General features: G+C 43.5%; 1 protein-coding gene across 1 annotated transcript; it reads right to left on the bottom strand.

Moving 5' to 3' along the window:
• Nucleotides 1–42,381: 42,381 nt before the first annotated feature.
• Nucleotides 42,382–128,980, bottom strand: LOC311246405 (dynein regulatory complex subunit 7-like; the record flags this gene model as incomplete). Its single annotated transcript, XM_084336562.1, has 16 exons — nucleotides 42,382–42,492; nucleotides 43,791–43,927; nucleotides 53,624–53,815; nucleotides 54,766–54,876; nucleotides 56,415–56,525; nucleotides 59,898–60,083; nucleotides 60,739–60,965; nucleotides 61,661–61,783; nucleotides 74,222–74,350; nucleotides 78,147–78,210; nucleotides 92,981–93,199; nucleotides 122,336–122,494; nucleotides 123,138–123,332; nucleotides 127,100–127,225; nucleotides 127,656–127,830; nucleotides 128,868–128,980. The coding sequence occupies 16 exons, from the start codon at nucleotides 128,978–128,980 to the stop codon at nucleotides 42,405–42,407; spliced, it is 2,355 nt and encodes a 784-aa protein (XP_084192688.1). The 3' UTR covers nucleotides 42,382–42,404.
• Between the last annotated feature and the right edge of the window lie 15,199 nt (nucleotides 128,981–144,179).

Raw genomic sequence — 144,179 nt, 5'->3', positions numbered from 1 at the left:
GGTTTCTGTTGGGATGCGCCGAAATATATATACACTCATATTTAGCTAATAACACCTAACAGAAAATTAGCCAAGGAAAGAAAAATAAAAAGGAATGTATCGGATCATTTCTCCTTTGCTAAACATTGAAAACGGGTCCCACAGACCTGAACACCACACAAGGGTCAAAGGACCTAATGGCTGGTAAATGAAACACCTTTCATTTGTGCTGTAGATGAGGAAGAAAAGTGTATTTGTGTGTCAAATGACGACAACACGTAAGAGGTCTGTAACCTGCCACTGGTTACATATCAAACAACATGGACACAGTCAAATCCTAGTGATTGATGACATCATCATCGCAGACATCTTGGTGAGCAAATGGCAAAATATGACCAATGAGCTGCGTTGTGCCGGCAGGAAATGACACGTCATGAGAAGACTATGAATAAGTTAAAGGGGCACTTCACAAAAAAAAACAATGCTGGTTTATTTTGCACATAATCTCACAAAGAACCAACAACTCTAAACAGTTTTGCACACATTAATTTACTTTGACAGTTATCTGACAGGGTAAATGAGTTTGAATATGGCCACCAGTGATATCACCGGGGACATTGAATCCTTGTGTTGTGTTAATTACAGCTTAAACAGGCACCCAGAAAAGTTGCCATTTTTTTTACTTGAACTTGAGGACCGCATACTTTTTTTGCAAAGCTTAGCTTTATACTTATAGCACATGCATGAGCCTGGTCTCTTTTGAAAGATAACATTCTGAAGTTATTAATGCAAAAAAGGAAGTGCTAATGAAATAGAGTAACAGAGGTCTGAACTTGAGTTGAACTTGAACTTGTGTACTCACATTTTTCTGTAGTGGTTGCAAGATGCCATATTCCAATATTCCAGCATAGAGCTATAAACTGGAAAACACTGCGGTTACATAGCCTGAAGTCGTATGTAGTACAGGTCAACATTTTTTTTTAAATCCGTGCAGAAATGGGTCTTTGAGAGAGGTCTGAGTATAACCAGCGACAAAAAGAAAGCTCTCCAAAATCCATTTCCTCATCCACGGCCGTTCATTCTGAAGTGTGATTCACTTCTGGTTTTCGCTTGTCAACTTTCATCTAGATCCCTTATTCGCACCCCCCCCCCCCCCCCCCCCCCCCCCACATGGGGTATCGTTGGAAAGGTACACTCATTGGCTACTACAAGGCCGATCAATAATTTTTGCCATCAGTGGATGATAGCAGTTCTGGAGCGTCGGGGGTCTGGGGTGGTTATCTGATGCGCTGACGAGTGTAAAAAGAAGCTCGCCTGACATATCGTCATGTAACCCGAGAACCGAGGCACGGATTTGGTCGAGTGAGGTGGCGTTCGAACGGCAACAAATAGATCTTTCAAACAGTAATTTATATGTCCGGCGAAATGCAGCCAGAGCCGCTAGATGCTCGCAAAGTGCCATGACTTGTGTGCATGGGCATGAGGGCCAGAGAATGGGCCCTTGCAAGTTAAGAGGATAATGAAATGATAAGGTAACAGTTCCCTATAAGACAAGGTATTGCTATGTTTTCTACATCATTTCATGGAGCTGTAATGAACACAAGACAAGGATTCAATGTCCCCGATGACATCACTGGTGGCCATATTCAAACAAATTTACTCCACTGTCAAACTAAATGAATGTGTACAAAACTGTTTAGAGTTTTTGGATGTGTGAGAGATTATGTGCAAAATAAATCTGCATTCTTTTTTTGGTGAAGTGTCCCTTTAAAGAGTGAGTCACTGGTTTGATTCCCGGATAGGCGGGTCTCAACAATGCACCCCACTATTGGCCCTTGAGCAAGGTACCTGACCCCCAAAGATTTATTGAAAAGACAAAGAAATGGCCCAGGTATTGTTGTGTAATTTTTACATAGTTACAATGTAAGCACTGTACAATAATATGACATGTTATCAAAATATGTATAAATCTAGTAAGCAAAAATAAATACGGTACAACAACAGGAAATCTTTGAGCATAAGTTAACAGTCAGCTTAAAAAAGGCTCACATGACATTTTGAGATAACAATATTTTAACATCTCAACAAATTACCTCCATGACATTATACAAAATAGGACAAAAAAACAACATAGCAATGTACCAGCATCTGGTTTTTAATTAATTAGTCGTAAGTGAATGTCTTCTGTCGCTTTCGTTTGTGTGTTGTCCTTCACTTCACTGAGGCCTCTGCAAGACAGGTGGATGAAAGCATGATGTCATAACTCAATATCACACATGATGAAAGCGTGATGTCAGAACTCAATATCACACATGATGAAAGCATGATGTGACGTCAGAACTCAATATCACACATGATGAAAACATGATGTCAGAACTCAATATCACACATGATGAAAGCATGATGTCAGAACTCAATATCACACATGATGAAAGCATGATGTCAGAACTCAATATCACACATGATGAAAGCATGATGTCAGAACTCAATATCACACATGATGAAAGCATGATGTCAGAACTCAATATCACACTATTGTGTAGAAACAGTAGATAGAGAAGTGGGAAGTGTGTAAAAACAGTAGGGAAATATGTAGAAACAGTAGAAAGAGAAGTGGGAAGTGTGTAGAAACAGTAGTGAAGTGTGTAGAAACAGTAGAAAGAGAAGTGGGAAGTGTGTAGAAACAGTAGTGAAGTGTGTAGAAACAGTAGATAGAGAAGTGGGAAGTGTGTAGAAACAGTAGTGAAGTGTGTAGAAACAGTAGAAAGAGAAGTGGGAAGTGTGTAGAAAACAGTAGTGAAGTGTGTAGAAACAGTAGTGAAGTGTGTAGAAACAGTAGATAGAGAAGTGGGAAGTGTGTAGAAAACAGTAGTGAAGTGTGTAGAAACAGTAGTGAAGTGTGTAGAAAGTAAACAGTAGGGAAGTGTGTAGAAAGTTTAGAAACAGTAGGGAAGTGTGTAGAAACAGTAGAAAGAGAAGTGGGAAGTGTGTAGAAACAGTAGAAAGAGAAGTGGGAAGTGTGTAGAAACAGTAGAAAGAGAAGTGGGAAGTGTGTAGAAAACAGTAGTGAAGTGTGTAGAAACAGTAGTGAAGTGTGTAGAAACAGTAGTGAAGTGTGTAGAAACAGTAGTGAAGTGTGTAGAAAGTAAACAGGGAAGTGTGTAGAAAGTTTAGTGTAGAAACAGTAGAAAGAGAAGTGGGAAGTGTGTAGAAACAGTAGTGAAGTGTGTAGAAACTAGTGGTGTTAGGCGATTAAAAAAATTAATCTAATAATTACAGGATTTGTAATTAATTAATCTAATTAATCGCATTTTAATCGCATAACCATTTTATGCCTGATATTCTATATTCTATAATCATATTTCAAATTGCATGTGTCCGGATGGCAGAATTCATTACTGTATCTACAAAACCTTCTGTTTAATCATCTTCCATTTATTAATTTGCTTAGATTTTTCAGGTCTGGTCAATTTTAGCATGGTGTTATTCACAGTCAAAGATAAAAAAAAATATGTAATTGATATTCTCATTTGGTTCATTACAATTTACTCAAGCCTAGTAACAGACACAGCATTTCTGACACTAGACTGACACTCCATAGATGTCCCTAGAATCAGATACCAAGAACATGCAAATGGACCATATTAAAAAGAAGTCTGTAAATGTGTATTCTACGTTCTTATGGAATGAATGAGATAAAAAAAAAGTATTAAAAAAAATTAAAATAATTTCGTTTAAATACATTTTTAGTTAATTTTCATAACACGATAATTTGTTGTGTAATTAATTAATCTAATTAACGCGATAAACTGACAGCCCTATTAGAAACAGTAGGGAAGTGTGTAGAAACAGTAGGGAAGTGTGTAGAAACAGTAGAAAGAGAAGTGGGAAGTGTGTAGAAACAGTAGGGAAGTGTGTAGAAACAGTAGTGAAGTGTGTAGAAACAGTAGTGAAGTGTGTAGAAACAGTAGTGAAGTGTGTAGAAACAGTAGATAGAGAAGTGGGAAGTGTGTAGAAACAGTAGTGAAGTGTGTAGAAACAGTAGTGAAGTGTGTAGAAACAGTAGTGAAGTGTGTAGAAACAGTAGTGAAGTGTGTAGAAACAGTAGATAGAGAAGTGGGAAGTGTGTAGAAACAGTAGATAGAGAAGTGGGAAGTGTGTAGAAACAGTATGGAAGTGTGCACAGTAGTGAAGTGTGTGTAGAAACAGTAGAAAGGGTTTTTTATTAAGCGTGACATATTTACAGTTTTCTGTGATACAGGATAGGATCATGTATTGTAAACAACGAAAATTACTCCCATTCAACAGAACATGCCAGGTCTCACGTGGCAGACTCAGGTCAGTAGAGAAAGAGCTCTTTCAAGGCAGAACATTTCCTTGAATGAAATACGTTGGCCTAAATGTCCTCACCTTTGTTGATCTTGTAGGCGTCAAGTCATCCTGAATGTTCTTGTGAGTCAAATCTAGCATAATTCCAATACAATACACTTTCCATTTGAATGAAGCTGATTGGCCAGTTCTTTATCAGAAATGTTTCCATATCTCCAAATGTGCCCGTTTTTCACCATGGCAAGGCTATTGTTGCATCTTTTCATTAACAATAAGCCTACTATACCCCACATGCACAAGATACAATAGCACATAATTGATCACCATCAGTGGATTGAAAAACATAGTATTTTATAACAAGCCAAAGAGGAGATCATTTTTGTTCAAATAGTCTTGGTTGGAATTCAAAATAATGTCCTGTAAAAGGATGACCTGCATGATTGTAAGGCGTTCGTATGGTCCTTCTCAAAACAAAAATCTGCAACAATAAGTAACAATTTCGTCATTTCAAACAAATGCAGGCGTGAAAACGCCCTCTGGTCTGGACAAAGTTTGATTATTTTGGGTGGAGTCTAACATGAATCACACTGAGAAATAACAGATGAATGGACTGTAATCTACAGATCCCTTTGATTAGTAGGAAGAGAGTTGTCGAAGCAGTTTTCTTATCAGTCCTGGACTATGGTGATGTATTTATAGCCATGCTGCGGCCTCAACCCTTAAATCCTTGGACTCTGTCTATCACTCTGCCCTCAGATTCATCAATAATGATAGATACTCATCACTGTGTCCTTCATGAGAAGGTTGATTGGTCCTCGCTGATGGAGAGGCGCAACAAACACTGGTATTTGTTCATTTTTAACACCCTTATTGGCAGTGTTGGGACTAACGCGTTACAAAGTAACGCGTTACAGTAACGCTGTTACTTTTGGCAGTAACTAGTACTCTAACGCATTACTTTTGAAATTCAGTAACGCAGTTACCGTTACTGAATGGTTCGGTACTGCGTTCTTTTTATGTAGATTGTTAGCGAGCGTTAGCGATCCAGCGCAGTCCTCCTCTCCCTTCTGTGTGTCACTTCACCGGGACACGCTGTGCTGTGGGCGTGTTTTGTTTACTAGTCCTGAGTGTCATGGCGGTGCCCACTACTCATATGGATATTACTATTTCTCTTTTGTCAAGCACAAAGAAAAGAAAGTTTTAGTTAAATGTAATTTGTGTCTACTTCCCATGCTTCAACGAAGCTAGTAGCGGAGTCTAACATTAACGACCAGGACTCATCCGAAGCCACTCGCCACCCGCTTTCAGGTATCTAGTAGTTAGCATGATACCAGGCGGCACACGGCAAATGGCTGGGACGGAACTCTTTTCCCAACTACTTGGAGAGAGAATATACAAAATGGAAATGAGATAAAGAACATGTTTGAGGGGCTGGACTAACGTTACATCTCAACCACCGCATACTTTGGTGAGTGCAGTGATGTGAATGCAAATTAATGGAAACTCAAGTTGATCAACAGATTTTGACTGTAAGAATCTGCCAGGGAATCTCATCAATACTAATCAAACAATATAAATATAGTCCTTTCATGCACAATTGATATCCTAACTATTCTAACGTTGCAATGCATGATTGATATCTTAAACAACGTTGCAAGACGGTTATAATGAAACGCTCCGGCGACAGACATCAAGGCTGTTCCTTCAACCTAAGCGTGCACTTATTTTCAACCTAGAACCTAAACGTGCATGCGCTCAAACCTAAATGTGCATGCACTCAAACCTAAACGTGCATGCTCCCCGAGCAATTAGGCATGGTGCATTTCTTATTACGTCGGGACTTCGACATTTGTGTTTGTGTCAGATTTGTGTTTGTATAGACCATTGCTTAGCAGAGTTCAGTGATGTGAATGGAAACTGTCAAGTTGATCAACAGATTTTGAGTATCTGTAAGGGCATAGGAGCAATCTTTTTTTTTTTAAGTAACTAAATAGTTACTTTTCACAGTAACACATTACTTTTGGGTGTAAGTAACTAGTAAAGTAACAGAGTTACTTTTGAAATGAAGTAACTAGTAAAGTAACTGAGTTACTATTTTTCAGTAACTAGCACAACACTGCTTATTGGTAAACTACCTCTTTATACTTTATACATTATTGGAAGGGAATTTTGGAACCTATGGAACCAGTTCTAGTGACTGGTAGGTCCCCAGAGTTTGGAACAGGGAACAGGGTAAATCTGCATTTTGCTATGATGCCCCTCCAGATCATGGAATGAACTCCAACAGTCCTTAAAGCTTGAGATTCTCCCCTCTGTTGCAAAGTTTAAAACCTTGATCTCCAACCGTTGTCAATCAAGTTGTACATGTTTGATTGTTATCGAGTTTCAAGTCTTGTTTTATTTGTCACATATCGCTGCTGTCGGGACAAAACCTCATAACTCAATTTTTTTTTTTTTTTTTTATTATATAAATCAACTCCGTAGATCATCCTCCATATGTGTGTGTGGGTTTTACAACGTTTAAACAATGGGAAAGCATTAAACCGATCATCTGTCTAAACCTCCTAACTCTATTCACCCTCAAATCTGTGTTAGTTTTTTTCATCTGCTGAAAAGTTGGGTTTTTGGAGTTATGAGGTTTTGTCCCGACAGCAGCGATATATCCTTACTTGTCTTATTGTTATGATTTTATATGCTGTGTGTTATGGAAAATATTATATGTTTCATCCTATTACATAATTTGTACAGCTTACTGGGCCTATTAGTGTGTAAAGTGTAAGACAACATGTTCATAGCTCTGTTATGACATGCCAAAATAACATCTTGTTCTTTTCTTATTGTCTTCATATCAGTCTTGTGTCAGACACGACAAAACCCCTAAACCCATCTTTGTTTTAATTTTTTCATCTCTGTTTTAATTTGTCATTCCCAGCTGGTGTATTTAATTGTAAGTCTGACCAGAGCTCTGTCTCACTTTCTGGTCAGACGCTCGTGTTTAACTTGTTTCACAAACTTCTGTGGCCACAGACACTGAATTTATACAGTTCACTGTCTTGGCTCCTTTAAAATATTCCACAACATGTGTGATTTTATTTATTTTAAATAAATGTTTGACATTAAATTAAATTCATTCAGCTCACCTCCCATCAGCCGTTCACTGTGTAGGTTCGGTTTTTCGGTGTGGTTTCTGAGTCGTCCTGTGAGACACAAAATAAACAAGACAAATAGATTTAAACTGAGGAGTTCGACTGTGAGAAGAGAAGAGAGTGACTACTGGAGGCTCATTGTCATACTCTACCCCTGCCTGTCTACTCTCTCTAGCTCTACACTCTACCCCTGCCTGTCTACTCTCGCTAGCTCTCTCCCAATTACAGGCATGGAGTCAGGTGTGTGGGAACCAGAGGAGCAGCTGATTGACAGTATATACATGTACCCATATTACTGTATACATGTAACCATATATTACTGTATATATGTACCCATATTACAGTATATACATGTACCCATATTACTGTATACATGTACCCATATATTACTGTATATATGTGCCCATATTACAGTATATACATGTAACCATATCACTGTATACATGTACCCATATTACTGTATATACATGTACCCATATTACTGTATATACATGTACCCATATTACTGTATACATGTACCCATATTACTGTATACATGTACCCATATTACTGTATATACATTTACCCATATTACAGTATATACATGTACCCATATTACTGTATACATGTACCCATATTACTGTATACATGTACCCATATTACAGTATACATGTACCCATATTACTGTATACATGTACCCATATTACTGTATATACATGTACCCATATTACTGTATACATGTACCCATATTACTGTATACATGTACCCATATTACAGTATACATGTACCCATATTACTGTATACATGTACCCATATTACTGTATATACATGCACCCATATTACTGTGTATACCTGTACCCATATTACAGTATATACATGATGTACCCATATTACTGTATACCTGTACCCATATTACTGTGTATACATGTACCCATATTACTGTATACATGTACCCATATTACTGTATACATGTACCCATATTACTGTATACCTGTACCCATATTACTGTATATACATGCACCCATATTACTGTGTATACCTGTACCCATATTACTGTATATTATACATTTACCCATATTACTGTATATACATGATGTACCCATATTACTGTATATACCAACCTGTACCCATATTACTGTGTATACCTGTACCCATATTACCTTATATATTATACATTTACCCATATTACTGTATATATTATACATTTACCCATATTACTGTGTATACATGTACCCATATTACTTCCCAGAAGCAGTCGCATTTTTATCTCCTCTCCCTCCTCCAGAGAAACACCTCAAGGCCTCTCTCTTATCGGTTTGGAGACGTCCGTACCAGCCCTTACAGCTCGTTTCACCGGAGCCTAGATCTGCACTCGCTGGAGACGCTCAGACGTTTTTGACCTTTTTCTTCTTTCTTTTTTACAACAGAATCCTCAACTCGACTCGACTTTTGACCGTAATATGGATCTAATAAGCTGGGCTTTTACAGCGATTGATCGCATATTCTCTACAAGGAAGCAGAATGCGGATGACCCATTATGCCCTCTTGGGAGCTATCAGGCGGGATACACCATAAATTCATACGGGACCTGGCTCGCGATATGCTTTTTCCCGCTGGAGATAAACGACGTTGAGGACGTATATCTTCTAATTGTCATGCTGCTCGGCCTGGGCTCCGTCAGCTGCTGGATCTGGTACTGCCTGAAGCTAATTCGGAAGAAGTTGATTTCCCTGGCCAGGGATCTGGCCGGGATCAAGGAAAACCTAATGGAACTGTTTAAGAAGATCGCTGACCTAAGTACCCTGCGCGGTGATGAACAATTGAGCTCCAAGACCATGTTGGAAAGAGGCGAACTCTACCATGTAGACGAACAGTCATGCTTGAAGACAATTCTTGAGAGACTTGCTTCTAACCATGCAGAGGAATATTCGCGGTCACAGGCCATACTGGATATCACGTCGGAAATTAGGGACGTGAAAATTAAGATGCCACCGTACCATAATAGGGGATACGACGATGGTGACGATGATTAGACAAAATTGACCTGATCTGACCATATGCGGCATATCTGCCTCGAGCTGCATGTTATCACCCCCCCCCCCTCCCCCTTCCCACACCCCCCTTATCCTTTTCTGCTGTGGAACAGACCGAGGCCAAGGTCAACGCGGAGGAGTTGACTCTCCGGCGATGTGATTTCTGGGAAAGAGGAGACGAACTGTACTGTCTGGAAGCGATAAGATTGATGAGGCCCCCCCTACCCCCACCCCCCCCCCCCCATCCGCCCCTGTCGTTGTAAGTCAACTGGCGCCATATGCCGTGGCAGGCTGCCTCTGATGCGCGTCGGTGGGGGCCCCCTTGACTGCTTCACAACCAAATTCCTTACCCGAGTCTCCAATGCCCCCCCCCCCCCCTCCACTCCGCCCCCCCTCCAGTTCACCAGGCGCGATCCACTTTGTTTCTACATGGTGGAATGCAGCCGACTAGCGCATACAGTGTCTCAGGCCTCCTGTAATGATGACATGTGTCAACAAATGTACATGTCTGTTGAATTTATGCTGTGCCATTGTTACTGTAAAAATGTAATGATTGTGTTGTTGTTAATATCATTAATGAGACGTTGAGCTGTATGTGTGTGTCACGAATTTCCCCAAGGGGATTAATAAAGGAATATCTTATCTTATCTTATCTTATATACCTGTACCCATATTACAGTATATACCTGTACCCATATTACTGTGTATACCTGTACCCATATTACTGTATATACATGTACCCATATTACTGTATATATTATACATTTACCCATATTACTGTATATATTATACATTTACCCATATTGCTGTATACTGGATACTAGATTTATACTGCTTGCTGATTGCTCCACCTATAAAGACCTGTCATCATGCTGCCAGATCGTAACTTCTAGTATACCATCCTCTACCGGGCTCCCCTCCCTGTCTCTGTGTCCTGGATCCTCCACGACCCCCGCCTGCCTGACTACCCTCCACCTCACCTGTCCCCTGGATTTCCTGAGAACCTCGATCCATGTATGACCCCCGCCTGCCTGACTACCCTATCATCCTTTAGTAATAAACACACCCGCCAATTGGGTTTTACCAAGACCTGTCTGCCTGTCTCTGTGTTCTGCATTTGGGTTCATTACGTCCAGCCGTGACACTTACAGTATATTAGTGTATGAACCCTTAGAACCATACAAATCACTTATAACATGTATCTTTATGAAGCAAACTAGGAGCTACATGCCACATCATACCTTGTGATTATTGTAATTTGACTTGGTTCGATAATCAAATATCATTAAAAGGAAATTACTATCTGATTACTATCTATAAATGTTTTTACTAGGGTGGCAATCATCATTAGATCAATAACACATGTATTGTGAATACGTTACTGCAACCATACCAGCTTCCATGTAGCACATCATATAACTTTATTATGCATGTTGTAATGTTATAACCAAATAAACTCCATTCCCCTGCTCCATCAGATAGGCATGTTTAGAATTACACTGCATTGCCATTTCCAGCACATTGTACTCAGCGCCACTCAAATCAATGGCCTCATTGTCAGGAAGGACCAGTGTTTTTTTAACATAAATCTTTAGAGTAAATCTGGGATCATTCAAACCCCTACTACCTGTGTATATATATATATATATATATATATATATATATATATATATATATATATATATATATATATATATATATATATATATATATATATATATATATATATATATATATATAATATAACTGGGAATTAATTTAATTATTTAATTTCATTTTGGAAATTCACAATCTGATCTTTAGTCAGTGGTTTTCAAGTTATGGGTCGGGGCCCACTGGTGGGTCACAGCGTTTGGCCAGAAGGGGTCACAGGATGAAACCAAAACCGGAATAAATTGTGGAGTGCTGAATGGTTTGTGGGTCGGACCGCTGAGTCTGGAACAAGAGGACACCTCTTCTGGTGGGTCCTTCCATGGAAAAGCTTTAGGGAACTCCTAAATTTACCTCAGAGTTGTGTGTTCTCAATCGTGGCCATGAAAACAAACACCTGCTTCAGAATAGGGCTGTTTCAACTGTGTACCATCTGGCTTTCAGGTTTTCAATTTGGTAACAGATTAACCGAATATGATCTGAGTCTCCCAGAAAGGTGGGTGATCAGGCAAAATGCTGCATGTTGAATTGGTTGGTACGGCACGGTGGTGTAGTGGTTAACACTGTCACCTCACAGCAAGAAGGTCCTGGGTTCGATTCCTGCTTGGGGACCAGGTTGCCGGGTTGCCAGGTACCCAGGTGGGGTATCTCCCGGGCCTTTCTGTGTGGAGTTTGCATGTTCTCACCTTCAGAGAAAGAGATAGACCAAATGGAAAAACATGCAGAACAGATCGCTAACGGACAGGAGAACTTGGATTGGTCCCCGGGGCGCGGCCCCACGCCGCAGCCCCTATCTGCTCCCGGCCACACTTGGGGGGAAGGACGATGGGATGGGTCAAGCGCAGAGACAAAATGTAATGGGTGTGTGTTCCTATGTGTCGCCCATCGCATGTGGGACTTCTTCAAAGGCCAATTGAATCTCTTCTATTGTTGCTGGTGAACCTTGTGAATCTTCTCTGTGCAGAGTGAAATCTGAATAGGATCCTTGAAAACATTTCTCAATTCTCGAGAAGCTAACTTTTTTCCGAATATAAAAGGTTTTAGTCCGACGGTATTATTAATATACCATACATTTATTGTGAGCAGTTATTTTATAGCTTGAAGTGACTTCTCATGTTCCTTGCTTCGGGTAAATCTTGTGATTACTGGGATCCTTGACACCCATTCAAAATAAAAAGTGGAATCTCAAAAATACAAAATTAGAAAATGAAACATCCAGGACGTCCCAGACTATCACGTTTCATTGCCCCCGATCCTGATCTGAGTATCTGAGACTGAGCCCTGAACCTTCTGTATTTTCCTAGATAACACACCTGCACACTTCAGGTACTACATATTAAAGGTGCTATATGCCGCTTTTCCACTGCATGGTAAGGACTCGTCTACTCGACTCTACGCCGATGAGATTGAGTCTCTGCGCTTGACCCATCCCATCGTCCTTCCCCCCAAGGGCAGCCGGGAGCAGATAGGGGCTGCGGCGTGGGACAGCGCCCCGGGGACCAATCCGAGTGCTCCTGTCCGTCTTCGTCAGGGATGCGACAGCGTTAGCGATCTGTTGTGCATGTTTTTCCACTGGGTTTATCTTATCGGGAGGGGAAACCCTTACCCGCTGTGACGTCACCTTCAACGCGACACACACACACACACACACACATATCGAAGCTAGTTATGAAACCAGTGCCTTATTAGCTAATGTAAGCTAGCCACAATGCTAACGGTTATAATGGGAAATCCCAGTCACATTAGCACATAAGCTAACAAAATGTGTGATATTTTTGTGAGACTAAACTCTTTGTTTTTGGTGGTAAATTGTGTTGCTGTTGGTTTTGTTTCATCAATAAATGAGGCAGAATACACTGTGAATGTGTCTTCTTTTGTTTATTGCACTTTGTTCTTGCTGCAAACTAATCATGAATGCTAATGTTTAGTATTCGTGAGGCTATTTAAAGATGGCGGGTTTGTGCTTTTTGTACCGTTTGTCGGTGTAGTGGAATGATGACGTAGCGATGATTCTCTCTTCTGACCAATCAGTGTTTCAGGTAACTTTTTGGTACCCGTTCTACCCGCTTGGAACCTCGACAGAGCAGGTACTAAAAAAAGTACCCGGTACCAAGTACCATCCGCAAATTTTGGCAGTGGAAATGCGGCAATAGATAACATTTAGTCATTTAGCTGACGCTTTTATCCAAAGCGACTTACAAGTTCTGTACAACAAGTCATCAGGAAGGGCACTACTCTATCAGCCGAGTAACAACAATGTTCATCAAAGTGTTGAGTGCTACAGTGTAGGTTAGTATATTAGGACAGGTGCATGACAGTAAGGTTAGTTATGGTTAGATTATTATTATTATTATAATTTCTTTTTCAGATAATGGCTGAAGAAGTGCGTCTTTAGTCGACGGCGAAAGATTGGACGGGTTTCGGCTGTCCTAACTGTGGTGGGCAGTTCGTTCCACCATTGTGGGGCAAGGACTGAGAAAAGGCGGCTTCTCTTTGATGACTCTCCCGGAGCTCGGATAGGAGTGGGTCTGAGACGGCCAGAAGATGCAGAGCGTAGGGGTCTTGAGGGTGAGCCACTACAAGGACCCACTAGAGCTCCAGCATGTCATGTATCCACCCAGATTCCGATCTGTCCGATTCGATTGGGAGATCCCTAAAAATCTGTGTGTGTGTGTGTGTGTGTGTGTGTGTGTGTGTGTGTGTGTGTGTGTGTGTGTGTGTGTGTGTGTGTGTGTGTGTGTGTGTGTGTGTGTGTGTGTGTGTGTGTGTGTGTGTGTGTGTGTGTGTGTGTGTGTGTGTGAGTGTGTGTGTGTGTGTATACTAGGTTTTAGTATCAGTAGCATATCTAGAGGCTGTACAGAGGAGAGAGTAGGAGGAGTCAGACTGACTGTAGCCATCACTGTGTATCTAGAGGCTGTACAGAGGAGAGAGTAGGAGGAGTCAGACTGACTGTAGCCATCACTGTGTATCTAGAGGCTGTACAGAGGAGAGAGTAGGAGGAGTCAGACTGACTGTAGCCATCACTGTGTATCTAGAGGCTGTACAGAGGAGAAAGTAGGAGGAGTCAGACTGACTGTAGCCATCACTGTGTATCTAGAGGCTGTACATAGGAGAGAGTAGGAGGAGTCAGACTGACTGTAGCCATCACTGTGTATCTAGAGGCTGTACAGAGGAGAAAGTAGGAGGAGTCAGACTGACTGTAGCCATCACTGTGTATCTAGAGGCTGTACAGAGGAGAGAGTAGGAGGAGTCAGACTGACTGTAGCCATCACTGTGTATCTAGAGGCTGTACAGAGGAGAGAGTAGGAGGAGTCAGACTGACTGTAGCCATCACTGTGTATCTAGAGGCTGTACAGAGGAGAGAGTAGGAGGAGTCAGACTGACTGTAGCCATCACTGTGTATCTAGAGGCTGTACAGAGGAGAGAGTAGGAGGAGTCAGACTGACTGTAGCCATCACTGTGTATCTAGAGGCTGTACATAGGAGAGAGTAGGAGGAGTCAGACTGACTGTAGCCATCACTGTGTATCTAGAGGCTGTACAGAGAGAGTAGGAGGAGTCAGACTGACTGTAGCCATCACTGTGTATCTAGAGGCTGTACAGAGAGAGTAGGGGGAGTCAGACTGACTGTTACGAGGAAGGCTAAGGTTTCCCACGCATCAGGTTTCTGACTGGGCACAAAGACATGTCTATGATCACACACCAGGGGTGGAGGGTGTGTGTGGGGGAGGTTATAGTAACCATAGCCAGCCTGCACCCACTCTGCTTTACTGAATCTCAGTCTGGATGTGTGGGAGCGACAGGAGGGCAGTCGCATTCTGTTGAGTTACTTTTTTTGTATTATTAAATAATTCATCATTTATCATTAAATAGATTGAATAATTTGGAATGCTGTATGTTTGCTTTGGCGAATGTGTGTGTGTATGTGTGTGTGTGTGTTTTGTGTGTGAATGTGTGTGTCTATGGCAGCGGTTATCAAACTACGGGTCGCGACCCAAAGTGGGGTCGCGGGTAGGTGACACTGGGGCATTGACCAAAAAAAAAGAGAGAAAAAAAATCAAGCGAAAATCCCACAAGCCCAACTCAGATTGAGTTTTCCACCTGGCAGCTGTGTGTTTGCCATGTCTCGCCCCTTCATCAACGGAGGCCACCCAGTATTCCAATAAACATCTCACTACATCCTGCACATATATAATCGTGGAGCGCAAAGTGCAGCGAGTGTGCATGAGGGCTGCAGAACATTTAGGATACACATCTCACTACATCCTGTGCAGGTATATAGTCGGGGAGGCCACGTCTGGCCTCTATACGTTGAATCTGGGACTACAAGGTCAGGACACAAACCTGTTTGGACTCAGCTAAAATGGAGAGCTGGATTAAAAAACGCAGTTTGTGGCACTCCGGGATCATCAGCAGAGATTTTGGGGTGTTTACTCTGCTTGATGGCTTGATGGAGGAACAGAATGTAGCACAAAATGATTTGAAGCCCATTATCTGTAGCCACATAGAAGGGCTCATTGAACAATTTCTTTTTTTGTATTTTATTTTTTTATTATTTTTTAAACAAACATATAAACAAACATGACAACACACGATAAGATATACAAGCATTATTAACAGTGCACATCCAATGAAATCACCATATAGTTAAATGTCTCATTGAACAATTTCTGAACTATTTTCCCGAAAGAAAGAGCACTGACAATTACAAATGGATCCAAGATCCGTTCATTACGCATGACGCAACAGGCCTCCCACTGTCTGAGCAGGAGGCGCAAATGTATCTTTCAGAGTAGAAACGGACCTCCGCCTCTTTCTCAGCACAACGCAGCCATGTATCATGGAACTGTTCAAATGTACAAGCACACCCTTCCCATTAAGTCTTGTTTTTGTTTATTATTGAAAAGCGCATGTGAACGTTTTTTTTTCTAATGTTCTGGAAACGCATTTTGGCTAAATATGCCTCGTTTTATAAATGTGTATACAGAAACAATTCCGTTGCTTTTGTTGATAATATTCATTCATTTAATTGATAACATTGTGCTGTAATTAAATTATTTTCGAATACATATGCCTGATAAAGTTCAACAATGTGTGCTTTTATTTTGATATTCCTTATTTCCACATTGAAATTACGCAATACATTAAGTGTGGGGTCACCAAAGAAAATCCAAAATAAAATGGGGTCGTGGTATAAAAAAGTTTGAGAACCCCTGGTCTATGGCCATGAAAAACATACAACACCAACAGCAACGCAAAAACGATCTACCGTCAGAAGCACTCTACCGAAACAGCCATCCTCAGAGTCTCAAATGACATCTGATGAGGGAAAATGTTCTGTGCTGGTGCTATTAGACTTAACTGCAGCCTTTGATACAGTCGATCACTGAATTTTGATCGAAAGGCTTAGGCAGTGGGCTGGCAAGGAGTGCTCTGGACTGGTTCTCCTCTTATCTTCAAGATAGGAGTTTTTCTGTGTCTGCCGGCATTTTCACATCCGAAACTGCTCCATTGTCCTGTGGTGTGCCCCAGGGTTCTGTGCTGGCACCTATTTTGTTTGCACTTTACATGCTCCCCCTGGGAATAATCATTAGTCAATTTAAAGAGGTCTCTTACCACTGTTATGCTGACGATATCCAATTATACGTCTCTCTCAAGCCTGAACAATCTGACAAGTTGTCTGCCCTATTTGACTTCTGACTGCTGTCAAGGATTGGATGGCAAACAACTTACTTCAGTTAAACGCAGATAAAACTGAGGTTCTTATTATAGGTTCAGACAAAGTCACCTAAAAATTTGCCACATGCATGGGGACCCTCTCAACAACTTTAAGGTCCAAACTCAGAAACCTTGGTGTGATCTTTTACCAGCAAAAGCACTTTGATCACCACACTAGGTCTCTGACACGAACTTGCTTTTTCCATCTGCGAAATATTGCAAAATGTATCTGTTGTGTCCCAGGCGGAGTTGGAAATTATTGTTCATGCTTTTGTTTCATCCCGCCTGGACTATTGTAACTCCCTTTTTACGCCTCGATGCGTCCACTTTGGGCCGGCTACAAATGGTCCAGAATTCAGCCGCAAGGCTGCTGACTAGGGCCAGAAAGTTTTGCCACATCACCCCCATCTTAGTTTCCCTTCATTGGCTCCCCATCAAATTTAGAATTCACTTTAAGATTCTGGTCATCTTCTGCCTACATCTACGACCTACTGCGTCCATACACCACGAACAGATCACTCAGGTCGTCTGACCACGGCTTGCTGGCTGTCCCCCGGTCTAGATTAAAGACAAAAGGTGACCAAGCCTTCGAAACCGTGGCCCCCAGGCTATGGAATGCTCTGCCCTTGGATCTAAGATCTGTGGTCTCGGTAAACACCTTTAAAAAGCAGCTAAAGACTGTGCTATTCAAACAGGCAGTTTTGTTTTCCTGTTCTTTCACATTTTGTATTACTTTTCTTTTATCATGCTGCTACTGTATCTTTGCACTTTACTGATGTTTGTATTATGTGAAGCACTTTACATTTACATTTACATTTAGTCATTTAGCTGACACTTTTATCCAAAGCGACTTACAAGTTCTGTACGACAAGTCATCAGGAAGGGCACAACTCTATCAGCTGAGTAACAATGTTCATCAAAGTGTTGAGTGCTACAGTGTAGGTTAGTATATTAGGACAAGCACATGACAGTAAGTTTAGTTAGGGTTAGAATTTTTTGTTGTTGTGACCCTGGTCTGTGAAAGGTGCTATATAAAAAAACGTTGGCGTCAGTCAGGCCTCCCTCTCTCGTTTGCAGCTGGTGCAGAGCGCCGCTGCCCGTCTGCTGACGGGAACACAAAAGCGGGAGCACATTTCCCCTGTGCTGGCTGCCCTCCACTGGCTTCCTGTGCATTTTAGAATTGATTTTAAGGTTTTACTGTTTGCTTTTAACCCTTGTGCCTTGTTAAGTAACTGACAGAGTTGTCACGTTAGTGCATGAAAAGATTGCATCACGTTCAAGGTCATAAAAAACTTAATTTGTAATATTTCGTTCCAATTCTTTTTTTATGAATACCACTATGAACCTAACTCAACATATCTATCAAAGATTCCAAATATTTCCGTTTGTAGGGTTATGGTTAGGGTTAGGGTTAGGGTTAGGGTTAGGGTTGGGGTTGGGGTTAGGGTTAGGTTAGGGCACTGTTGAGCAAGTGTTGGGGTGGGCACGGGCACAGGCATGAGATTTCACCTTCTCCTAATCTTTTTGTCTGGGTAACCCTAACCCTAACCCTAACCCTACCCCTACCCCTACCCCTACCCCTAACCCTAACCCCCTAATGGCAAGAAATAAACCACTATGGACGGTTTGAAAGCTAATATTGTTAACTTTTGTGTTAGAGGGTTTCAAAATCTAATCTTTTCAAATTCTGTGAATATATGGAAAATAAGCAAACGGACACAATTTCATGACATAATAATCAACACAACATCGTTGTACACAGAAACACAAAATAATATAGGCAAAAAACACAAAATAGTTGCTAAGGGGGCAGAAGAGTTAAATGTTTGAACGGCTTGGCACCGGGTTACCTCTCGGACCTGCTGGAACCCTATGTTCCCCCAAGGTCCCTCAGGTCCTCTGACCAGCTCCTCTTGGCCGTTCTAAACTCCAGGCTGAAGCTTAGGGGGGACCGTGCTTTTGCAGTGGCAGCCCCAAAGCTCTGGAATGAGCTGCCACTGCATGTTAGGCAGGCCCCCACTCTGCAGGTGTTTAAATCACGCCTCAAAACACATTTATTTGCTCTGGCTTTTGGTTTTTAAACCGTTTTTGAGAGACTTGCCGTTTTATGTGACACATTGTACTGTTTTTATTGTGTGCTTTTATAAAAAAAATTATGTTTTATGTTTTATCTTATGTTGTGGACTTGTACAGCACTTTGGTCAACTTTGTTGTTTTAAATGTGCTTTATAAATAAAGTGGATTGGATTGGATTGGATAAATAAACATTACTTACTTAGTTCTAGTGACTGGTAGGTCCCCAGAGTTTGGAACAGGGAACAGGGTAAATCTGCATTTTGCTATGATGCCCCTCTAGATCATGGAATGAACTCCAACAGTCCTTAAAGCTTGAGATTCTCCCCTCTGTTGCAGAATTTAAAACCTTGATCTCCAACCTTTGTAAATCAAGTTGTAATTTTTTTTATTGATTGTTATCAAGTTTTGTTTTATTTGTCACATATATCCTTAAATATTATGACCTTGTTGTTATGATTTGATATGCTGTGTGATATGATATGCCTTTTTTTGCTTATTTCTGTATGTACTGTACACTCAATGTGACTATAAATGAGGGAAACCTCAGTTGCCTTTCCAGTTTCAATAAAGGTTTGAAATGAAATGCACATGACTCCCATTATACATCGTAGTGGTTGTGCATCGTGCAAACAGCCAAACACCGCTCCTCTCATTCACTTCGCGTTTGGTGTTGTTTCACAGCTATATACCACAATACTGCAATCTACTGCGGGTGGATTTGACTTCTAGACTTACGTAGGGTATTCCGTTGGATCCTTCAAACCGACTGTGCGTGGTGTAGAGCGGGATGTCTGCCGCGGGGTTGAGATGGTCGTATGGGCTGAAGGCACTGTACCGTTTCCTGAGGCAGCACCATATCAGCTGTGGGGAGACAAGAAGAGACATATCAGCTGTGGGGAGACAAGAAGAGACATATCAGCTGTGGGGAGACAAGAAGAGACATATCAGCTGTGGGGAGACAAGAAGAGATGCAGAACCATGGGGACGTTTCTCCCATTTTTTAAAGTACACACCAACATTATGGGAGATGCGGTTACCGTCTTCTTGTAGGTATTTTAGGAGTCTCTCAGTCTCTTATTTCTGAGTCAGACCACATGCCAGCTGTTAGAAAACCTCTTTGACTTCAAAAACAATTGCTAAGATTAAACTCATGGGCTAAACCTATTTACAAACATATTTAGGCTGGCTGCATAGATTGTTCCATTAGGTATATAATATTTAAATAATATCTTACACATAACCACAGAAGCTGAATATCTGAGTCACACTACTTGTATCAACGGTTCCACTGTTTCCCTAGTCATGCACTCAGGAGTCGACTAGAATACATTTGACCCCATGACCTGTAATCACATGTCAGGCCAACTACTGAAAGACAGAAGCAAAGCTAAGCAGATAATTAGATTCAACAAATAGATAGCCAATATTATAAGCCACACTTAAAACTGATAGATAGAATCTCCTCAAATCTATATTACAATACCTTCTATTTTACAAGTACCTTCTATTATAGAAATCATCCCTTTTCTGTCATTATAGTTAAACAAATTTCCAGCAGAGACAAGAGTCTCCTCTCTGACTCAGCAGAAAGTGACCACTGCTAGACAACCTGGCATTCCTTCAAATAACACATAGGAGGCCTTAACCATGTCCTTTTATGATCTGACCTGTCAACCCATCTATCACCAAGCCACCATCTGAAATAGAGTGAACTGCCAATATAAAAAGCAAGAGAGCCCCAGGTTCAGACCACTCATTCTGGTAACCTGCCTCTCCTTGCGAAAGAGCCTGCAACTACCATTATCGAGTCCAGATCGATCTGCTTGTACTTTTTCATGCAACTTCAGAACCAGTAAAGCCACCATCTTTTTCTTGCTGACAAAGCAACTTCTGCCTCCGTTTCCAATTCTTTTTATCCGCCAAGTCTCTGCCATTAAAGAACCCAGATCTTGATTTTTTTTTACTTCTTCAATTGGAGGCTCTGCTGAGATTGATTTTGGGCCAGCTAACAGACACCAAGAAGGACCGCTGGTGCTTTTTCTTCAGTGACAGAACGAGAACTCTTGAAATCAAAGAAGAGACATGGAGAATGGCGAAAAAAAGGACGTTGTAGAAGATCCAGACATTCACTAACAGCTGCCTGCGGCGCGTCTTCAGAATCAGGTGGCCGGATAGAGAGGGAGCCAGGACCCAGTAGAGAGCCAGATCTGGAGACGGAAGTGGGGATGGATTGGTCACACCTTGCATAGACCAGTAGCTACCATCACACGCCAGGCCCTGATGTGGAATCCCCAGAGGAAGACCCAAAAACAGCAGGAAGACCCAAAAACAGCAGGAGGAGAGACACTGAGGCAGAGCTGAAGAGACAGGGTACCAGCTGGGGAGAGGCGGAGAAGACAGCCCCAAGACACTGAGGCAGAGCTGAAGAGACACCTTGCCTAGAACTGCGCCCTGGAAGCGGGGACCTTTCTCTAAGAGAGGAGACCTTGCCCTAGAAGACGGGACCAGCCAAAAGAAGGGAGGTGCACCGTAAGAGAGGGAAGGATGTATCCTAATAGAGGAGAGGTGTACTTGAGTAAGGGGGGTTCGAAGGGTTTAGGTGTAGTTATTTTGAAAGTTGACTGAAGCGATTCAAATCTGTGTCTCTCTTTTTCTCTCTCTCTCTCCCCCCCTTCTCGCTCTCTCTCCTCTCTAACTATTGTTTATTTTTCTTCTGGTTAGGTATGATGTGTTTAATGGTTGATGATCGGCAGGTGCAGGTCCATTAATGAACTATTGTGTTGGCATTTCATGCCAAAAGGGGGATTGTAAAGATTTCATTAATATTTCACTGAAGGATTACAAATCCTTACATCTAAGCTCCTCTGGTCAACCATGATAGCATCGTCTCACTCCTCTGGAATGTGGCTGTGGCTCCAGTAACCGAGCTACAAATAGATCTTGACCACTAGGTACAAGCTCTCCCATTTCTCTAAGATAATGAAACTAATGAATAGACTAATCTTAGCCACAATCCCATTTTCCAAACCCCCCTGGTAATCTATACTTATTTAGATTTATTTAGATATCTCTTTCTCTCTCTCTCTCTCTCTCTCTCCAAAACATACACTCTGTCTCCCTAGCCAAGCCAGGCACCCAGGTTTAGAATACATTGACCTGATTGACCTGATAACCTGTGTGACCTAATGACCGGTGCATGCTTGGCTGCATCGGGCCTCCGGCCACCGGCCAGTGAGGAGGAGCAAACCAGACCATGTATGCCAATACCTGTCGGATCATCCATTATTAACCAGTCGGTCAACCTCCCTAAATATGGAACTCCCACAAGAGTATTTAAGCCATGGTTGTTTGTCATTCTGGAGGCTTTAGCCCCGTGGAGGGCTCTGGTCTCCAGGACTGTTTCTCTTCCCCGTGTGTTCCAGCCAATAAAAACCACCGATTGGATTCACCTTTGTCTCCTGAATCTCTGTTCAGCCGGATCATAAAATATCAATCAAAAGAACTCAGCTTTTTAATATCTTCATTCTCCAGAGTCAGACAAGAAGATTGATACCAATCTCTGTGTGTTCAGTAGAAAGCATATAGTTTATCAGTGAGCTGGATACAATCCTACCTGGAGGGGAGGGAACAGATGGTGGAAGTAAACGGTACCCTATCCCCCCCCCTCACAGTGAGCTGTGGTGTTCCACAAGGAAGCATACTAGGACCGCTACTATTCCTAATTTATGCAAATGACATGTCGTCAGCTTGTGACTGCAACTTGTTCCTGTTTGCGGACGACTCAGCCCTGCTGGTCTCTGACAAGAACAAGTTACAGGTTGAAAAAGCCCTCAGCTCGGAACTAGGCAAAATCTGCATATGGCTCGCCGACAACAAACTATCATTACACATGGGCAAAACAGAGTCCATTCTCTTCGGTTCAAATAACAAACTCAGCAAGACTGACGACTTCTCGGTTACAGTGGGTGACAATATTGTCACAAGGAAAGATGAAATTACCTACCTGGGTTCCATCCTAGAGGCTAATCTTTCCTGTGACAAAATGGCATCCAATGTAATAAAAAAAGTCAACCAACAAACGCGATTCTTGTACCGGATCTCCTCTCTGGTAAACAAGAATACCCTGAAGACTCTAGCAGGAGCACTCATTCAAGGGTACTACGACTATGCTTGCACCCCATGGTACCAAAGCACCTCAAAGGCACTAAAAAACAAATTACAAACATCTCAAAACAAGCTAGTCAGACTACTACTTGACCTGACTCCTAGAACCCACCTCACCCCTGCCCACTTTGACAACCTAGGATGGCTTAGAGTAGACGACAGAGTACAGCAACTTGCAATGGGCCTGGTCTACAAGATACACTACGCGACCAAGGTACCCATGTACATGTCAAAATACTTCCCAAAGGTCAGTGAATACCACGATCACAACACCAGAGGGAGCTCCACAAATCATGTAAAACCCAGATTCGGCTCAAACAAGGGACTAAACACGTTTCGCAATTATGCCACATCAATGTGGAACGCCCTGCCTAAAGCTGTAAAGGAATGTGAATCACTACCCACCTTCAAAAACACTCTCAAAAAACACCTACGTGAGACTGCAATTCGAAACTGGCCCCTACAAATGTCCTAACCTAGTTGTACAGTAAATGACCAAGTAAGGCTTTGTCAACATTCCAATGTACAGTGTAAAATGTGTGTGTGTCCCCTACCCAACCCCCCCCCCCCCCCCCCCACCTCCAATGTACAGCCCTCACCCAACCCCACCCCACCAACCTCCTCCAATGTACAGTTTCTACGCCAAATGTATATACACTCCTTTTCTGGACACTTTTGTATCACAAACAGTACTGTATTTGCAAATCTGATATGTCATAAATGTATAGATGTAGCAGTACTGTCTATCTGTATGTCATGTATGTCATATATGTTATGATGAATTGAAAATGGGGGACCCTGGTGGAAACAAGACGAAAGTCTTTCTCTGGTCTGCATCCCCTTAACAATTGTATGTATTGAGATGTACTGTACTGTACCCATTCTGCAATCTGTTAATAAACTTTTCAATCAATCAATTCAATCAATCAAGCTATCCGGCTGCAAGCTATCCTAGCTTAGCACAAATTAAAGGCAGTGGATATGGACCACTAGCCAAGCTTAAAACTCTGGGAGAGGTGTTTTTGGCCAACAGCTAGGCTAGCTGGTCCATATCCGCTTCCATTCATTTGTGCTACACTAGGCTAGCTTGCAACCGAATAGCTTTCTACTGAACGCACAGAGAGGAAATTGATATCTATCTTCTCGTCTGACTTTGGAGAAGAAGGTAAGCGTATTTCCCATAATGTCGGCATGTTCACTTAAACTGCGATTAATCACAGCCTATAATGTTTTTAAATTTAAATATATATATATATATTATATGGTGTGACAGCTCTAGTACAGGCATGTGTGCTTACCAGTCCGATCAGGAGAAGGAAGAGCAGTAGCAGGATTGCCGCCGCTAGCACCAACAGTGCGATCCCCCACCCCGGCACTCCACCCTGTGCCTCCACATCTGCCCTGCCGGTCGTGATGCTGGCCGCCTCCCTGTCAGTCGTGACACCGGCCACCGCACTCCCCTCGGTCACAGGTCCGCCCGATGTGGTGACCTGCCGCGTAGGGCCGGCTGAAACCCCCGGTTTCAGCGTGATACCGCCATTCGCGGAAGTGGCTGTGTGTGAATTGCCGGTGGGGGTAATTGCGCCGCTTGGACGTACAGCGGTTGTGGCGGCGCTAACTTTCGTTACCGCACGGTTTGTTGTCGTCGCCGCCGCGCTGCCCGGTCGTTTAGTTGTTCTTGTGATGCCAGTGGGACCCGTTAAACTGGAGCCGGTGGAGGCTGATGTTGAAATGGACCCAAGAGGGCCTGCTGTGGCGTCTGAACGGGTCGTACCGACATCGGCGGGATTTCTTGTTGTCGTGGATCCATCGGAACTTGTGCTACCTGGGGTCAATGTGGATGAGGGTCTGTGATGTTCGGCTGACGCTGTGCTCTCAGGGGAAACGCCTGTCGTAATTTCTGCTGACGCAGTGCTCTCAGGGGAAACGCCTGTCGTAATTTCTGTTGACACTGTACTCCCAGGGGAAGCGCCTGCCGTAATTTCTGTTGACACTGTACTCCCAGGGGAAGCGCCTGCCGTAATTTCTGCTGACGCAGTGTTCTCAGGGGAAACGCCTGTCGTAATTTCTGCTGACACTGTGTTCCCAGGGGAAACGCCTGCCGTAATTTCTGCTGACATGGTGCTCCCAGGGGAAACGGCTGCCGTAATTTCTGCTGACATGGTGCTCCCAGGGGAAACGCCTGCCGTAATTTCTGCTGACATGGTGCTCTCAGGGGAAATGCCTGCCGTAATTTCTGCTGACATGGTCCTCTCAGGGGAAACTCCTGTCGTCATTTCTGCTGGTGCGGTGCTCTCAGGGGAGCCCGTCATCACCGTGGTAACCGCAGTACTCGTGGCACTCAGGGAAATGGTTTCAGTGTGTGTTGCCACTGTCATTGTCGCTGCTGCAGAACAAGGAGGATACATGAATAAATACACATTGTCCATCATCAAATTACATATTCAGATGTATTCAGAAGGTATACACTAAAGTTGTGTAAAGTTCACATTTACATTTTGTCATTTAGCTGATGCTTTTATTCAAGTGTGTATATATAACAAGTCAGCAGGAGGGGTAAACCTCTGGCAGGTAAGGATAATTGGTATTGTTTGTCTAGCAGTGTCGTGCATAGTAGTATAGACATATTAGCATAGTAGGTAGTAGTATAGGTATAGTAGCATAGTCCATAGTAGTATAAACTAAGGCTGTCAAAGTTAACGCGGTATTAACGCGTTATCGCCCAATTCTATTAATGCCACAATTTTTTTTTATTCACGATTAACTTAAAACTTTTTTACTAGACTTCACTCAGGTGTATTATTGATGCTCTCATTGATACTATGTTTGTTTCTGAAGTGTGTGTGTGTGTGTGTGTGTGTGTGTGTGTGTGTGTGTGTGTGTGTGTGTGTGTGTGTGTGTGTGTGTGTGTGTGTGTGTGTGTGTGTGTGTGTGTGTGTGTGTGTGTGTGTGCGTGCGTGCGTGCGTGCGTGCGTGCGTGCGTGCGTGCGTGCGTGCGTGCGTGTGTGTGTGTGTGTGTGTGTGTGTGTGAGATATAGAGAGAGAGAGGGGGGTGAGAAAGATGAGGAAGGGGCAAGAGAGAAAGAGAGCTGGGAAAGTGTGTGTGTGAGAAAGAGAGGGGGGTGTGTGATTACTCAGCCCTTGTGTGGGTGAATGTAACAAGTTCCTAACGTTTTCTTTCCCCTATTATTTCATGCACAATTTATTCATTGTTTAAAATTATTATTTTCTTTTAAGTTATTTTGTGCATCACTCTGTTTTGAATTTGATGCAAAATGGCTTTTGTGTTAAATGGCTGCATAAGGGCTTGTGTCCATAGCGGACGTTTTATGAGTTGTCAGCTCCTTCCTGTCATTCATTTCTATGCTACAGGCGCGACAGGCGCGCTCCTCTTCCCAGCGCCGCGCCTCACGTTTATGAGCTCTCGGCGGCAGCGTTTTTGGGCGGAGCGCTCCCAGCGCATAAAGTTGAAACTAGTTCAACTTTTGGAAAGGAGCGCGCTCATCAAGGAAATCAACATCGAGGAAGGGGCGGAGCCGCGGCAGTCGCGAGACCCAGGAAAACGCTCTGAGCTTTTTTCCCCTTTTTTCAAAGCGGTCCGCCTTGAAAAAAACTTCCGCTATGGACACAAGCCCTAAAGCAAGCATTTGTTGACTCGCATGTTGATAAGAGTATTACAACTTGGAACTTGAAAAAGATCCATTTAAGGTAGAAAAAAATAAATAAAAAAAATTCGATAAATTTGCGATTAATCACGAGTTAACTATGGACAATCATGCGATTAATCGAGTTAAATATTTGTATCGATTGACAGCACTAGTATAAACATATTAGCATAGTAGGTAGTAGTATAGTATACATACATTAAATGTAAATGTAATGTATAGGCATAGCAGCATAATACATAGTAAATCGTAGTGTGGACATAGTAGCAAAGTACATAGTAGAATAGTAAAAGACAGTAGGAAGGTTATTTCTATACTGTATAAAAAAAAAGATTCAGATGTTGATTGAAGAAGTGTGTTTTTAGTCTATGGTGGAAAATTGGGTGGGAATTAATGCTATGTCTCCATTAGGCATGCTCAGCATGGCTGGGGCTAGCCATGGTCTAGCATGGTATGGTGTGGTTAGGTTTGTGTCTATATTAGCTATGTTCAGCCTGGCTGGGGCTACCCATGGTCTAGCATGGTATGCCTGGTATAATAGGGTGTGGCACCTAGGGTGCGCTCTCTTGGGACCATGGGAAGTTGTAGCAATGAGTCACTTATACTGCAACCTATAAGTGAAGTGTTGAATAAACCAAAGAGTGAGGAACAACACCTGACTCAAGAGTCGTCAATAACGTTGAAACGTTACAGTATGGTGTGGTTAGGTTTTGTCTCCATTAGCTGGCTAGCCATGGTCTAGCATGGTATGGAATGGTTTCTTGTAAAATCTTACAGAATTCACACGGCCAACTGTGGTACACAAGCTAAACCATGATGACACAACAGTCCCAGCTTTGGCCAGGTCTGACCAGGTTGTGAAAGGTGGATGTCTCAGCCAGGGTCCAGCCAGGTCTGACCAGGTTGTGAAAGGTGGATGTCTCAGCCAGGGTCCAGCCAGGTCTGACCAGGTTGTGAAAGCTGGATGTCTCAGCCAGGGTCCAGCCAGGTCTGGCCAGGTTGTGAAAGGTGTCTGTCTCAGCCAGGGTCCAGCCAGGTCTGGCCAGGTTGTGAAAGCTGGATGTCTCAGCCAGGGTCCAGCCAGGCCTGACCAGGTTGTGAAAGGTGGATGTCTCAGTCAGGGTCCAGCCAGGTCTGGCCAGGTTGTGAAAGGTGGCTGTCTCAGCCAGGGTCCAGGCAGGTTTGGCCAAGTTCTAAAGACAATGGAGACACTCACTGTGTGCCAGACAGGCCACGGCACGGCTAAACTCTGGGTAGTGGTGGAGATAAGGCACCACCCACAATTGCTTCATCCAGGCACCAGCAATTCAATTCTCAAATGCGGTGACAGGCTTTATTGAATTGCAATTTTATTCAACTTATTTCGATATTCCATATTTTGCAATATACAGAGAGAAATATGTAAGAATTCATACTGTATGTAAAATCTTAAGAATGGTCCATTAGGAGTCCAGTGAGAGCCGGGATGATGTGTTACTTCTACAGTAGTGTCTCTTGAGAACACAGAGAGAAAGAAAGATTACAGACATTTACAGTACATGTTAATTTGAAGTGAGACCATAATATTGACATTGATTGGTTAGTTTTGCTGCATGTTCTCCTGGTTCTCTCTGCATGCATTACGTAAAGGAATAACACACGATGAGTCGCAACACACGGCTAATTGCCTCTGTTAGGCCTTTCACACCGGCCGGGCTCCGTGCTGGAGCCGGTTCCCGAACGTAATCTCAAACCGGCCGGCGCGTTCACACCGGGAATAATTGGTTCAGAACGTGAAAAATCTGTGCTCAGCTGGAACCGAATTTTTTTTGGTTTTTCCTTGCAAACCGTGACATCATCAGTGGGCGTGTCATATTCTAGGCTGTCAGGACAAGCGGAAATGGCGAACAGCAGAGGTTCTGCATTGCACTCAATCGATCCATTGATTGCGACTGATCTCAAAATTTGATTAGATTCCAATGTATTGTTATTATACAGCACAGTGGATAAAGAAATGCTCCAGAAATGAATATGCGTGGTGGAGAAAGGCTTAGCGAGTCTCGGCGCACAAGCACACACAAACACACACACACACATACTATATACGTTCAAAATGAATAATTCCAGCAAAGTAGGCTTCTATTATTCTAATGACTTGTTTTATTGGGTATCATGATACTAGTAAGTCCAACTGTAGAACATGACATATTAGCATGATGACATCTGATTTATTAATGCCAATAGTGAAGACTGCGCAATTGGCTCTTGACAAGTGTAAATTATGGATTAGTCAGTTACAGTCAACGTTGGACCCTTTAGCTCAACTAGTTAGTGCAGCTGCCTGTGGATCCTATGGTCCCAGGTTAAAATCTCTCAATTGGACCAGTTTTTTTTTTTATTACATTAATTTATGCATTCTTTATCCACTCTGGTTGGATGATGTATTGTACTGTATAATGACAATACATTTTAATCGGATCTCATCTTCGCTACCTGTTGAGTGGATCAGCATGGTGCAATGCCGAATCTCTGAAGCTGTTTTATATAGGGCACATTTTGCCACTGTCGTGTTCATATGGTTGTGTTTACCTCCGCCTGAGTAATGCCCCCCGTTGATGACGGAGGACGGTGGAACATTGGTTCTGCTTAAATAGGTGTAAATGCGGGCTGGTTCAGAGGCTCCAGATTGAACCGGAGCCCTGCCGGTGTGAAAGGAACTGTGAAGTGTTTTTTATTGACTGCACAGCTCACTTTGGAGTGTATTATTCTGCTCATACCATGGCCACTTGCCAGAGACAAAAAATGTGTGCCATTTATTAAGGATGTTCGATGTTGGCTTTTTTACCAATATCTGATATACCGATATTGTCCAACTCTTAATTTCCGATACCGATATCAACCGATACGATATATGTGGGGATTCCCCCCCCCCCCCCCAAAAACAGAATAATTTCAGGTAATTAACATTACATATCTCTTGTCGTGGCGCAACACAACATTATGCATACTTTTGACAATAAATAAAATAAGAATTTGTTCTTACTTGCTTGCCTGGGTAAATAAAGGTTAAATAAATGTAAATTTTTTTTTTATTTTTTTTTTACCGATACCGATCATTTCCGATATTACATTTTAATGCCAATATCGGTATGCCGATAATATCGGACATCCCTACTGTACCATTTATTCATCTCTTTCAACATTAAGCTACGAGTCGAGTGATACAGCTACCACGCATACTTGATGTGATTTGGGGACCATGATATGTCCGCCTAGCAAGCCGGCTATGGGTTACAGGTCGAGATGTCCGCCTAGCAAGCAGGCTATGGGTTACAGGTTGGGTAACGGTTGAATTTAGAACAGTGATTAAACTTGAGCCGAACTACGTGTGCATTATGGTTTTAACGCACACCTGCCGGCTAATCAGAAGAAAACACCCAGGCCTCCGCATCATGACACCATTATTCTGCTCAGAATTTGCTCGCCATCTGGTAAACATTTCCATATATAACATTACAGCCTTTATAACTCATGTACATTGATGAACAACCAAGACTATAGTCTGAAACATTTGGCAATAGCAATTACTTGCCATAAGGGTATAAGATAATTTATGATCTCTGCTTTTGATGATTCTGCCAATGGCTGATCTGTACAAGTGATGGATTGTCTGCCAGCACTGTTTTATCTGTTGGCAGTATGAGACATACTTAAAGGGGCACTTCACCAAAAAACAATGCTCATTTATTTAGCACATAATCTCACATACAACCAAACATTCTAAAAATGTATTTAGTTTGACAGTTATTGAGAGTACATGAGTAATGAATATGGCCACCAGTGAGTGATGTCATTGGAGACATTGAATCTTTAATTTGAGCTTTACTCACAGCCCGATGAAATGATAGCAGTCCCTATAAGACAAGCAGGGTGCGATCCAGGAGGGGAGCCCGGTCCGCTATAGCTCCCCTAGATCAGACATCAGCTCCCCTGGGGGTCTCTAAAGCTCCCCTGGGAGCTGTATCATCATCGTGTATAATAATAAACGTATGCTATTTTGGATGTATGATTAATGATTTGCGTGTAGTGGCTACTTACTGGGACATAATTCACGGCATTCTAGCCTTTTGTGGTGTTTACTACATCTCCCATGACCCTTAGCGGGGGATGACGTAGTTAAAGAGAGACAGTGAAAGTTGAATGGATGTGTTGTTTGTGCGACAGTAGAGTGCGTAATAAACTAGCGTTTTTGCATCGGAACACGACTCCGTCTACGCTATCATTACTGCATTCCTACATTTGTGACCCTTGGACGTATTTCGGAGATTATATCGAACATGTCAACTGAACAACAGAACGCAGATCGCAGAACTTTGAACGCAGTTTCACTCAAGCTGCGCAGAGTGCCAACGCTTGGTTCGCGCAAGCCGAAGCCCAATTCGCTCTCAGGAATATTACCGCGGATGCCACCAAGTACTACTATGTGGTAGCAGCCCTTACGAATTCAACGGCAGCGAGAGTGGTGAGTTTGCTGGAAAACCCACCTACACATGACAAATATGTGACTATAAAAACACGCTCTGATTTTTTTTTTTCTGAGGTTTTCAGGCTGTGTAGCAGCTGATAATGTAATAATTTCTTGTAATAATACTTACTCAACTAAATGTAATAAAACACAATAATGTCATAAAATGTCCTGACTGATATTGTAATAAAATGTCACTGATAATGTAATACCTTATTAAATTATTTGACTATCATTTTGACTGATAATGTAATACTATGTTTATTTTCAATCCAAAGTTCTACATTCATTTTGTATTATCGCCTGTTAACATCAAGATTAAAACGCTTGATGATTTACAGCCATTTAGTCAACACAGGTGTTCCATACTGTACCAGTGTTATATACAGCTGGATCTAGTCCCCCAACACACACACACACACACACACGTGTAACCGGTCTTATTTGACATGCCCCGAGTGGGAGTTGAACCCCGGTCTCCGGCGCCGCGGGCGACATCACAGACCACTATACCAAGAGGTGAATTCACTTCTTGGTAATGGGTCTGGATGCTTCTGGGGAGTGAGTTTACTTGCAGTACCGCTTAACGTCCACAGCCACTTCCATGAACTTCCTTTCCACCGTCCATGATAGGGGACATCTAGAAAGAACTGTATGCACAGCGTCAAAAATCATTGGCTGTGGTCTCCCTTCTGTGGCCTCCATTTATGCCACACAAATCAGGCGGAAAGGGGAGAAGGTGATCAGTGACCCCTCTCACCTTGCTTTCTACCTTTTTAACCCCCTTCCCTCTGGCAGAAGACTCCAAAGTCTCAGGTGCAGGACATCCCGTTTTAAAAACAGTACATATCCCAAGGTTGTCCGTCACCTGAACTCAAGTCCAAATGCACAGGCACTTTGTACCACAAGGCCTAGCACCAGCCGACAGGCACTTTAAAGCAATATGCACTTTAAACTGGAACACTGAGCTATTTATTTTAGGTACTGCAGCATTTATTTTATTGTTTGTGTAAAACTTTTATTGTGGGGATTGTATTGCATGTATTCTTGTGTTTTTATATTGTATGTTTTTATACTGTATGTGCTGGCACCACGACAAATCCCAATCAACCATGTGTTAAAATGGCAATAAAGTTTTCTATTTTCTATATTCACTACACTATCCATCGTGACTGTGGATAGACATGCGGCACCTCCGTTACACTCACCCCCCTAAACTCACTCCACCCAGGGCATCCGGGTCACTGGGCACCACTGTAACCGGTCTTATTTGACATGCCCCGAGTGGGAGTTGAACCCCGGTCTCCCGCGGGGGACATCGCAGACCGCTATACCAAGAGGTGAATTCACTTCTTGATAATGGGTCTGGATGCCTCTGGGGAGTGAGTTTACTTGCAGTACCGCTTAACATCCACAGCCACTTCACTACACTGTCCATTGTGACTGTGGATAGACACGCGGTACCTCCGTTACACACGCACACACACACACACACAGACATGCACACACGCACACACACAGCCATGCACACACACAGCCATGCACACACACACACACACACACACACACACACACACACACAGACACACACACACACATACAGACACGCACACAGACACAGACACACACACACACATACAGACACGCACACAGACACAGACACACACATACATACAGACACACACAGACATGCGCACATACACACACATACACACAGACACATGCACACACATAGACAAACACACACACAGACACAGACACACACACACACACACACACACACACACACACATACAGACACACACACAGACATGCAGACACACACACAGACACACACACTCACACACATACATACAGGCACACACACACACACACACACACACACATACATACATACATACATACATACATACATACATACATACATACATACATACATACATACATACATACATACATACATACATACATACATACATACATACATACATACATACATACATACATACATACATACATACATACATACATAGACATGCAGACACACACACAGACACACACTCACACATACATACATACAGACACACACACAGACATGCAGACACACACAGACACACACACACACACACACACACACACACTCACACACATACATACAGACACACACACAGACATGCAGACACACACACACACACACACACACACACACACACACACACACACACACACACACACACACACACACACACACACACACACACACACACACTCACACACACACCTGATACCTGAGGAAGAGGAAGTGGAGGATGAAAATGAAGAAGAGAAACATGAAGAGGAAGGGGAGGAGGTTTTTCACCAGCTATCAATAGTATAACTGGTGTATAGTTGTTAACCCTTTCACTACCACACTACAGAAGGTTAACCCTTACACTACCACGCTACAGAAGGTTAACCCTTTCACTACCATGCTACAGAAGGTTAACCCTTTCACTACCACACTACAGAAGGTTAACCCTTTCACTACCACACTACAGAAGGTTAACCCTTTCACTACCACGCTATAGAAGGTTAACCCTTTCACTACCATGCTATAGAAGGTTAACCCTTTCACTACCACACTACAGAAGGTTAACCCTTTCACTACCACACAACAGAAGGTTAACCCTTCCACTACCACACTACAGACAGTTAACAGGTCTGACAGAGAGAAAGAGTGGCTGGTATCCGGTTAGCCTTAACAGCAGGTGGAAGGAAACAGCAAGAAGCAGCCGGTGGAAGGAAACAGCAAGAAACAGCAGGTGGAAGGAAACAGCAGGTGGAAGGAAACAGCAAGAAGCAGCAAGTGGAAGGAAACAGCAAGAAACAGCACGTGGAAGGAAACAGCAAGAAGCAGCAGGTGGAAGGAAACAGCAGGTGGAAGGAAACAGCAGGTGGAAGGAAACAGCAGGTGGAAGGAAACAGCAGGTGGAAGGAAACAGCAGGTGGAAGGAAACAGCAGGTGGAAGGAAACAGCCGGTGGAAGGAAAGTTAGCAAACAGCAGGTGGAAAGAAATTTAGGAAACAGCAGGTGGAAGGAAAGTTAGGAAACAGCAGGTGGAAAGCATGCAGGGGAAATAACAGGTCTCTTTTATGGAAGGTTCTTAATAGTCTTTTAAAGTGTGTGATTAATTAAAATGTTGGTGCTAATATTAATCTGTGTGTGAATGAGGTAATATGAATGTTGTTGCCTAAACTTTTCTGAAGATTACCTCCGGTCAATGGTCTCTAACTACAGTACACACACTCATGACCCCTACGCTCTGCATCTTCGGGCCGCCTCAGACCCACTCCTATCCGAGCTCCGGGGGGCGGGGGGGGGGGGTCATCAAAACGAAGCAGGCTATTCTCAGTCCTCGCCCCACAATGATGGAACGAACTCCCCTACACAGTCAGGACAGCTGAAACTAATGACTAAAAACACACCTCTTCAAGCCATATCTGAAATAATATCTGAAGAAGAAAAAACTCTTTCTTACTGTCTTTTTCCTATTTAGTAGTATTTACCCTACTACTATGCTACTATTCTTATACTACTACCTATCTTGCTAATATGTCTATACTACTATGCACTCAGAGTGTAACACTCACGCTCGATATTATTTTATGAACAAGGCCACTGACCCTTAGCTGCCAGAGATGTACCCCTCCTGGTGACATGTTGTTCACAATCAGTAAGTCGCTTTGGATAAAAGCGTCAGCTAAATGGCGGAATTGTAAATTGTAATATTGTGTGTAATCCTTTAACAGACTTATGAGGAGCACGGTCAGCCATAGACTTATCCCCCCACGACACACCACAAACCGCCTCGGCCAGTCCTTCATGCTAGTAGCCATCAGGCTACACCACCGTGGGCATGGACTGCTGCCAACAGCTGGAGAACGAATGGCTGGTGAACTTGAGAACTGTCTGACACGTACTAATAAACACAGCTAGGACCGTCTGACTCTTAATGATAAACACTGCACTGACTCTGGTGTTACTATACGGTTTGGACCATGTATACCATCATCACTATTACTATTGTGTGATTGAATCCTGACACACCTACTGTTGATGTTCACTACTACTAATGTTATCACTATTGTCATTATTACTTGCACTTCTACTGTATGTGTTCTATTATTTAATTATCTATGTACCTACAGTACCCTACATGTACCCCTGCTCCCCCATGCTGCTATGACACTTGCATTTCCCCAAGGGGATTAATAAAGGAACACTTGACTTGACTAAGAGCTTGAGTGAGAAAATGACGAGGGCTATAGACAGAAATGGGGATCATGACAATAGGACCCGTGTTATGGTCAAATATTTGGATTAGTCAAGGTTTGGGGTTAGTTAGTTAGTTAGTTAGTAATCATTAGTCGTTAGTTTAATCATATCAACAAAGCTGTTGTCGGTTATGAGAAGTTTATTACTCAGGACGGTTGCTTGGGAGACAGTGGAGTCTGCATGTCCTCCACGTGTGTGCGTGGGTTTCCTCTCGGTACTTTCCTCCCACACCGAAAGACACGGTTAGGATCAAATGGGGGGATAATAAAGCATAACTTATAAACTTAACTTAAGACCAAAAGAAATAGTAATTACTTTCCACCTCTGAATATACTAAAAATGTTTTTTTATATATTTTTATTTACGTGGGCTATAAGAGATTAAAGATAGTACAAAACAACAATGTAATACAGTAGTGTAAGATAGTTATATATAGAATACAATTACAAACTCAATAACAATTATTTAGCAAAAGAAAATATGCAGTAGAATGAATATAACTACAACATATAATTATAATTAAAAAAAAATTATATTAAAATATATGCTTCAGCCTATTCCTTTTTTTGGACATTGAGTTTGGATTTTGTGTGTGATAAACAAACGTGCAAAATTAAGTGTTCCAGAAAAGTAGGCTTCTATTATTCGAATGACTTGTTTTATTAGGTATTATAGTAGTAAATCCTACTGTAGAACATGACATATTAGCATGACATGTAATGTCAATACTGAACGACTGCGCGATTGTCAAGAGCCAATCATTTAGTAATGTCAATACTGAACGTTGTTGCTACAAGGCTGTTTGGAAAAATCTTTGTTGTCATTGTTCTTTGATTCTAATAACTACGCCTGGTTTCTCAATAACTTTGAGACGTCTGAACCACACAAATGAACCAAGGGAAAGCACAACATAACCCTAAAACATTTACATTCACATTTACATTTAGTCATTTAGCTGATGCTTTTATCCAAAGCGACTTAGAAATTGTGTACAACAAGTCAGCAGGAGTGGCACCTCTGGTGGCTAAGGGTCAGTGGCCTTGTTCATCAAACAGTGTTGAACTTAAGTGCTACACTCTGAGCGTATAGTAGTATAGACATAGTAGAATAGTAGGTAGTAGTATTGGCATAGTAGCATAATAATAGTAAAATACTTTAGTAATAGTAAAAAAAGAAATAAAAGATGAACACAATAAACTGATTAAATAATATGCCATTGTTATTGTATCAGGGGTTCAGAGAGTGAGAGAAAGATATAGAGATGCAGATATTAGGCAGATATGTGTTCAATAATATTACCTGAAGCAGTGAAAGCGAGGATAATCCCACATTCCAGAAGTCTCCACATGATAAGTGTCTCGGTCTCAGCAGATGGACCAGATAAATCCAGTGAACAGCGACAATGATCCCTGTGTGTTCCTCCGATGAGAGAGGTGGCTTCCTGAGAGTGTGTTTTTCATCTGAGAGAATGGCTTCTTTTATCACCACGATAACTGCAGGTGGACCCGCGGACAGGTGTGTGGAGTACGGTGCGGGTCTGGGACCAGCATCACACTGGTGAAGGGCACCACTCTGTGGTTGGGTAAAGGACCATACCATGCCATCAAAGTCATTCCTGCCTCTGCCTGGTTGAGTTCATATTTGATTGATTTTGGTGGCAAAGTCATGCATAAGTAACTGGAGTGTTTGTACCTGTAATTACAACAGTAATTGACTTGTTGTATAAAGGACCACAGCTGAGTCAGGATAGACAACAAAAATAGCCATTAGTATCTGTTCATCTTTAAGGCCATTGATGGAAAATTGCCAGCTTCCTGGAATGATCTTCAACTCACACGAAAAATCAATACTCCACCATCCTATGGATAATATTAATTAACATGATCACAAACCTCCCTGTGTAACAACTTACTTTGTTCGATTTATCGATGATATTTTCATGGTCTGTTCAGGGAACGAGGTAGAACTGTCATCTTTCTTGTCTTATTTAAACTCTTGTGTAGAATCCATCACTTTCAGTATGGAAAAGAGCCGAGAATCCATTCACTTCCTATGTAAAACTAACTAAAGTTAATAACCTAATCGCCACAACCATCTACAGAAAACCAACGGATAAAAACAACCTCCTACAGTTTTCTAGTCACCACCCGGTGCCTTTAAAGAAAAGCCTGCCTGTAAGTCAATTATACAGACTCAAACGTATCTGTAGCTCTCAGGAGGAGTTCCACTCCGAAAGTGAAAGTATGTTGGGAAGATTTGATGAAAAGGGCCCAAAGCAGTGTCTTAACTCTGCCATGGCCACTGTAAATCAAATTGAAAGAAAATAACTATTCCGGAAGAAAGAAAGAAACAGAACATCAGGCACCATTAATTATGTCCTTACTTATGATCCATTTAGTTGTTTTTAAGTCCACAGTCATGAAACACTGGCACATTCTATCATCAGATAGAACCTTAAATGACCGCTTCCAACACCCTCCACGCTTTACGCATAAAAGGGCTACCAACCTGAAGGACCGCCTTGTTAGAGCGGACTCGTATTCAAGGCCAGAGCCTTTTATTTATGGAAGCTTCCCATGTAGAGCATGTACATCTTGTAGCCACATGATCAAAACAAACACATTTCACGACTCCCACACCGGAAGAATTACAAGATCAGATCGCTAATAACATGTAATTCCACACACATAATATATTTATTATTCTGTCCATGTAAAAAATACTATATCGGACAGACATCCCACAAATTAAAAATCAGATTGAACGAACACAGAAGCAATATAAAGCGGACCGACATTAATTCCCCTGTGGCACGACATTTTAACGAAATGGATCATAAAATCAATGACCTCAAGTGCATAGGTCTAGAGATGGTTTTTCTTAGAAGGGGTGGTAACCATGAACAACTTCTTTCACAACGGGAATGTGTATGGATTCATCGGCTCAAATCTATGTATCCATCTGGGATGAATGAAGAGTTTAATTTGGCTCCATTCCTTTAGGTGAAAGCTATCCTAAGTTGTCTACTGTATAAACAAAAAACTAGTACACTGATTAATGAACGGTCTAACAACCTGATACCCCCAATGTACTGTTTTTTTGTTCCATACAGATTTGTAAATATTGTATTGTAATATGTATTAATTTGTTGTTTCATACATAGCCATCATACACATTCATGTGATACTGTGATGATATCTGTCAATCTAGCCCTGCTACTGATCATGACGTCAACCTAGCCTGTTTGGCTGATTGCCGATTGTTCCCACCTGTTTGTTGTCAAGTACAGCCTAGTTAAGGTTTGTTTGTCACAATTGTCATTGCACACTGATGAAGGCCGGATGGCTGAAAGCGCTTTGTGCGTTATACAACAGTTCAGTTTAAACAATAAACAATAAACAGGCAAAAAAAGGCATTCATTGCACATGTCTTGAAGCTATCGTTCAATGGTAAGCAATTCATCTGACAACGCTAAGTAAAAGGCAGCTTAAAGATTATCGCAACCGGGCTAAAAAGAAGCAAAGTAAATGAAGCCGCCATTTGAGTTGGTTTTAAAATGTCAAAACGGAACACATGAAGAAACGCTTGTTGGATAGAGAGACAGCTGATGACATTAAGAGGAGAAGCTCTGATTCTCGAAGACACTCTGACGTCACGAGACCGCCGCCATCTTGGTATTGGGGAAAAAAAGAATTTCTACTGATCAAATGTATGCGTTGAGCTCCGTTTTTATTACATATTTTATCACATTCTTGTTCATTTCACAACATTTTCATATCATTTGTTTTGAAAATATTGAGGCCAACATGGCATTTCACTATTTCGAAAGCCTTTCTGGTGATTCTAAGTGCATGTTTCCCCCCAAGCCATAGACATGCACTTAGACAGAAAGTTAAAAAGACAGGAAGTTGACTTCGAGAATATAGTAACGTCAGGCTAACAGGATAGCTAACATACAGTAACGCTAGGCTAACAGGATAGCTAACATACAGTAACATCAGGCTAACAGCAGCAGGCTAACAGGATAGCTAACATACAGTAACATCAGGCTAACAGCAGCAGGCTAACAGGATAGCTAACATACTGTACAGTAACATCAGGCTAACAGCACCAGGCTAACAGGATAGCTGATTGATTGATTGATTGAAAAGTTTATTAACAGATTGCAGAATGGGTACAGTACAGACACACACATTTTACACTGTACATTGGAATACTGGCAAAGCCTTACTTGGTAATTTACTGTACAACTAGGTTAGGACATTTGTAGGGGCCAGTTTCGAATTGCTGTCTCACGTAGGTGTTTTTTGAGAGAGTTTTTGAAAGTGGGTAGTGATTCACATTCCTTTACAGCTTTGGGTAGGGCGTTCCACATTGATGTGGCATAATTGCGAAACGTGTTTAGTCCCTTGTTTGAGCCGAATCTGGGTTTAACATGATTTGTGGAGCTCCCTCTGGTGTTGTGATCATGGTATTCACTGACCTTTGGGAAGTATTTTGACATGTACATGGGTACCTTGGTCGCGTAGTGTATCTTGTAGACCAGGCCCATTGCAAGTTGCTGTACTCTGTCGTCTACTCTAAGCCATCCTAGGTTGTCAAAGTGGGCAGGGGTGAGGTGGGTTCTAGGAGTCAGGTCAAGCAGTAGTCTGACTAGCTTGTTTTGAGATGTTTGTAATTTGTTTTTTAGTGCCTTTGAGGTGCTTTGGTACCATGAGGTGCAAGCATAGTCGTAGTACCCTTGAATGAGTGCTCCTGCTAGAGTCTTCAGGGTATTCTTGTTTACCAGAGAGGAGATCCGGTACAAGAATCGAGTTCGTTGGTTGACTTTTTTTATTACATTGGATGCCATTTTGTCACAGGAAAGATTAGCCTCTAGGATGGAACCCAGGTAGGTAATTTCATCTTTCCTTGTGACAATATTGTCACCCACTGTAACCGAGAAGCCGTCGGTCTTGCTGAGTCTGTTATTTGAACCGAAGAGAATGGACTCTGTTTTGCCCATGTGTAATGATAGTTTGTTGTCGGCGAGCCATATGCAGATTTTGCCTAGTTCCGAGCTGAGGGCTTTTTCAACCTGTAACTTGTTCTTATCAGAGACCAGCAGGGCTGAGTCGTCCACAAACAGGAACAAGTTGCAGTCACAAGCTGCATACATAAGCAGCTAACATACAGTAACGTCGGGCTAACAGCACCAGGCTAACAGGATAGCTAACGTCAAACTAACAGCATCAGACTAACCTTTTCATATAATTTGTTTTGAAAATATTGAGGCCAACATGGCATTTCACTATTTCGAAAGCCTTTCTGGTGATTCTAAGGCGAAAAAAGGCATGTAGGCTACTTGAAGAGAATTGACTAACGTTATATGGTGAAGTAGCTAGCAGCTAACATTTCTCTGCTGTTTACAGCCTCACAGCCAATAAAACTTAATTTACGATATACATATTTGTTCCTGTTATGAAATGGGTAGAGCAGACATACGTATGATTTGACTTGGGGGCCAGGGTCTGCTTTGATCGACTCTCCCGTCTGAGTCTACATGTGCCCTCTTGATAGCCGCCAGCTATCCGTGATGCCTCAACTGGTATTATATAAAACGTACGATTTGGATTTTTGATTATGTTATTAGTTTACTAGTACAAAGCGTAACACAGCAGCTCTTTGGCATTGTGATGCACTGAAGAAAATTACCCTTAATTGTGTTTAATTTGCCGCTTTTCCGATCCGTTTCTGCACTAAATGCAGGGTGCAAATCATGGGGGAGCTCGGTGAGCCATGGCTCCCCTAGATCAGACATCAGCTCCCCTGAAAACATGATTTGTGAATTTTTGGGGGGTCTCTAAATTACTGAAAATAAATGCTATTTTTGCCATGCATTTCTAATTTTTCTGTAATTTTCGGTATCATCATCGTGTATAATAATAAAATTAGGCTATATATATATACAATAGCATAAATCTGCACTGCAGATATACCCTATATCGGCACTGCAGATATACCCTACTCGTAATAGATGGCAACATGCTATTCTTGCGTTTACCATTCGGAGCGTGGCGGCGCTACAGCCTGCAGGCACAAATCAAACTTCATCAAACAAGCGTAATGTCGAAAGTTAAACGAAATATCAAAGAAGTAAGCCTTCTAACCAATTTTGGTTTTACAAAGAATGCGAAGCAGCCTGCTGCGGGGACTACTTCTGTCACATGCAGATTTTTGAGAATTGGGCAAATCTTCACCATCAGGTCGGTGGCATTTGCCTACTACTATAATAATGTTAGACTCGATGTGTTTGGTCGTGGACTTGTTGTTCGGTATTGGTTCATCCGTGTGTTTATGTGTAAATAGGACTGTTGTGTGTGAATTTTAGTGTTGGATCAGAGGGGTTAATCTGAGCATGTGTATTTTAATATGTGCGTCTTCATCATGCCTGCAGACCTGTGTGGTGTGGACTATGTGTGGTTCTGTAACGTTACTCATACCCAGAGTCATATTCTATGACTCTGCTCATACCTATAGCCTAATAGGGCCCGTGTCGACCGGGGACGTTTTATGAGTTGTCAGCTCCTGTCTGTCATTCATTTCTATGCTACAGTCGCGACCGGCGCGTTCCTTTTCCCAGCGCCGTGCCTCGCATTTTTGGGCAGAGTGCTCCCTACTAAACTAGTTCAACTTTTGGAGAGGAGCGCGCTCATCAAGGTAACTTTTTTCGACCGACCAATCAACACAGAGGAAGTGGCGGAGCCGCGGCAGTCGCGGGACCCAGGAAAACGCTCTGAGCTTATATTTTCTTTGCCCCCCCCCCCCCCCTAGCAACAACAGACAGGAAGTTGACTTCGAGAATTGGTTCAAGAGGATAGATGGGGGGCCAATCGGGGGTCTCGTTTCAGCTTCTCATCAAGAGCCAGGTACTTCTGATGAGCAGTGTCCTTGTGCCTGAAACACACACACACACACACACACACACACACACACACACACACACACACACACACACACACACACACACACACACACACACACACACACACACACACACACACACACACACACACACACATACACACACACACACACACACACACACACACACACACACACAAATAAACAAACACATGCAACAACACACACAAACACAAATAAACAAACACATGCAACAACACACACACAAATTATATCTGACCCCAGTATCTCAGTCAGAGCATCTATGTCTGTGTGTGGAATGGATCACCAACTTCCACTGACTAATGCCCGAGGTCGCCTCCTGTGGGCACAACAACAAAGACAGCGGGAACAATGGACTGAGTTGAGACTGCAGGGGAAGATTGCGTGTCTCCCTGCTGCGGACCATTCTGTCTCTCACTCTGTGTTCAAAAATGTTGCCATAGATGAGTGCATTGTTATCTTTACTCTGAAAGCGAGATTACAGGTCTTACCATCTAAACTGAATCTCTCCATCTGGTTTCCAGGCAGTCATACTCCTCACTGTATTCATCATGACAATAACCAAATAGCTGAAACCATGTCCCACATCTTAAATGGTTGCCATGTATACAGGGGCCTCTACATATGTAGGCATGACAGAATAGTAGATCTGATAGCGAAAGATATCTCTCTTATTTTTAGGTCCTCCATCACACTGTATAAGCATTCTACTGTGAAGCCAAGCATGTTCAACCTGTGCAATAATGATTCCATGTTCTCTAGTATTACAGCTAACACCCCTGATGTATTTGTGGTAAATGAACACCTTAGGGAGGTGTCCATTCTTGAGGTTGGCTGTACTTTTGATTACAGCTTAGAAGAAGCCTTCCTAACCAAAATGCTGAAATACCAACAGCTGCAGCAGACCATCTCACAGCTAGGCTACAGATGTAAACTCCTAGTTTTTATCTTTGGCAGCCTATAGGGCATGTGCACAAGTTGGTTGTGAGGGGCCTACAAATAGCCGGTCTCCCCAAAAGGAAGGCCAAGCAGTTAGCCAGATACTGCTCAGTATCAGCAATTATAGGAAGCCGCTCAATTTGGAGGAGGCGCTGTTACCTTTACCCATGATTCTACCGCCCATGCACCTTGTACCTGACTGTTCTTCATGATTTTCTGATTGCACTCGCATTGTTTATGTCCTTTGTATGAGGCTTCCTTGTACTTCTGTTTATGTGGACATAAATAAACATTTCAAATGTGTGTGTGTGCGTGTGTGTGTGTGTGTGTCTGTGTGTGTGTGTGTGTACCAGCTGAGGCGTTTCTTAACGATGCCTATCCTGAATATGGCCTGCGAGCAGTAGGCCTGGTACTCGTCCTTCTCCTCTCTGGACATGTCCTGGTGCTGCTGGTACCATTGCTGCTTCTCCTGCAACTCCAGGCTCTCCTGCGGAGGCAGAGAGAGAGTTAACCCTTTCACTGCCGCACTACCAAACAGTTAACCCTTTCACTGCGACAATACACAGAAGGTTAACCCTTTCACTGCCACACGACAGCAGGTTAACCCTTTCACTACCACACTACAGAAGGTTAACCCTTTACTATCACACTACAGACGGTTAACCGTAAATAGGACTCCGTTCTCCCCCATCACTGCCTCCTCCAACTGAGAGATAACTGTCCAGTCAATAACCATCAACTGTTTCTAGGACAGCAACAGTATGGAGTATTTTAAATCGAAACTCAAAACCCATCTATACTCCCTGGCCTTCCCTGACTCACTCTGACTCTTGCCTTGCTTGTTGACGTGTTGTTTTGTTTCCTTGTCTATCCGTTGGTTGTTTATATTTTCTGTTTATTCTATACTTTAGCACTTTTCTTTGTTTTTAGCTATGTGACTTACTGTGAAGCACTTTGGTTGACAAGTGTCATGTCTAAATGTAAGTAAACTGTGGTGTTCCACAAGGAAGCATACTAGGTCCGCTACTGTTCCTAATTTATGCAAATGACATGTCGTCAGCTTGTGACTGCAACTTGTTCCTGTTTGCGGACGACTCAGCCCTGCTGGTCTCTGACAAGAACAAATTACAGGTTGAAAAAACCCTCAGCTCAGAACTAAGCAAAATCTGCATATGGCTCGCTGATAACAAACTATCATTACACATGGGCAAAACAGAGTCCATTCTCTTCGGTTCAAATAACAAACTCAGCAAGACCGACGGCTTCTCAGTTACAGTGGGTGACAATATTGTCACAAGGAAAGAAGATATTACCTACCTGGGTTCCATCCTAGAGGCAAATCTTTCCTGTGACAAAATGGCATCCAATGTAATAAAAAAAGTCAACCAACGAACTCGTTTCTTGTACCGGATCTCCTCACTGGTAAACAAGAATACCCTGAAGACTCTAGCAGGAGCACTCATTCAAGGGTACTACGACTATGCTTGCACCTCATGGTACCAAAGCACCTCAAAGGCGCTAAAAACAAAATTACAAACATCTCAAAACAAACTGGTCAGACTACTGCTTGACCTTACTCCTAGAACCCACCTCACCCCTGCCCACTTTGACAACCTAGGATGGCTTAGAGTAGACGACAGAGTACAGCAACTTGCAATGGGCCTGGTCTACAAGATACACTACACGACCAAGGTACCCATGTACATGACTAAATACTTCCCAAAGGTCAGTGAATACCACGATCACAACACCAGAGGGAGCTCCACAAATCATGTTAAACCCAGATTCGGCTCAAACAAGGGACTAAACACGTTTCGCAATTATGCCACATCAATGTGGAACGCCCTACCCAAAGCTGTAAAGGAATGTGAATCACTACCCACTTTCAAAAACACTCTCAAAAAACACCTAAGGGAGACTGCAACTCGAAACTGGCCCCTGTAAATGTCCGAACACAACCCCCGCCAACACCCCCCCCCCCCCCCACTCCTACCCCCCCCCCCCCCCCCCCCCCCCCCCCCCCAACCACCTCCAATGTACAGTCCCACCCCCACCTACCCAATCCAATGTACAGTTTCTACGCCTAATGTATATACTCTTTTCTTTCTGGACTCTTTTTGTATCACAAATACAGTACTGTAATTGCAAATCTGGTATGTCATAAATGTATAGATGTAGCAGTACTGTCTATCTGTATGTCATGTATGTCATATATGTTACGATGAATTGGAAATGGGGGACCCTGGTGGAAACAAGACGAAAGTCTTTCTCTGGTCTGCATCCCCTTAACAATTGTATGTATTGAGCTGTACTGCACTGTACCCATTCTGCAATCTGTTAATAAAGTTTTCATTCATTCATTCATTCACATATAAATAAATTTGATTGATTGATTGATTGATTGATGGACTTTTCTAAACCACTTTATTCAAACAATGTTAAAATTGTTACAAGTTGTCAATTAGTAATTCAGACATTAGCAATACAAAAAGCTCTTGCTTTCAATGATGCAGGTGGGACTTCTGTTCTCCGATTGATCAAATAAGATATTCCTTTATTGATCCCCTTGGGGAAATTCAGGCATCATAGCAGCATGGGTTGAGGGGGCAGGGGAGGTACAGGTAGTAAAAAAGCAGTGTAAACAATATAACAAATCAATATAATTAACTCTGGACATGTGCATATGGGCAACAAGGTGCGAGATGAGGGTATGTATGCCCTCAGTTATATTTGCCCTGCAATAGTTACAATATATAATCCAATAATCCAATAATCTAAATCTAATCTAATATATAATCTAAATAAAACTAAATGCTAAAAGCTAAATATATGCAATATATAATCTAATACTCCAATAATCTAAATCTAATATATAATCTAAAAATGCTAAAATGCTAAATGCAAAATATATGATCTGATGAAGTATACAGTATTCACATAAGGTGTGGTATGCTTAAGGTAGTATATTGTCCTTTTAGGTTCCTAGTAGTTGGATGTCTGGCAGCAGTCCAACATAACTGAAAGGTAGGCAGCCAATCACAGCTCCAGTCTGCGCTGAGCTCAGCCAATCACAGTTCCAGTCCACGCTGAGCTCAGCCAATCACAGTTCCAGTTTACGCTGAGCTCAGCCAATGACAGTTCCAGTCCACACTAAACTCAGCCAATCACAGTTCCAGTCCACGCTGAGCTCAGCCAATCACAGTTCCAGTCCACACTGAGCTCAGCCAATCACAGTTCCAGTCCACGCTGAGCTCAGCCAATCACAGTTCCAGTCCACGCTGAGCTCAGCCAATCACAGTTCCAGTCCACGCTGAGCTCAGCCAATCACAGTTCCAGTCTGCGCTGAGCTCAGCCAATCACAGTTCCAGTCCACGCTGAGCTCAGCCAATCACAGTTCCAGTCCGCGCTGAGCTCAGCCAATCACAGTTCCAGTCCACGCTGAGCTCAGCCAATCAGTTCCAGTCCACGCTGAGCTCAGCCAATCACAGTTCCAGTCCACGCTGAGCTCAGCCAAACACAGTTCCAGTCCACGCTGAGCTCAGCCGACCACACCAATCTTCACCAGCCAATGATGTATTGTTACTTACTTTTGTATGTATACTTTCTGGCGACTAAATATAAGTAGATAGCCAGTCCCTCCAGGATTTAGTGACAGCTTGCAAATTTGACCAGTCCCTGCAACATTTCTGCATTAACACATTAACTGCCACGCTTCTATCCATCAATGTATGATCACTGCCACCAGTCTAAGCCTATGGAGATGTTCACCTTCTTTGCAGGGCTATAACTTTTTAAATTGTATTGCTAAATTGACATTACTATGGCCCATTCAACATCGATTATCTATCGTTCAGGATGTAGGAACGTTATACTTTTTCATTCATATATTCATACGAAAATACCGTCTAGAATATAAGTATGTTTTTATCGTTTTCTGCAGTAATTCCTAGAACGCTAGTTATAGGCCTAAACGCATAATATAGATTATCGATTGCAGTTTATTCGCAATACACGCTATATTAAAAAATCCAACTGAATACAATCCTAAACGTTATTACTCATCATACGCGGATGAAAGGGGGGGGGGTCGTTTATAATTCCGTGATCGTCAGTAAATGCTTTATGTAGTATGGGTGATATATTGATCAGAGCGGTTTGCATTGAAAAGAATAAACAATCAAGCTGAAAGTAACGTTACTGTCGCCGATGAGACTGGAGGAAAAAGATCCCACTTATTTGACGTCGATCGACTAGATCCATTTCCGGTTTGTATGGCGCAATAAACGCCCAAATCATATCGATTATTGAGTTATGGCAGCGATCCATATACACGGATGTGTGTCTAGAGTCCCGCAACAATATGTGAGTGCCGGACGGATTTCCGAGATGCACCGAGATCACCAGAGATCCATTTCCGGTTGTAACTCGCCCGATCATCCACCAGGCGGCGGTATTGAAGCGTTGCACGGTTGTGCAGAGTCCCACTGTCTCAGCAGAGGCTGGGTGGCGGAATTATGAATACCATGGCGAAAAAATGAAATATGATCTCAATAACGTTGTACGCCGTGGATTGGCGGAATTCGCATGACCAGCAAACCCGTCGTAAGCCGTTTATGGCGGTGGATGTGTTAACTCATTCAGCGCTGTTAAAACCAAGCCTGGATGTTTTGCCCTAAGGCCTCCACAGTCAAGTAGAGATGGCTCGTTTTCCCCTAGGCCTTGGTTGCAACGTGGTGGACACAAGGAGTCAGACATGTTTTTAAGCAAAAATAACAATATTTATTCAACTACTATTCGAAATGTACAAAAAGGTGGAGAGCTGGGTGCACCAGCCTCCTTGGTTCAGGATATCACAATAGTTTCTACGAGCAGCAAAAAAGAGCAAGAGCAATGATCAAAATGGTGAGAGCACAGGTGAGAGACACAGCAGTGACGGTCTGCTTACATAGAGCGTGGAGCCTCGTCTGATTACACAAAAGCAATTGTCAATTACAAGAAAACAATTAGTGACACCACACTCACACCACAATGTGAATGTAACAGAGACAGTAAATATGCCCACCACCATGTGAATATACACCACAGACAGTAAGTATATGTGAGAGTAGTACACATAACAAGCGCCATAAACTGTCCCCATCTCTGCTGCTTCACGGCAGCTTAAAATGGTAATTTTCGCAGTGTTTCACAATGTTTGCAGAGCTGTGTGGGTGTTCTGTATTGAATGAATGAATGAATGAATTTATTCACACACACACGATATATTACATGTACATATCTTCATGTGATACAACAACGATGCAATTGTGTGCATGTGCCAGGTCTCCCAAGAAGCTATTTAAAGCTTTTGGAGGGAGCCTGATCACAAATATAGACAAAAATATAAACAACAAAAACAAAAAAAAGAACAAAACAAAGCAAAAGATACAACGTGGGTAGGCTTACACACCTACCTACTAACTGACATACAACATAGATACATGAATACAGACAATTTATATACCTAAGTTATGATTTTATTTAGAGATATGATTGTTCCACCCGACGGGGTCGGTACCGACCCCAAAATGGCATATGGTCATAAATCAATATTCTTCAGAGTGTTGCATATTTTTTGCGATTTTTTTATCAAAAGTTTTCAAGTATTAACATAACTAACATGTCACAAAAGCATGTAGAATGTATATTATCATCAATACGTTAGTTTAGCAATAGGTTAAAAAGTGCCATTAGATAGTTTTAACTTCTCGATTTGCTGAAGTCTATTCCAAGACGGCGACCATTTTGGAAGATTTGAATCATGGGAATTGTAGTTATTTTGCTGCCATTTTGTCGAGGGGATGCATAGCTGTGGATCAGTGTTGGAATTATTCCGAACTACACTTCCTGGCAGATACTGTGGGGGTTCAAAGTTCAGCGTTCTGAATGAATTATTTCAATAACTGTTATTATTCGGGATAATAAGCCACAAAAGGTAACGTTTTTGACAAATATTGAAACGCAGTTAGTTTCTCCTCCCTATTGTTAGCATGTAGCAACAATTAGATCTGAAATTAGTTTCAAAATGGTTGCACTGTGGTGAAAATAAAAAGGTACAGTAAATTACAGTAGATATCATTATCTGTTCTTATGCACGCCTGGTGATACTAAATCCAAATTGAACTCGGGCATTTGAAAGATAATATATATATATATATATATATATATATATATATATATATATATATATATATATATATATATATATATATATATATATATATATATACAACGACCAGGACCCACCCACCAGCTTTCCCACCCCTAACACTGCCAATTGTGTTAGTATGAACGACCAGCCAAGCTGGTAGCAATGCCGAGAGCTGGGCTCGAACCCAGCATCTCCTGCACTAGTGGCTAGCGCCTTGCCCACTGCGCCACTTAGCCGCCCTGAATCATCTTCCCTTTATTAATTTCCTTCGATTTTTTGTACACATGATCTCAAGAAGGTACTGAACAAGATCAGTGGCAGTTTTTTTTAAGTTTGGTCATTATTATCATGGTGTTATTCACTGTCAAAGATTCAAAGAAAAATCATAATTCATATTCTCCTTTGTTTCATCACAATTTAAGCAAGCCTAGTAATAGACACAATATTTCTGACACTGTGAATACATTCCCGAGGTCCATAGATGTACCTAGATACCAAGAATATGCAAATGGGACTTGTAGTAGTGGTGCAATATTCCATTTACCTAGGTATATATTTTAGGCGAAAATATTCCACGGGTGGAACAGGTTAAGCAGTTCCTCTTTCAGTGATTTTTTGAATGTTTTGAAGGATTTAGACATTTTCAGACTCTCGTCAAGCTTGTTCCAGATCTGTGGGCCCCTGCATGCTATGCTTAGGCTAGCACATTTGAGTTTTCTCCTCTTGCCAAATATAAGATGCCTATTTCTTGTGTTGTGGATGTGCAGTGCACGGCAGACTGGGACAAGCTCAGTCAGTCTGTGGAGACAATGGTGTGGCTCATTTGACACACTACTTGTAGTCCAACATGGAAAAAATTCTTTGTTTCTACACATTGAAGTTTGTAGTTTATTACACGCTGAACATCGCGCATTTCCAAGATAATCCAGTCTTTTTCCATAGATCGCGAGATAAAACGCGTTATATGCAATAAGCCCAAACCGTTCTGGTTGATCCCCTGAAACCCCAAATACTCCCAAATCAAAGGTATATACCATGTACGCATGTGCCTTCACAAAATTATTCAGGGGGGGGGGGTCGTTTGAACTCAAAACTGTGATCATGTTTGTCGAGCATGTTTTACGTCCGGTAAAACACAGAACTGTGATCGTTACATGTTTCAGGTTCGGTAAAATAGACATAGGGGGTCCTTACCTTAGCCAGAAAGTAATCCAAAAAGAATAATTCCAACGATCCCATCGGTGATCGAGATTACTCGTTTATATGTGACTACACGTGTTTACGGGACACTAGGTTTTGAGGCGAGCAGATCTGCTAGCGATTGCTTTGGAAGAGCTCCTCCCCCACAGAGCGAGTCTCGATAGTTCGGTTCATTCATTGACTCTCCTGTTCCCTTACTATCAGAGTTCAAAAGGTAGGCGATACTGCCACCTGGTGATATTCGATCGGCATTGCAATTCTAACATAGGCAAACGGGCCAGGGACACATAGAATGATCCGGATGATGTTTTAGAACGGGGATCAGAGGAAAAAGATCAAAGGATCAAAACCCGCGAAATCTCTGGTATGGCGCTCAACCGCTGGCGAGATAACCCGAGAAATGTCGGGTGTGACACTGAATGAGTTAAACAGTCAAGCTGCTTGCAAATGTCTGGTTCTCATGGCCAGTTTATCTTGCAGCATTGTAGCAACAACCCTCAATCTTCATTTGACAGTCACTATTGAACCAGGAGACATGTTGCGAGGAGGAATGACATTACTAAACTCTAACAGAATACATCACTGTGAAGAGGCAACTGCTTTGATGGTGATGACAAGAACCAAAGTGATACTTGCCTCAATTTGTCATTTAATGGAAAAGAGTTGGTGAATGTGAGACACAGAGAGATGCCTTACGTGGGTGGTGTGAGGTAGGAAGACAGAGAGAGGGTGTACTGGTGATGAGGAGAGGTAGGAAGGGAGAGAGGGTGTACTGGTGATGAAGAGAGGTAGGAAGAGAGAGAGAGGGTGTACTGGTGATGAGGAGAGGTAGGAAGGGAGAGAGAGGGTGTACTGGTGATGAGGAGAGGTAGGAAGGGAGAGAGAGGGTGTACTGGTGATGAGGAGATGTAGGAAGGGAGAGAGAGGGTGTACTGGTGATGAGGAGAGGTAGGAAGGGAGAGAGAGGGTGTACTGGTGATGAGGAGAGGTAGGAAGGGAGAGAGAGGGTGTACTGGTGATGAGGAGAGGTAGGAAGACAGAGGAGGTTACAGGCAGGCACTCTTGTGTGTGTAGCCTTCATATAATTCTTGATGCGATGTCATTAAAAAAATATACAGTATGTAGGCTGAGGAGCGCAGAGGAGCGCAGAGGCAGCAGGACTGCAGTTGGCGTTTGGAAGCTGACCCAGCCTCTGCCCAACCACCTCAGTAAAAGTGGATGAATGAATGAATGATTTTATTGTGGTCTTTTTTTTATTTATTTTTTTACAAAGCATAGTAGTAGAACTTCCAAAAAAAAACAAAAGAAATTAAATTACCAAAAAGGTGTAGGCTGAAGCCGAGGCTTATAATTGTGTACCCTTTTTACATTACACTATTTACACACACAAAAAATACAAAAAATAAACAATAATGTTTTTCTTTTTTCTTTTTCCCTTTGTCACTATTTGAACACAGCTATGTTATAGATAAAATATAACTAGGATAATAATGAGGTTCTATATTTTTTTATTTTATATTTTTTTTATTTCTTTTTTTAATCCCAATTTCTCACATTACATTCACCCTGAATGTTGACGTTATCCAGGTGAAAAGTTAACTTCATTCAAGCGAGGCATTGCAATCCTTGACATAAATCATTTGATGTATAATTAAATCAAAGGAAATGCGTTTGGGTCTGAGAGTGTGGCTGGTCTGCCGTTCTGCAGCTGGATACTATTGGTTTGTTTTGGCAAAATTCTTCTGCTCTGTGTGACAATAAATAAATGAATGATGATATGCAATTTAAAACCAAAAATAAGGCCTCAGTATGAGTTTAAGACGTGAACATAGTCATGTTTGTTGAATAAAAAAATAAAAGTAAAAAAATAAAAATAATAATAAAAAATCCAAAATCGGATCGGGACATCCCTACTTGGTACCCATGTACATGTCAAAATACTTCCCAAAGTTCAGTGAATACCACGACCACAACACCAGAGGAAGCTCAACAAATCATGTTAAACCCAGATTCGGCTCAAACAAGGGACTAAACACGTTTCGCAATTATGCCACATCAATGTGGAATGCCCTACCCAAAGCTGTAAAGGAATGTGAATCCCTACCCACATTCAAAACCGCTCTTAAAGAGCACCTACGGGAGGCTGCAATTTGAAACTGGCCACCGTAAATGTCCAAACCCCCCCACCCCCACCCCCTCCTAATAGACAGTCTCCTCCCCACCGCATGTATATATTCTCTCCCCACCGTATGTATATTTCTCTCCCACCCACCCACCCCCTCCTAATGTACAGTCTCCTCCCCACCGTATGTATATATTCCCTCCCCACCGTATGTATATTTCTCTCCCTCCCACCCACCCACCCCCTCCTAATGTACAGTCCCCTCCCCATCATATGTATATACTCTGTCAGGATCTATGGGTAACAGTACTGTATAAAATTATTTGCATATCGTATATGTCACAAATGTAACAGTACTAAATACCTGTATGTCATGTATGTCCCTATGCCATGTATGTTGTGTATGTCATAAATGTCACTATGAATTGAAAATGGGTGACCCTGATGTAAACAAGACAAACGTCATTCTCTGGTCTGCATCCCCTTAACAATTGTGTGTATTGAGCCGTACTGTATTGTACCCATTCTGCAATCTGTTAAATAAAGTTTTCATTCATTCATTCACCTTTTGGAAGCTGACCCAGCCTCCGCACAACCACCTCAGTAAAAGTAACGTACCTTTTGGAAGCTGACCCAGCCTCCGCACAACCACCTCAGTAAAAATACCGGACCTTTTTGAAGCGTTCCTCCATGATGCTGGCCTTGTTCTTCAGGCTCTGTTTGAAGTCGGCCACACAGTCGAGCCGGAGCTGCTGGGCGGCCTGCTGGCTCAGGGTCTCCGGGTCGCCCAGCAGGGCCAGGCGGGGGGCCAGGACGTCCAGCCCCTTCTCCTGGCGCTGCCGCTCCTCCGCAGCCAAGCGCTCCTAGGGAGAGAAGGGTCCAGCCAGGTCGGGATGTGAGGGGATGTTAATTATAGGTTTTGAGAGAAATGTGTTTCCTGTTCACCCTTCTGTTTGTTACAAAGGACCAAATATCCCAAAATGTGTGTGTGTGTGTGTGTGTGTGTGTGTGTGTGTGTGTGTGTGTGTGTGTGTGTGTGTGTGTGTGTGTGTGTGTGTGTGTGTGTGTGTGTGTGTGTGTGTGTGTGTGTGTGTGTGTGTGTGTGTGTGTGTGTGTGTGTGTGTGTGTGTGTGTGTGTGTGTGTGTGTGTGTGTGTGTGTGTGTTTATTTGTTTATTTGTTTATTTAAACGGATCCCCATTAGCTGACGCCTTAGCGGCAGCTAGTCTTCCTGGGGTGCAACAACATACATATACACAAGACATACACCGATAGAACATAAGAAAAGCATATATCACAAAGAAAATGAATCATAGAATAGAGTAAAACATATTATTACGATGGGTGGCGAGGGAAGGTGAGGATAACCCAGATGCGGAACCACGATAACGAGAGAAAGGAGGCAGAGACGAAGGAGTAGTATATAATGAAGGGTATTTACTGAGCAAGCCGGTACACAAAAGCATGTAAAAATAAAATGCTCCCATCTGCCCATCTGTGTCTGTTTATTGCTGGCTGAACGTGTGTGTCAGTGTGTGTGTCAGTGTGTGTGTGTGTGTGTGTGTGTGTGTGTGTGTGTGTGTGTGTGTGTGTGTGTGTGTGTGTGTGTGTGTGTGTGTGTGTGTGTGTGTGTGTGTGTGTGTGTGTGTGTGTGTGTGTGTGTGTGTGTGTGTGTGGTGTGGTGTGGTGTGTGTGTGTGTGTGTGTGTGTGTGTGTGTGTGTGTGTGTGTATGTGTGTGTGCTGTGTGTGTGTGTGTGTGTGTGTGTGTGTGTGTGTGTGTGCGTGTGTTTGTGTGTGCATGTGTGTGTCTCACCAGGTTCTCTCGGTGGAGGCGGGGCTTATCGTTGCGGGCCGTGTCATAGATAGAGATGTATAGTTCAATATGGCTCTCCTCCTGCTCTCTGGTGGCTAGGATGGCTCTCACCTACAGTACACACACACATGCACACACATGCACACACACACACACACACACACACACACACACACACACACACACACACACACACACACGCATGCACACATACATTGATTGATTGATTGATTGAAAATTGTATTAACAGATTGCAGAATGGGTACAATATACAGTACGGCTCAATACAAACAATTGTTAAGGGGATGCAGACCAGAGAAAGACTTTCATCTTGTTTACATCAGGGTCCCCCATTTTCAATTCATCATGACATTTATGACATACTGTACACAACATACAGATATACAGTACTGTTACATCCAGACATTTATGACATACAAGATATACAAATATACAGTATTGTTTCAGAGAAAGGACATTTACAGGGGCCAGTTTAGAATTGCAGCCACCCGTAGGTGCTCTTTGAGAGCGGTTTTGAAGGAGGGTAGGGATTCACATTATTTTACGGCTGTGGGTAGGGCATTCCACATTGTTGTGGCATAATTGCGAAACGTGTTTAGTCCCTTGTTTGAGCCGAATCTGGGTTGAACATGATTTGTGGAACTCCCTCTGGTGTTGTGGTCGTGAAATTCACTGACCTTTGGGAAGTATTTCGACATGTACATGGGTATCTTAGTAGTGTAGTGTATCTTGTAGACCCAGCCCATTGCAAGTTGCTGTACTCTGTCGTCTACTCTAAGCCATCCTAGGTTGTCAAAGTGGGCAGGGGTGAGGTGGGTTTTAGGAGTAAGGCCAAGCAGTAGTCTGACCAGTTTGTTTTGTGATGTTTGTAATCTTGTTTTTAGGGCCTTTGAGGTGCTTTGGTACCATGAGGTGCAAGCATAGTTGTAGTACCCTTGAATGAGTGCTCCTGTTAGAGTCGTCAAGGTATTCTTGTTTACCAGAAAGGAGATCCGGTACAAGAATCTTGTTCGTTGGTTGGCATTTTTTATTACATTGGTTGCCATTTTGTCACAGGAAAGATTTGCCTCTAGGATGGAACCAAGGTAGGTAATTTACATCTTTCCTTGTGACAATATTGTCACTCACTGTAACAGAGAAGCCGTTGGCCTTGCTGAGTTTGTTATTTGATCAAAAGAGAATGGACTCTGTTTTACCCAGGTGTAATGATAGTTTGTTATCAGCGAGCCAGGTGCAGATTCTGCCCAGTTTAGAGCTGAGGGCTTTTTCAACCTGAAACTTGTCCCTGTCAGAGACCAGCAGGGCTGAGTGTGGCAATAAAGGTATCTTGTATATATAGCAATTTAGGAGCAATTTTGTATTTTTGTTGTACAAACATTCATATATTGTGATTCACACAAACACAGTGTAGAATACCTGCCAAGGTATAATGGCTTTTCTACAGCAGTTACCAACACATTGTACCACAAGACTCCACTTTACTGCAGAGTAAATGCCTAATTACGTTTGACCAATCAGATCGCTTAACTGGAACTATCCAATCTATAATAACTTTGGCTTTTTGGTACTGTGGTACACACACACACACACACACACACACATACACACACACACACACACACACACACCTCTTTCTCAGAGTCTTTGATCCTGAAGGCTACCTCCTCCTCTTCTTTCATCAGAGCCACTAACATCTGATACAGAAACAAGTTCGTAGGAGAACTTTCAGTCGGGTCCACCTGCATGTACACACACACGCACGCACACACGCACACACACACACACACACACACACACACACACACACACACACACACGCACACACACACACACACGCACGCACACAGAGGGGAGGGTCTATAATTGGAAATATTACACAAGAGGGAATACTTGCTATAATTGCACAAGAGGGTATACAGTGATGTGGAGAGTTAACAGCGCAAACAGACCAGCCGCGCACACAGGCACACCGAGTCCGACTTCAGAGCGGGCGAAAGCGCACGGAGGATGGCACATTTACAATGGAACAGCTGTAAATGCCTAGTCTATTGCGAAGTCAGTCCCCATTTGAAGATTTTTTTTTTAAAGATTTCCAGTTCCAGTGTTCCAGTTATTATATGATTAATTAGAATGTTAGAATTCATTTTAGAATGATGATCAGTGTGACTGTACTCCTGAAAAAGGATAGTAATATGGTTTACTTGTATTGGGAAAGATACAGACACATTAGCTGGTTGAACAACATCTATATGTGTGGTAATAATGCAGATATTGAGTGTATTTCTGTGAAAATGCGCGTGGCGCACGCCTCTGAATCCAACCAAAGCGAAAACGATCGCTTCCAGCCCACGAGTCGCGCACCCGCTTGCGGCCGTTAACATGGGAGCGAAAGTGAAGCGCTGGTCGCCTGCCTGCCCGCCTTCACGCGCGACTGGTGTGTCTGGAGTCTGCGCTGTTAGGGTTAGGTCAGAACAAGGGTTAACCCTTTCACTGCAGCACTACCAAATGGTTATAACTAGGGATGCTCGATATTGGCTTTTTTTCCGATACCGATATACCGATATTGTCCAACTCTTAATTTCCGATACCGATATCAACCGATACCGATATATGCAGGGTTTCCCCCCCAAAAAACGGAATAATTTCAGGTAACATTACATATGTCTTGTTGTGGAATTAACATAACATTATGCATACTTTTGACAATAAATAAAATCTGAATTTGTTCTTACTTGCTTGCCTGGGTAAATAAAGGGTATAGAAATGTAAAAAAAAAATTGAAAACCGATACCGATATTTTCCGATATCACATTTTAATGCCAATATAGGCAGATAATATCGGACATCCCTAGTTATAACCCTTTCACTGCGACAATACAGAAGGTTAACCCTTTCACTGTCACACGACAAAGGGTTAACCCTTTCACTGCCGCACTACCAAATGGTTATAACCCTTCCCCTGCGAAAATACAGAAGGTTAACCCTTTCACTGCCACACAACAAAGGGTTAACCCTTTCACTACCACACTACAGAAGGTTAACCCTTTACTTTATTTTCTTCTGCTGACTTAAGTATGATTTTTATGAACAATCTGCAGTATAAGGTTCACATAATTAAATAAAAATGATCAACAATCCATCAGGATAAGTGGAAGGTGGAGATATGGAAAAAAAACTAAACTTAGAAAATATGTTGTAATTAAAAATGAGTATTTTACTGAACCTTATGTAATGTTAAACTTAAAGAGAAGACGGAGGTATGGCATTTCCAGATTTTTTCCACTATTTTAAGGCGTACACTTTAAGACCAATGACAACCTGGTTTGATCCCCAAGCATCAGTATCCTGGAGAAATTTAGAAGTAAATATAGTAGCACCACATAGACTGCAGGACATAGTATACACCAAATTATCAATTAAGCAATGCGAACTGAAATTTGGCCCCATTATTACTCATGCGATCCGGATATGGCGTGAAACACAAAAAAAATATTCTAACCCACATAAATGGCATAATCATACTCCCTTATTCAATAACAATGCACTCCTGATTGGAAAACGACCTATAAGATTCCCTAGATGGGAAAAGCAGGGCATACACACATTAGGAGATGTTTTCAACAAACAGGGTTTTTGTAGTTATGCGGAAATACACAAAAAAAATTATCTCACCAGTTCCACATATTATTTTTACGCACAGTTATTGTTATGTTTGAAGGCTCATGGTGTCCCATTAAGGATACCAATTGAACACCACAGATACCACAAATTCTTCTATGAAAGAGAGACATCTAGAGGTTTTGTATCAGATTTTTATCATCAATTACTAACGTCCTCGTATGAAATCCTCCACCTAGACTCAGTCTGGAGGAGGGATATACCAGACCTGGAAATAAATTTTGATTGGCAAGAAGCCTGGGCAAATGTTCGACTTGCGTCACGTAACCCGGACCATCAACAAATCAATCTTAACTATATTCATAGGACATACCTGACTCCTATAAGACTGAACAGAATGGGTCTTAAACAAGACTCCAGATGCTCCTTATGTATAAATGGGGATGAGGGTACATTTATGCACATGTACTGGGATTGCCCACCAGTTAAGATATTCTGGAAAGAAGTGACCCAGCAATTATCAAATCTCTTAAATCTGAATATACCTGTACACCCCTCTGTATTACTGTTGAATGATGTGTTTGAGTTTGCAGTCCATATACAGCTAAAGAGATTGGTTTTATCTGGTATCACAGCGGCTAAAAAGCTGATAGCATCACGATGGAAAAAATGTGCCGGAAGGTCTGGATTCTTACATATCTCGAAGTGATTTATCTAGAAATATCTACAGCAAGTATTTTGGGTCTCAGTGAATCCAAAATTACAATGTGGTTAGAAGTGGTGGAGAGAATAAAAGCTAGCATATGAATGGTAGTGCCTGGTTAGGAGCGAATGATAATGGATGGATTATCCAAGGGGGGGGCCCGGGGGGGGGAGCGAGCGAGAGCATATGTGTGTAGTGTATTAGTTAACAAGTATTAGGTGGTGTATATCTTGTATAATACATTTATTTAAATGGTCATTTCATTGGATGTGCACTGTTAATTAATGCTTGTATATCTAATTTTATGTTGTTATGTTTATGTTTATGTGTTTGTTTAAAAAAAAATAAAAAAAATAAAATATAAAAAAAAAGAGAAGACGGATGAATATAATTTTGTTTTTTATTGCCCTTTGTACACCGATTTGAGGAGGGCTTTATTTGAGAAAATTCTAATTTGTCAAGTATACTATTATATTGTTTATGTGTCTTGTAAGCCCATATGGGCTGGGCATACACCTGTATGTAAGACACGAAAATAAAAAACATCAAATCAAATCAAATCATATCACTCACACTACAGACGGTTGACCGTCTGTAGTGTGATAGTAAAGGGTTAACCTTCTGTAGTGTGGTAGTGAAAGGGTTAAGCTTAGGCATGTATTGGGCATGTGTTAATTTATGGTCACAGTTCGGGTTTCAGGTAATCAATGTCAATCAATGGAATGTCCTGGAAAAAAGTGCATCTAATAATACCACCACCATGACAGGTGTCTGTGTTTCACCCACCCACCTGGTAGCCGCGGACCATGGCGCGCGTGAAGGTCTGCAACTCGCGCAGCTTCCTGAAGCGCCTCGACGCGGGGATGATGCGGTCGTCCTCCAGGTGGTAGGTCACCTCGATGAGCTCGTGGGACAACATGAACGCTTGCTCCGCCACGTCCTCGCTGGCCGGCTTGGACCTGTCCCTGTGGAAACGCTGGTGCACGAGCTACACGCACACACACGCACACACACACACACACACACACACACACACACACACACACACACACAACACACACACACGCACACGCACATGCACGCACACACACACACACCAATAGGTTCCTTTTTAGACACCTCATAGACCCCGACAATGTCACTGAGTCACTCTCTCACTCACCCATTCAGTGAGTCAGTCGTTCATTCACTCAGTTAACCACTCTGCCCCTAGTGGTGGCTCACAGGCATGGCACTTTACTTCACATCTGATGCTTTGCGTTACCCGTTACAGGTTCCTTCATCTGCCACCTGGCTGGGGGTATACCCGTCTCAGTGAGTACCCACTCCTACAGGTTATAATATGTGTCTGTATGTCATGTATGTCATAAATGTCATGATTAGATTAGATGATTAGATTAGATTATTATATCTGTATATCTGTATGTTGTGTATGTCATAAATGTCATGATTAGATTAGATGATTAGATTAGATTATTATATCTGTATATCTGTATGTTGTATATGGCATAAATGTCATTATGAATTGAAAATGGGGGACCCTGATGTCTTTCTCTGGTCTGCATCCCCTTAACAATTGTGTGTATTGAGCTGTACTAAGTTTTAAATCAATCAATCAATCAATATTGTACCTGTAGTGGTTGGCGGCCTGGTTCAGGGCTCTCTCTCCCCGGTCCCAGCACTTTGGGGCGTTGAGCGTAGACAACGTGTCGCCAATGCAGGAAGTCGTCTCTGTCCTTGAAGGTCTCCGTCATCTCCCCCGGGAGCTCCACCCTGCGGACCAACCCGTCGGCACGCGAGCCGCTGTAGAACTGCATCTCTCGCTCCGTTTCCGGGGTTGTGGTTACATATCTGTGGGCTGTGCCGGCAAAACGGGGAAACTCTCAAGGCAACTCATTCAATAATAAATAAAATAAAATAAAATGTATTTGTAAGGCCCGACAACACACGTTAGTGTCCCCATGGGCCGCCGCCGGACACGTCTTCTTTAAACAAGTCAAGAAGAAACATCACAATAAATTAAGAACAAAACAAAACACCATAAAGTCCAAAATCTTTTAAATAAATGCATGTAAAATAAATAAATGCAACACTCCGAGACATACCCCACGCGAAGGTAAGGAAAAACTCACTAAAACCTAGCAATAGAAAGAAAAGAAATGCGCCACAGGCAGTGTGTGAGGAGAGAAACCTTAGAAGGGCCATTCAAGGGGGGATCTTCGGTGATAGTAGTGTTGCAATAAAACAGGCGAACAGTTGGTAAGCATGCACTATGTGTAATGAAACACAGATAAGTGCATGCGATAGCAACTGAACATTTTAAAAGATTAAAAATAGAGCTAATAATAATAATAATAATAATAATAATAATAATAATAATAATAATAATAATAATAATAATAATAATAATAATAATAATAATAATAATAATAATAATAAAAAAAGTTATTCTATTTTTGACGTTTAACTATCGATGCTTTTCAGATGTGTAAAAAAAGAAAAAAGAAAAAAAAAGTTAATCATAAAAAAAGTGAAGAAGATAAGCCAGGTTACATTTGAGGCTTCGTCCAGGTGTGAAGCTGTCTGTGGTGACGTTGTTGTCCTGCCTCGCCTCTCGCTCCTCCAGGTGGTCCAGTCTGTTCTGGTACCACTCCTTCACCACACTGACCTGGGTGCCTGGAAGGATAAAAACACACACACGCGCGCACACACACACACACACACACACACACACACACACACACACACACACACACACACACACACACACACACACACACACACACACACACACACACACACACACACACACACACACACACGTTAAGCACAACAGGAGATGGTTGAGATGAGAAACGATCCCCACAGAACACACACCACTGCAGCCTCTACTCCTCTGCAAACGGAACATCACTACATGATGCTAGACGGAAACTCGTATACAGATCCCTTGTGTTGGCCCGACTCTCGGGTAGCCGTCATCTCTTCTAAAGATATCTGCTACACCTGCCGCCAGCTACATCCAACTAGCAAGTGTCGTATATTTCTAAATGAAAACATGAATAAATGCAAGTGAAATGTACAAGGAAAATGATTAGAAAGACAAATGCTGATTGATAGAAGGGCCATTTAGAGTACACCATGTGAAGTTATTTCTGAGACCCTAGGCTTGAGAGGGTAGAGGCGGTTGACTCCCCAGAAACAGATGGCTGACCTTAAGACAATAAAACTGACCCCTCAGGACTATAGTAAGACGGGCCGAAAGGAGTGGTAAAAAGAGCCTCTCAGATAGATGAGTCAGCAGCACTCAAGTGAGGCCAAGTGTTCAAAATGCATCAAGGTTTAGCAAATCAGAAAACGGAAGAAACAATAAGAAATGCAGTTAATTGGTAAATATCAGAGATGAAGGGTTAGACCATTTGCAAAATATGGTGTTTTCATGGAGACTAGTAAATCGTCCTACGAGATGGAAATCAAATAACATGTGGTGAAATGCTAATGCTAAATATAAAATAATGAACCCAATAGGCATATGGTTTGTTGTCTGGGCACTGTCTGAAAAAGTAGTCTGTTTCTTATCTAGACTATGTAAACATTTTAGTCACAAGCATGAGGATGTTACTCAGGGAAAAACTAATCCTCTCATCAAGTGAAGTGTCAGCAAGATTCAAACTGTGAAACCGTGGTCACAGGACCCAAACGGTTGTGTCAGCGAAACATGTGGTCACAGGACACCAGCAGACAAGTTTCTGCTGGAATGTGACCAAAATAAGGCAGGCAGGGACTCGCTCTCTCTCCCCCCCCTCTCTCTCTCTCTCTCTCTCTCTCTCTCTGATAAAAAGGGCTGATGGCAACACGAAAAGGACGACTCACACCAGAAGGGACCTGAAGAGACACGCCACACACACAGGGGACAGGCCCTGGGAGGCAGAGCCACACAGAACACGAGAGCCGAGCAAGACACTCAGAGGAGACGGAGAAGGACCTGGAGAGCCACACAGAACTCGAGAACCGAGCCTGAGACTCGCCAAGCCGGCTACTGAAGAGCTGATGACACAGAGAGCTATTTGAGACCAGATGACCGAGCCGAGGTTCATAGCAGACTCCGCCGATACGAAAAACGAGCGCTCTCTGCTGAGCACCGATACTCACGGAGACCAGGTTGCCTAGACAACCAGACCAGCAAACCACTAAGAGAGGACTCGTTGTTGCCATGGACAACCTGAGACAGCGAACAGCACCGAGAGACGATTAGATTGAATGAAAGAGACAATTAGATTGAACCAAAGAGACGATGTACTTGTAGATTCCTAAAGCTGTGGTTTTATTAATAAACACCGCAGTTGTATTTTGACCACGTTGTCCGTCTCCCCTCACTTGAACCGAACATCTAAAATACCTAACCAATGCAGAGGGAAAGGGTAATAGAAAACTATACGATCACAAATAGAGATGAATGAAAACCAAGAAAGATACTTCAGTTGGTGCGGTGACCCGTGCTGCATTCGACCAGAACCGGTTGACAACGACGGCGGCCACTTCTCAAGGACACAGAGGGGTTCTCTCCCCCTCATCGATGCTCTCTACGACTGAGGACTGAGGATCGTCACCATTTCGACCGTGACCAGTGGGGATAGGTAAGTAGTATTAATGGCGTTTAAGATTGGTAATGGTCGAAGCAGTCTCGCATTTTGGGGTTGCTATTGTATTAGGTAGAAATGAGATGGATCAGGTTATGTTGGTGTTGGAGGAGTACCGGGGTCCAGGTTTCACAACCTGGCTCTGGTCTCAGCCACACACCGGCGCTGCACTTAGGAAGCGTAGGGGTTAGGGGATGTTCAGTTAGGATGCCTATAGTCGGTACAAGGCCAAGTGAGGAGAGGAAATAGATGTCTGTATTTAGTTATATCAGCTTAGGGGATAGGCTAGGGATTAGGTAAAATATTTGAGGGGACCGGCGTAGGAGCAGTAGAACGGAGATTAGTCACAGATAGCGGGAAGTGGGACTGTGCGTGACGTAGTGGTTCATTAAAGGGTAAAGAGGAGTAGTCAGATCTTAAAGAGTAGAATAAGAGAACCGTGGTGAAGTACAGGGGTAGCCTGGTTCCGCGAAGAGAGACAGAGAACAGGGAGATGAGAAGAGGTTAGGGTTCGGGCTAGGATGCTGTAGAAACCACACTTAGAATCGGTGCGACTGGGTAATGGACTTTGGAAGACGTTCCATAAGCGAATTACCAATTCTAGTCCGACGTCATTTAGGCTCAGATTGGCTAAGGTCGATATCTGAAGAACATCAGCCGCGTGGAGGAATGAGGGAATGTAGAGGAAAACAAGCCGACAAGGGGCTCTACGGGTAGCGGGGACACGGTCGAACACACGATTTGGCCATATAACACTCCGATACAAGCCAACAAGGGGCGCTATTAAAACTCTTCACGGGCTACTATACATGAATGGAGTGGGTTTCTCAGGGGTATAGCAACGCGGACTCAGTAGATATATGAAGCACTTTGGAAGTAGATACTGCACAGGGGATTAGAACATAGGAGGAGATTGTGTGAAAAAAGCAAGGAAATGCGTTTGGAATGAATGTGTGCTAATGAATGGTATGCTTATGAATGAGACATTGTTTTGCTGAGTATATGTGTTTGAATGGATGGATGTTAGGAGCTCTGAGTGAATGTCAGGGTATTTTTTGTATTATTATGAACCAGGTGGCCAAGGCTGCAGCGGGGAGAAACCACACCCCTGTCCTGCCAGCATTAGCTGAGCGCGACGGGACTAGCGTGTGGTCGCTGTGTTGCGTTGCCGAGTGAATTGAATGAATGGCATGTGTGATGGAACCTAGATGATGTGAAGTGTGCGTTGAGATTTTTCAAAACGGTGGTGTGGAAGTCTAAAAGTAATGTAGTAAAGATCAAAGAAAACGGGGATTTTGGAGCTGATGACGTCATTGGGAGCGTCGGAGCTGGGGGTGCGTTTGATATACTGTGTATTTCGGTCAGGCGGGGCCAATCGGGAGAGCATACTAGAATAAGGATAATGATATATGTTCTGTGAACGGGGGCTTAATTAAAGTTATGTTGCGGGGGAAAGCAGGGGTTGTGTAAACGTTGCGATGTGTTGTGCCGCTCGGATCAACAGGAGACTGGGCCGTTTAGGAGGAGTGATGTTGGATGCTGAGCTAAGCTGGAGCTAGCGGTACTGAGCTAACGAAGCTAAGATGCTAAGCTACCTGTGCTAACAATATAGCATGATTGAACTCTCGGGGAATCTCGCGTGTTGCTACTCTTTGCTGGGCGGGATCTTAGAGGGGCGGAGGACAGGGACTTCCGGTGTAGGGGATTCTGGGAATTGTAGTTTTGTGGTTGAGGTGGATCGTCAAGTTCCCGTCTTGGGGTGGTTTACGTAATGACGCACTTGCGGGGGAGGCGTGGGCGCCTCCTACAGGAAGTGGTGAGTGCTGTAGTGCAATGGTGGTGATGGACAAGACGTTCCAGCGGAGGGCGCTGTTGCCTCTTTTATAGTTTCACCTTTACAGGTGGAACGAGGTGCAGTAAACAATAGAGAACAGTTGTGATTATTATAGGTTTTGAAGCGCGGCAATCTGTGGGAATTTGTGAGTTCTTTTTATCGTTTTTTTCTGTTGTTGATGATGGGTGTGTTTACTGGTTTGATTATAGGTCTGTATTTGTTATGGGCCAGGGGTAATGGCGCTGGTGGGATAGTATGGGATAGATGTGTGAGTTTGTTTGTGACTTTGGTTGCGTGAACCCCCCCCCCCCCCCTTTTTTCCTCTGTCTCTTCCTCCCTCGTTCACACTCTCCCCTTCCTCCTTCCCTCCCTCCCTCCCTGTCCCTCCCTCCCTCCCTCCCTCCCTCCCTCCCTCCCTCCCTCTCTCTCTCCCTCCCTCCCTCCCTCCCTCTCTCCCTCCTTCCCTCCCTCCCTCCCTCCCTCCTCCACCCCCGCCCCCCTCCGCTCCATCCCTGTCTCCCAGCTTAACTTTGTGAGATGGCGGGTGCACAAAGGGAGTTTTGTTTAGGATAGATTGCCTGATTGATTGATTGATTGAAAATTTTTATTAACAGATTGTAGAATGGGTACAATACGGTACAGCTCAATACACACAATTGTTAAGGGGATGCAGACCAGAGAAAGACTTTCGTCTTGTTTACATCAGGGTCCCCCATTTTCAATTCATCATGGGCGTGGAGTATTGGTTATATTAAAATTGGTTATATGGGTTATATTAGGATAGTGTTACTTGCTAAATTATTGCGTAAGGGTAAATAGGATATTCATGGTTATTTTGGAGCCCTCCCCCCCTCCCTCTATGTCTCTCCATGCGGACTCTTTTAGTCTGGTTGAAGTTAAGGTTGATTTAAGTTAAAGTTGGCAGCAGATGATGGTGATAGTGTTTGGAGTAAACGGGACCAGACAATACGGGGTATTCTGCTGATTGAGTGTAGACGGTTTTGGTAATAGTTAATGTTGCATTGTGTGCCCCCCCCCCCCCTTCCTCCCCTTAGTCCCTGTATCCCTGTATCCCTCCCTCCTTTTTTCCTTTCCCTTCGCCCCCCCTCTGTCTCTCCTTGTATTTCGCCATCCCTAGATTGCGGCGTATGTTGTGGGTTATTGGTTTGTAGGTTTATTTGTACTGCGTTGTTATTGTGTATGTGAAGTAGGTACCGGATGGGCGTTGGCCTGTCTAGGTGCTGGTGGTGGTAGGATGATTTGTGATATTCCTTGGTGGGAAGCTTGGGGTGTTTTCGTTCGGATTCGCGACTGGAGGAAAACGCTTTGGGCTGAAGACGGACGGTTCTTTGTGTATTCAAGGATCTGAAGGATATTGCGGTGGCATGGTGCGGGTGTCCGTGAATTTATTAACGTGGCCAGCTGTACTATGTGTCGGTCAGGGTTTTAGTGATCTAAGTTGCTAAAAGTTTATTGTTTTCCCTGATTGGTGGTTGGTAGCAGTAACAACACTGATTGATTTTTATTAAGTGTTGTGAGGGGGTATGGTTGTGTGTAAGGATGAATGAAATTGATGTGGTATGAGGAGTGTGTGAAGCAAAAGCGAATAATACATTTAGTCGATACGCTAATCGGGCATTTAAAAGTAAGAAATAAGGTTAGGATGAACAGATTCATCAAGCAAAGAGAGATTAGAATCAGATGAAGGACCAGGTTTACAAAGGATTATTAGACAATGGATAGGAAGGGGATTAATGATTATATTTCCCAGGAAATCAGGTGGAGAGAGCACACAGGGGATTGGAAACCTCCAGTGTTCCTGTTGAGGGAACGGACAAAAAACAAGATAAGCTGTATCGTTATTTTTTCAAACAAATCACACTGTGTCTCTCTAAATATTTTAGTATAGTGTTGCCCGACATTTCCAATGCATAACGAAGAGTGGGAGTAATAGGGAAATGCCACTGTATTAAGTCTGGATGTTTTTGCTTTCTTTCTGTACAGGTGCTCGGCTGAACAGGAGCTCTGGACGATTTCCATAAGCCAACTAGGGAAACGGCTGTGTTTAGCCTTGGTATAAGTATGAATGATAAGCCAGTTATCAATCCTTGTCTGCGCAGTAACATTTTGACAGTGTGAGTGTTTTAACTCAAGTAAGTAGAAGTAGTGGAAGACAGAGAAACTTGTTTTTTCAAACGGTGATTACAGGAGTGGTTGAAAGGGGAGTGAATGACAGTAGCATAGGAAGTTCACCTTAGAGGGACATTGATAGGAATAACTGAAGCGTTAGGTGCAATAACAATAGAATAACAACAACAACAATATGGAGAAGGGCCTTAGTGATCGGGCCATTGGGGGGAGAAGGCCGAGAGCCTCTGCAGACATTTCCCAGATAGACTTTACCAGTGATTATGATCTGATAGATTGGAATATGGACTTCTCTCATGTGACCAGTACGACAGGAGGACTTGAAATGTTGACTTTGGTTCCAACACAGGGGAGTGAACCAGTGACAACGGTGTTACTCCAACCAGAACCGATTCAAGCTGGAGTGTCCATTGCAGGCGACTGCGGTTTAACCAAGGGGCAGAAAAAGAGACTGAGGTTACAGCAGTCCCACGAAGTCCACTCTGGCCGGATGGCTGGAACTGAGACCGACAGCAGGTATGGAATACACGAACAGTTTCTACAGCCCACCCGTTTCCCATGTCCACCCTGCCCTCAGCACCAAAGCCAAGATGAGAGGCGGAGCCCAGCGATGGGAAGTCAAACCGCTAGTGCTGAGATGGGGGAAGAGGCAGCATACTATAGACAACAGAGAGCGTTTGTGACAGCTTTCGAACAACACGAGGCAGTTCATCGAGATCTGATGAAGACACAGCTGGAGATCGGTCAAGCCGCACACGAGACTCAGAGATTGGAACGAGAACTGGCAAGAAAGGCTGCGCTGCTAGAAGCGACAGCTGTTGAGATCATGCTTCGGGCGTCTGACCTAGGCCGCCGTGATCGAAGAGTGCCCTGTGCCCCGTTGCCCGGACAGGGAACTGGGCCGCGACAGGGTGAACAGAACCGCAGGAGGGGTGAGTTTCCAGGCCCCTCCCAACAAGAGAAGGCCCGAGGAGAGGCAGCAGAAAAGGACAGGTATGCCCCTCTCTCCTCCAGGCAACAGGACATGCGACCAGAGGACAGGAGAGGGGTGGACCTGGCGAGGACGGTGGGAGGCCAGCCGAGAGACTGTGGGAGTCGTGGTAAACTGGGTAAACTGGAACCCCTGGGATGGCCGGCGTCGGCTGTGTGCTGGAATTGTGGGGAGGTTGGCCATTTCGCTCGGTCATGTTACAAAGGGTGGCTGACTCAGCGAACGTCCAGTAAGAAGCGAGAGTCCAAACAGGGTTGCTGGGAATGTGGAGAGTTGGGACATTTTCAGAGGGGGTGTCTGCATAGGTCATAGGTTAATTAAGAGCAAAGCGGAAATGCACAAACAAAGCCTATTGGGTGCTCGAGTAAATAGAGTTATTGATAAATTAAAATGGAAAATGAGACTGATTAGAATAAGGATAGAGATGAGGATACATAGATAAGGTTTGATTAGGTGTGCAAGTTACTAAAATGGTTTGGAAGACTAACCAGGGTAAGTTGGGGCTGTTGATGGGATGAAGTAACTGGGAAAATTGCATGGGTTAATCTAAACTAACAAAATTTATGGTTTTAGACAGGAACAATGGAACATATAATATTAGACAGAGTTAGAAACAAAGGACTATTTATAGTAGTGATTACAATACTTGATCAAAGGGTGGTCAAAGTTGAATTAAGAAAAAAAAAAAAAAAAAAAAAAAAAAAACACGACAATTATTATTTCATTACTTATTTTATTTCTTTTTGAATTTCTAAGTTCTGTTTGATGGGTGTGTAGCATGTAGGCACTCACAATTTTTTTGTTAATTTGTTTGTTTTTGTTTGGTACTCTGATAGTTATAGGAACTGGCTGGCTGGGGGAGTTCTCTCGCCGGTCAGGGATAGCAGGTGGTGGTGACACAGCGGGACTGGTAGGAAGTCTGATATAATGAGCTGGGAACTGAGAATGGACGGGAGCTGGTTCATGGTTTGTTTTCCGCTCATTAAGACTCCAGATGTAGAATCTGGAGGGTTGTGTCACTTTTTGGGTTATGGTAAGGGTTGGGGAAACATATTTCTCTGTCTGTAGGAAGCTCTGTAGGTTTTTGGTCGCAATTTGGCCAGACAGTGTTCATGTAGAGTGCAGACATGTGAATTTGATGATTGACTTATGGGAGGCTCTGCACCGGCTTGTTGAAAGCTGGCGGGGTGTGTGTGATGTGTGTTTAAAGGGACTGTGGTTTGTTGACCATGCACATAGGTTCTGTTGGTGATTGGCCTCGTCTAGAGCTGACTGTCCGGACCGAGGAGCTGTCGGGAAACAAGGTATTTGAAAGTGAAATAATGGTTATTCCACTGTCAAGGGTGGAAGTGGTAGTTGTGTTGATCTTGAGATATTGCATATCTAGTAAAACAGTACAGCACAAAAAGAAATGAGACAAAGTTGATTTGATTGAATAAATAACTTAAGAAGCTGTGAAATACATAGATAAATAATTTGGAGAAAAATGTATTGTCAGAATGCAGAACAGTAGAGAATGTATCTGCGAAAATAAATGTTTCCAATCTATTGTGTGTTTTGTAAATAATAATCCAAAATGCAAAAAGGACAGAGGGAAAATCGTTTCCTTCTGTGGAAAATCGGAGCAGTACCAGAGACCTGCATACAACGAAGAAGAGGCGGTGATTAGCACAAGATACAACAAGAAGAAAACGGTCAAAAACGAGTTAGCAGTAAAGGCCTCAGGAGGTTTAAACAGGGATAACTGACAGGGATGAAAGCGAAGAATAATTGAGGCCTCAGTGGTCTTTTCAAGGAGAAGAAATAATTTATGTTGCTTGTTTGAATTTCCCTCAAATGTTTAGAGTTAATCTTTTAGTGGTGTGATGTATTAATCTTTTCTTGCAGAGTCCATTACACAAAATAGACATTTAAGCTAATTACACGGATAAAAAATAGTCTAAACAACAAAGCTATTATTGAAAGAGTGTTTCTTGTAAAAACAGGAACAGCTTTCTTAGACTGGATGTCGTAATAATAACTGATAAATGTGTATAACTGTGCAAGAAGAAGAGGTAGGTGAAATGATGATTTTGTAACTGTACAGATGGAAAGGGGTTTTGTAGTTCGATTTGGGTCAATTTTGGATTTTTTTGAAATTTTGAAAAATATTAGCAAAAATTATGATTATGATTTTTAACATGTTTAATTTAGAAAATTAATGTTGTATAGTGGGTTATTAAACCCCCTAAGGGTGGATTGTCGTATATTTCTAAATGAAAACATGAATAAATGCAAGTGAAATGTACAAGGAAAATGATTAGAAAGACAAATGCTGATTGATAGAAGGGCCATTTAGAGTACACCATGTGAAGTTATTTCTGAGACCCTAGGCTTGAGAGGGTAGAGGCGGTTGACTCCCCAGAAACAGATGGCTGACCTTAAGACAATAAAACTGACCCCTCAGGACTATAGTAAGACGGGCCGAAAGGAGTGGTAAAAAGAGCCTCTCAGATAGATGAGTCAGCAGCACTCAAGTGAGGCCAAGTGTTCAAAATGCATCAAGGTTTAGCAAATCAGAAAACGGAAGAAACAATAAGAAATGCAGTTAATTGGTAAATATCAGAGATGAAGGGTTAGACCATTTGCAAAATATGGTGTTTTCATGGAGACTAGTAAATCGTCCTACGAGATGGAAATCAAATAACATGTGGTGAAATGCTAATGCTAAATATAAAATAATGAACCCAATAGGCATATGGTTTGTTGTCTGGGCACTGTCTGAAAAAGTAGTCTGTTTCTTATCTAGACTATGTAAACATTTTAGTCACAAGCATGAGGATGTTACTCAGGGAAAAACTAATCCTCTCATCAAGTGAAGTGTCAGCAAGATTCAAACTGTGAAACCGTGGTCACAGGACCCAAACGGTTGTGTCAGCGAAACATGTGGTCACAGGACACCAGCAGACAAGTTTCTGCTGGAATGTGACCAAAATAAGGCAGGCAGGGACTCGCTCTCTCTCCCCCCCCTCTCTCTCTCTCTCTCTCTCTCTCTCTCTGATAAAAAGGGCTGATGGCAACACGAAAAGGACGACTCACACCAGAAGGGACCTGAAGAGACACGCCACACACACAGGGGACAGGCCCTGGGAGGCAGAGCCACACAGAACTCGAGAGCCGAGCAAGACACTCAGAGGAGACGGAGAAGGACCTGGAGAGCCACACAGAACTCGAGAACCGAGCCTGAGACTCGCCAAGCCGGCTACTGAAGAGCCGATGACACAGAGAGCTATTTGAGACCAGATGACCGAGCCGAGGTTCATAGCAGACTCCGCCGATACGAAAAACGAGCGCTCTCTGCTGAGCACCGATACTCACGGAGACCAGGTTGCCTAGACAACCAGACCAGCAAACCACTAAGAGAGGACTCGTTGTTGCCATGGACAACCTGAGACAGCGAACAGCACCGAGAGACGATTAGATTGAATGAAAGAGACAATTAGATTGAACCAAAGAGACGATGTACTTGTAGATTCCTAAAGCTGTGGTTTTATTAATAAACACCGCCGCCCGTTGATTTTGACCATATCGTCAGTCTCCTCTTACTTGAAACCGAACATCTGAAAATACCTAAACCAATGCAGAGAGAAGGGTGAAATAGAAAACGATACGATCACAAATAGAGATGAATGAAGACAGAAAGATACTTCACAAGCCCTGAAGTCAACACTATCTACTACTAGGGCTAACCCCGATTAGTCGAATAGTCGACTAATCGATCGAAAGGAGCCATAGTCGACTGCCAACCTCTTAGTCGAATGCAAAAAAAATAGATTATTATTATTATTCTTTTTTTTGTTCATTATTTCCAAAAGCAAAGAGGCCTAGAAGCGTGGCTAACGCTAATGGCATGCATACCAGAGGCTAACTGCCTAAGAAAACAGGCACAGAGGCACTGAAAGAGGATTTCACCCATCTAATCACACTGGACTAGACAAATATCAAGATGTATCCATCAGTGGACCAATTGCATGCTTTCGCAGAGAACAAGAAGCCTTCCGTCGACTCCTTCAGACATTAAGCACCCCCACAGCCCAAATGGAATGAAAAAATGTATTATAGTTTTATTTTTTTCATATGTTTTTTTTCATAGTCGACTAATAGTCGACTATCGGCTAATTTTGGCGACTACAAGTCGACTATACAAATCCTTAGTCGGGGACAGCCCTATCTACTACTAACACAAACCGGTACAAGAACAGTTTCTACCCCCAGGCAGTACGCCTGATGAACAGTTCATCCGCTCATTACTGGACTCAAATGCTTCTACAATGCTGCTCAGCCACTTTACTGCATCCTCATGCAACGATATAACGTGCAATTATTTTGGCTCGTCGAATGTGTACTTATTTTTATTTATTTTTGTATTTACTTATACTTAGTTGTACTTATTTTATTGCACATACCGCAGACAGTTTATTGTTTATTGTATATAAGGCTTGAGTCTTACATACATCAGTCCCCCGTGTTCAAGTCTCTGACCACAGACGTTTTCACACTCATGCTGTTGTCATATTTGATGCATGACTACTGTGTCTCATTTATCTATTATTTTTTTTTCAGGAATGTCCCATTGAGATACAATATCTCTTCTTCCAGGGAGTCCTGCCCTGATCTATAATGTCTGCATGGGTTTTTAAATGCGTTTCGATGTCTGTGTGTATTTTCAAATTTCAAATCTTTCTTTTTGTCCTTTTGCTTCTTGGCCCGGTCGTTATTGTCAGCTAAATTTGTCTTGCATTCCAAGTTGCTCCCTTTCAAATCAGCCATTTTCCATCACCATATAAACACACTAGCATAAAATACATACAAATAACAACTTCATTGTAGGTTGTATTTGCCGTAACATCAATCCATTTCGGTGTATTCACTCGTCCAGCCATGTTGGCGTGCATCACAGTCCTGAAAGGGGCTACCGTAACATCCATCAACATCTTTTTTTTAATGCTTGCATTGCAGGCACATTTTCCAAAATCAGAAACAGTAATGGTAACACGAGGAGGCAGCCTGTCGCATCTTTTCACCTGAACAGCGCGGCCTCTCAGTGGCGAGAAGTAATGCGTGGGAGGCTCACGCTGCCCCCGCTACTTCCTGTTTCCGCCGCACCGGCGTCACCCAACCGACCTGTAGGAGTCGCTGTCCATAACGTCCAATCCCCACCCACCGGTTTTCCCACCCTCTAACACTGCCAATTGTGTTAGTATGACGGCTGGCCAAGCCGGTAGCAACGCCGAGAGCTGGGCTCGATACCAGCATCTCCTGCGTTAGTGGCGAGCGCCTTGCCCACTGCGCCACTCAGCCGCCCTACAGTAATGGGTTTTCAGTTCATGTTATTGTTTTAATTATTACTTACTGGTAATAGAAAATTGGTAGTTTGATATTCAAAATGTAACTTATTATAATTTTTTTTTTTTTTTTTTTATGAAATTCCTTCTGACAGGCCTGGTGTTTGACTGACTCACAGTCCAGGTCTGTGTAGGTGGTGAGGCGTGTGACCAGGCCCTCTGGAAGCAGGTAGGGAGCGAATCTCTCCAGCTTGGCTTTGCGGTACTGAGTCACCTTCCTTCCTCCTGGGTAGCGTCTCTCCACGTCTATGGGACACACGGGACGAGACACTCCGTTGTTAGTGGATGGGACAGAAATATACGCAGAGGGGCATGGGTTGTTACTAGGGGTGTAACAATGCATCGATCCTAAGGTGACGATTCAACTGCATCGATTTGAAAATCTTTTCTTTTATTTATTTATTTATTTTATTTATTTTAATGTCGATTCTTTTATTTACCTATCGTCCATTCATGCTGAGTGAATCAGTTCCCCCAGCCACATTTGTGTATACATTCTTTTGGGGGGAATTAACTGATCGAAAATGTATCGAATCGCATCGAATCGCATCGTGGTCAAATGAAGATATTTCATGATGCATTGAATCGTTGCCTGAAGAATCGTAATCTAATCGAATCGGTGTGGGGTCGAATCATTACACCCCTAGTTGTTACAGCAGGTTTTGGGCCAGAAGCCACAGCAGCTGGAGGGCAGGACGTTTAAAACAGGGCCTCAGGTTAAGCTGGAGAATATCAGTGGCTTCAGTAGAGCCTACTCTGAAGCTTTTTGTTGTTGCTGTTTTTTTAAGTTTTTTATTTTTACCTTTATTTACAGAGGGACGGTAGGTTCTGTAGGTTAGTAGCAGAAATTATAATAATAATCTTCTTTCATACAAGAATTGACGCCCAAAGTGCTTTACAGCAGTAACATAGACGTAACATTAGCATAAAATAGACAGAATATAAGCAATGCCGAAAATAAGAAGAATGGTAAAAGCAATGCAGACAATAACAGTACAACAAAATAATCAGGAATAGCATAAAATAGCAGCATAAATAAGAATAAAATAGTTCTCACTTACAATACAATAACCACAGTGTGGATGTAGTGAGTGCAACATTGCAGAATGCATTAAAAGGCTATGGTGAAGAGATTATCCCAGAATTCCTTTTGGCTGTAGCTGGGAACCTTCAATAAACCAGTAGTAGATGATGATAGTGTTCTTGGGGGCACATAGTTTCCCAGATAATTGGCAATGTAGATTGGTCCTGTTCCATTCAGGGCTTTGTATATAAGGAGGAGGACCTTCAAATTAGTTATAAATATTCCCGAAAGCCAGTGCAGAGAAATGACTAATTTCTCCATACAACAGGCACAATATCATTAGAGCTCCCTCTAGTGGAGTACAAATACATATCCCTGATGCGTGTATTTTTTTACCAACAAATTTCCAGTTTCGCGTTTGCGTTCTGCGATCTGATTGGCCACTGACGTTTCTGGTGCGATCTGATTGGCCACTGACGTTTCTGGTCATGTGACATGTGCGCCCAATCATGTGACTCCTGTGTCTTTGCCCATTTCCGCCTCGAATGGCAATTAAACTACCTAACGACTAGTTTATCACTGGTTAAGCTTAGGTGACTCTTTCGAAGTTGGTTAAGGTTAGAGTTTGGAATCAGGGCTGGTGTTCTATCGCCCTGCTCTAAGACAAACTCTAACCTTAACCAACTTCGAAAGAGTGCCTAAGCTTAACCGGTGAAAGAAACAGGCGTCACACGATTGGCCGCACATGTCACACGACCAGAAACATCAGTGGCCAATCAGATCGCAGAACGTGCATGCGGAACTGGAAATCCGTTGGTAAAAGTATTGACGCATCCCTGATACACTTAAAATACTCCCTGAGATCATTTGGTACTTCACCATAAACAATCCTATGAACTAGGCACAACTTGATCTGCTTTAGTCTTCTAACTTGAGCATCTCAGACTCAATAGTGAGAGGCTTCATCTCAGAGTCTCATAGTGAGAGGCTTCATCTCAGAGTCTCATAGTGAGAGGCTTCATCTCAGAGTCTCATAGTGAGAGGCTTCATCTCAGAGTCTCATAGTGAGAGGCTTCATCATCTCAGAGTCTCATAGTGAGAGGCTTCATCTCAGAGTCTCATAGTGAGAGGCTTCATCTCAGAGTCTCATAGTGAGAGGCTTCATCTCAGAGTCTCATAGTGAGAGGCTTCATCTCAGAGTCTCATAGTGAGAGGCTTCATCATCTCAGAGTCTCATAGTGAGAGGCTTCATCATCTCAGAGTCTCATAGTGAGAGGCTTCATCATCTCAGAGTCTCATAGTGAGAGGCTTCATCTCAGAGTCTCATAGTGAGAGGCTTCATCATCTCAGAGTCTCATAGTGAGAGGCTTCATCATCTCAGAGTCTCATAGTGAGAGGCTTCATCATCTCAGAGTCTCATAGTGAGAGGCTTCTTCATCTCAGAGTCTCATAGTGAGAGGCTTCATCATCTCAGAGTCTCATAGTGAGAGGCTTCATCATCTCAGAGTCTCATAGTGAGAGGCTTCATCATCTCAGAGTCTCATAGTGAGAGGCTTCATCATCTCAGAGTCTCATAGTGAGAGGCTTCATCATCTCAGAGTATCATAGTGAGAGGCTTCATCTCAGAGTCTCATAGTGAGAGGCTTCATCTCAGAGTATCATAGTGAGAGGCTTCATCTCAGAGTCTCATAGTGAGAGGCTTCATCTCAGAGTTTCATAGTGAGAGGGCTCAAGGTGGGTACCTGCTGGGAACCATAACCCTTTCACTGCCACACGACAGAAGGTTAACCCTTTACAAACCCTGCCCCCTTTCTTATTTTGTCTGACTGATAACACTTATACTGTATCTGGAGGACAGGTCTCAGTCAGCGCTGTCACACCAGTAATGTCGTTTAGCCAGGTCTCAACTACAGTTATCAGCTAATCAATTACCGTAATTTTCGCACTATAAGCCGCACCTGAATATAAGCCGCAGCAGATAAATTGAATGATGTGTACATATATAAGCCGCACTGGACTATAAGCCGCAGGTGTTTTAATGTTTAATTACCATATGTAATTAGCATTGGGACACAATACTGTCGGACAAATAACAAGAATTAACTCATTTACAAGTTGTATTAAGTTTAGCAAATAAGGGAACAGATAAATAACATTTCAATGCAGTCAAAAAAGCAATATTTCGATTTTTACATTTTCGGGTTTGGTCACGTCGAGTCACATATAAGCCGCATCGTTATATAAGCTGCAGGGTCGAAAAATGGGGAAAAAAGGCGCGGCTTATAGTCCGAAAATTACGGTAGCCAATATTTGTTAGCCAACAATCTGACATTAAGTAGAGCTACTTTCAGAAAGAAAGAAAAGAAGAACACGGTGTCCTGGAAGAACATGGTGTACAGTACCAGCAGCGCAAGAGAGTGCAAGACAGATACAGAAACAGATACTGTGGAGCACTAGGTCATGGTGATAGTAGTAAGGAAGAGAGACAGAGAGAGAGAGAGACACACACACACACACACACACACACACACACACACACACTAGGGCTGAGCCCAAACGTTCGAACGTTCGGACCTTCGGCCTATATATATTATATTTATTATAATTTATTTTTTTCTATTCATTCTGTTTAAACCAATGGGGTTTTTCTTCACAGTTGCAGATAAAGATTAGGCTACACTAATATTATAGTAGAAGAAACTGATGAGTTATATTCATTAGAAAGTTGATTTAATTGATTTAGTTGGGCTGGGGCTTCTCCGTGGGCTGGGTCTGGGGCTGGAAAGTTGATTTAATAAAAGAAAAAATACTAATTTAATCAGATTAATCACTTTATTCAAATTGAGGATTTAGTTTGAGGATATAAAAAAATAATATATATAATATATAAAAAATTTAACAAAGGTTCGAACATCCGTTCGAAAAACCCTGACAAAGTTCGAATCCCAAAAACAGGCTTCGGGGACACGCACGCACACACACACACACACAGAGAAAGATAGAGCAGTAGTACAGTACCTTGCTTGGAGATGGTGATCTTGTTGACCCACGATCGGGGCATATAAAACACCACCTTTGGCTCCTTCACAGACGCAACAGAGTACACACAACAACACACTTCACTGAACTACATTCATGTTAGAACACAAAGTATACACAAAGTTTTCATTTAAAAAAAAATTCTTTCTTTCCTGATGAGCACATGCAGTAGGCTACCTTATCTGCTCAGGATTGATATAACAATTTGACTAGGCCTTCTGCACTGTTCAGTTTAGCTTAAGGCCAACTTTGTCAAACTTTTCACACTGGATAACTTTTATGAGGGCTACAGGGGGGGGGGGGGGAAATAACCTGTTGCTATTCTAGATTACTGTTTTATAATGGTATATACATTTACATTTACATTTACATTTAGTCATTTAGCTGACGCTTTTATCCAAAGCGACTTACAAGTTCTGTGCGACAAGACAGCAAGAAGGGTATAACTCTATCAGCTGAGTAACAATGTTCATCAAAGTGTTGCGTGTTACAGTGTAGGTTAGTTTATTAGGACAAGTGCATGACAGTAAGTTTAGTCTGGGTTAGATTTTTTTTTTTTTTTTTTTTTTTTTATCATTTCAGATAATGGTTGAAGAAGTGAGTCTTTAGTCGATGGCAAAAGATTGGACGGGATTCGGCTGTCCTAACTGGGATGGGTAGTTCATTCCACCATTGTGGGGCAAGGACTGAGAATAGGCGGCTTCTCTTTGATGACCCTCCGGGAGCTTGGATAGGAGTAGATCTGAGGCGGCCAGAAGATGCAGAGCGTAGGGGTCTTGAGGGTGTGTAGTTAGAGACCATTGACCGGAGGTAGGCGGGAGCGGTTCCCTTTGCCGCACGGTATGCTAGGTCGAGGGCCTTGAAGCGGATACGTGCAGCAATGGGGAGCCAGTGCAGGTCCCTAAGAAGTGGGGTGACATGGGCCGACTTCGGTAGGTTTGAGATCAGGCGGGCCGCTGCATTTTGAATGAGTTGAAGAGGCTTGGTGGCAGTGGCCGGGAGGCCAGCTAGCAGTGCGTTCAGTGCGCTCAGTGCTTTTTCACACAAAAAAAGAAAAAAATTGTCTTTAATTTCCTGATAAGCATATGCAGTAGGCTACCTTAGCTGCTCAGGGTTGATATAATAGTTTTATTATGCCTTCTGCACTGATTCAGTTTAGCTTAAGGCCAACTTTGTTAGATCAAACTTTTCACACTGGCTAACTTTTATGATGGCTACAGTTGTGAGCAGTGGCGGCTCTGCCACTAGGGGTGCACGGGCGCCGACCCACCTGCTGTTAAATCAGAGAAGAAGAAAATAAAACTTTTTAGTTTTTTGTTTTATAGCCCTATAAATAATATAAACATGTTTAAAATGAATAATATTTACTCATTTTAAGTATGTTTGTATTTCCAATGCACAATATAACGTTATTATCTCAAATAAAAAACACTCGTTTTCCTGAGCAGGAAGTGACATCACGTTTTTTTTTTTTTTTTTTTTTTTTTTCGTATTTCTCGGCCCGGGCTAGACGCGATAGCGCTCTGAGTGCGCGTCACAGTTTGATCGCTGTATCCGTCACAGCCAATCAGTGCATAACGCGTTGTGCGTTGAAATATGACTATTATGTTGGAATCCGGGCGCGATTTGAAGCGGTCTAGCCAGTAGCGTCAAGAATTTCTGTAGCCGCATTTCGCGGAGACGCTCTCTGATTGGCCGACGCCAGTATTTTTTTCCGTAGCAGAATTTCACAGAGACAATCTCTGATTGGCCGAATCCAATTTCTAATGTTCCAATTCTAGGTTATTCCTAGGTTGGTCCGTTGGTGGAGATAGTTGTGTTGTTGTGAGAATGATGCAGGCAGCTGTTTGTCTTAGAGCGTGCCGTGACTGCAAGTTCTTTAGACTGTTAAGCTTAGGCACTCTTTCAAAGTTGGTTAAGGTTAGAGTTTGTCTTAGAGCATGGCGATAGAACGCCAGGTAGTTTGCAGTCTGTTCGAGCGGAAATGGACAAAGGAATGTACTTGTGTTGTGCTAACAAGCTAACACTTGGCTAACAAGCTATATGGCGGATGCAGTCTGGAGACAGTGGACAGTGGTCTGGAATACATCAACAGTGGATTATACACGTTTATCAAGCTCTCCTGCCCTGGACGTTTCAACTAAACAGTGAGTCTCTCTCTCTCTCTCTCTCTCTCTCTCTCTCTCTCTCTCTCTCTCTCTCTCTCGCTCTCTCTCTCGCTATACACAGCTGTCTCCGCGAAATGCGGCTACGGAAAAAAGTATTGACTGTGCTTGCTGAGACGATAATTAATAGGCTAGCGATTCAAAACACGCTGCTGTGTTGTGAACTATAACATTAATTTAGCTGCTGCTGATGCATAATGAATGAATGGTGAGTTGTTTAAAATGACAACATACATGTGTTAATTATTTGATTTGATTGATCCGAGAGACAGAGAGAGATTGCTCCAGAGCATCTCAGAGCATTACATTTTCAACTCGACCTATTAACGTGAACTGCGACCCACAAGGCACCAGCGGCAGCGGCCGCCACTGGTTGTGAGCTGTTGTTATTCTAGGCTACGGTTTGATATTGTTTAATGGTATATAGATGGATGTCACTGAGGCTCAGTGCTTTTCCCTTTTCTTTCTTTTGTTATTTCTTTTTAATTTTTATTATTTAATTTTTTAAATTCTTCCCTTGATGAACAAGTGTAGTAGGCTACTTTATCTGCTCAGGCCAGGGTTGCTATAATTTGTCTATGCCTTCTGCTCTGAGGCAGTTATGCTTAAGTTATACATTTAACATTGGGCTATAGTTATGTAGAAATAGCCCGTCTGTCGCTATTTTATGTGATTGTTTGATACTGTTTAATGGGTTATTGTCAATGAGGCTCTCAGGGCTTTTTCCCTTTCTTTTTTGGGGTCTTCTATTTAAATTATTTAAATTTGTTTGATGAGCACGGGCAGTAGGCTACCTTATCTGCTCAGGGTTGATATAATAATTTGACAGCATTCTGCACTGTTCCAGTTCTGCTTAACATTTACATTTACATTTAGTCATTTAGCTGACGCTTTTATCCAAAGCGACTTACAAGTTCTGTACGACAAGCCATCAGGAAGGGCACAACTCTATCAGCTGAGCAACAATGTTCATCAAAGTGTTGAGTGCTACAGTGTAGGTTAGTTTATTAGGACAAGTGCATGACAGTACGGTTAGTTAGGGTTAGATTTTTTTTTTTTTTTTTTTTGTTTTTTTTTTTTTAATTCAGATAATGGTTGAAGAAGTGCGTCTTTAGTCGACGGCGAAAGATTGGACGTGATTCGGCTGTCCTAACTGGGGTGGGTAGTTCATTCCACCATTGTGGGGCAAGGACTGAGAATAGGCGACTTCTCTTTGATGACCCTCCCGGAGCTTGGATAGGAGTAGGTCTGAGGCGGCCAGAAGATGCAGAGCGTAGGGGTCTTGAGGGTGTGTAGTTAGAGACCATTGACCGGAGGTAGGCGGGAGCGGTTCCCTTTGCCGCACGGTATGCTAGGTCGAGGGCCTTGAAGCGGATTCGTGCAGCAATGGGGCCAGTGCAGGTCCCTAAGAAGTGGGGTGACATGGGCCGACTTCGGTAGGTTTGAGATCAGGCGGGCCGCTGCGTTCTGAATGAGTTGAAGAGGCTTAGTGGCAGTGGCCGGGAGGCCAGCGAGCAGTGCATTGCAGTAGTCGAGGCGGGAGATGGCTGTTGATTGGACGAGGAGTTGGGTGGCTTCTTTTGTCAGGAAGGGGCGTATCCTTCTGACGTTGCTCAGGAGGAATCGGCAGGTTCTGGTCGTCGCTGCGATGTGAGCAGAGAAGTTCAACTGGTCGTCGAGGACAACACCAAGGTTCTTGGCGGTCGGGGACGCAGTCACAGCTGCATTCTCGACTGTGATTGAAAGGTCGGTTAGGGGGGAGGATTTGGCCGGCAGGTGGAGCAATTCTGTTTTGCTTAGGTTCAGTTTGAGGTGGTTGGACGTCATCCAGGCTGAGATGTCGGACAGACAGGCCGAGATCCGCACAGAGACGTGGATATCTGAGGGAGGGAAGGAGAGGAAGAGTTGAGTATCGTCGGCATAACAATGGTAGGAGAAGCCATGAGACGTGATAATGTTACCCAGTGATTTAGTGTAGAGGGAGAAGAGAAGGGGTCCTAAAACCGAGCCCTGGGGGACACCCGTCCGCAGGGGGCGGGTGGCCGACAGGGTCCCTCTCCATGACACTTGGTAGGAGCGGTCATTGAGGTATGATGACAGCCATGTCAGCGCAGAGCCAGCCACTCCCATTCCTGCGAGGGCCGCAAGGAGGATCTGGTGGTTGACTGTGTCGAAGGCTGCAGATAGATCTAGGAGAATCAGGACAGAGGAGAGGCCTTTCGCTTTTGCTAAGTGAAGTGCCTCTGTGACCGCAATGAGGGCTGTCTCTGTGGAGTGACCAGTCCTGAAGCCTGACTGATTAGGGTCTAGGAGGTCATTCTGTAAGAGATAAGTAGTAAGTTGGTTGGATACAGCACGTTCAAGTGTTTTAGAAAGGAAGGAGAGAAGAGAGACAGGACGGTAGTTGCCTATGACAGTAGGGTTCAGGGTTGGTTTTTTTATGAGCGGCGTGACTCTGGCTTGTTTTAGGGAGGTGGGGACCACCCCCGAGTTGAGTGAGGAGTTGATGGTTGCAGTTAGGAATGGGAGGATGTCTGGTGCTATGGTCTGGAGGAGTGGGGAGGGTAGCTGGTCCAGCTGGCAAGTAGTCGGACGGTTTGACGTTACCAGTGTCAGGGTCTCTGCTTCTGTAATGGGAGAGAAAGATGACAGAGTGAAGGATGAGGTTCTCGATTCAGCATTTGGAATGGGTGGGGGTTGGGAGAAGGAGCTGCGGATGTTCTCCACTTTTTCCTCAAAGAAGATCGCAAAGTCTTCGGCAGAGAAAGATGAGGGAGGGGGGGGTGGGGGGGGAGTGAGGAGGGAGGACATGGTAGCATGCAGTTTGCGAAGATTCTTGGCAGAGGCCTCGATCCTATGGTGGAAGAAAGAAGCTTTGGCATTAGTGATGGTTTTGGAGAATGTTAACATAGACTATTGACTGAGAACTAAATGAGTCGTTGTTCTTTGACAGTGAAATGTCTAATATCTACTAAGCTATAAATAGGCTATCAGATGGGGGGGGGGGGGGGGGGGGGCGTGATCAGCATCCGGGCACGCTAGTCTCACGGACCTATTATGGTAAGTTGTTTTGTGACCGCACTGAAGACAGGGACGACAACAGACCAGGACCCTTGGGCTGGTCTGACCTGTCAGGAACGGCCACCGTTTTTCGTGTTATTTAATAAAAATTTGTTCTTAAACAGTCTAGCACATCCCTGTTCACCTAGTTATGTTATAGCAGCAATACTACGGTTAATTTTTTCAAGCACAGAGAGGTTGGAATATAGAGTTGAGAGGATATTATGGCGGGGAGGCTTAAAATAGTTAGCTGGAATGTGAAGGGGGCTAATCTTGCCACTAAGAGAAAGAAAATATTAATGTATCTCAAACATAAGAAAACAGACATAGCTCTCCTACAAGAGACACATTTAGATGTAGCAGAATCAAGAAAGTTTCAGAGGGACTGGGTAGGACAGAGCTTTTTTTTAGCACATTCTCTTCTAGCAAAAGAGGGGTTATTATCTTGATACGTAAGAATGTCAGTACTAAAATACATGCTCAGAGAGCTGATACAGAGGGCAGGTGGATTGCACTTGACTTGGATATAATGCGAAGGAGATGCTCACTAGTAAATATCTACGCTCCCAATGTAGACTCCCCCGAGTTATTTTATGACTTAAAGGGGAACTATTTTACTATTTCTTTCACTATTTGGGCACTTTTACACAATTCCTGTGAGTCTATGGAACACCTCTGTAATATATATATTTTTTTTATTCATTGTTTTGTATTTCTAATCAAGTCCTCAAAAACAGCATTTTTCTACCTCAAGATTTCGAGCTGTTTTGCAGCCGCAGCTGCAGGTGCCACCTAAACCACTGTGTGGCCTGCGCCGTCTGAACATTAACATGCAGCAGCGACTATATGACATCACATATAGGCACATTTTCAAACGACTCAGTTCAGTGAGGGTGAATATTGTGAGAGGAGAATTGGAAGAATGCGCCAATATGAGAATTTTGAGACATAGATCATATTAATATAAGTTCACATAGCTAGGAAACAATGCTAAACACTAAAAAAGGCCATTTATAAGATAGTTCCCCTTTAAATAAAAATATACAAGATATAGGTAATACAGATATAATAATTGGAGGTGACTTTAATCAAGTGAGAGATAATGTACTGGATAGATCAGGTAATGCAGGTAGATCGAGATCAATCCAGAAGTCCCAGATAGCCATGGACTCTATTTCGGAGGACCTATGATTGGTGGATGTATGGAGACTATTGCATCCTCAAAAAAGGGAGTATACTTTTTTTCCAGTCCCCATGCAACATACTCTAGAATTGATTATTTGCTAATATCAAAGCAGCTGATGTCCACAGTGGAACAGACCAATATAGGCAATATTGTTATCAGTGACCATGGACCAGTGGACTTGGTATTGCAATTTAAGCCTGGGGGGGGGAAACATTCTACTCGCTGGAGATTTAATACATCACAGCTTCAAGATAATCATTCATGTGAATTTATTAGACAACATATATTGGAATACTGGGAAATAAATGAAGGCACAGTTGACAATCCAGGAGTGGTATGGGATTGTTTTAAGGCATATATACGGGGTAGATTGATACAGCACTCTTCCCTAAAGAAAAAGCAAGCAGCTAACCAACTCTTAAAGTTGGAAACTGACATTAAAGAACTTGAAAATAAGCATGTGGACAGTGGGGACCCAAGTGTACTGGCTTACCTAAGCAATATGAAGTTTGAACTGAACTCTATTTTGCAGAAAAAGGCAGAATTTTCATTGTTTAGATGCAGACAGAAATATTATGAGCAAGGAGAGAGGGCAGGGAAATTACTGGCACAGAGGGTGAAGCAGCAACAGGCCCAGACTTTGATCACAGGAATACAGAAGGATGGAGGATGTATTATGACAGACAACAAGGAAATCAATGACTCTTTCAAATAATTGTATCAGAATTTATATACATCACAGGATACGTGGAACAAGGGGGAATTTCAAAGTTTTCTTTCCAAGGCTAGCTTACCAGTGTTATCAGATTCAGAAAAGGGGCAACTAGAGGCGGGTATTACCTTAGAAGAAATTCAGAGTGCGATTAGAGGCATGAATGCTGGTAAATCTCCGGGAGGGGATGGATTTCCTACAGACTTCTATAAAGCATTCTCAGATCTGTTAGCCCCAAAGCTCCTCACTGTCTTTGAAGATGCGTTCCGAAGGGGAAGCCTACCGGGAAGTATGAAGGATGCAATTATTACATTGATTCATAAGAAGGGCAAAGACCCACAGCTCTGTGGAAGCTATAGACCGGTGTTCTTAATTAATGTGGATGCACGGATCCTGGCTAAGATATTAGCGACAAGATTAGAAGGATGCCTTCCCACAGGCGGTTAGGTGGCCGAGCGGAGATTGCGTTCGTCACCAACCCCGGAGCTGTGAGCTGGATTCGCCTGTTCGAATCCAGCTCACAGCTCCGGGGTTGTCACCAGCTTGGCTGGCCGTCTGCACTAATACAATTGGCTGTATTAGAGGGTGGGAGAAGCTGGCGGGGTGGGTCCGGGTCGTTGTAAACAGCGACTCCTACAGTTCGGTCGGGGCGCCTGCTAAGCGTGGATAGGACTTGAGGGGGATAGTGTGATCCTCCCACACGCTACGCCCTCTCGATGAGAATCCGCGCTGCCAGGTGAAAAGAAGCGGTGATTGGCTGGACGTGTGTCGGAGGAAGCACGTGGTAGCCTCCACTCTCCCAGATGATCTGACTGTGGGGGGTAAGTGTGCAGCGACCAGGAAGGGACTGGGAATTGGCATACGACTAACATTGGGATGGGAGAAACATCGGAGGAAAATGGAGGGGGAAAAAGATAAAAAAAAAAAAAAAAAAAAGAAGGATGCCTTCCCATATTAGTCCACCCAGATCAAGTAGGATTCATCAAGGGACGGATTTCTGCAGATATTTTACATAGGCTTTTACATTTGGCTTGGCAAACGAGGAACAGCACAGAACTGGTAGTAGCTTTCTCTCTCGACACAGAGAAAGCATTCGATAGAATTGAATGGGAATATTTATTTGCGACTCTTGAGCGGTATGGGATTGGTAGCTTGTATATTACATGGGTAAAGCTACTGTATGAATGCCCAAGGGCATCAGTCCTTACCAATGGGAACATATCCGCCCCTTTCAAGCTTCTACGCGGGACCAGACAGGGTTGTCTCCTTTCCCCTCTTATATTCGCACTGGCCTTAGAACCTTTAGTTGCGGCCATCAGGGGAAATGTGAACATAAAAGGCATCGTTGCAGGTCAAGAAGAACACAAGATGCTATTATATGCGGATGATATTCTATTGCTATCGAGCAATCCAGAGGCTGCGGTACCAGAGATTATATCTGTGATTTACTCCTTTTCACGTATATCAGGTTACAAGATTAATTGGAATAAGTCGGAGGCAACGCCATTGTCTAGATTGTGATTAATTATGTAACATACATGTTGCCTTTGGAATTCCCTCCCCCTCTACTAACCAGGTTTAATATGGCCTTGAGCTGCTTCTTGTGGGCAGGTAAGAAACCCTCTTTCAACAAAACAAAGTTATATGCATCAGTCGAGGAAGGGGGTTTGGGATGCCCACGAATAGACTGGTACCATTATGCCTCTTCACTAAGCCAACTGTCCAAGGTTAACCTATCTGAGATCCGGGCACCTGCTTGGATAGCGATAGAGAAAGAGCTAGTAGAACCATTATCAGTGCAAGCCTTCCTATCCCAGACGAGAGGGGAAGTTCCTCATAGAGACCCAGTACTGATATTTGCTAGAGAGAGTTGGAAAAGGGCTCACCAGATATGTAGCATGGATCCCTACTATACAAAAGGATCTTCAATTTGGTATAATAAATCATTTAAAATGGGTAAAAAGTCTGTAATATGGGACAACTGGGCGGGGGCAGGGATAATGTTAGAAGAAGACTTGTTTGATGGTATACACCTACGTTCCTTTGAGCAGTTAATGTTTAAATATAACTTACCCAGGACAGATTTCTGGAAATTTTTACAAATAAGGAGGTGTATTACGACAGCAAATAGGACGAAAAATATTGCCCCTATCACTGAATAATGGAGAGTTAACGGGAAGCGCCCAGGGGGAACGTCTAGGTTCTATGACATGTTTAGAAAGCACCAACTCCCAAATTATGAGGGGGCCAGGATAACATGGGAAAAGGATTGTGGAACACCCATACCTAGAGAGATCTGGAAAACAACAGTACAGTCATGGTACTCTATAGCCCGAGACATGCAGACACGTTTAATTAGATTCAAGATAATGAATAGGAGTTACTGGACTCCATCGAAGATGTCAAGACTGGGTCTTAGGGGAGATGATATATGTTGGAGGTGTAATAAAAATAGAGGTACATTGGTTCACATGCTATATGAATGTGAGATGGTTCAGGACTTCTGGTCAGCTATTATTAAATATATCAACTACACATTGGAAACGAGGTTCAAGGGCCTGCATTATGTATATTGGGCATATTGCCGGTGGAGACTGAACTATCCTCGTATGTATGCTCTTGGATAAGGCTGGCCCTCATAACAGGATGTAGGATAGTATTGAGACATTGGAAATTAACAAAGAAAATCAGCTTTAGAGAGTGGAATGATGAGATTGCTAGATTCGCCTCTTTTGAGCAACTTATACACAAAATTAATAATAGTGTTGTGACGACCCTCTCCCACATTGTCTTGTCTTCCTCTGCTCTGGCTGGCAGAGCAGAGCTGGGGAAGGCTCGTCAGCTAATTGGGGCACACCTGGGCCGGGGTGTCCCAGGCAGGATATCAGAGAGAGGCTGCCTCTGATCTCTGTCTCTCTCCTCCAGGCTGGTCATGGCATTTTGGTTTTGTTTGTTTGGTTTGGTTGGTTTGTTTGTTTCTCATCTTCTCACTTACACACACCACACACTGATTCATTCATGCACTCACTACATTACTGATAATACTGATCCACTCATTCTTTAACTACTTTTGTACATAGTTTAATAGCTTAATTAAATTACTTTTCTTAAAAACCTTAAGTACTTGTGTGGTCTCCCTTGTTTTTGTCTGTACCTTGAGCTTGGTTCATGACGGTGTACATTGTTCAAAAAGACCTGGGGTCCATATTTGAGAAAGATACTGTAGGTAAATAAAAGTCAGGACATCTTAGGTCCGATGTATACTCTCTGTACATTTTATAATTATACAGTAGATAGGCCATAGATAACCGTAACATGTAATGACTGATTATATGATCAGGGTGAGGGATGTGCTAGACTGTAACTTTCTTTGTGTTTATTTTTATTTTTTAAATGTTATTAGTTTTTTCCTTTTCTTTTGGGTTTTGTATTTTTATTTGTTATTGTTATTTATTATTATTTCATATATGATATATATATTTTTTTGTTTTGTTTTTCAGGTTGGTTTTCCTACCCTTTTAGTTTTGAATCACAATGATGTGATGTAGAAAACATATAAAAAGACGTATGAATAATCCGTATAGTTTTGTTTTTGTATCATATGATGTGGAAAACATGTAAAAAGATTGTATGAATAATGGAAAATGCAAGTAAAAAAAAGTTTAAATAAAAAGAAATAACACAAAGTATACAACAACACACTTCACTGAACTATATTCATGTTGCTATCAGGTGTAATGGGAAACCTGTCTGCATGACATAAAAAAATACTGTGTGTGTGTGAGAGAGAGAGAGAGAGAGAGAGAGAGAGAGAGAGAGAGAGAGAGAGAGAGAGAGAGAGAGAGAGAGAGAGAGAGAGAGAGAGAGAGAGAGAGAGAGAGAGAGAGAGAGAGAGAGAGAGAGAGAGAGAGAGAGAGAGAGAGAGAGAGAGAGAGAGAGAGAGAGAGAGAGAGAGAGAGAGAGAGAGAGAGAGAGAGAGAGAGGATATTAGAAGTGGACACACACAAACATACATACACATTCTGTACATACGTACCTTTTCGTTGTCGTCTACCATTTCTAGCAGGGACTCCCACCTCGATGTATTCCCTAGGTCATACACCATATCCTACAAATATACACGCACACGCACAGACACACACACACATGCACGCACACACACACGCACACACACACACACACACACACACACACACACACACACACACACACACACACACAAAGAAAGTGTAGTTTTGTTATAACACTATTGACTACTAATCCATTTTAAATTGTACCTTCTAATCCCATGTCTCTAAGAATCGTTTCTACTAGGGATGTCCGATATTATCGGCCTACCGATATTGGCATTAAAATGTAATATCGGAAAATATTGGTATAGGTTTTCAAACAAAAAAACCTTCTGTATTGTCGCAGTGAAAGGGTTAACCCTTTGGTAGAGTGGTAGTGAAAGGGTTAAAGACAGTCTAACAGGAGCACAGCAGACTGTGGCAATTCCAATCAGTTAATTTAACCCTTTCACTACCACACTACCAAAGGGTTAACCCTTTCACTGCGACAATACAGAAGGTTAACCTTCTGTAGTGTGGTAGTGAAAGGGTTAAACAATGGATCATCGCAGCAGGACTCTTATCAATATTATTACTTTCAACACCACCGTACTACCTTGTCATCAAGAACTTGTGAATGTCCAGGTCAATTGGGTATGAAACTACCTGTCGTTCTCTACAGATAAATAGCAAGCCATCACATTTACTCCCATTATGTAATCATTTGTAAGAAACAAGTTATTGTTTTAACTTGGAATCGATTTTGAAAGGAAAATGGAAACTATTAAATGGAAAGGAGCGCAGACCATAACAATACAGTCTGAATCAACAGTCCAACACCAGACTAGGTTTATAGTAACAATTAGGGCTGTCAGTTTATCGCATTAATTAGATTAATTAATTACACTGCAAATTATCGCGTTATGAAAATTAACTCAAAATGAATTAAAAAAATATTATTCTCATTCATTCCATAAGAATGTAGAATAAACATTTACAGACTTTTTTTTTTAAATTGGTATCTGATTCTAGGGACATCTATGGATCTCAGGGAATGTATTACCTGTGTCAGAAATACTGTGTCTGTTACTAGGCTTGAGTAAATTGTAATGAACCAAATGAGAATATAAAAATTAAAAAAATCTTTTATTTTTAATCTTTGACTGTGAATAACACCATGCTAAAATTTACCAGACCTGAAAAATCTAAGGAAATGAATAAAGGGAAGATGATTAAACAGAAGGTTTTGTAGATACAGTACTGAATTCTGCCATCCGGACACATGCAATTTGAAATATGATTATAGAATATAGAATATAGAAGCCTAATATGGTTATGTGATTAAAATGCGATTAATTAGATTAATTAATTACAAATCCTGTAATTAATTAGATTAATTTTTTTAATCGCCTGACGGCACTAGTAACAATACATTCAACAGTCCAACACCAGACTAGGATTATAGTAACAATACAGTCTACAGTCCAACACCAGACTAGGATTATAGTAACAATACAGTCTACAGTCCAACACCAGACTAGGATTATAGTAACAATACATTCTACAGTCCAACACCAGACTAGGATTATAGTAACAATACATTCTACAGTCCAACACCAGACTAGGATTATAGTAACAATACAGTCTACAGTCCAACACCAGACTAGGATTATAGTAACAATACAGTCTAGAGTCCAACACCAGACTAGGATTATAGTAACAATACAGTCTACAGTCCAACACCAGACTAGGATTATAGTAACTGTAACTGAGGGGTACAATTCCCTGACTGTATTGATAAGTATGGTATCATTAAACCACTACCGTTTATGTACTTTAACTACTGGCCACACAGTACATGATATAGATATGATGAACACTTTCCCACCTGATGAAACGAAGTCCACACAAATGTATAAATCGAATATTTTATATAGCAAAGGGTATATACAACGTTCACTTAATGACATTTATGATTTGAATGCACTTGTAAGGCAAATGAGTATTCGTAGGCAAATCAACATTGAATGTCCAATCTCTGGTTACGCAGGGGGCAAGTATGCAACCTGGTTCTTTAGGGAACTATAGCGATGGTACTTATAGCTTATAGCTGGATACACTAAAGGGGGGTTCCCGCTGGTTGTAAGTCAGTAGGGGGGGGGTTAGGAGAGCCGCTGGCGATATCCCATCTGGCCGACGATTTCTTGGGAGAATTCAGAGTGCTGAACACGGTGCCCACAGAACCTCGGTCCACAGATGAATACAGCTGGGCCCTCTTGTAGACGGTAGCTGCCGGTCCACAACGAAGAGACGTGAGGCGACCTCACTCGGGGTATAGCGCCGTCTCACCTGGACTCCTCTCGGGGGGGTAGTTCCAACACTCAGCAGTGTTGGCTGTTATCCATGGCATAATCAAAGCACCCAAAGCAAGTAGATAATCCAAGCCGTGTAGGGCTCGCCGTCGTCCGGGTAAAGTAATCCAATGTGCAGGTTTACTCGTCCTGGCCCAGAACTCCTCGGATGAAAGCACCACACGTGGTCTGCCCAGCCTGGTTAAGACTCTAGATAACGCCAGGAACGATGGGGGTACTGCTCACTTTATAACTCGAACCGAACGATGCACCATACATAATAGACTATTATTAACTTAATAGAAATACGTCCCACTCGACGGTATAGTGCCAAACTATGACAATTCAACTATTAATCCACACGATGTCTCAATGCCTATTCTGAGGCCAAGTAGGCCATACTGCACCACACGTGGGTCGTGGGTGAGGCTTCACGTCTGTTACTAGGTTGGAGGGTAAAGGACTAATGGACTAAAAGAAAGTTCTACTTTACTTGCGCCATATATATATGCGCTGTGAACAAATAGTACCATTCGTATTTCGCCAGACGTATTCCTACGCGGAACCGGGCTTGTAACGACATGTTCGTCGGCACGATTGAACTTGAACCAAGGGGCTTGGCTGCTGGCGCCAGGTTCTTGTCCAATAAGAGAATGAAACTATTATGGGCTGTTAGTAGACTAAAGGGATATTCAGTGTATATGTACAAGGAATATACAAGGGATATCAAACGATATACAAATACTATTAAATATATATCCATAAATACATATATATATTCGGTTTAATCTGATCCTTCACAACAGTAACAATACAGTCTACAGTCCAACACCAGACTAGGATTATAGTAACAATACAGTCTACAGTCCAACACCAGAATAGGATTATAGTAACAATACAGTCTAGAGTCCAACATTACACTAGGATTATAGTAACAATACAGTCTACAGTCCAACACTACACTAGGATTATAGTAACAATACAGTATACAGTCCAACACCAGACTAGGATTATAGTAACAATACAGTCTACAGTCCAACACCAGACTAGGATTATAGTAACAATACATTCTACAGTCCAACACCAGACTAGGATTATAGTAACAATACATTCTACAGTCCAACACCAGACTAGGATTATAGTAACAATACATTCTACAGTCCAACACCAGACTAGGATTATAGTAACAATACATTCAACAGTCCAACACCAGACTAGGATTATAGTAACAATACAGTCTACAGTCCAACCCAGACTAGGATTATTGTAACAATACATTCCTCTACTCACGCTGATTCCGTATCGACAGTCCTGCATGTTGACCCAGAGGTTGTCCTGGTTCCAGATGCTCTCGATGGCCAGAAAGTTGCCATCGGAGGTGGAATAGCTCTTCCCACTCAGTGGGTCAATGAAAAAGTTCTCTGGGACTTCCCTGCTCCCGGCCAGCACCAGCACCCAGCTGTGGACCCTCTCACCCAGCAGCGGGTCTGGAGGAAGCCGCTCGTGCTCCTGGGAAGGAGGGTGGGGATGAGAGGGAGGAGGGTGGGGATGAGGAGGGTGGGGATGGAAGGAAGGAAGGAGGGTGGGGATGAGAATAGAATAGAATAGACTTTTAATTGTCATTGCACACATGTATACAACGAAATTTCAGGGACTCAGAGTTTATTTAATCTGGGGTATTTCACTCATTTTGAAACCAGTTCCAAAAACAGGAAGCCAACCATAAAGGTGGGGGAGGTGACAGGGAAGGACATATAATACAAATAGAACCAAGCAGTGAAATAGAAATATTAGTATAGTTGTATATTATAATAGTATAGTATAATTACAGTATAGTATACAAGACTGGTGGTCTTTGGAAAGCGCAAAATAGGTACACATGTGCAAGTGAAAATAGAAAATCCAAGCAGCTAACGTTGACGCTGCTATTGTGGTTGTGGGTGATTTCAATAGCGCCAACCTGAGAAGAGTATTGCCAAACTTCTACCAGCATGTGACTTGTAATACCAGAGGCGGTAAGATTTTAGACCATTGTTAAGCAATTTAAGTGTGGATACAAGTCTCAGGCTGCCAGTGGATTCGGCAAGTCGGATCCTGACGCCATCTTTCTTTCACCGAAATATAAACAAAGTCTCAAGCGCGCGCCGGTAGTCTCGCAAGATGTGCAGCGATGGTCTGTAGAATCAGAGGAAACGCTCCAAGCTGCACTTGAATGTACAGACTGGAGGGTGTTCCGCGATAACACAGATAACATTAATGACTACACGGAGACAGTGCTGGACTTTGTTTGTACTTTGGTGGAAGAAACAATCCCCACTACCACAATTAGAGTTTACCCAAACCAAAAGCCCTGGGTAGACAAATCCGTCCATGAGGCTCTGAAAGCGCGCACCTCAGCATACAACGCTGGGCTTGTGGCAGGCAACATGAATGACCACAAGGTGGCGAGATACAACATCAGGAGAGCAGTAATAGAAGCAAAGAAGCGCTACAGGGATCAAATTTAACTTCAATATGAACAGGCTGACTCTAGAGCTATGTGGCAGGGCCTCAGAACGATGACAGATTACAAAGGCACCTCCCTCAAGCTGAACAGTGACATCTCCTTAGCAAATGATCTCAATACCTTCTATGCGAGGTTTGAGGCTGGGAATAACAACACCAGCCTACAAACCACTGCAATGGAGGGGGGGGGACACTGCTGATGGAGACTCAGTGTTCAGGGTAACAGAACATGAGGTGAGGAGGACCTTTAAGAAAGTGAATATCAGGAAGGCAGCAGGACCGGACGGTATCCCCGGCCGCGTCCTAAAAGTCTGTGCCGACCAACTGGCCCCAGTATTCACTGACATATTTAACCTGTCCTTGGAACAGGCTGTCATCCCCACCTGTCTGAAGAAGTCCACTATTATCCCTGTACCCAAAAAATCCAAGCCTGCTTGCCTCAACGACTACCGCCCTGTAGCTCTCACCTCCATAGCCATGAAGTGCTTTGAGAAGCTAGTAAATCTGCTCCTCCCTCCCCATCAACCTGGACCCCCTGCAATTTGCATACCGCCCCAACAGGTCCACGGAGGACGCCATAGCCCATGTGCTGCACACAGCAGCATCACACCTGGACAAGAGGCAGGGGAACTATGTGAGAATGCTGTTCATCGACTACAGCTCAGCATTCAATACCATAGTCCCCTCCAAACTCATAGCCAAGCTCAGGGACCTGGGCTTGAACTATGACCTCTGCCAGTGGGTCTTGGACTTCCTGACGGGCAGACACCAAGTGGTGAGAGCAGGCAACTGCACCTCCTCATCCATCACCCTCAACATAGGGGCCCCCCAGGGCTGTGTTCTGAGTCCCCTCCTCTACTCCCTGTACACACATGACTGTGTGGCACAGCGGAACAACAAAACAATCATCAAATTTGCTGACGACACAGTAGTGGTGGGCCTGATCTCTGCAAACGACAAGAGGGCCTACCTGGAGGAGGTCAAGGTTCTAGCGCAGGGGTGTCAAACTCATTTTCACAGAGGGCCACATCAGCATTATGGTTGCCCTCAAAGGGCCAAAGACCGTATAAATGTTAATGTAATGTAAAATAAATGTAGCTACTCATTAACATATTGTTAAACATGTTGTTTCTGTATTTATTATTTATTCAAGTTATACATATTGCATATGCATTTGCATAGATGTAAAAATATATGTTAGCTTATGTTATTTTAACAAATAATTTTTGTTTATCAGAACCCCATATTACTCCATTAATCAATGATCAAACCATGCAAGTAAATAACAAAGAAGAAGATCATCAAATACAAGCTATGACATTAAGTTTGTTCAAAACCTTTTTGTCACAGTCAAGAGGGGCAGAACTAACAACTGAGCTGCAAAGAACACGTGGGACAGATGTAGCAGATGTTACAAAAACAAATGGCTGCACACAACCTTGCAGAGGCCATACATCCAACTAATGGAAGATAGTTTAATTAACTTTAATTAACAGATTACAGAATGGGTACAGTACCGTACAGCTCAATACACACAATTGTTAAGGGGATGCAGACCAGAGAAAGACTTTCGACTTGTTTACATCAGGGTCCACCATTTTCTATTCATAATGAAATCGGTATTATGTGTCTGCATGAACACACAACTGTAACTGTACTCAAAAATAACAAAATAAGGGTTGTCTCAGTTCACAACTATATTGGTCAAGTTTTGGGTGGGACTTGTTTGCGTCCCTACAGCTTCTTATTCAATTGAGCGAGATGCTCGGTTATGTCACACAGCCAGTTTGCATCTGACAATTCAGACAATATTTCTTCAACCCTTTGTTACCTATTCCGCCTGGATCTTTTTTGTATTTTGGGCTGTAAAATTGTCAAAGAATGTCTGAGGAGTAAGTGCTTTTGGCTTTTTTCCTTTGTTACTTCATCAATACCTCAGATGTTCAACATACATGTATGTGTAAGAATGTGTAATAACTAAGGCTGTCAAAGTTAAAGCTTTATTAACGCATTAACCCACAATTATTTTAACGCAGCTATTTTTTAACCCAAGATTAATGTTTAAAAAAAATAAAAAAAAAAAAAAAAAAAAATCCAGAGCTCTTGGGGGGCCACATCAAATGACGTGGCGGGCCACATTTGGCCCACGGGCCATGAGTTTGACACATCTAGCGGGATGGTGTCAAGAGAACAGCCTCTCCCTGAACGTCAGCTAAACAAAGGAGATGATTGTGCACTTTAGGAGGTCGGGGATTACAGCCCCCTCAGCATCGACGGGGCACCGGTTGAGAGAGTGAACAGTTTTAAGTACCTCGGAGTCCACATATCCGAGGACTTGACATGGACCACACACATTGACAGTGTTGTGAAGAAGGCACGGCAACGCCTCTACTTCCTCAGGCGCCTAAGGAAGTTCCAAGTCAGTCAGAAGATCCTTAAGAACTTCTACTCAAGGGGAGCTCCAGTAGCTCACCACGTACCGCGAGTGCTATTTCAGCGCCGTGGACAACCGCGCTCGCGCGGATCTGGGGCTGAGCGCGTTCGAATCCCGGACGGCAGCCGTGCCTTTCCCAGAGTGTCTTTCCCCCATCTGAACCCTTTCAGCCTGCTTCTGTCGGTCGAACTTGACCAAGTACGAATGCGAAGAAAAAGCGATAAACGCTAAAAAGAACCAGGTGACTGGTCAAAGTTAAAAATAAAAATAAAAATAACTTCTACTCATGTACAATAGACTGGCAATCCTGACTGGCAATATCACCTCCTGGTTTGGGAATAGCAGCGCACAAGACCGTAGCAGACTACAGAGAGTGGCCCAGTCAGCCGAACGCACAATTGGAGGGGGGCTTCCCACTCTCCAGTACATTTACAACAAGCAGTGCATGGGTAAGGCTAAGAGAATTATCAAAGACTCCAGCCACTGTATAGTATATTGTATATTATTATATTGTATAGTATATTGTATGGTAACTCAGTTACTTCTACTCTGCATTGAACATTGTATATATGTACATTCTGAACACTTGTGTCTACATACTTGACCTCTATTTTATACTTGCTATACTTATTTTATACTTATCTATTTTTGTCTAGCACAGTCTCTGGAGCGTAACAGAAAGAAGCATTTTGTATAAAAGTATTCTGTACTTCTGTATGACAACTAATAAAGAAACTTGAAACTTGAAAATGTCAATATTGAACAAGTATATGAGATCACATTTTTTGGAGTAATGACAGTCAATTCTGTTGGAAATCTCATGTAAGATATGTTAGAACCAAAGAAGCAAGGAGTATTGCAGTATTGTGCAAAACATATTCTGGAACAGAGGATGTTGTATACTTTGTATTGTTGTCTTACCATATTTGAGTTACTGTGTGGAGATATGGGGGAATGCATACAAGCACTTTAAAGAAGAGAATTGTACACAAGGTCGGATTTCGGGATCATACAAATAACTTGTTCTTAAAGAAAAATGTCTTAGAGCTAATGGACTTATTCAAATTTAAACTGGCACAGATAATGTATTGAGCAAAGACTCAAGAACTCACAGGTAACATTAAAAAATGTTTTATAGAGAGGGATAAGGCATATCATTTGAGAGGTAACTGCAACTTTGATAAGCGTTATGCTCGCACCAATCTCAGGAGCAGGTGCATATCATCCTATGGAGTAACTGTGTGGAATGGGCTAGATTGAAGATATAATGAAAGAAAGCAGAAATATTGCTCTATTTAATTTTCTTTTATAAAGGAATGATATTTTCAAATTACCAAAAGGAAGAAAGGGGAGGTGACTATTGTCAATCTTTTGGATTCTAAGCTGTTGTTTTCTTTTTCTTTTGTACTACAGTACATTGTGGATACTGATATTATTTATTTATTATATGTTGTTTTAAATGTTAAGAATGAAGAATTGAGCCAATTAAACAAAGAACTCGGGGTGAGCAGCTGCAGAACAGAGCTCCCGGTCCAAAATTCAAGAAAGGTAATAAAAAGTTATAAAACACGATAAAAAGTAACAACTCGAAGATAAAAGAAAGATGACAAGACCCAGTGCACAAAACTCGAGGAGAAGTGAGAGAAGAGTGACCCCCGACAAAGAAAATACAACAAAGGGAAATGTACAACACGAAGAGATGACGCAGCAAGTATAACGTTAGACCACAGCGAGGTCTGGCTGGAGACAGAGCTACAAGCTAACATGGAAGCTAACACGATCAATATGCAAGCTAGCATCCGGATCAGGCTAGAAGCAATACAGAATGCTAACGATGCTAACGTGCAAACCAACACGCAAACTGGACTTGATGCAATACAGAATATTCAGAGAAGCATGGAGGCTAATTCAAAAGAAATAAAACCAACAACCCCCAAAAGAAGGACAAAGAGACGCTGGATACAACCGTACCAACCAGGACTCGGACGCCGGGGTCGGCCGGACCGTCCGGGATGCAAGCACGGAGGTCGCCCAGGCCGGCCAGGATGCGAGCATTGAGGCCACACACACCAACCGGGAGCCGAGCGCCGCGATCAACCAGACCAGCCAGGATTCAAATAACGAGATCTCACACACCAAACAGGACTCAAGCACTGAGGTCACACACACTGACCAAGATTCAATACCACATATACATATTATTTGATAGTGAATGAATGTTATGATTCGAGACACACTGCAGATAACACACAGACCACTGGGAATACAGAAAAGGTAAACACATTAGTTGGGAAAATTGGGACTTGATTCGGGACATATAATATAAATAACACGTACTAGACTAAACTGTAGACACTAACACACATGACGCACAACTAAGACGACGGGGAACATGGGGAAAAACATTCGGAGACCTGACCGGGAGCTCTGGAACTGTACTATCATATGAAAGATAAAAATTCAAAGGAAATGTTGGACAATTATAGGGACATTGGAGAATCCCCATTGGGGAATCTCCGTCGTTATAGGAGGGGCCCTCTCCAGGAGAGCCTTACCCCTCCAGCCCGCCAACGGGGGTTAAACAGGGTTAAAAATAATTACCTGGGAAGTGCCAATTGTCTTTAGTCCTCTTTAAATTTGTTATTTTTCTGAGTTATGTTATAATAGCAGTTGCTTTAAATGTGCACATGGACAATTGAGAAGGACAAGAATTAAAAATGTTGGACATGAAGAGAGGCTAGGAGAATCTCCTTTGGGGGGTATCTCCGTCTCTAGGGGGGGGGGGGCTTCTCCAGTGGGAGAGCTGATTCCCCTTCAAATCGCCAACGGGGGAAAGAGTGCTAATCATAAGACTTATTTTATCTTCATTTAATTTTTTCTTAATGTGTTGTCAGTTAAATTTTTTCATAAATGTGTCGGGGGGGGGGGGGGGGGGCATAGTATTGGCGGATCGACCCGGGAGAGGGGGGCCTTGCATGTCGCGGGGTCGGTGGTGGGGTCTTGTGTGTTGTGGGGTCGATGTGCGGGGGGGGGGGGGGTTATCTGTGACATGGGATGTAACAGGCTGGGCTCGGTGGGGGGAGCCCTACTGGGCCTGGCCCAATCAATTCAAGGGACCCGTGTTGCAGGTGCCCGGCTCCGTGTATAGTGGTCCTGGGATATGGGGGAGTCCTACTAGTGGGCCTGGGACAAGTTTTCAAGTTCAAGTTTCTTTAATAGTTGTCATACAGAAGTACAGAATACTTTCATACAAAATGCTTCTTACTGTTACGCTCCAGAGACTGTGCTAGACAAGATAGTATCAAATAACATAGTATAGCATGTAAATTAGAAGTAGAAAATGAGGTCACAGTGTTCAGTATAGACATATGTACAATGTTCGATGCAGAATAGACGTAACTGAGTTACCATATAATATACAATACTATGCAGTGTACTAATGTACAATATTATATAGTGCAAAGCAGAAATACAGAAATGGGATGAGGTACAATTTAGGTACAATTTACAGTAAGGTGTACGAGTTGTAGTGCAATCCTTCATCAATAAATATAAAGTGTGGGGAGTGGGTGCTACAGTGTGTTTGTTTAAAGTGAGTGTGTGCTATAAAGTGTGGGGAGTGGGTGCTACAGTGTGTTTGTTTAAAGTGAGTGTGTGTGTGTGGATGTGTGTGCTATGTGCGTTTGATGGTTGTTGTTGTGTAGTGTTCATTGTTCGTTAAGCAGCCTGATGGCCTGGGGATAGAAGCTTCTTCTGAGTCTTTCTGTGCTCGCCTTGAGACTCCGGTATCGCTTGCCTGACCGCAGCAGTTCAAAGAGGCAGTTGTTCGGGTGGCTCGAGTCCTTAATAATTCTCTTAGCCTTCCCCCTGCACCGCTTGTTGTAAATGTTCTGGAGGGTGGGGAGCCCCCCTCCGATTGTGCGTTCGGCTGAACGTGTCACTCTTTGTAGTCTGCTTCGGTCTTGTGCAGTGCTATTCCCAAACCAGGAGGTGATGTTGCCAGTCAGGATGCTCTCCATTGTACATGAGTAGAAGTTCTTAAGGATCTTCTGACTGACTTGGAACTTCCTTAGGCGCCTGAGGAAGTAGAGGCGTTGTCGTGCCTTCTTCACAACACTGTCAATGTGTGTGGTCCATGTCAAGTCCTCGGATATGTAGGCTCCGAGGTACTTAAAGCTGTTGACTCTCTCAACCGGTGCCCCGTCGATGCTGAGGGGGCTGTAGTCCTTGACCCCCGACCTCCTGAAGTCCACAATCATCTCCTTTGTTTTGCTGACGTTCAGGGAGAGGCTGTTTTCCTGGCACCATCCCACCAGGACCTTGACCTCTTCCAGGTAGGCCCTCTCGTCGTTGGCAGAGATCAGGCCCACCACCACTGTGTCGTCGGCAAATTTGATGATTGTGTTGCTACTCCGCTGAGCCACACAGTCGTGTGTGTACAGGGAGTAGAGGAGGGGGCTCAGAACACAGCCCTGGGGGGCCCCTATGTTGAGGGTGATGGATGAGGAGGTGCAGTTGCCTGCTCTCACCACCTGGGGTCTGCCCGTCAGGAAGTCCAAGACCCACTGGCAGAGGTCATAGTTCAAGCCCAGGTCCCTGAGCTTGGCTATGAGTTTGGAGGGGACTATGGTATTGAATGCCGAGCTGTAGTCGATGAATAGCATTCTCACATAGTTCCCCTTCCTCTTGTCCAGGTGTGATGCTGCTGTGTGCAGCACATGGGCTATGGCGTCCTCCGTGGACCTGTTGGGGCGGTATGCAAATTGCAGGGGGTCCATGTTGATGGGGAGGGAGGAGCAGATGTAGCCCTTTACTAGCTTCTCAAAGCACTTCATGGCTATGGAGGTGAGAGCTACAGGGCGGTAGTCGTTGAGGCAAGCAGGCTTGGATTTTTTGGGTACAGGGATAATAGTGGACTTCTTCAGGCAGGTGGGGATGACAGCCTGTTCTAAGGACAGGTTAAATATGTCAGTGAATACCGGGGCCAGTTGGTCGGCACAGACTTTTAGGACGCGGCCGTGGATGCTGTCCGGTCCTGCTGCCTTCCTGATATTCACTTTTTTAAAGGTCCGCCTCACCTCATGCTCTGTTACCCTGAACACTGAGTCTCCATCAGCAGCAGACCCCCCCCCCCCCCCCATTGCCGTGGCTTGTGGGCTGGTGTTATTACCAGCATCAAACCTCGCATAGAAGGTATTGAGGTCATTTGCTAAGGAGATGTCACTGTTCAGTTTGAGGGAGGTGCCTTTGTAGTCTGTCATCGTTTTGAGCCCCTGCCACATAGCTCTGGAGTCAGCCTGTTCAAACTGGAGTTCAATTTTATCTCTGTAGCGCCGTTTGGCCTCTGTCACTGTCCTCCTTACGTTGTATCGCGCCACCTTGTGGTCATTCATGTTGCCTGCCACCAGGCCGTCGTTGTATGCTTTGGTGCGCGCTTTCAGAGCTTCACGGACGGATTTGTCTACCCAGGGTTTTTGATTTGGGTAAACTCTAATTGTGGTAGTGGGGATTGTTTCTTCCACCAAAGTACGAACATAGTCCAGCACTGTCTCCGTGTAGACATTAATGTTATCTGTGTCGCGGAACACGCTCCAGTCTGTGCACTCAAACGCAGCCTGGAGCGTCTCCTCTGACGTCACATCCCATTTCTGCACCTCTCGCCAGACTACAGGAGTGCTCTTGATTCTCTGTTTGTACTTTGGTGAAAGGAAAATGGCCGCGTGATCAGACTTACCAAAGCCACTAGCAGAATGAGCCTTGTAGCCACCCTTGAATTGCGAGTAACAGTGATCTAAAATGTTACCGCCTCTGGTGTTACAAGTCACATGCTGATAGAAGTCAGGCAAAACCTTTCTCAGATTGGCGCTATTGAAATCACCCACTACCACAATGGCCATGTTAACGTTCGCGGCTTGGAGTTTGTTTACCTCATCGTGAAGTCTGGAGAGCGCGACACTATCGCTGGCTTGCGGTGGAATGTACACTCCTACAAGGATGATCGCCGTTAACTCTCTCGGAAGGAAGAAAGGACGACACTTGATTGTTATATATTCCAGGTTGGTGCAGCAGTGGTTCGATAATTCCTTCACGTTGGCTGGATCGCTCCAATTGTTATTTACCATGAAGGCGATCCCACCTCCGCGCTGTTTGCCGGATTCAGCTGTTCTATCCTTGCGGTGGATGAAGAAGTGATCGGCCGGTTGGATGGCGAGGTCCGGGGTTTCTGGCGACAGCCACGTTTCAGTGAAGCAGAGAACATTACAATCTCTAACGTCTCTCTGGAATTTAATCCTTGCTCGGATGTCGTCTAATTTATTGTCAATCGATTGTACATTGGCTAGCAATATACTGGGTAGTGGCGTTCGGTGTCGTCTGGTTCTCAGTCTGTTACGGATCCCAGCTCTCTTCCCACGCCGTCTGATGATTCCTTTGTTCCTGGGGTCAAGACCTGGTCCTGGTGTTCTCAGGATCTCAACAGGCCATTGCTGCGGTTCAGAAAGTTGATCCAGGGAGTAATCTAGTCGGTAAGTTTCCCGTAATCCGATGTCTATAAGTGACTGACGGTCATACACATTAAATGCACCTACTGTTGGTACAGACAAAACTCTTAAAACTATAAATATTAGCAAAAGTAAGCACAGTCTCGACGGAGCGCACAGACAGGCGGCCGGTTCTTGGGGAGGCCTATTGGGGGGGTCAGATCGGATGAGCTTTGCCCAGGGGGGCCTTGTGTGTTGTGGGATCGGTGTGCGTGGGGTGGGGTTCTTGGGGACATGGGAGGTAACAGGCTTGGCTCGGTGGGGGGGAGTCCCCTATCCTCTCCTCTATTGAGCCGGGCCCAAACAATTCAAGGAACCCGTGTCGCTGGGGGCTCGGCTCCGCTCGTAGCGGACCAGGAAGATAGGAGAGTCCCAATGGGCTTAGCTCAGAGGGAGGGGGGGGGGTGTCGGGGGGGGGGGGGAGACCATCGCTTTGACCCGGAGAGTGGGGTCTTGTGTGTTGTGGGGTCGATGTGCGGGGGGTGGGGTTCTTTGTGACATGAGAGGTAACGGACTTGGCTCGGTGGGGGGGAGCCCGCTGCACTCTCCTCTACTGGGCCAGGCCCAATAAATTCAAGGGACCCATGTCGCTGGGGCCCGGCTCTGTGTATAGAGGTCCTGGGATATGGGGGAGCCCTATCTCTCAGGGTGGATGGCGGGAGGGGGGGGATATTTCTTTATTATTTCTGTTATTTTAATGTATTGTCTGATGTATGTTTGTAAACTAAAACTAAAACTGCAAATAAAAATGTAAGTTTAAAAAAAAAAAATGAAGAATTATTGGTAGGGATGTCCGATATTATCGGCCTACCGATATTATCGGCCGATGTCGGCATTCAAATGTGATATCGTAAAATATCGGTATTGGTTTTCAAAAATATATATATATATATATATTTTTTTTCTTTATTTATTTTTTTACATTTCTATAGAAATGATGTCCGATATTATCGGCCTACCGATATTATCGGCTGATATCGGCATTAAAATGTGATATCGGTTGATATCGGTATCGGAAATTAAGAGTTGGACAATATCGGTATATCGGTATCGGTAAAAAAGCCAATATCGAACATCCCTAATTATTGGTAATGTGGATATTCTCCATTATATAATGAAAGTATTAATTAATGTTCCCACTTGGAAGTGGCGGAAAGGGTAGGGCATGATAAGCTTAGGCTTCTTCCTACTCCTTTTCGAACAGTGATATGTATATTTTTCGTTGTTTGTCTTTTTTTATTCTTTGTTTTTAAATCATGTTCGAAATAAAGATTAATTCATTCATAGTATAGTAGTATAGTGTAGTGTAGTAGTATAGTATAGTAGTATAGTATATAGTATAGTATAGTAGTATAGTATATAGTATAGTATATAGTATAGTATAGTAGTATAGTATATTATAGTATAGTATAGTATATAGTATAGTATAGTAGATTAGTAGTATAGCAGTATAGTATATAGTATAGTATATAGTATATAGTATAGTATAGTAGTATAGTATAGTGGCATAGTAGTATAGCAGTATAGTATAGTATATAGTATAGTATATAGTGGTATAGTAGTATAGTAGTATAGCAGTATAGTATAGTATAGTATATATAGTATATTATAGTATAGTATAGTGGTATAGTACTAGTAGTATAGTATAGTAGTATAGTATAGTGGTATAGTAGTATAGCAATATAGTATAGTAGTATAGTATAGTGGTATAGTAGTATAGCAATATAGTATAGTATATTATAGTATAGTATAGTGGTATAGTAGTATAGTAGTATAGCAGAATAGCATAGTATAGTGGTATAGTAGTATAGTAGTATAGTATAGTGGTATAGTGGTATAGTAATATAGCAGTATAGTATAGTATAGTGGTATAGTAGTATAGTAGTAGCCTATAGCAGTATAGTATTATTGTCAAGCTGTCAAATCAAATCCAAGGCTCTGACGTCACAACACCCTGTCTAGATGTCAACCTGTGTGTAGATGTGTTCTGTGTTTATTTTGAAACTTTGTGTTGCTGCTATTCTTGGCCAGGGCCCTGTTCCTCGTACCTGGCTAACTGAGTTAGCCGGATAATTTTCAGGATAACTTGACTTAAGCTAGACCTGTCGGTTCCCCGACGCGCGATTGTCTAAATCACTATGGCAACAGATCGAAAAGTTTGAACCTGGTCGAGGGCAGGGTTAACACAGTTTAGTTCAGTTAACTGGATAACCTGCATGGCCACGCCCTCGCAAAGAAATGCCAGCTCCCTTCCTGAAATAATTCTCACAGTCTAGATCCCATTATACCATTCTGAATAATGTTTTTGTGCTTCGTTTTTCTAGAGGGGGCTTTTGAAATGTAAAATAATAGACCTAAAATGCTGATAATATTTACTTTGTCCTAAATAATGCACATCATAGTTATACGGATACGGCGCTCGCGACACACACTATGTGGTTATTTTAATAACGCAGAGCATTGCAAATGTGAATCCTGCAGGGATGTTTTTAATGAATGAAACTAGGGATGTCCCGATCGCATTTTTTTGCTCCCGATCCGATCCTGATCATGTGATTTTGAGTATCTGCTGATACCGATCTTTCCCGATCCGATCTTTCACATTAGTAACCAATTTGACGCATTTTTGTCAGAAACTGGCGAAGCGAGACAAGCCCCTCTGTTGCCTCAATAGCCCCAGTCGAGCGTGGCGGCTCACATTACATTTAGAGTTGTTCCGATACCGATACCAGTATCGGAAAAGCCGCCGATACTGGCTAAAATGCTGGTATCGGTATCGGCGAGTACCCTCTAATGCTGCGCTCCGATACCATATGACGTAATTTATCAACAACACTGTGGTCTGTTGAGTAAGCATTATAAAACAAACGTGTGCTTAATCGATTAAAGTGTCAATGCCATTTGTCATTTTAACAGCAGATACTTTCTTAAATGTCATCGTCCCGACAGAGCGGTGTTGACGGGGTGCTCATGGGTTCGCTTGGTGGCTGGTGTTATTAGCATTGAACAGCTAACCGAAAGCTAGCTTTAACATTACCTTGGCTAAAGTTGGGGCTATTCATATAATCCAGCAATAATGGCTGCAGACCTGCAAGCAAAGTACAGCAAGTTGGCAAAGGAGTATTCCAAGTTAAATCACAATGTCACCAGTAACGTTACAGTCTTCTATGGTCTTCCCATATACCAGTAGCTCATGCTAGCTAACGGTAACGTCGTCATTGCACAATTGCACGTCGCATACACAATTAATGACATGTTGCGGACAGCCATATCGGCGACAATGTTTAGCTTTTAGTGCCAAATGATAAGAGTCTGAGGCGGAGTCTCAAAAGAGAATGTTGAATATTTATTGTGCAAAAATCACAACAGATCCTCTGCTACTTCAACGGAGCCTTGTAGACAGACTGAGTAGGGTATATCTGCAGAGCCAGTGGGTAGCGAGTGCAGCAACGTATAATGTCCGTGTGGATCATTGGAGTAGGGTATATCTGCAGTGCTGAAGCCCCATACTCATTGATTAATGATACTAATACAAATCTATACAATCACCTGTTGTTGAATAAATACCATTACTTTCTAGTTATTACTAAAAAACAGTATATATAAAACAGTATTTGTTAAAAAAAAAAAAAAAGTATATTTATAAAGAATTTATATAATATTTTTTTTTTTTTTTTTTTTATGTATGCACTGGTATCGGATAAGTATCGGTATCGGCCGATACCCAAAGCTTAGGTATCGGATCGGAAAGGAAAAAATTTTATCGGAACATCTCTAATTACATTCACCCCGAGCCCCTGAGAATGTCCTTCATACGAGAAATATTCAAAGTTTCAATCTGTTTGCACATTAGTATACATTCACAGAGTTCGACTTACGTAATGATTTGCTCCATTTTGGTCTGAAACGCAGACAATAATCCTCACAAAGCAAATGTTGACGTTATCCAGGTGAACGTTCTTCATTCAAGCGAGGCATTGCAATCAATACAGCTGTTTGGCAAAGCACCAGCCGCCGAGTCCCCCATTCCTTTGCTCGCTCTAGTCACATAACGTGACGTATTAGATTGGTCGTGTTGAACGCAGCTCTGTTCTTTCCTCCACGCCTTGCTAACATTGCAACTGGCTATTGGACTGGCTTCCGTTTCAATTTTAAAATGCTTCCAAACTTCTGACATTTTGTCTAGCTGCTCCGAGTCCAGGTGGACCTGCCGGTGTTGCGGGAGCGATGCGCTGTGAGGTCTGCTATTTTCGGCATACGTCACTGTCGTGCGACGGTGTAAATCAAAGGAAATGCATTTGTTTTGGCAAATTCTTCTGCTCTGCGACAATAAATAAATTTTAAATAAATAAATGTAATTTAAAACCAAAACTAAGGCCTCCGTATGAGTTTAAGACGTGAACGTGGTCATGTTTGTTGAATAAAAAAAATTAAAATAAAAATGGTTTGCTCCAGATTTTTTTCTCCCAATCCCGATCTTCTGAAAATCATGTGATCGGCCCCCAATCCCGATCACGTGATCGGATCGGGACATCCCTAAATGTAACCTATCGGGCCTTTGGCTCTGATTCGTTTCATATTCTTCGCTGTGTGTATTTGCTTAACGGAGCGCCCGGATTGTGTTTCATTCAAGCATAAATTGAAGCGTCTTTATGCGTGGATTGTGATGTGAATTACGAGGAATCTGAATTTGTGGATTGTTGAATTGTATCACTGTCACTCACACGTTATTGTGATATTGTAACTGGGTTTAAAATATATGAGGAGATGCGCTGTTTGATGGATTTGATGACGTGACGTGACTTGATCAATTGAATGAGCCTTTGACGTTTTGATGAATGAATTTGAGAAAATGCATTTATCTGTTCAAGCACTGTTATCTGGTGATGAACATGAGGTGTCACTGGTATAAACCAAAGGTTAATCAATTCAATGCATGTATGAATGATGTCCGAAACAGATTAAAACCTGATTAATAGTGAAACTGCAAGCCTCCCTCCAAGCCTCTCTGAGACGTTATTTCGGGGGTCGCGCCTTGAAAACTTAGAGAACCATGTATTTAGAATTGACTTTAAGGTCCTTCTCCTTACATACAAAGCTCTAAATGGACAGGGACCTAGCTACATCGCCAACACTCTAATAAATTACACACCAGCAAGAACACTGCGATCATCAGCTGCTGGACTACTAGAGGCTCCCAGAAGCAGTCAAAAGAGGATCGGTAATGCAGCCTTTATCAACTATGCCCCAAAACTATGGAACAAACTACCCCAAAACATCAGGGAAGCCAACTCGCTAGACATCTTTAAAAGACAGCTTAAAACCTATCTCTTTGCTCAGGCATTTCACTGATAAATATCTGCTACCACCTAGTGGCAAGAGGAAACATCAGGGATATCCTGACACAACTTGTATTTATTCTTACCCTGCCTACTCTTTTACACTGCCTATCAAATTCATGTGTCGGTTATTGCACTTTTTACTTCTTACTGATGACTATTTTTAAACTGAATCATTTTAAACTATTCTTATTATTTGCTAGATCCAAATGTGAAACACTGATTATTTGTTCATGAATTACAGGAGTATTACTGAATAGCACTTTTTACTTCTTACTGATGACTATTTTTAAACTGAATCATTTTATTCTTATTATTTGCTAGATCCAAATGTGAAACACTGTGATTATTTGTTCATGAATTACAGGAGTATTACTGAATAGAGAGCCTATTAGGATGCTAGATCCTAATGTGAAACACTGTGATTTGCCATATCTTGCTATGCTCGCTCATGCCTGTATTTTTTATGTCCGTTCTATTTTATAATTTTTTGACTATTTTTAAACTGAATCATTTTAAACTATTTTTACTATTTGTGTTACTGAAAACTGTAAGCGGAGAGCCTATTGGGATGCTAGATCCTAATGTGAAACACTGTGATTCTACCTGTCTATCTTTTTATGCTCGCTTATGCCTGTATTTTTTTGCTATTGTGAAGCACTTTGAACTGCAACCTCTGTATGAAAAGTGCTATACAAATAAAGTTATTATTATTATTATTATTATTATTTATATAGTACATGATACCGAAGCACATACAGTACAGATATCCTCATAAGTATCTATTAATTAGTATCAATTAGATACTCTTTGGGCTTGTTTTTATCTACTTATTCTGAAAGAGTTGAACTCATTCGATTATTCATTCCACATTCCCTGCCACGCACTTTCAGCATCTTATACCATTCTCTGCCAGTACTGTAAGTCTATGGAGATGTTCACCTTCTTTGCAGGGCTATAACTTTTTTAATTGTATTGCTAAATTGACATTACTATGGCCCATTTAACATAGATTATCTATCGTTCAGGATGTAGGAACGTTTTACTTTTTCATGCATACATTCATACGAAAATACCGTCTAGAATATAAATATGTTTTTATCGTTTTCTGCAGTAATTCCTAGAACGTGAGATATCTGGCATAAAGCGTTTATAATTCCGTGATCGTCGTTAAATGCTTTATGTAGTATGGGTGATATATAGATCAGAGCAGTTTGCATGGATAATAATAAACAAACAGGCTGAAAGTAACGTCAACGTCCTCTTACCGTTGGGCGATGAGACTGGAGCAAACAGATCCCAGTTATTTGATGGGAATCGAGTCGATCCATTTCCGGTTTGTATAATCATAATACACGGCCAAATCGTATCGATTATTGCGTTATGGCAGCGATCGCTACACATGGACGTGTGTCTACAGTCCCACAACAATATGCGAGTGGCCGGATGTATTTCGGAGACGCACCGATATCCAACCGTCCATTTCCGGTTTGGCAACTCGCCGATCATCCACCAGGGGGCAGTATTGAAGCGTTGCAGAGTTGTGCCGGCTCACACAGCATCAGACCAGGCTCCGTGAGGGAAATATGAATACCATGGCGAAAAAATGAAATATGATCAAAATAACGTCGTATGCCGTGGATTGGCAGAATTAGCATGAACTTGAAACACGTCGTACAACGTGAATGGCAAAGGATGTGTTAAGCATACTGCCATCAGGCACATTTAAATAAATATAATCTGATTGATTGGGGTAATGAGGGACTTAAAATTAGCCTATAGATTATGCATTTAACTTGTCTGTGAGGCTATTGAGCCGTACTGTATTGTACCCATTCTGCAATCTGTTAATAAAGTTTTCAATCAATCAATCAATCAATGCTGTTAGAAACTCAGGATTTCTGCGATCGACACCTGCTGTCTTTTCAGGTGAGGCGGCCGCGCGCAATTATCCTGAGTATCAAGTCTGGTTCGAATGAACAAGACTGAATCAGCGTTCGAGGAACAGGGAAAGCCTGGATTCAAACATCGGGTTAATTGAATCTGGATAATGGGACTTTTGATCGACTTAGTTGAACCAGGTACGGGGAATAGGGCCCGGGTCTCACTTGTAAAAGAGATCCTTGATCTCAATTGGGACAAACCTGGTTAAATAAAGGCAAAAGAAAATAAAGAAATAACAAAACCTGACTCTGCAGCAGCAGCACAGCATAGAACCCTGCTTCAGGGAGGCCATGGTGACAAATGGGGTCTATTTTGAATTCTTAACCCCTTAACCTGCCACACTACCAAACGGTTAACCGTCGGTTGTGTGATAGTAAAGGGTTAACCTTCTGTCATGTGGCAGTGAAAGGGTTAATACGAGTGTATCTGCGGCAGATTGTTAATAGAGGAGTCTGTTGCCTCTCCTTCATTCAAAACGATATCAATTCAGCTCAATTAAACTAGATTCAACTTCAATTTCCACGGAGGCCGCTGATCTGGTGGCCAAAGGGGGGCAAGTGTTATGGTTTGTAACCGACCCCAATCGCACAACACAAGACAGGTATGATGGTTTGCCAAGAAACAGATATTTATTGAACAACAGGGAAATACAGGGAAAAGGGCACTGTCCCTTTAAGGGAGAATCACAAATACAGGAATATAATATGAGGGGAAGGAAAGGTGCCTTTAAGAGGCGGGCAGGAATGGGAACACTAAGGGAAAGTAAGGGAACGCCTAAGGGAAGGTTAAGGGAACGCCTTGGGACAGAGGAACTAGAGACTAGGTAAACCAGGGACAAGGAGGACTAGGGAGAGAGGACTAGGGACTAGGAGAGCTAGGGAACAGGAGAAAACGGGGACTAGGGGAACTAGGGACAAGGAACTAGGTGGAACTAGTAGGGGAGAAGTTGGGACCAGGAACTAGGTGGAACTAGAAAAGGAGAACTTGGGACCAGGAACTAGGTGGAACTAGAAGGGGAGAACTAGGGAACAGGAACTAGGTGGAACTAGAAAAGGGGAGAACTAGGGAACAGGAACTAGGTAGAACTAGAAGAGGGGAGAACTAGGGAACAGGAACTAGGTAGAACTAGAAGAGGGGAGAACTAGGGAACAGGAACTAGGGAACAGAGGGGACTGAGGCCCGCGGAGGCGGGCTGGGAAACAGGGAGGAAACTGGGAGGACTGGTGGAAATCATCTGGGCCGCTCTGCAGGACAGAGGAGATAGTTAATGCACAAAAGGGAAAAAGCAGAGCAGGTGCAGAACAGTCCAAATAACAAAGTGAACAAAGTAATAATATCTTCGTGTGACAAACACACAGGGGGAGATGTAAAGTCCAAAAATACTATTCTAAGTGAGAACCAAAAACAGAGGCAATACGCTGGGGAACAGCAGCGGGACGAGGGCAAGGGGCATTACGCTGAGTGAGTGACATCACAATCAAAACTCACCCAGGCGTATGCGTAAAGGTACAGGGGCAGCAGCGGGAACGGGGGCAAGGGCACTACGCTGAGTGAGTGACATCACAATCAAAACTCACCCAGACGTATGCGTAATGGTACAGGGACAGCAACGGGAACGGGGGCAAGGGCACTACGCTGAGTGAGTGACATCACAATCAAAACTCACCCAGACGTATGCGTAATGGTACAGGGACAGCAACGGGAACGGGGGCAAGGGCACTACGCTGAGTGAGTGACATCACAATCAAAACTCACCCAGACGTATGCGTAATGGTACAGGGACAGCAACGGGGCGAGGGCATCGCCACCGGGTGGCTGGCTGTCCGAGCCGAGGAACGGAGCGCTGGAACAGCGGCGGTGACGAGGATGTCGTCCACCGGGTAGCCGCTGTCGGAGCCGAGGAACAGGGTGCTGGAACAGCGGCGGTGACGAGGATGTCGTCCACCGGGTAGCCGCTGTCGGAGCCGAGGAACAGAGTGCGCGCCACACCTTGGTGTGCGCGTCGGAACAGTGGCGGTGGCGAGGATGTCGTCCACCGGGTAGCCGCTGTCGGAGCCGAGGAACAGAGTGCGCGCCACACCTTGGTGTGCGCGTCGGAACAGTGGCGGTGGCGAGGATGTCGTCCACCGGGTAGCCGCTGTCGGAGCCGAGGAACAGAGTGCGCGCCACACCTTGGTGTGCGCGTCGGAACAGAGAGACGCCTCGGGGTGCGTCTGCGAGGAGGAGTGTGCCAAGCACGAAGGTCTGGAAGATGCGCGTCGGCGCGCTGGTACGGAGGAGCGTGCCAAGCTCGAAGGTCTGGAAGATGCGCGTCAGTGCGCTGGTACGGAGGAGCGTGCCAAGCTCGAAGGTCTGGAAGATGCGCGTCTTGTGCGCTGGTACGGAGGAGCGTGCCAAGCTCGAAGGTCTGGAAGATGCGCGTCAGTGCGCTGGTACGGAGGAGCGTGCCAAGCTCGAAGGTCTGGAAGATGCGCGTTGCGCGCTGGTCTGGAGAGCGTGCCAAGCTCGAGCGTCCTTGGAAGATGCGCGTTGCGCGCTGGTCTGGAGAGCGTGCCAAGCTCGAGCGTCCTTGGAAGATGCGCGTTGCGCGCTGGTCTGGAGAGCGTGCCAAGCTCGAGCGTCCTTGGAAGATGCGCGTTGCGCGCTGGTCTGGAGAGCGTGCCAAGCTCGAGCGTCCTTGGAAGATGCGCGTTGCGCGCTGAGGACTGGAGAGCGTCTGCGCTGGTCTGGATGTGCGTCAGGACGAACAGCTGCGCGGGGGTCTGTAGTGGAACGCTGGGGTGCCTCCCGTGGAAGTACAGGGAGCGCAGACCAGTCTCCCCCACAGGCAACGGCGACAGCTGGCGAAGGCTGGAGCAAACATCTCGACGCCGGAGAATGGAACAGAATAGGCAGACAGAGGATCTCCCGAAAGAGTCTAGATGTTTAGAGAATATGACTCGGCAAGTATACAACACGACCCCACGCCAAAACGAGGGGAAGCGCCCTGGTATTTAAAGCCCACAGGGGGACTAATTAGCCTGCCACCACAGGTGCGAGAGATAATAGAATATCGAACAGGTGTGGCCACTAAGGGTAAGGAACGAGAGGGTGGGGGCTAGAGAGAGTGAGTGAGAAGGGAAAATAAACAGTATAGAAGGGAAATAAACAGTATAGGCTTAAAGAAACAGAGAAAAGGTAGTGAGCAGCGGGCAAAACCTCACAGTATCCCCCCCTCCAACGGGAGCCACCCGGCGACCCAAAACAAATACAGACAGAGTGGCAGGGGGCAAAACAAGAGGTACTGGCCAAGCCAGCAGGGGAAGCCACCACAAGAGTGGGGCTAGCAAAAGAAACAGGGTCGCCGAGGGGTAACTGGGGGAACTGGTCTAGAGGAACTGGTCCAGAGGAACTGGGTCTAGGGAACTAGTCTAGAGGAACTGGTCTAGAGAACTGGTCTAGAGAACTGGTCTAGAGAACTGGGCTAGAGAACTGGTCTAGAGAACTGGTTTAGAGAACTGGTTTAGAGAACTGGTCTAGAGAACTGGTCTAGAGGAACTGGTCTAGAGGAATTGGGTCTAGAGAACTGGTCTAGAGCAACTGGTCTAGAGGAACTGAGGGGCAAGCAGGGTAGCAAAGGGGTAACCATGGTAGCTCCGGGAAAGGGCTAGCAGAGGGAAGGTTGCTGCCAGGGCACTGATAGCTACAGGGCCTATGCTAGCTGTACTGCTACATCAACATAGAGGCTGCGCAAGCTGCCGGAGCCAGGCTAGCAGAGGGAAAGGGTAGCTGCCAGGGCACTGATAGCTACAGGGCCTATGCTAGCTGTACTGCTACATCTACATAGAGGCTGCGCTAGCTGCCGGAGCTAGGCTGGCAGACAGGGCTGGACCAGCATGAGAGAACAAGCTAGCTGGAAGGACAGTCCTAGCTGTGGGAATACTGACCTCGCTAGCTGAAGGGCAGTCCTAGCAGTGGGAGAAACTACACAAAAAAGTGGAGGCCATGCAGAGGGACCGGGTTAGCTGCTTGGGCCTGGCTAGCTACAGGGCCTATGCCAGCTGCAAGGCTGCATTAACATAGAGGCTGTGCTAACAGCCGGGACCAAGCTAGCAGACCGGGGCCATGCAGAGGGAAACTGGGTTAGCTGCCAGGGCATGGCTAGCTACAGGGCCCATGCCAGCAGCAAGGGCTGCATAAACATAGAGGCTGTGCTAGCAGCCGGGGCAAGACTAGCAGACAGGGGCTCTGCTGAGGGACTGGGTTAGCCGCCAGAGCATGGCTAGCTACAGGGGGGTCAAACAGGGCAAAACGGGAAGCAAACAGGGGAGCTAACCGGGGAGACTAACAAGCTAAACAGGGAAGCTAAACTGGGCTAAACAGGGGAGTAACAGGCTAACAAGGGAGCTAAACAGGACTAACAAGGAAGCTAAACTGGGCTAACAGGGAAGCTAACAGGGCTAACAGGGGAGCTAGAGGGGACAAGAAAAAAAAAAGGCAAACTCAACATACACAGTCTGTGCTGGCTGGGGTCGTAGACTTGGTGGGGTCGTACTGTTATGGTTTGTAACCGACCCCAATCGCACAACACAAGACAGGTATGATGGTTTGCCAAGAAACAGATATTTATTGAACAACAGGGAAATACAGGGAAAAGGGCACTGTCCCTTTAAGGGAGAATCACAAATACAGGAATATAATATGAGGGGAAGGAAAGGTGCCTTTAAGAGGCGGGCAGGAATGGGAACACTAAGGGAAAGTAAGGGAACGCCTAAGGGAAGGTTAAGGGAACGCCTTGGGACAGAGGAACTAGAGACTAGGTAAACCAGGGACAAGGAGGACTAGGGAGAGAGGACTAGGGACTAGGAGAGCTAGGGAACAGGAGAAAACGGGGACTAGGGGAACTAGGGACAAGGAACTAGGTGGAACTAGTAGGGGAGAAGTTGGGACCAGGAACTAGGTGGAACTAGAAAAGGAGAACTTGGGACCAGGAACTAGGTGGAACTAGAAGGGGAGAACTAGGGAACAGGAACTAGGTGGAACTAGAAAAGGGGAGAACTAGGGAACAGGAACTAGGTAGAACTAGAAGAGGGGAGAACTAGGGAACAGGAACTAGGTAGAACTAGAAGAGGGGAGAACTAGGGAACAGGAACTAGGGAACAGAGGGGACTGAGGCCCGCGGAGGCGGGCTGGGAAACAGGGAGGAAACTGGGAGGACTGGTGGAAATCATCTGGGCCGCTCTGCAGGACAGAGGAGATAGTTAATGCACAAAAGGGAAAAAGCAGAGCAGGTGCAGAACAGTCCAAATAACAAAGTGAACAAAGTAATAATATCTTCGTGTGACAAACACACAGGGGGAGATGTAAAGTCCAAAAATACTATTCTAAGTGAGAACCAAAAACAGAGGCAATACGCTGGGGAACAGCAGCGGGACGAGGGCAAGGGGCATTACGCTGAGTGAGTGACATCACAATCAAAACTCACCCAGGCGTATGCGTAAAGGTACAGGGGCAGCAGCGGGAACGGGGGCAAGGGCACTACGCTGAGTGAGTGACATCACAATCAAAACTCACCCAGACGTATGCGTAATGGTACAGGGACAGCAACGGGAACGGGGGCAAGGGCACTACGCTGAGTGAGTGACATCACAATCAAAACTCACCCAGACGTATGCGTAATGGTACAGGGACAGCAACGGGAACGGGGGCAAGGGCACTACGCTGAGTGAGTGACATCACAATCAAAACTCACCCAGACGTATGCGTAATGGTACAGGGACAGCAACGGGGCGAGGGCATCGCCACCGGGTGGCTGGCTGTCCGAGCCGAGGAACGGAGCGCTGGAACAGCGGCGGTGACGAGGATGTCGTCCACCGGGTAGCCGCTGTCGGAGCCGAGGAACAGGGTGCTGGAACAGCGGCGGTGACGAGGATGTCGTCCACCGGGTAGCCGCTGTCGGAGCCGAGGAACAGAGTGCGCGCCACACCTTGGTGTGCGCGTCGGAACAGTGGCGGTGGCGAGGATGTCGTCCACCGGGTAGCCGCTGTCGGAGCCGAGGAACAGAGTGCGCGCCACACCTTGGTGTGCGCGTCGGAACAGTGGCGGTGGCGAGGATGTCGTCCACCGGGTAGCCGCTGTCGGAGCCGAGGAACAGAGTGCGCGCCACACCTTGGTGTGCGCGTCGGAACAGAGAGACGCCTCGGGGTGCGTCTGCGAGGAGGAGTGTGCCAAGCACGAAGGTCTGGAAGATGCGCGTCGGCGCGCTGGTACGGAGGAGCGTGCCAAGCTCGAAGGTCTGGAAGATGCGCGTCAGTGCGCTGGTACGGAGGAGCGTGCCAAGCTCGAAGGTCTGGAAGATGCGCGTCTTGTGCGCTGGTACGGAGGAGCGTGCCAAGCTCGAAGGTCTGGAAGATGCGCGTCAGTGCGCTGGTACGGAGGAGCGTGCCAAGCTCGAAGGTCTGGAAGATGCGCGTTGCGCGCTGGTCTGGAGAGCGTGCCAAGCTCGAGCGTCCTTGGAAGATGCGCGTTGCGCGCTGGTCTGGAGAGCGTGCCAAGCTCGAGCGTCCTTGGAAGATGCGCGTTGCGCGCTGGTCTGGAGAGCGTGCCAAGCTCGAGCGTCCTTGGAAGATGCGCGTTGCGCGCTGGTCTGGAGAGCGTGCCAAGCTCGAGCGTCCTTGGAAGATGCGCGTTGCGCGCTGAGGACTGGAGAGCGTCTGCGCTGGTCTGGATGTGCGTCAGGACGAACAGCTGCGCGGGGGTCTGTAGTGGAACGCTGGGGTGCCTCCCGTGGAAGTACAGGGAGCGCAGACCAGTCTCCCCCACAGGCAACGGCGACAGCTGGCGAAGGCTGGAGCAAACATCTCGACGCCGGAGAATGGAACAGAATAGGCAGACAGAGGATCTCCCGAAAGAGTCTAGATGTTTAGAGAATATGACTCGGCAAGTATACAACACGACCCCACGCCAAAACGAGGGGAAGCGCCCTGGTATTTAAAGCCCACAGGGGGACTAATTAGCCTGCCACCACAGGTGCGAGAGATAATAGAATATCGAACAGGTGTGGCCACTAAGGGTAAGGAACGAGAGGGTGGGGGCTAGAGAGAGTGAGTGAGAAGGGAAAATAAACAGTATAGAAGGGAAATAAACAGTATAGGCTTAAAGAAACAGAGAAAAGGTAGTGAGCAGCGGGCAAAACCTCACAGTATCCCCCCCTCCAACGGGAGCCACCCGGCGACCCAAAACAAATACAGACAGAGTGGCAGGGGGCAAAACAAGAGGTACTGGCCAAGCCAGCAGGGGAAGCCACCACAAGAGTGGGGCTAGCAAAAGAAACAGGGTCGCCGAGGGGTAACTGGGGGAACTGGTCTAGAGGAACTGGTCCAGAGGAACTGGGTCTAGGGAACTAGTCTAGAGGAACTGGTCTAGAGAACTGGTCTAGAGAACTGGTCTAGAGAACTGGGCTAGAGAACTGGTCTAGAGAACTGGTTTAGAGAACTGGTTTAGAGAACTGGTCTAGAGAACTGGTCTAGAGGAACTGGTCTAGAGGAATTGGGTCTAGAGAACTGGTCTAGAGCAACTGGTCTAGAGGAACTGAGGGGCAAGCAGGGTAGCAAAGGGGTAACCATGGTAGCTCCGGGAAAGGGCTAGCAGAGGGAAGGTTGCTGCCAGGGCACTGATAGCTACAGGGCCTATGCTAGCTGTACTGCTACATCAACATAGAGGCTGCGCAAGCTGCCGGAGCCAGGCTAGCAGAGGGAAAGGGTAGCTGCCAGGGCACTGATAGCTACAGGGCCTATGCTAGCTGTACTGCTACATCTACATAGAGGCTGCGCTAGCTGCCGGAGCTAGGCTGGCAGACAGGGCTGGACCAGCATGAGAGAACAAGCTAGCTGGAAGGACAGTCCTAGCTGTGGGAATACTGACCTCGCTAGCTGAAGGGCAGTCCTAGCAGTGGGAGAAACTACACAAAAAAGTGGAGGCCATGCAGAGGGACCGGGTTAGCTGCTTGGGCCTGGCTAGCTACAGGGCCTATGCCAGCTGCAAGGCTGCATTAACATAGAGGCTGTGCTAACAGCCGGGACCAAGCTAGCAGACCGGGGCCATGCAGAGGGAAACTGGGTTAGCTGCCAGGGCATGGCTAGCTACAGGGCCCATGCCAGCAGCAAGGGCTGCATAAACATAGAGGCTGTGCTAGCAGCCGGGGCAAGACTAGCAGACAGGGGCTCTGCTGAGGGACTGGGTTAGCCGCCAGAGCATGGCTAGCTACAGGGGGGTCAAACAGGGCAAAACGGGAAGCAAACAGGGGAGCTAACCGGGGAGACTAACAAGCTAAACAGGGAAGCTAAACTGGGCTAAACAGGGGAGTAACAGGCTAACAAGGGAGCTAAACAGGACTAACAAGGAAGCTAAACTGGGCTAACAGGGAAGCTAACAGGGCTAACAGGGGAGCTAGAGGGGACAAGAAAAAAAAAAGGCAAACTCAACATACACAGTCTGTGCTGGCTGGGGTCGTAGACTTGGTGGGGTCGTACTGTTATGGTTTGTAACCGACCCCAATCGCACAACACAAGACAGGTATGATGGTTTGCCAAGAAACAGATATTTATTGAACAACAGGGAAATACAGGGAAAAGGGCACTGTCCCTTTAAGGGAGAATCACAAATACAGGAATATAATATGAGGGGAAGGAAAGGTGCCTTTAAGAGGCGGGCAGGAATGGGAACACTAAGGGAAAGTAAGGGAACGCCTAAGGGAAGGTTAAGGGAACGCCTTGGGACAGAGGAACTAGAGACTAGGTAAACCAGGGACAAGGAGGACTAGGGAGAGAGGACTAGGGACTAGGAGAGCTAGGGAACAGGAGAAAACGGGGACTAGGGGAACTAGGGACAAGGAACTAGGTGGAACTAGTAGGGGAGAACTTGGGACCAGGAACTAGGTGGAACTAGAAAAGGAGAACTTGGGACCAGGAACTAGGTGGAACTAGAAGGGGAGAACTAGGGAACAGGAACTAGGTGGAACTAGAAAAGGGGAGAACTAGGGAACAGGAACTAGGTAGAACTAGAAGAGGGGAGAACTAGGGAACAGGAACTAGGTAGAACTAGAAGAGGGGAGAACTAGGGAACAGGAACTAGGGAACAGAGGGGACTGAGGCCCGCGGAGGCGGGCTGGGAAACAGGGAGGAAACTGGGAGGACTGGTGGAAATCATCTGGGCCGCTCTGCAGGACAGAGGAGATAGTTAATGCACAAAAGGGAAAAAGCAGAGCAGGTGCAGAACAGTCCAAATAACAAAGTGAACAAAGTAATAATATCTTCGTGTGACAAACACACAGGGGGAGATGTAAAGTCCAAAAATACTATTCTAAGTGAGAACCAAAAACAGAGGCAATACGCTGGGGAACAGCAGCGGGACGAGGGCAAGGGGCATTACGCTGAGTGAGTGACATCACAATCAAAACTCACCCAGGCGTATGCGTAAAGGTACAGGGGCAGCAGCGGGAACGGGGGCAAGGGCACTACGCTGAGTGAGTGACATCACAATCAAAACTCACCCAGACGTATGCGTAATGGTACAGGGACAGCAACGGGAACGGGGGCAAGGGCACTACGCTGAGTGAGTGACATCACAATCAAAACTCACCCAGACGTATGCGTAATGGTACAGGGACAGCAACGGGAACGGGGGCAAGGGCACTACGCTGAGTGAGTGACATCACAATCAAAACTCACCCAGACGTATGCGTAATGGTACAGGGACAGCAACGGGGCGAGGGCATCGCCACCGGGTGGCTGGCTGTCCGAGCCGAGGAACGGAGCGCTGGAACAGCGGCGGTGACGAGGATGTCGTCCACCGGGTAGCCGCTGTCGGAGCCGAGGAACAGGGTGCTGGAACAGCGGCGGTGACGAGGATGTCGTCCACCGGGTAGCCGCTGTCGGAGCCGAGGAACAGAGTGCGCGCCACACCTTGGTGTGCGCGTCGGAACAGTGGCGGTGGCGAGGATGTCGTCCACCGGGTAGCCGCTGTCGGAGCCGAGGAACAGAGTGCGCGCCACACCTTGGTGTGCGCGTCGGAACAGTGGCGGTGGCGAGGATGTCGTCCACCGGGTAGCCGCTGTCGGAGCCGAGGAACAGAGTGCGCGCCACACCTTGGTGTGCGCGTCGGAACAGAGAGACGCCTCGGGGTGCGTCTGCGAGGAGGAGTGTGCCAAGCACGAAGGTCTGGAAGATGCGCGTCGGCGCGCTGGTACGGAGGAGCGTGCCAAGCTCGAAGGTCTGGAAGATGCGCGTCAGTGCGCTGGTACGGAGGAGCGTGCCAAGCTCGAAGGTCTGGAAGATGCGCGTCTTGTGCGCTGGTACGGAGGAGCGTGCCAAGCTCGAAGGTCTGGAAGATGCGCGTCAGTGCGCTGGTACGGAGGAGCGTGCCAAGCTCGAAGGTCTGGAAGATGCGCGTTGCGCGCTGGTCTGGAGAGCGTGCCAAGCTCGAGCGTCCTTGGAAGATGCGCGTTGCGCGCTGGTCTGGAGAGCGTGCCAAGCTCGAGCGTCCTTGGAAGATGCGCGTTGCGCGCTGGTCTGGAGAGCGTGCCAAGCTCGAGCGTCCTTGGAAGATGCGCGTTGCGCGCTGGTCTGGAGAGCGTGCCAAGCTCGAGCGTCCTTGGAAGATGCGCGTTGCGCGCTGAGGACTGGAGAGCGTCTGCGCTGGTCTGGATGTGCGTCAGGACGAACAGCTGCGCGGGGGTCTGTAGTGGAACGCTGGGGTGCCTCCCGTGGAAGTACAGGGAGCGCAGACCAGTCTCCCCCACAGGCAACGGCGACAGCTGGCGAAGGCTGGAGCAAACATCTCGACGCCGGAGAATGGAACAGAATAGGCAGACAGAGGATCTCCCGAAAGAGTCTAGATGTTTAGAGAATATGACTCGGCAAGTATACAACACGACCCCACGCCAAAACGAGGGGAAGCGCCCTGGTATTTAAAGCCCACAGGGGGACTAATTAGCCTGCCACCACAGGTGCGAGAGATAATAGAATATCGAACAGGTGTGGCCACTAAGGGTAAGGAACGAGAGGGTGGGGGCTAGAGAGAGTGAGTGAGAAGGGAAAATAAACAGTATAGAAGGGAAATAAACAGTATAGGCTTAAAGAAACAGAGAAAAGGTAGTGAGCAGCGGGCAAAACCTCACAGCAAGTTGCAACATGTATAAAACCACAGAGAGAGATTATCGAGTTGAACGTTGACAGACCCGGTGCTAAGTACCACTATCTACGGATCATCTCATCTGATATCTCTTGACCCTCAGAGACAGGGAAGGAGAATATAACTTAAGAGGGAGAGGGAATCTTAAACAACCAATGGTACACACTACGCTGAAAAGCATGTGCATATCTGTTTGTGGAGTGAAGTTGTGGAATAATTTACCTGAATACATCAAACTGAGTAAACATATAGCACAATTTAAAAAGCAGCTTAAAAAATACACATTAGAGAAATACAGAAATGAGTAATGCGGATAAACAAAGTTATGTTATATTGTGTTATGTAGTGTTGTATTGTATTTACTGCTGTCAAGCGAATCAAGTTTTTTTTTGTACTATAAGTAAAAGTATATTCTATAATGTATTATACTAAATTATGTTATATCTAGTAAAATTAATGGAAGAACAAATGTAAATGTAAGGGGGTAGGGATCAATAAGCTTAGCTTCCCTCTACTCCTTTTTTGAACATGTCAACTAACTAAATACATTGCTCTTGACATTTATTTTATAATATTTTTTTTTAAATGATTGTTCTGTTTGACGGAGCTAGATACTGTGATTTGTTTGGAGGAATATGGAGAATACATGTTCAAAAAGAAACTTTTTTCCATTAATTCATTCATTCACTGTCTGATATTGATCGTGTGTCATTACCTCCTGCAGCTGTTGTGCCTCCTGTTGTTTCTCCAGCAGTGCAGCCTGCGCCTCCTCCTGTCTCCTCTCCTCCTGTCTCTTCTTAAAGGCGCTCTCCATGACCATGGGAGGCTTAACGGCGTACTTCTTCACTGGCTGTTTCTGCTCTGGTGCCTGTTCCTATTAGGGATGGGCATTTTTAAGAAAAATCCAGATCGATTGATCGCATGCTATACTCAAGTGATCGTGTATTACTCGAAAAGGGGGAAAAAAACTCAAGAGAAATTAAAAAACAAGATATTTTTTAATATATATATATATTTTTTTACTTACTTTTGTTCATTCACGTATATATTTAAGGAAACCAACAAACAGTTATAATCTTACACATACATGTGAAACAAATATGTAAAAAAAATAAAATAAAAATATGTCATTTTTTTTTATACAATTTTTTTATAATTTAAGATCGATTTTACTCCTAGCTACGAGTAATCGATTACTCACGCCCATCCCTAGTTCCTATACAGCACACACACACATAGACACCTGTTCCTACACAGCACACACACACATAGACACCTGTTCCTACACAGCACACACACACATAGACACCTGTTCCTACACAGCACAGTGTGTGTGTGTGTGTGTGTGTGTGTGTGTGTGTGTGTGTGTGTGTGTGTGTGTGTGTGTGTGTGTGTGTGTGTGTGTGTGTGTGTGTGTGTGTGTGTGTGTGTGTGTGCACGCGCACGCGCACGTGTGTGTGAGAAACAATTATACTCGGGTCAAACAGTATTATAATGACCACTTAGCAGAAGCCGACCTTGACATCAGCCACCAGCAGGGGGCAGTCCTGCAGGCTCTGGTTGAGCAGACACATCTCCTTGAGAGCGTAGCCGCTGACACAGTAGGCGTTGAAGCCTGCCCCCAGCAGCAGACTGCACAGCAGGGTGGAGAAGTCGAAGCAGGTCCCCCTCTGCCTCTCCAGAGTCAGGGTGGGTGACAACAGGTACCTGGGCTGGTGGAGAGGATTAACATGCAGGGTTATGACAGCTACTTTCAAACACATTACTCATTAAGGCCTCTGCATGCTACAGAAACTTCAAAGCAACTTCAACACAACATCGACAAAGCAACGGTGTTGCAGACACATTACCTTTATGCTTCTGCAAAATCAACGCGCAGCCTATGATGCAACAAAATGTACCCCGGATGTGCGGCTCGAGCGCGCCCAGCCCGCCTGAATACTTTGGGCAGCCGAAGGTGCGCACTCTAGCAATTACAAACGGATTTCCCTTCTCAACCATACATCGTTAGTATAATAATAGCCCTGTTTATGTTTGTTTTCGCTTGTGTTCTTGTATATAGTGTAATATAGTTATATCGCCACATCAACCCAGTCCATCCCCATTGTTTCCCCAATCTCCTTCCACGGATTCATCGTCATAATGCTATCCTTGTAGTCTTTAGACCCGCTATTATATAAATGTTGGTACTTTCGGACCTCCTCTGCAATACGTTCCTGCATTTGATTCATTTTAAACAAACAATTAAACAAGTGTAATGAAACAATACACTAGCTATCGAGCTCCTGTCAGAAAGTTTTCTTTTGGTCTCGAGCTCCTGTCAGAAAGTTTTCTTTTGGTCTCGAGCCAGGAAAACACTAGAAGTGACAGACAGCCCCGCCCCCATTCACTACCAACCAATCACTGCTACGCAATACCAACGCAACGGGTCTTTAGATTAGATTTTGGAGACAGGTACGCAACGTCCTCGCAACACAGTCTACAAGACTGTCTGCAACAAGCGCGCTGAAATCGCGCCGATGTTGTGTTGAAGTTGCTTTGAATTTGCTGTAGCATGTAGAGGCCTTTACTGATGTGGAGGATAAAAACCTTGTCCCCTCCCTCCTTTGAGCTATCTCACCCAGCCCCCAGTTTTATTGCCCGCCCCCCCTCCCCGTGTCTATAAGAGGGTTCCCAAAATGTGAGTCTCTCTCTCTCTTCAGGTCTCCCAGCTAGAAGCTTGACGTGAGAGCCCTTCAGTCATATTCTCTGACTCATTTGTATTTGATACTTTCATTCTGAGTTAATAAATTGTATTAACCAGACCCACTGACTGAGTAAGTTATTACGGATTCGCCGTATCTCCACCACACTGACTACCTGTTTCAAACATAATCCACAGGATTACTCTCATTATTCTCTGATTAATTAAATTTATGGATTACTATGCCTCTATACTGAATGAAATATAAAGTCAGTGGGCCATATACAGTATCTACATTTCCTGACTTATTTTAGCTTTTTTTTTTTGCTTTTTTTAGCTTTTTAGTATATCGCCATGTGTTATTATTACTATTACTTTTCAATTAATATCATAAACAACATAAGGAATATTAGCATAATTTTGAGTGGACAGAAGGAATGAGTCAGCGTTAATAGTTTTAAATGCAAATAATTTATTGAAACATAGAAGTGGGGTCGGTTGGGACACACACACACACAGTCACACACACAATGGGGGACCCTGATGTAAACAAGACGAAAGTCTTTCTCTGGTCTGCATCCCCTTAACAATTGTGTGTATTGAGCCGTACTGTATTGTACCCATTCTGCAATCTGTTAAATAAAGTTTTCATTCATTCACACTGTTTCAACTCACCACCCCTGCATCATATTGTAGTCTAGTCTGTCTTCAAACTTCCACTCCTCTCGAAACTTTTTTATATTTGAATATCAACATTATCTGTCCATCCTCAGTAATCCTCAGTTTACTATAATATACTCCTGACTGACTTCGTCGTCTTTCCAAACGCATGCACACACACACACCCTTTCCCCAGTCCACACTGTCTGCTGTTCTCTATGGCTCTGCCTCTGATCAGGATTAGCCTGTTAGCTTACGCTAATGTAACGTTCATTTCGGGCGATGTGGGCATAAAGGAATGGCGACGATGCAAAGCGTGTTAGATGCATTTGACCCGTTGTGAGAAAGAAAAAAACACCACAGACTTATTTCGGGTCGCAAAATAGCCGCACTGCTGTGTAGCACTGCTCCTCTGCTTGACCGACCTGCGCCGCAGACAATAGCACGGACGGGGCGGATATGACTCGTCGAGTTGCCACAGGGTTTTTTCAAAATAAGAGTATCATATGAACCGAACGTTGCTAGCTGACGGAGCCATAGATATTATGACTGGAGCTGCGCTTGGGGCGGAAATGAGACCCGCACAGGACTTTTTCAAAATAAGAGTATCGATATGAACTACACGCCAGGTGGCGGGCAGACCTCTCATTGTTAGTCGCCAAACCTTAAATCTGCATGCCATTGGCGGTTGGCGGGTACTTATTTTGTTCCCTGACTACCACACTACAGAAGGTTAACCTTTCACTACCACACTACAGACGGTTAACCCTGTCACTACCACACTACAGGTTAACCGTTCACTACCACACTACAGAAGGTTAACCTTTCACCACCACACTACAAAAGGTTAACCCTTTCACCACCACACTACAGGTTAACCGTTCACTACCACACTACAGAAGGTTAACCTTTCACTACCACACTACAGACGGTTAACCCTTTCACTACCACACTACAGAAGGTTAACCCTTTCACTACCACACTACAGAAGGTTAACCCTTTCGCTACCACACTACACCCTTTCACTACAACACTACAGAAGGTTAACCTTTCACTACCACACTAGAGACGGTAACCTTTCACTACCACACTACAGAAGGTTAACCCTTTCACTACCACACTACAGAAGGTTAACCTTTCACTACCACACTAGAGACGGTTAACCTTTCACTACCACACTACAGAAGGTTAACCCTTTCACTACCACACTACAGAAGTTAACCCTTTCACTACCACACTACAGACGGTTAACCAGGGTCTGGTTCTTAGGGTCTGGTTCTTAGGGTCTGGTTCTTAGGGTCCTCGAGCATGAGCTCTGAACTTGGAAGATCAGCCTTTTCAATTGACGCACCCAACACTTGGAATTACCTCCAACTCACTCTAAAGGTGGAGGTTCTTCCAACATTTACAGATTTTAAGAGTATGATTTCCCATCACTGTGTGTCAACTTGGGACTGTTTTAACAGATTTTGTTGTTTATTTAAGTTTGTATTGTGTTATGTGACTTTGTTTGTTTATTTGTCTTTTCTTATTGTAAACTTGTCGTTGCTGTAAATTAGGGAAACCTCAGCTTCCTACGAGATGAAATAAACGTTTTAAATTACATTTGGGAACAGTGTTAACTGCAGAGAAATGGGGAGAACACATGCGGCCTCAATCTGTGCTTAACGTGGCCTCATTCAATTTAACCCTTTCACTGCCGCACTAACAAATGGTTAACACTTTCACTGCGACAACACACAGAAGGATAACCCTTTCACTGCCACACTACAGACGGTTAACCCTTTGGGGGAAATGTAATCTTTCATATAGAAGGAAGACACAATTGAATGAATGAATGAAGTTTATTAATTAACCCTGAACTTGCTCCACAAGCTACATATTCCTCAGGCTCTCCAGGTGTTTAATTGTGTGTGTGTGTGTGTGTGTGTGTGTGTGTGTGTGTGTGTGTGTGTGTGTGTGTGTGTGTGTGTGTGTGTGTGTGTGTGTGTGTGTGTGTGTGTGTGTGTGTGTGTGTGTGTGTGTGTGTGTGTGTGCGTGCGTGCGTGCGTGCGTGCGTGCGTGCGTGCGTGTGTGCGTGCGTGCGTGTGAGTGTGTGTGTGCGTGCGTGCGTGCATGTGTGTGTGTGTTACTGACTAGATGGATGGAAGGCTCCAGTGGCTCCAGGGAAAGGCAGTCGGCTACAAAGGAGGCCAGGCCATCCCATCTGTACAGCTCAGAGTAGTTTATCAGATTGCTCTGTAAGGTGGTCGACACAAACTTCTAATGGTGGGAGAGAGATATTAGAGAGGGAGAGAGAGAGAGGGGGGGGGGTACAGAGAGAGAGATACAGAGACAGACAGAGAGAGCGGGAGATGTATACGTTGTTAGGGTTGTGAAATTAGTGAGAGGTATAAAGGAAGGGAGAGAAAAGCTGGGGAGGAGGTAAAGATAGAAGATAGAGGAGGAGGTAGCTAGAGAGAGCGAGAGGGGGAGAGAGAGAAGAGGAGAAGTAGAGGAGGAAACACGAAGATATTTTGTTTGTGTATGATATCGGTGCTTGCTAACAAGCAATGTGTGCGTGTGTGCGTGTGTGTGTGTGTGTGTGTGTGTGTGTGTGTGTGTGTGTGTGTGTGTGTGTGTGTGTGTGTGTGTGTGTGTGTGTGTGTGTGTGCGCATGAGCACGCCTCCCAGATGTATTTCCATCGTTTACCTCAACGCCACACTCGTTCAGTGGGCAGAGCAGCAGGGGATTCCGGGCAGGGTAGATGTGCAGGTACTGCCGGTGAAAGCGGTCAGCGACAGCCAATAGCCTCCTCTCCTCGGGGGAGTTCTCCTTGTAGGAGGCGGGACATTGAGACAAGTCCACTTCCTTGTTCCAGATTGGTCTTGAGTGAGTGAAAGACAAAACATTATGTATTAACACCAAATGTGACGTTTCCAGCTTCCTGCTCCTCATCAGACAACAAAGAATGAAAAATTATACCCATAAATACCTACACACCACTTCCTATTCTCACTAAACTCACAGTCCATTCTGTTTAAACCATCAGGATTCACAACACCTAGAATCCATTGCACACATAACAAACGGATGTAATGCATACAAACACCTGTACATCGCTCGTCGTGACCGTATTGTGGACATTGTGTCTGATGCGGTACGGAACATATCACCATCTAGTGCAGCAATGTACAAACATGCCAGAGTGAAACCAGAGTGGTTTGGCCTTACCAATGATGTCTTTGCTAACATACCAAATACACCGGATGTTGTTTTTGTTGACACCAGCCACAGGGAGGTGCTGGTCATAGAAGTAGGCTGTACCTTTGATCTGTACATGGACCAGGCCTTCCGGGACAAGTATATCAAATACCAACCACTGCTCAGTGTAATGGCTGACCTTGGGTATAGGTGTAGATATTTTGATTTTATTTTATTTTGATTTTATTTTATTAGGGATCCCCATTAGCTGGTGCGATAGCAACCAGCTCTTCCTGGGGTCCACACACAAAAAACATACAAAAACAATCACTATTGCAAAAACAAAATGATTAAAAGTCAGTATACAAATGCACCATGACCGGTCTGAGAATTGCTGCAATGTCTAAAAGAAAAGCCAAACAAATTGCCAAATATTGCTCTGTCTCAGCTATTATTGGCAGCTTAGCCACGTGGAAGGAGGTGCTATGTGTACCCTTAAGTGTTCAGTGCTGCTTGGCCCCGATACATTTGATTCCCTGTTTATGTAATATAATTTGTGGAACCAAATAAAGTATTAATGTGTGTGTGTGTTTGTGTGTGTGTGTGTGTGTGTGTGTGTGTGTGTGTGTGTGTGTGTGTGTGCGTGTGTGTGTGTGTGCGTGCGTGTGTGTGTTCTGCGTGCATGTGTGTGTGTGCGTGCGTGCGTGGGTGTGCACTCACAGAGAACCGTCTGGGGTCATGAGGATGTTGCCCAGACTCTCTTCCAGTTCAGCCAGATCTAGCTTGCTCTCCTCCTCTCCGTCACCTCTCCTCCCCCTCTCCTCCTCAGACATATCCTCCATCAACCTACGTAATTTGGTTATTGATGTCACTCAGATGAGATTGTGGCTGCTCTTCAATTTAGTCAAACGTTCACGTTTGCAGCCTGTCAAAAGTCAAGTGGTGTTGTTGTTTGTCTGGTTAGCTAACATTAGGTAACTGACGTTGAAAGTAAAATCATCACAACAAGGAATTCACTGTGCTATATGCTCAAATGTACATGTTGCATACGAAATTGTGCTACTTAATAATGATCTTGTCCGACAATTAGGTCTTACCAACGAAAATCAGTTAGCTGGCGTTAATTAAAGATACGTTAACATATGATAAACTCTAGTCTAACTAACTGTTAGTTAACGTTACCTTGTTGTATGGCGATTGCACTGCCGACAGTTTACCGAACGTTGTGTTCCGTCTCCATGGCAACGCGAAATGCATAGTGACGTCTCATTATTTTTGACGGGAAAAGTCCTCTCTTGTTGTACCTTTTGTCATTGAGGACATTTGAGGTAGGATTCCAAAGCTTTTAACCCGAGTTGAGTTCATCTTATTTTATCTCTGTAGATCCAATCGGACCGTATGCCAGTCTGCTCTGCATGGAAAGTTAAACATTGTATCGATACAAACATGATATAAAAGACAGCTCTCATATTCAAAACATTTCTTTTTTTCAGTAGCTAGCTATATTGTTGACTTTAAGTTTACTTTGCAGTCTAGACAGTTTGGTCGTGGTAATTACACCGTGTTGTTAATCATTCATGTTTTTATTATCATCAATGTGGAATCATCAAGGTGCGTTTCAGAGATGGCAAGGATATTAATCCAGTTAGCTTTGACCATACATTCAATTTCATAGCACTTATTTCTCAGGCTACACACATTGATATGAGCTATAACCAAACCCTTATGCAAGCCTAGCTTAATACAGGAAGTATCAGTAGGCCTACCGACCATAAAGCAATAGTCTCAATGGGTTTCAGAATAACCAGGGAGTGATACTGGAGTCCCTATAGTCTATCCACCGACACGTTTGTTTAGGCTTCGATGTTCTTTCATGATAGGATATAATAGCTTACGTCTTCCATTGATCTCGGGAGGAAATTGGTCGTTCATGCCAAAGGTGGTGTTCTTTAACTCCCTGCCCCTACCCTTGACAAGCTCCTTCTGCTGGTGATGCTCAAAACGAGCCACTATTGCCCGTGGTCTGTCCCCTGAGGGTTTTCCCATTCTGTGTACTCTAGAGAAGGTGATGTTCTGAACAGTGTCCCTAGGTAGTCTTAGCTGGTCTGACATAAACTCCCTTATTATGACTGTTTCACAGTCCTTGCTCTCCTTCTCTGCTATCCTTGTAAAAAACAGATTGTCTTGCATAGACCTACACTGTACATCCAGAAGAGATTCCTTCAACTTCCTGTTGTCTATCTCAATTATGTCTACTTTGTTTCCCATGTATTCCACCTTTCCTTTCAGCTCAGCATTATCCTTGACCAGCTCATCAATTTGTCTCTGACTGAACTCCAAGCTTTCTTTGAGGCTCTTAATTTCCTGCATCATCAAGTCCAACATATCCAGTTTATCAAGTCTCTTATTGATGGCCTGTAATGTTAGACTCATGTCAACCTCTCTTATTGTCAGCGCTTCCTCCAGAAGCTTCCTCTGCATCTTCAATGTCAGAACGTGATCTTTTACTCAGTTTGGGCTTAATACAGTCTGTAATTTTCTGTGACTTTGTCTGAATGTTAAGTTTCACAGGCTTCTGTTGCGACATGTTGATATTGTCGTAATGTTTGTCTATAAAATGCTCCAGCTGAAACAGCTGTTCAGAAGGATCTAGTGTGCTATCCCTGTGCGGTATTTCAGTACAAGAAATGCCCCTCTACACAGTTAAACTGGCCTGATGGTGTAGCCTGGGCCTGGCCTGATGGTGAAGCCTGGGCCTGGCCTGATGGTGGTAGCTGGGCTGGTGATGCCTGGGCCTGGCCTGATGGTGAAGCCTGTACCTGGCCTGATGGTGATAGCTGGGCTGGTGATGCCTGGGCCTGGCCTGATGGTGAAGCCTGGACCTGGCCTGATGTTGGTAGCTGGGCTGGTGATGCCTGGGCCTGGCCTGATGGTGAAGCCTGGGCCTGGCCTGATGGTGGTAGCTGGGCTGGTGATGCCTGGGCCTGGCCTGATGGTGAAGCCTGGACCTGGCCTGATGGTGATAGCTGGGCTGGTGATGCCTGGGCCTGGCCTGATGGTGAAGCCTGGACCTGGCCTGATGTTGGTAGCTGGGCTGGTGATGCCTGGGCCTGGCCTGATGGTGAAGCCTGGGCCTGGCCTGATGGTGGTAGTTGGGCTGGTGATGTCTGGGCCTGGCCTGATGGTGAAGCCTGGGCCTGGCCTGATGGTGGTAGCTGGGCTGGTGATGTCTGGGCCTGGCCTGATGGTGAAGCCTGGGCCTGGCCTGATGGTGTTAGCTGGGCTGGTGATGCCTGGGCCTGGCCTGATGGTGTAGCCTGGGGCTGGCCTGGTGGCTGGTAGCTGGTAGGCTGGGGCTGGCCTGGTGGTGATGGCTGGTAGCAGCTAGGCTACTACTAGCCTGGTGGTCTGGTGCAGCCCGGTTGGCCTGAGCTGCTGTAGGGCCTGGCCTGGTGGTAGCTGGCTGCTGCTGGAGCCTGGGCCTGGCCTGGCCTGGTGTTAGCTGGCTGCTCCTAGCAGGCTTGTTTGTTTATCCAAGCAGGTAATCCAAGCAGATTTCCAGACTAAATCCAGTCAGTATATCACTGAAGGCAATATCAAGCAAGCTTTAGCAAAAAAAAACATAAAAAGCTATAAAACACATTTAAAATCTCATAAACGTTACACAGCTGTGAAGCACTTTGAGCTGCAATTCTTGTATGAAATGTGCTATACAAATATTTATTATTATTATTGGGCTGGATATTGTGCTGGGTTGCTAAAAGCAGGTCCATGTATGAGAAACAAGATGAGCTACCCAGTGATGAACAACCTTTCTGAGAAAACTACCATTATTATTAATTAATTGGGGGGTTGTGATGTCACACTGTAGATGGGGCTTCCAAATCTTTGAAGTCACCTGCACATTCTTATTTTATTTTATTGCACTTGTGTTTATTCTATTCTCAATTAAATGTTTCTTATGTTTGACCCCAGAGAGCAGCAGTTGGCTAAACCACCAAATACTGGGGATCTAAATCAGGGGTGGATTTAGGATTATAGGAGATCCGGGGCTTAGCCCAGATATGTGCCCGCCTTTTTTTTTTTTTTTTTTGAATTTAATTAACCTGTACGTGCAATATAGAGCCTTCAATCTTGACCAATAAAGCTGCTCTTTTCACTATAAAACTCAGTTAACCATAACGTAGTTATGGTTAGATATATCATATTTTTCATATGATCAAAAAGTGGTGGAGCAAGAGCATACCTTTGCTCCCCCAAGTTCAATAGTGGGAGAGCAGAGATGCTCCGAATGCTCTTATGGCCAGGCGTCTATGATTCACTGATACAAAGTAAAATAGTGCAGTGCAATAAAATAGTTAGTAAAATAGAATAAAATAATGCAATAGTGCATTGCAATAAAATAGTTATCATCGTATTTTTTCGGGAGGCCGGTAAGGAGTGCATTACAGTAGTCGAGTTGGCTTGAAATAAAGGCATGGATCTGGTTTTCTTTTTTAAAACTTTGGCCATTCCGCTGGCTCTTTTTTGCGTTTATCGCATTTTCTCTGGTCAAGAATGACCGACAGACAGAAACAGGTTGAATGGGGGTACAGATGGGGGGGAAGACACTCTGAGAAGGGCACGGCTGCAGTCCGGGATTCGAACTCGCTAAACCCCAGATCCGTCACGAGCACGGTTGTCCCCGGCGCCGAAATAGCGCTCGAGGTACGCGGTGAGCTACTGGAGCTCCCCCATGGATCTGGTTTTCAGCGTCCTTTTGATTTATAAATGGCCGTACTTTAGCTATGTTTCTAAGGTGGAAGAATTAAGTTTTTGTCAACTTGTTGATTGTGATTTAAAGCTTAGGTCTGAGTCTACCATGACACCAAGACTTAACTCACTCAAATACAGTTAGCAGCTGGATAGACCACAGATGGAAATTAGCTTCTGCTAAATCTGGTGCAAACATATTTTCATGTAACAATGATGAATTGTCAAAAAAGAAAAAAAAATATATTTTATTTTTATTTTTTTTAAATAGATTCGGGGCTTTTCAGAAAACATTCGGGGCTTGAGCCCAAGTAGCCACCCCCTAGCCCCGCCCCTGATCTAAATTACCAAACAAACCACACAGTACATGTCATCGGTCATATGGCGCCCTAGTGCCAGTTTCATAATAAATATGGATCGCCATGAAATAAGGAATTATTATACATGACTATTATATGCAAGTAGGCTATGTCTAAGCTATTTTACAATATTATACATGAACTGCTTGTTTTTTTTCATCTGTTTATTACTTGTTTTTTATTATTATTTATTTTCAATTTATGTTCGAAATAAATAAACTCATTCATTCAAGATAGAATAGAATAATTGTCATTGCACAGAAATTTCAGGGGAGCTCCCACAGACCGTAGTACAATATATACATACATGAACAACACATATAACACTGTACATAACAGAATATTTTAAATAAAGTGCATGATGAGTGGTAACAGTGATTATCAAGTCCAGGTAAGTGCATGGTGCACGTGAGGGGACAGTCAATGAGCGTTTAACAGTCTGACTGCTTGGGGGGAAAAGCTGTTCTTAAATCTTGAACTCTTGGCATGTATGGACCGGTATCTCCTCCCTGGGGGAAGGAGCTGAAAGAAGTGATGTGCTGGGGTGAGACTGGTCCTTGATGATACACTTGGAGCGGTGGAGGCAGCGGGAGGTGAAGACGGAGGTGATGTTTGGTAGAGGAGTCCCGACGATCCTGCCTGCTGCCTTCACCACCCTCTGTAGAGCCTCTTGCTCTGCCTTTGTGCAGCTGGAGAACCACACAGACACACCGTAGGTCAGCACACTCTCTATAGTTACTGTCTGTACAATACTGCTGTAGGCCTATAATACTTATGTAAATAAGTAAGGCAATTGAAATATATCTGCAGTACAGCTCAATACACACAATTGTTAAGGGGATGCAGACCAGAGAAAGACTTCCGTCTTGTTTACATCAGGGTCCCCCATTTTCAATTCATCATAACATATGACATACAGATAGACAGTATTCAGTATACCTTCACACTCTATTATCTTATGCAACTCATATTCACTCCACAAACTGAAATATACATACATTGTTGAATGAACAGCCTGTTTCTTGAAGTTAGACTCTCCTCTAAATTGTAACCCCCCTCTCTATAACATAATTTGTGGATGTTACCCGGGAGTGAATTGTTTCGTGCTTTAAACATGATTTGTGCTGTCTTAAATTCAGCCAGGTCCCAGAGTTTCATGGCATGTGATTTAAAAAATTGTGTGTTTGTGTGTTCCAGATATCCTACCTTATTGATAATCAAATCAAAATCAAATGTATTTGTAAGGCCCGACAACACACGTTTATGTCCCTTCAGGCTATGGATTTGCGGTGTTTTCCAGCTTATACAAAAAATATATATATTATTTTGGAATATTGCAACTATACTATACAAAAACGTGAGTACACAAGTTCAACTCATGTTCAGCCCTATGTTACTCATTAGCACTAAAAGTGATTTTTCTTTATTGTGTACGAAACTTCAGAATGTTATCTTTCAAAAGAGACCAGGCTTATGCATGTGTTATAAGCATAAAGTATAAAGATAAGCTTTGCAAAAAAAGTATGCAGTCCTCAAGTTCAAGTAAAAATAAATTGCCACTTTTCTAGGCGCATGTTATGTGGTTAAATTTGGGATATTGCAACCACGGCAGAAAAATGTGAGTACATAAGTTCACGTTCAACTCAAGTTCAGACCTATATGCTACTCTATTTCATTAGCACTAAAAGTGATTTTCCTTTTTTGCATTAGTAACTTCAGAATGTTATCTTTCAAAAGAGACCAGGCTTATGCATGTGCTATAAGCATAATGTATAAAGATAAGCTTTGCAAAAAAAAGTATGCAGTCCTCAAATTCAAGTATAAAAAAAAAATTCCGCTTTTCTGGGTGCATGTTTCCAAGCATATGTTAAAACAATAAAGGCATCTTTGAGTAAACTTTGAGTAGAGATTCAAGAGGTTTATTCATCACATACAGTACAGTACACAAGACATAGTGAAATGAAGGTGGCCATGCCCGCTTCGATTGTGCAAAGTATCATTAAGTATCTCGAGGCTGTCCTCTTTTTTGGAAATCAAAATATGGTTTATCCTAATGAATAATTTTTTTGTTTTACTTGTTTAAAAATGTCAGATGGATATTCTTTGCCGATCTTTGCATAATTCCTGTACTGAAAGTCCAACATCGACCTCTCAGGACAGTAGGTCGATTTTGCACATTGAAATAGTTAGAAACCCAATGAAACAGCACAGTAGGCCTACAGACCGAACAGATTGGGGGTTGGGCTCCAATATAGTCTACTTCACTTCAACAGCGGCTACTCTATTTGACACAAGATAATCCAAACAAGCCTGCATTTTAACAATGCAAAACAATAATCAAAATGATAGATGAACCCTTTCTGTAGTGTGGTTAACCATTTGTCGTGTGGCAGTGAAAGGGTTAACCTTCTATTCTGTATTGTCATTTGTCACAGTGAAAGGGTTAATGCCATTATTTAACCCCAACCCCTCGCCTACCTGGGAATGTTCAGAACATTGACAGACAATGTGCAAATGTGTGTTTTCATGAAGTATTTAAGGGTCTGCTTGTGTCTAGGGATAGGGTAGACTAAGTGTAAACATTAATATAAATACATGTAGAAATTAAATGCATCTGACAATTTTAATTCATTGAAAATAATGTTTATTCATAGCCTATAATTAATGAATGGTGTATTTCTTGAAAGCCATACTTACACTCATATCTTACTTGAAAATTACCCTGTACAAGTTAGTCACCCAGAAATATGTAATTAAGTCTTAACCCTTTCACTACCACACTACCAAAGGGTTAACCCTTTCACTGCGACAATACAGAAGGTTAACCCTTTCACTGTGACACAACAAAGTGTTAACCCTTTCACAACCACAGTACAGACGGTTAACCCTTTCACTACCTCACGCCTGTAGTGTGGTAGTGAAAAGGGTTAACCTTCTGTAGTGTGCTAATGAAAGGGTTCACACTAAAAGTAGTTCACACTAAATGTACCATAAAAGAACATGCCAACATTATGGGAAAGCACAATGAATGGAGGTGGATGCGTAGCAGCTTACCTAGCTAAAACTCAGAGGTGTTTTAGTTTTAGTTGGCCAACACTTAGGCTAGCTGCTACGCATCCGCTTCCATTCATTGTGCTAAGCTAGGCTAGTGCAACATTCTCTAAATGTTTGTGTATCAAAAGTATTTATCTGGTGTTAACCCTTTCACTACCACACTACCTGTTACGACCCCTGAGGTCTAAGGGTAAAGGGCTATATCCAAAGGAAATGGCAGCTCACCCCATCCGTGCTTCCTGAAAAAGAGACAAACACACATTAGTCATACATACAGAACAGGTAAACATAACAAAACAATCTATCTATCTAGCTCTCTGTGGCCACACACACACACACACACACACACACACACACACACACACACAGGCAATTTCACCAAAACAAAGGCCAATAAACAAATGCAATTTCACCAAAGTCAATGTCACAATATACCGACCGGCCTAGCCTTATGCCAGAGAGAGAGAGTGAGTGAAGTGAGATTCCAGGTTTAAACAGGGTGTGGTGATCCGGGGTTGGGTGGACAATACTGTCAATAACTGTCAAACTAAATGAATGTGTGCAAAAGAGTTTTTGGATGTGTGTGAGATTATGTGCAAAATAAATTAGTATTAGTAACGGTCCCTTTAATTTAGTAACTGATGCATTTACATCTCAATTCGTCCATATATGTATATATTGATGCATCCTCTCTTTGTCATTGATCCCTGCAGGAGAAAACGACGGCATCCCGATGATCTCCAACATCAAGATCCGCGAGAGCAGAGGATGACGACGACCAATCCCTGGATGCTGCCGTCTGCCGATTCGTGGCCTAAAAGGACCATGTCTTCGTTTCCGCGTCGCCCACCTTCAACTACACCAACCAGGACTACGAGCGCTTCGTCACCGACATCAGCTTCCAGGACGGCTGGTATGACATCCATTACAATACGGGAGCATTAAAGGGCATTAAGAATTCGTACATGTTATGGTCTAAAGACAGTCCAAAAATGTTAGTGAACATGACCAGCTCTCTCCCTAATCCACAAACTATTTGTGATGTCATTGGGTATAACGTCTGAAACTGCTCTATAGACAATGCATTGGGAAAGAATGCACACATTTTTCTGTTTCAGAACACTGCAACAGAATAAAGCTCATTTGGGTATAAAAAAGAAAACAACATTTCTGTGGGTCCACATAATTAATCTCCCATTTATTGGAGCAGCTCCAGGCGTTATATCTGATGACTCTGATTCAAGTCTGAGAATAGTTCATGTTCACACATGTTGATTGAACTTTCCTATAGGCCATGGAAATAAAATAATCGTTCTTAACCTTTTCACTACCACACTACAGACGGACTGTTAAGTTATTTATTTATTTTGTACCCAGGGACAGTGCACATTAACTCATTCACGGCCACTAGCTTTCGCCATCTGCACTGTTTGGGGCCAGCGTTAATGACTATTTTAGCTATGTTTGCAGACCCATCGTGTGTTCTGTATTATAGCTATGGAGACAATAGTATGGCTCATTTTACAGGCATTGTTCATAGTCCATTACTGACTAATAATCTAGTCTTTTTCCATAGATCGCAAGATAGGATGCATTATATGCAATAAGCCCGAATCGTTCTGGTTGATTCCCTGAAACCCCAAATATTCCCAAATCAAAGGTATATAACGTGTACATATGTACCTTCACAAAATCATCAATGGGGGGGGGGGGGGGGGGGGTAGTCTTATAATAATATAATTCCAATGATCCCATCGGCGATCGCGATTACTCATTTATGTAATTACACTTGTTTACGGGACACTATAGGTTTTGAGGCGAGCAGATCTGCTAGCAATTGCTTCAGAGCGAGTCTCGATAGTCCGGTTCATTCATTGACTCTCCTGACCCATTTCTTTCTGAGTTCAAAAGGTAGGCGATACTGCCACCTGTTGACATTCGATCGGCATTGCAATTCCAACGTAGGTAGATGAATCATAGACACAGAGGGCTCCGGGTGACCGTATAGGAAAATATCAAAGGATCAAAGCCAGAGTATACTCAGGTTTCTGGCGCTCAACGCATGGCGAGATAACCCGACTATACTCGGGTATGGCCGTGAAAGAGTTAATCAACATCTTCAGTTTCCACATCAATGTAAATGTGCCAGAATTAGCTAATGAGCTAGTTTTCATCTGTAGTCCCTGCCTACCATGCATGTCTTTATGGTGTGGGAGGAAACCAGAGTACCTGGAGGAACCTCATAATTTTCAGACATTATGCGTTTCTTGAACTTTGCCAGGTTTCAAAGCCATCAACCTACAAACACAAACTTAAAGTCAACGTCAGCTATAAAATGGTGACAATGGTGACTGAGGCCTCTGCTAAGTACAAGAAAAGAAAAGGGGAAAAGGGATAGAGGGATCAGGGCTCAGGAGACCAGCAGGAGGCTGATGTCCAAGAATGAATCCAAGCAGGACTTGTGCAACCTGGTAAAGTTCAAGAAGATAGAGGATTGATGGAGCCCCATGGATGTGGTTTCTGCTGAGTAGTTCTGGGAAGTACTTAGAGAGCTCACCTATTTATGGCTGACGTTGACTTTAAGTTTATGTTTGTAGGTTGATGGCTTTGAAACCTGGCAAAGTTCAAGAAACGCATAATGTCTGAAAATTATGAGGTTGCTCCATAAATGTTTGTAGGTTGATGGCTATAGGCAGGACGTTGCTCCAAGAAGAATGAGTCCAAGCAAGACATTGAAACCTGGCAAAGTTCAAGAAACTCATAATGTCTGAAAATTATGAGGTTGCTGTCACAAAAAGTGCTAATTTCAGGCTTTAGTATAGAAAAAGTGAGATTTTATGTCATTTCTATATTTGCAATTATTGAATTAGTGTGACGTCTGATTAATAGGAAATGTTTAATTAATTTCAAGTACATGAGCCACTGTCGCCCCCATATGGACACTATGAAAGCTGTCTGAAATATCATTATAAGGTAGAGCAGTAGCCTGGTAATCCAGAGGTTACCGGCTCGAATCCCGCTCCTTGAGCAAGACACTTAACCCCTAACTGCTCCCGATGAGCAGGTTGGATTGCATGGTTGCCTCCACCATCAGTGTGTGAATGTGTGAGTGAATGGGTGAACGTGAGGAAAAAAACTGTGAAGCTCTTTGGAAATGCATTCCATTTTCCATAACGCTGCCACTTTTTTGCCAGTGCTCGATTATGGCGATGTATTGTACACGAATGTCTGTTCTACCTCATTGCATATGCTTGACTCTACTTATCATGGTGTCATAAGATCTATTACTGGCTGTCGACGCACCATTGTACTTTATATGCCAAGGTAGGCTGGCTGTCCTTGTCTGCTCGTAGGCTTCTCCATTGGTATACCTTTATTTATAAAGCACTTATTGGTCTGTTACCTTTATACCGCTGTACATATCTCACTATCTCTGCTAATCTAGATTACAGTTTGCAATCTCAGGATTATCTTTATGCCTCAGTCCCCAGAACTCGCACTGAGTTTGGTAAGAGGGCTTTCATGTACTCTGCTCCTTCTACTTGGAACAGACTTCAAAAAAAACTCTGAAGCTACAGGCCCCTGTCACCTTGCCTGATTTTAAAGTTCATGTCACAGACTTTGCAACGTCTGAATTGGGAGTTTGCATATATGCATTAATACATAATGTTGATGCTACATGTCACATGGTGGTGCTTGCTCAATTACTTTTCTTATCCTTTTGTCTGTCTGTGTTTTGTCCTGTATGTTGTAACTTGGTTTATTATTTTTTATTGCTGCCATTTTTGGTCAGGTCTTGCTCGTAAAAGAGATCCTTGATCTCAAGCATTTTACCTGGTTAAATAAACGTTAAAGAAATAAAATAGTGGTTGAAATGGTTGAAAATGAATAGCGCCTATATCATAGAATAATGCCCAGTACTAATAGGGATTTGATGCCTGACGTGGGGAAATGTGTTTTTCTGGAAGTTAAATATGTCATTAATGTTGTTGCTAGGTTTTAGTGAGTCGTTCCTCATCTTCATTGGGGAAAGTCTGGTAGTGTTGCATATGTGGATTTTATTGTGTTTTTTGTTCTGGGTCTATTGTGGTGTTTCTTCTTGACTTGTAAATCCCATGGGGGCAATTCCATGTGATTTTGGGCTATACAAATACCGGTACATTTTATTTAATTTTATTCCTGTGAATTTAAGGTGTGTCCATGTGTTTCCTGCACCTTGGCCTCCTGAGCTCGTTATCTGGTTAATATAGTTGATCTTTGCTCCTAGCCGCAGCACAGGTCTCTTACTAGCTTAAAACGTTCTGGTTTAAGAGGTGTTTTGTCAAACAGCTTGGCCAGCTGGTCCGTATCCGCTTCCATTCATTAGTGCTAAGCTAGGCTAGCTAGCAGCCGGATAGCTTTCTGCTGAACACACAGAGGAAATTGGTATCTATCTTCTCTGGAGAAGACGGTAAGCGCATTTCCCATCATTTTGGCATGTTCCTTTATCTCATGACCAAGACTCATTGCAACATACTTATATTATTCTGGTCAGGTGATAACCCAAAAGAAACAAGCCAGCTACCTGTTTTGGGAATTATAATTGTATAACTATAAATCTATCAAAATAAAGAAAATATTGTTATTATTGTTATTGTTATTATTATTATTATTATTATTATATCAGTTATAAGCCAAATTGTTTAAAACGGCTCAACAAAAAGGGGGCACCACTATGGTTTGAGGCATGGAGACCCAAGCATAATATTTCAAGTACTTTTATTTAACATTGGTCTTGCTGAAAGTCATACATTCTTTCTTAAGGCTATGGATATTGAAAAACATGAATGCCGCTGAGACCGGGCCCCGTTCCCCGTACCTGGCTAACTGAGTTAGCCGGATAATTTCCAGCATAGCTTGACTTAAGCCAGACCTTTCTGTTCCCTGAAGTCGGATTTTCTAAATCACCATGGTAACAGATCAGAAAGTTTGAACCTGGTCGGGAGCAGGGTTAAGTTCAGTTAGCTGGATGAACCATGGCCACGCCCCCGCAAAGAAATGCCAGCTCGCTTCCTGAAATATTTCTCACAGTCTAGATCCCATTATACCATTCTGAATTATGTTTTTGTGCTTCGTTTTCCTAGAGGGGGCTTTTGAAATGTATAATAATAGAACTAAATGCTGATAATAAATCATATTCAGCCTATAGATTTACTTTGTCCTAAATAAAATAATGCACGTCATATACGGCGCTCGGAGTCGCGATACACGCTGCATGTGGTTATTTTAATAGCGGCGCATTGCAAATGTGAATCCCGCAGGGATATTTTTAATGAATGAAACCTATCGGCCGTTTGGCTCTGATTAGTTTCATATATTCTCCGCTGTAGATTTGCTTAACGGAGCGCCCGGATTGTGTTTCATTCAAGCATAAAATTGAAGTGTCTATGCGTGGATTGTGGTTTTTGTGGATTATGAATTACGAGGAATCTGAGGATTGTTGAATTGTATCATCACTCACACGTTATTGTGATATTGTAACTGGGATTAAAATGTCTGATGAGATGCGCTGTTTGACGGATTTGAGCAATTGAATGAGCCGTTGACGTCACATTAATGCATTTGAGAATAAAGAGATAAAACTTCATTCAAAAGAAAAATATTCTAAACACGGGTCTCTTGTCCATTGATGGATACACAATGAATATATCCCATCTGGCACAGTGGTGCAACGGCTAGTGCTCACTCCTGTCAAATGGACGCCCTGAGTTCGAAACCCTGCGTTTCCAATATAATTTTTTTGGAATATAATATTAATGAATATACGCCAAAGTAGCCTAGTTTTAAGTTAAAATATTATAAATCTACATGCATTGAGGATGTCATTCTTTATATAGCTCTCAACGTGCACCAAATAAGTATTTACATTGCAAAAAGAAAAAGAAAACTAGAAGAAGGGGGATTCGAACGCGGGTTGTCCGCGTGAAAGGCAAAATGACCAACCATCACACCACGGTGCCAGACAAATCAAACATCAACCATACATCCATCAATGGATAAGAGAGCCGTATCCTTATTCTGAAACTGTTGAACTAATTATTTTCGCTAGCAAGATCTCATTTGATTATCCATTCCATAAACCTACTGCCAGCAGGCAAGTTTAAAGAAATATAATCTGATTGATTGGGGTAATGAGGGACTTAAAATTAGCCTATAGATTATGCATTTAACTTGTCGGCGAGGCTATTGAGCCGTACTGCAATCTGTTAATAAAGTTTTAAATCAATCAATCAATCAATGTCGTTAGAAAATCAGGATTTCTGCTATCGACACTTGCTGTCTTTTCAGCTGAGGCGGGCGCGCGCAATTATCCTGGGTCTCAAGTCTGGTTCAAATGAAAGAGACTGAATCCACCTTCGAGGAACAGGAAAATCCCGGATTCAAACATTGGGTTAATTGAATCTGGATAATGGGACTCTTGATCGACTTAGTTGAACCAGGTACGGGGAATAGGGCCCAGGCTCTCTCACACGCAAGTTTATTGACCGACTACATAACATACACATGAACAAACAGGCAAATTATATAAAAGTCAATAGATTGTGGACAGATTTATGAATCACTGGCAAAATCCATGAACCATTGTAAGAAGAGAGAGATTAATGCATCACAACTAGCAAGGGTGAGGTTATTGTCCTCTGAAAAGCAAGGCTAGGAGGGGTTAGTGTAGTGGTGAGGTTATTGTACTCTGAAAAGCTAGGCTAGGAGGGGTAAGCGGTTAGTGTAGTGGTGAGGGTATTGGACCTCATGCACCAACATTATTGCCCACAGGGTCTCTCTGGATTGTCCAGAGATCTAGGTGTATCAATCTGCGCATGCAGAGTTCGGGAGTAGGTGCAGAAAAGTGACTATAGCTCGGCCGAGAAAGTGTCGATCGACTTGGGATTGGTCTCTCCGTGTTCAGGAGACTCAGGCGTATAAAAGTATATTGTATCATGTCTCCAGCACCCCCACAGCTGCAGCTACAACCACTTAATGTCAAGGCTCTCATCCACATGAATTCATTTTCTCCCCCCGCTCTCTGTCCCATGCTTTAAGAATACAGTCTATGGTGCTGGCCATTGTATAATCTACCCTGGTGCTGCCATGGTGAATGTTATACAGTATATAGCGACGGTACCACTTTGTTCTTGAATAATACCATGGTATAATCTAATTTAAGCCATGATTCTGATGGTATCATGTATGTAGTGAGCCGTCGTTGTAGTGACAAAAGAATTATATGGAAATACTATAATTTTTATTTTTTTTTAATACCATCATGCTTTTTGCAAATACTATGATACCTTTTTGAAATACCATGATAGCTTTTTGGAAATACCATGATACCCTTTTTTTTTTGATACCATGATACTTTTTTTTCTTTTTTTTTTAAATACTTCTTCCTAAGAGTAGGTAGTTCAGCATCGTAACGCCACAACAAAAGTAAATGTTCTCATTTGTATCCAACGCCAGCAGGGCCAATGTTAAACATAACTAACTACTGTATGAAGAAATAGCTAATCACCAACAACAAAACCGTGATCGCTTGTTTCACGTACAATTCCCACAAATAATGGCCAAATCTAGTGAGAAGGTAAAAGACCATGTCACCAGCTACTCTTATCAGACCTCACCTCGTACTGTAAAGAGTGACATGGTAGGTTCTCAGATCTAACTACACACACAGCAAGAGACAGGAAAGGAGTGCAAGACAAACATTTCATTACAGACTTCATTTCAAGCATATATTCTACTGGTTTTACACAACTTCTAGTAGGGGAAACAATTCACCCACGGAAAACAGCAACATTATGGGAAATGCGCTTAATGTCTTCTCCAGAGTCAG

The sequence above is a fragment of the Notolepis coatsorum genome, assembly GCF_963971535.1.
Source record: "Notolepis coatsorum genome assembly, chromosome: 19".
Lineage (NCBI taxonomy): Eukaryota > Metazoa > Chordata > Actinopteri > Aulopiformes > Paralepididae > Notolepis > Notolepis coatsorum.
This window is presented reverse-complemented; position numbering and strand designations above follow the sequence as displayed.